Source organism: Vombatus ursinus, unplaced genomic scaffold (genome assembly GCF_900497805.2).
Source record: "Vombatus ursinus unplaced genomic scaffold, bare-nosed wombat genome assembly UNPS02000582.1, whole genome shotgun sequence".
Lineage (NCBI taxonomy): Eukaryota > Metazoa > Chordata > Mammalia > Diprotodontia > Vombatidae > Vombatus > Vombatus ursinus.
In genome coordinates, this window is record NW_020940360.1 from 35,709,744 (window position 1) to 35,853,922 (window position 144,179).

General features: G+C 37.1%; 2 protein-coding genes across 3 annotated transcripts in view; one reads left to right on the plus strand and one right to left on the minus strand.

Moving 5' to 3' along the window:
• Window positions 1-34,488: 34,488 nt before the first annotated feature.
• SNX3 (sorting nexin 3) lies at window positions 34,489-71,569 on the minus strand. The gene is made up of 4 exons (XM_027856665.1): window positions 71,365-71,569; window positions 42,701-42,796; window positions 36,035-36,159; window positions 34,489-34,642 (listed from the first exon to the last, which is right to left on the minus strand). Exons 1-4 carry the CDS (start codon window positions 71,524-71,526, stop codon window positions 34,537-34,539), a joined length of 489 nt encoding a protein of 162 aa, XP_027712466.1. The 5' UTR covers window positions 71,527-71,569; the 3' UTR covers window positions 34,489-34,536.
• Window positions 71,570-110,302: 38,733 nt separating this feature from the next.
• AFG1L (AFG1 like ATPase) overlaps window positions 110,303-144,179 on the plus strand; it is a 176,142-nt gene continuing 142,265 nt past the window's right edge. Inside the window, exons 1-3 of one of the 2 annotated variants that reach the window (XM_027856006.1) lie at window positions 110,303-110,502; window positions 127,375-127,598; window positions 142,942-142,993. In XM_027856006.1, coding sequence (XP_027711807.1) covers window positions 110,352-110,502; window positions 127,375-127,598; window positions 142,942-142,993 — 427 coding nt within the window. In that variant the 5' untranslated portion in view covers window positions 110,303-110,351. The remainder of the gene's footprint in view (window positions 110,503-127,374; window positions 127,599-142,941; window positions 142,994-144,179) is intronic. The other variant, XM_027855997.1, reaches the window with a different exon arrangement.

Consider the following 144,179-nt stretch of genomic DNA (forward strand, 5'->3'; position numbering starts at 1 on the left):
CCCAGGATCTGGCACAATTAAATGAATAAATGAATGAATACTAAATTCTCTCTAGTTTAGGTCATACTAAGGTTCTAGCACGTTCTTGCAATGACAACTTTCCAAGTAAATAAATTCTTTTCATCATTTATTTCTTTATTAATATTATTCAACTGAATACTAGGGAAAATGAAAAAAAGCTGAGGCAAGACACAGTACTTGCCTTCAGGTATCTTACAATCTAGTAGAGGGAATTTGATATATTTTGTTAATGTCCAAGAAAGCAGGGATGGAAATAATGTCTGATGATCCACAACAGTCTAAGATCAGTGATTAGTATCTCTCTTCTGACACAGTCAGTATCTATACATATAAAAGGGATTTCACATACCCCAGACAAAATATGGGATTTTCGCATCTCTGAGTGGCAATGACATAACTACAGTAAGGAGCTGGGAGGCATCAGACCCTATATGGACATACCCTAAACTTGATTATTAGAAGTAGCTGTTAATTCTTTTCTTTTTTGCTTTTTAATTTTTTTTACTTATTTTAAATTTTTCATTCTTTTCAATTATTGAAAACCCGTTATCCATCTTCCCATCTCTCCTCCCAAATTGAGAAAGAAAAACAAAACCCTTTTGCAAACATGTATTGTTAAGCAAAATAAATTCTCCCATTGGTCATATTCAAGGGGGAAAAAATATCTCTATCTGCCCTTGAGTCTATCACTTCTCTTTCAGGAGGCAGATAGTGTCCCAGTGAGTCCACTAGAATCACAGTTCGTCATTGCATTGATCAGAGTTCTAAAGTCTTTCAAAGTCATCTTTACAGCTGTGTTGTCATTGTATAAATTGTTCTCCTGGTTCTGCTCATTTCACTCTGCATTAGATCATACAGATTTCCCCAGGTTTCTCTGAAACCACCCTCTTTATCATTTCTTATAGCATGGCAGCATTCCATCATATAATTTATTCAGCCATTCCCCAGTTGATGGATACCCTGTCAGTTTCCAATTCTTTGCCACCACAAAAACTGCTGCTATAAATAATTTTGTTCACATAAGTCCTTTTCATCTTTCTTTCATCTCTTTGGGATATAGACCCCATAGTGGTATCACTGGATCCAAAGGTTATGCACAGTTGAATAACTTTTGAAGAAGAGTTCCAAACTGCCTTCCAGAATGGCTACACCAGTTCACAGCTCCGTCAACAGTGCCATTAATAAACCTGTTTTTCCACAGCCCTTCCAGCATTTGTCATTTCCTTTTTTCATGTTGTTTGCCATCAGATGAGTGTGAGATGGAATCTCTGAATTATTTTAATTTCTGTAATTATTAATGATTTAGAGGATTTTTCATGTGGCTTGTTTTTTTTTTCTCTGGAAATTGTCTGTTCATATCCTTTGACCACTTATCAATTGGGGAATGGTTCCTATGCTTATAAATTTGAATCCATTCCCTCAGAAATGTGACCTCTATCAGTGAGACTTGTTGCAAGGATTTTTTTTTCACTTTTGCCTACTTCTCCTCTAATTTCATTTGTATTGGTTTTGTTTGTGCAGAGACTTTTTAAATTTTATAGACCCAAAATTGTCCATTTTATCTCTTGTGAGACTCTCTCTTATTTGTTCATGAACCTCTTCTGTTATCCATAAAGCTAAAAGCCAATTTCTTCCTTGCTCCTCTAATCTGTTTATGATGTCACCTTTTATGACCCCAAACTCTCTATATGATCTCATCATTAAAAAGAAAATCACTACATCTTGCTTTGGTGGGAGATGATATTGTAGCACATGCTGTATTGTTGGGATTCTTGTGAGGGGCTTTTGTTTTATTTTGTTTTCAAATGGATTGGGGCATCCAAGAGGAGAGGATAAATTGAAACCAAAATTATTTCCCTTAAAGCAAAGGATTTCAAGTCCAAACTAGAAACTAATGATTGAATGTTTCTGCTATTGACTCAACTTATTGGCTCTGTCCTTCATGTACCTTCTTCAAGAATCAAGAAAAATCAAGAAAAAAAATCAAGAAAAAATATCTAAGGATTAAGAAGTTTGACTTGTACATATTTTGGCTTAGACTACAAAGTCCTTAGTTAGATGGCTGCTTCATGGGCACTGTGCCCTTTTAGCAAAATAAAGGGAAATGTATTTCTTTCTAATTGCATTTCAAAATGTCTTCTTTTCAAATATTTGAATTCAGATCTTAGCCAAAATGACTCCTAAAATAATAAGTAACTTTCAGAGTGTGCCCATAGGCAACCAGGTGGAACAGTGGATAGAGCACTGGGCCTGAAGTCAAGAAGACCTTACTTTAAATCTGGTCTCAGAAACTTACTAGTCAGGAGACTTTGGGGAAGTCACAACCTCTCTTAGCCTCAGTTTTCTCAGCTCTAAAATGGGGATAATAATAACACCTACCTTACAGGGTTGTTGTAAGGACCAAAATGAGATATTTGGAAATCCCTTAGCACAGTGCCTGGAATAGGGTAACACTTAATCAATGTTTGCTTCTTTCTTTCCATGAAGTTTGAAGTTGGTTAGCTCAATGCCTCCCAGGCTTTGCAGTATGTGACACATCTTTGAATTGACTATCCAAGAGATGAGGAGAATAAGATTGTAAGCTCCTTGAGGGCTTGGATTGTTTTTTGCCTCTTTTTGTATACCCAGTGCTTAGCCCAGTGCCTGGCACATAGTAGGTGCTTAACAAATGTTTATTGATTTGTTGGGGGAGATGAAAGCAGACGTAGCTCAACACACAACACAACAGTTTCTATTGTAGAGATTATTTCCTGTCTGGGAACTCTAAGGCCAGTATTGCTCCTAATTCATACATCTTGGGTATATCACCTTTCTTCATAGAGATGGAATCATGATTAATCATTGCATTGACTAGAGTTCTTAAGGCTTTCACAGTATTTTTCCTTTACAATATTGTTGTTATGGCATAAATTGTTCTCTTGGTTATGCTTACTTCATTCTGCATCAATTCATTCAAGTCTTCAAAGGTTTCTCTGACATCATCCCTTTCATAATTTCTTAAGGTATAGTAATATTCTATTACATTCATAAATTATCATTTTTTGTTTTTAACAAACTTTATTGATATCTTTTGGTTTTTATATCACTAAATTTTCTCCCAATATTTCTCTTCTTTCCCCTCATAGAGAACCATTCTATATAACAAAATTTTAAAAGAAAAAGAAGAGAAAAAATCAGAAAAACTGATTAATACATCAAAACAGTCTGAAAATATGTACAATGTACCACATCCATGGACCTCTTACCTCTGCAAAAGAATGGAATGAGGGTGTCTTCTCACATTTCTTCTTTGGAGTCATGCTGGTTCTTTGTAATTTTCCAGCATTCATTTTTGATTGCTTTGTGGTTTTCTTCTCTGTTTACATTGCTGTAGTCATGTATATTGTTTCCTTGACTCTGCTTATTTCATTCTCATCCGATTAGGTAAATCATTCCATGCTTCTCTGTATTCATCATAGTCATCATTTTATTTTTTGGCTGGGCAATCAAGGTTAAGTGACTTGCCCAGGGTCACACAGCTAGTAAGTGGTGTATGTTATGTGTCTGTCCGGATTTGAACTCAGGTCCTCCTGACTCCAAGGTCGGAGCTCGATCCACTGCCCCACCTAGCTGCCCCCATAGTCATCATTCTTTACAACACAGTAACGTTCCATTATATTCATGTACAATGATTTGTCTAGGTAGTCCCCACTTGATAGTCATCTACTTTGCTTCTAATTCTTTGCTATCACAAAAGTGCTGCTACAAATATTTAGGTGTATACAGGGTCTTTCTTTAAATCAATAACCTCCTTGGGGTATAAGCCTTTAGTGTAATTTCTGGGTCAAAGAGAATGGACGTTTTAGTCACTTTATTTACATAATTTCAAATTCCTTTCCAAAATGGTTGTACTGATTAACAACTCCAGCAACAATGCACTAGTCTGCCTATTTTCTCTCTGCCATTGATTATTCTCATCTTTTGTCATCTTTGCCCATTTGCAAGTTGTAAGGTAAAACCTCATGATTGTTTTAATTTGCATTTCCCTTTTTATTAGTGGTTCAGAACATTCTTTCATATGATTGTTAATAGTTTGCAATTCTTCTTTCCAGAACTGTTTGTTCATATTCTTTAACCATCTATCTATTGGGGAATGGCTTTTGATATAGCACCATTTATTTAGTCATTCCCCAGTTGATGGACACCCTGTTAGTTTCCAGTTATTTGCTATAACAGTAAGAGGTGCTATAAATATTTTTGTCCATAAGTGTCTCTTTCCTCTTTCTTTGATCTTTTGGGAGTTACCCTTGGGTTCCTAAAGGCTGTGCTAGGTGATGTTACCAGCTATTTGTGTCCAAAGAACTTTCATAAATTAAAAGGTACTTTATAGGATTTGGAAACTATTAAAGAAAATCTGTGAAGAATTGTGCTTATTTGCTGAGCCTTTAAATGATCTCACTTTGGAATGTATGGTCATCAAGAACTCAGAGCAGAAGGTCAAGAAAGGTAATTGACCTAATTATGAGACCATTGAGATGAGCTTTGAAGAAGCCTTGAATGGTTTGGTTAACTGCCTTGCTTGCATTAGTGTTGTCTTAGGTAGATCCAAGTTGGCTGCACATTGTTAAGAGGGTTGGGAGCCATCAAGGCAATGATAATCACTAGAAAACAACTACATTTACTAATAGAAGAGTAACTGACAGTGAGACTTGTTCTCTCATAGACAAATTAGAATTCTTGATTGTGTAGTGGGTTGTCACTGATAAATCCCATCTCAACAAACTTCAGTGACTCAATCCTACCTCTAGGATCCAATGTAAATTCCTCTGTTTGACATTTAAAGCTCTTCATGACCTGGCCCCTTCCTACCTCTCCAAATCTTTTTACTTATTATTCTCTTCCACAAACACTGTGATCCAGCTGCATTGTCCTTCTTAAAATTCATCAAGTTCGACATCTCCATGCTTTTGTATTAGTTGTCTCCTGTGCCTGGAATATTCTGCCCCCTCACCTCTGCCTTTTCATTTCCCCAAACTTTCTTCAAAACTCAGTTCGAGGGGCAGCTAGGTGGCGCAATGGATAGATCACCAGCCTTGGAGTCAGGAAGACCTGAGTTCAAATCCAGCCTCAGACACATAACACTTACTAGCTGTGTGACTGTGGACAAGTCACTTAACGCCAAATGCCTCATCAAAAAAAAAAAAAACAAAAAACCCAACACGTGCAGGCTGAAAACTCAGCTCAAAGCCCACGGTCTTCAGAAGACCTTTGCAGGGGTGGAGAGGAAGGCAGTAAAAAGAGCAAAGTACAAAAGTGCACATCAGAGAACAAAAGAAAATTTACAAGGGAGAAAGAAAAGATGGACAGCTCTCAACCCAATGCTTAGTATTTATCATACAGGCTTTCTTGAAATGAAAGTTTATTGCTACATATTTTGAATCCTCTCTTATGTTCTGCTTTGCACGTGACATGCTTTTTTTTGTCTTTTCTTATTTTGTATCTAAGTTTCAATATTTAAGTTTATGATATGTTTTTTTCCTTTTCTCTACTCTGTATTTATGTTCTGGTGTTTGAGTCTAAAATTAAAAAAAAAAAGTTGAAAAAGAAAAAAAAGACCTTTCCAGATCCCACCCTCCCTCCCACCTTCCCCTTTCAGATTACCTTACATTAAATTCTGTATATTTTGTATATATCTGGTATGTCCCTAATTATTTACATTATTCTAACTCCTGTTAGAATGTAAGTTCCTTGAGGGCAGGGACAATTTTTGCCTTTCTTTGTATCCTCAGTGCTTTGCATATTGCCTGTATACACTAAGTGCTTAAATATACTTATTGACTGAGTTTTGGCTACCTATATAGAGTTCAGTTTCAAGCACCAAGTGTGCCTTCACTTATAAGTGGAGGAAAGGGACTCATTTTGACCAGTTCAAAGTTGACCATTGCCTATTAGAGATGAGTAGGAGCTCTAGGCAAATGTGAGTTCAGTTTGCTTTATACCTCAGGGAAAACTAATGGGAATGCAGAAACATCCTAACATTTAGGTACAGGTTGGTGTCTCTGCCCTCATTTACATTTATCTCTATGTCTAGTGAACCTCTCATTTCTTTGTGTTCAAGGCAAAATTCAAGTTACCAGAAATGTTTGGGTAACAAAGCAGCAGGATGCATTTCATTGTCTGTTGTTGGACAGGCACCCAGAGGGGAAACTGACAAAAGAGCATTTTCTTGGAACTTGAAACTTTCTTGACAGTTGGTGGTGCAATGGACAGGGCACTGGGCCTAGAGTCAGGAAGACCTGAATTAAATTCCAACTTCAGACACTTACTAGCTGTGTAACTCTGGGCAAATCACTTAACTTCTGTTTGCCTCAGTTTACTCAATTGTAAAATAGAGATAATAACAGCTCCTACCTTGCAGGGTTGTTGTGAGGATAAAATGGGAAAACATTTATAAAGCCCTTTGCTTGGCATATAATATGTGCTATATAAATGCTTACTCCTTTCCCTTCCCTTGGAACTTCCCTCAGATCTGGAGTAGGTGGGCACAATTAGTGGCATCAACTGTCAGAGATGCCTGGAGGGAAAATATTTCCATTCTCTGGCACAGTACAATGCCAGCTTCTATTTCTGGTTGCCCCGGTAGAATTAGGTTCTTTCTGGCTTGGTCCTGGAGGTCCCCATTCCTTTCCCTCTGAATCTCCTCCTTGTCAGGACATAACCAAATCTCTCATCCAAAACCTTTAATTGATTGAAGAAGGTTCTAAATGAGGTGTTTGGGTCATACTCACACCTAGTTTTGATAAATGGATTCAATCAAAAAAGTGTTCTTAGTGGAATGATTAATGGAACCAGATTGACCTCAGGCACGGGGCTTAGTTATGATATGGGGCATAGATAGTTACTCAGTTAGGCAGTCAATAAACATTTATTAAATGCCTATTATTTGCTAGGTTCTCTGCTAAGCACCACAGATAAGGCAACAGACAGTCCCAGCTTTCACAGATTAATGGAGGAGAAAACGTGCAAATGATTATGCACAAATAGACTACAGACAAGATAAACCAAAAATAATCAAGTCTCCATTTCAGAAGTAATTCCTTGATGGCAAAATAGAGGACTCTGGGAATCTTGATATCTGCTGGAGATCTCTCTCTAGCAAACACTGAGAAGCTCATAGATTCTGGTCTTGTCTTTAATGATAATCATGAATCAATGAGGCTGAAGGACTCATGAAGGCAATGTCCATGCTAGTTCAGATTTGTGTGTGTGTGTGTGTGAGGCAATTGGGGATAAGTGACTTGCCCAGAGTCACACAGCTATTGAGTGTTATGTGTCTGAGGCTGGATTTGAACTCAGGTCCTCCTGACTCCATGGCTGGTGCTCTATCCACCGCACTACCTAGCTGCCCCACTGGTTCAGAATCCTATCAACGAGGACAAACTGTCTCCTCAAGTAAAAATAATTAGGACTTTGGTGGAGAAGTAATGACCACTTACTAGAATTAGTGATAGAGAAGGAGAGCAAAATAGGGCACAGTCTCCTATGAACCTTTGATTTTAAGAAAATAAATTTCAAAAGGTTCAGAGAAAGAATAGACAAGATCTCATAGGCTAAAATTCAACAGGTGAAGTCAGGCCCAAGGGGATGGGAAGTCCTCAGGAATGAAATTTTGAAGATACAAATAAAGAAAAATAATGATGTGGAAGAATAGTAAGAGTTGTTTAAAGAGACAGACCTGTTAAGGGAACTTACCTATCAACTTAGATTTTTTTTAAAAATTGTATTGATATCTTCTATTTTTATACCATATTCACTTGTCAGCGTTGGTCTATCCATTGAGCTCTCTCTTGTAACAAATAAAAACATTTCAGCAAAACTGACCAGCAAAATGACCACATTTAATAGTATAAGTGTCACACCCATAGTCTCCCACTTCTCTACTGAGAAGAATGAAATATTCTCTGGTACCAAGTTCGTTCACTGTAATTCATTAGAGTCTGGTTGTGTCTTATTGTTGCCTTTGTGTTCTTGTGGTCATTTGTATGTATTATTTTCTTGGTCCTGCCCATTGTGCTCTACTTTATTCAGTTTTTCTCATGTTCAGCTCTTCCCTCTACCCTATTTTTTTTTTCATTCTCTCTTCCTCTCCCCTTCTGTCTCTTCCTTCCCTCATCCCTTCATCCCTCCCTTCCTCTTTCTCTCTCCCCTTCTCTTAGTTCTCTGTCTTTATCTTGCTCTCTGTCTCTCTCCCACCCTCCCTTTCTCTCTCTGTATCTCTTTCTCCATCCTTTCTCTCTTGCTCCCCCCCTTTCTCTCCCTCTCTATTTCCTTCTTTCTCTGTGTCTCTGTCTCTCTTGCTTTCTGTCTCCCTCTCTCTCTTTTCCTTTCTTTCTCTCTCACCCTCTCTCTCTGCCTTTCTCTCTCCCTCTATTTCTCTCTTTCTTTTGTTTTCTTTGCATTTCTCTTCCCTTTCCCCCCACCCCTTGCTCTTGGTTTATATCCCTTTCTCTGTTTTTGTCTGTCTCTTCTCTGGCTCATTGTGTCTCTGTCTCTGTCCCTGTCTCCATCTCTGTCTGTCTGTCTGTCTCTCTTTCTTTCTTATACCCTTTGATGACCTTTAAAAAAGTTAATTCTTTTAACTCTATTCCCTTTTGAAGCCATTATTGAACTCGACCCACTGATTGCAGCACTTGTGATTGAGAACCCTCTTTTGATCAATTTCCTTTCCCCAGAAATTAATGCGCCCATTAAGGCTTATAATTTTACTCACCAGGGCTATCAATCAAGGAGCTCAGAAATAGAGTTAAGGGTTTTCTTATAATTGGTAGCTGCCTGAGCTCTGTAAGGGAGCATGCAGAGGAAAAGGGGGGAGCTGGAGTGGGAGCACAGGACTGAAGGCAATATGAGCTTTGGCTCCAGTAACTGGCTATGTGTCCCTGTCAATGTGCCTGTTTGTAAGACCAGAATGCCTTCCAGATATAGACAGTTGCAGGACCACCTGACTTGGTCAGCTTCCACAAATATCAAAAACAAGCAATTGCTCCAGGTAGGATTCTTATTGAGGGAGGTCTTTCTCTTCCCCAGCTCCCTCCCAGTTCTTCGAAATGTAAAAAAAAAAAATAGTCCATCCACAGAAATCTCTATCATCTAATCCAACTCCCTAGGCAAAGAAAATAAGACCTGGAGACATTAAATGGCTTACTCAAGGTTCCACAGACATGAAGTAGCAAGTTCAAGTATAAATTCAGGTCTCTGGATACCAGGTTCCATTCACTTTCTACTTTGCCAGGCTTCTAGAGGGAAGTGCACAGGACAACCTCACCTGTCCACATGGGTTGGGACTGTGTCTCAGATCTCTTTCCAAACATGGGAGAGAATCAGAGGTCAGACACAGGACAGAAGCCCTTTTGGTTAAGTCATCACTTTGAGACTTCTCCAGTAGGAAACAATCCAGGTCAACCAAGCAGCAAGCACTATTAAGTACCTACTATGCGTCATGAGGTATGCTAGGTGCTGGAGGATAAAATACAATGAGTCTTCTCTAATGGACAGGATGATGAAGTCCTGTGGTGCAAGCTGTCAGGCCCAGTTAAAATGAATGCTCTTATTTCCATTGGGGGCAGGGAGTTGGATAAATGAGGTTACACTATTATTTTGGCCAGTTATTTGCATGAACTCAGTGTAAGTGATGACTATTCTTAAAGACAACCAGGAGGAAGGTCTTTCTAATGGCCAAAGAACAACAGATTCCCAGGAAGAAAAGAGATAGAGAAAAGAGGCAAGAAGAGTCTTCCTCTTAAACCCTCAAAATTAAGACTACGATCTCACCGACTCTTTTTTCTTACTGGACCTGAGATTTCATCCTGGGGAGTTCTAAGTGGAAAAATTCCCTTCAGCAATGAAGACAGGCACCTTTTCTGCAAATTATCAATAGCTGGCATCTTTGATTTTCTCAAACACTAAGCTACTAGGCTCATTTACTTCTGTATATTGCATGCCTAACCTGCTCTGCCTGTCGACTTCTCTAATTCTTAGCCAGTACCAAATCATACTGATGCTTACTGCTTTGTAGTATAGTTTGAGATCTGGCACTGCTAGGCTTCCTTCTCATTTTATTTTTATTATTTCCCTTGAGATTCTCAACTTTTTCTATCTCCAGATGAATTTTTTTTAGCTTCATAAATTAATCCATTGGTTGTTTGATTGGTATGGCACTTAATAAGTAAATTAAGGCATTATTGCCATTTTCATTATGTTCAGCCTACCCATGAGCAATGAATATTTCTCCAGTTATTGAGATCCACATTTATTTGGATAAATATCATTTCAGAATCATATTCATATAGTTCCTATGTGTATCTTAGCAGGTGGACTCCCAGGTATCTTGGACTTTTTGTAGTTATTTTAAATATAGTTTCACTTTCTATTTCTTCCTACTAGATATTGTTGGTAACAGAGAGAAATGCTGATGGTTTATGTAAGTTTATTTTATATCTTGTAAACTTGCTAAAGTTTTTAATTGTTTCAATTAGTTTTTTAGCTGACTCTCTAGGGTTCTCTAAGTAAACTAGCATATCATCTATCAAAAGCAATACTTTGATTTCCTTTTAGACTGTTTATTCCCTCAATGTCTTTATTTTGTTGCATTGCTATAGCTTGAATTTCTAACGTTATAATAACTCTACTGGACATTTTTGATTTACACCTAATCTTACTGGAAAGGTCTTTTGTTTGTCCCCATTACAAATAATGCTTGCTCTTTGTTTTAGAGATTCTATTTATCATATTAAGGAAAGATCCCTTTATTTCTGTGCTTTCTAGGTTGTAACATTAACACAACACCTGGCATTTGTTAGGCACTTAATAATATTCTAGTAAATAAAGGCTCGTAGGCTGAATGGGCACTGTATCTTGTTCAAAGAAAGCTTTTATGTATCTATTAGTATAATTGTGTTATTTTTATGGTTCAGTATTCATGTAGGGATATTGGTCTATAGTTTTCTTTCTCTGTATTGACTGTGTCTGGTATAGCTATCAATACCATATTTGTATTATAGAAGGAATTTACTAGGACTCCTTTTCCTCCTTTTTGAAAGTTTATATAATATTGTAATTCATTGTTCTTGAAATGTTTGATAGAATTTGCTTTTAAATATATCTAGTACTGGGTTTCTTTGTTTTCGTTTGAGAGTTCATCTATGACTTGTTCAATTTCTGCTTCTAAAATTTGGTTTTTTAAGTCTTCTAGTTCTTGTTCTACTAATCAGGACATTTTACATTTCTGTAAATGTTCATCCACTTCATTATACAGTCAGTATTCGTGGCATATAATTGGACAACACGGTGCCGATTAGTGTATTTGTTTTTCACTAGTTGTAAATTCAACATTTTCATTTTTGATACTGGTAATTTGCTTTTCTAATTTGGTTTTCTTTCTTTTTAAAAAATTGGTATCTAATGATCCATTTGTTTTATTGGTTTTCCCTTCCCCCCCAAAAAAAGCTCCTAATTTTATTTATTAATTCAATGGCCTTTTTTTCTTTCAATTTTGTGAGTCTCTTTTTTGAATTTCAAGATTTCTAATTTGGTATTTAATTTGGAGTTTTCAATTTGTTAGTTTTCTAGGGTTGGTTTTTTTTTTTGGTTGTTTCATACACAATGCATATATCTGCTCTTTCTCTCTTTTATTGTGAGAGTGTTTCGAGATATAAAATTTCCCCTAAGGATTGCTATCGCTTTATTAAAAAAATTTTGGCATGTTGTCATATTATTGTCACTAATTGTAATGAAATTATAACTTGTTTCTATGATTTGCTTTTTAACATACTTATTCTTTAGGTTTAAATTATTTAGTCTCTAATTAATTTTTAATAATTTCTCCAGGGGCCTTTATTGAATGCAATTTTATTTCATTGTAGTCTATAAAAGATGCACTTAATATTTCTGCTTTTCTGAATTTATTTGTGATGTTTTCATGCCCTAATATATGGTCAGTTTTTGTCAATGTGCCACACACAGATGAGTAATATACTTCTTTCTCTTTCCATTCAATAATCTCTAGCAAACTATCATATATGTGTGTATACCTATAATGTAATAAGTATAATGTATATAAGAATGTATGTGTATATGTATGTGTGTGTTTCTGTATTCTGTCCAGGTCCTTCACTTCTGGATTTTGTTTTTGTTATATTTATCTAGGTCTGAGAGGGATAAGGTACAGTGGATAGAGCACCAGTGCTGGAATCAGGAAGACCCAAATTCAAATGTGCCCTCAGACACTTACTAGCTATGTCCCTGGGCAAGTCATTTAACTCTGTTTGCCTCAGTTTCCTCATCTGTAAAATGAGCTGGAGAAAGAAATGGCAAACCACTCCAGGATCTTTGCCAAGAAAACCCCAAATGGGGTCACAAAGAGTCAGACACTACTGAAAAATGACTCAGAAACAACAAAAACGTTACCTATTTGAACAGGTTCTTGTGAGGAACCTATATTGAAAACTTTAAAGTGAGTTACATGTTAGTCATTACAGATATACATATTTATACATATATATACACATATAAATACACACATATACACATATATGTTGTGGTTATATAAATAACAATTACATTTTGTATGGGTGTATATATACACATATATATGTAATTCTGTATACTGCTTCATTTCATCCTCTCAACACTCCTGTGAGGTAGAGAATATGGGTTTTAGTGATAAGGAAACTGAAGCTCAGTAAAGTGCCCAAGGTAGCCAATGTGGTACATTTGAAGGATCATTGATTGAAGTCAAAGGTTATTGTTGTTATTGTTCAGTCCTGTCTGACTCCTCATGCTCTCATTGGGGTTTTCTTGGCACAGGTACTGGCATGGTTTGCTATTTCCTTCCTTAGCTTATTTTAGATGAGGAAACTGAAGCAAACAGGGTTAAGTGACTTGTCCAGAGTCACACAACTAGGCTGGATTTGAACTCAGGTCTTCCTGACTGCAGGACCAGGACTCTATCCACTGTGCCACCTGTCTGTTAGTCAAAGGACCTGGGTTCAAATCTTGCCTATATGAATTACTAGTTTATGACTTTGGGCAAGTACCACCCAGGTCTGGTCCTAGGTTTCTGTATCAGTCAAGTGAGATGTTTGGGCTAACAAGGTGACCTCTGAGGTCTACTATAGACTGAAGAACTTATAATGATGATCCTATGAAAAATGAGGAGGATTAGATTAGGAGAGCAGGAGGGAGTAGAAGTTTGGGACATGCTGAATTTATTTATTTGTTTGTTTGTTTGTTTGTTTGTTTGTTTAGTGGCAAGGCAAATAAGGGTTAAGTGACTTGCCCAGGGTCACATAGACAGTAAATGTCAAGTATCTGAGACTGGATTTAAACTCAGGTCCTCCTGACTCCAGGACTGGTGCTCTATCCACTAAGGAACCTAGCTGTCCCACGGGACATGCTGAATTGAAAGGACCAACAGGACGTTTGAATAAAGACTAATCAGCTAATTAAGAAAGGAGGGGAACGAAGTCATAATGATGTAATTGCCTAATGGATAGAGTGAAAAGATGGTTAAATGTTAATACATGTTTTTTAATTGACTAATTGATTTGGACCCAAAGGTTCTGTGTTCTGATCCCAGCTCTGCTCCCTATGGCCGGTGTGGCCTGGGTGAGTCATTCAGTTCCCTTCTCTGTGAAATGAAGGAGTTGGGCTTGATAGAACCTAAGGTCCTTTCCAGGATCTTCTACCCATTCTGGAAGGGACAGCGGGCAAAGGTAAAGAGAGCAGACAGAACCCCAGGTGGGAAATTGGGCGGCACTTCCAGTGGCTCTACTTGTCGCTCTGGAAATCCATACTCTTTCACAGCAGCATTTACCCAGAGACGTATATGGCTGGGAATCTTGGAACATGAGGATCTCAGATGAATCACAACCCTAAGTGACCCCAAGGTACAACAGAAACACACCTGATGGGTATGTGTTTGCCATGATGACTTGCTATAATATTTCAATTATCTTGGGTTTTTTTTTTGTTTGTTTGTTTTGGTTTGGTTTTTTTTGGTGAGGCAATTGGGGTTAAGTGACTTGCCCAGGGTCACATGGCTAGTAAGTGTCATGTATCTGAGACTGGATTTGAACTCATGTCCTCCTGACTCCAAGGCCAGAGCTCTATCCACTGTGCCACCTAGCTGCCCTGCAGTGTTTCAATTATCTTATCAGGGATAATGAAAATACATATTTGGCTTATACCATCAATATACTTAAGTGTATGGGGTGGTCACGGAGGACAAGGACCTCTGGCGTGAGGCTTGCTGAGCCCTTATCTTTGTTTGTTTGGGTGTTTTTTTAGGCAATTGGGGTTAAGTGACTTGCCCAGGGTCACACAGCTAGTAAGTGTCAAGCATTTGGTCTGAGGCCGGATTTGAACTCAGGTCCTCCTGACTTCAGGGCCGGTGCTCTATCCACTGCGCCATCTAGCTGCCCCTTACTGAGCCTTTTTCAGGGCTGCTCATCCACCTTTGGTGTCCACCTTCACCCAGCTCTCACCTGTGGCTCCAAGATACTGTAGCATGCACAGCCACTCCCACCCTGATAAAACCATCGCAGCAGACAGGCTAAAGCAGGTTGAGAATGACCAACAGGCTGCAAACCCACTGATGAGTTGGGGGAAGCCTACCCCAAGTAAGTGGAGACTTCCTCACGTGGTGGAATGGATGGTGGCTGAGAACAATTTGTTCCAAGGCCACAAAGGTGACTGAAGCAGGTGCTACAGAGCACTTCAGAGCTTGGTCAAATATGGAAGACGCCAAGGTCATCTACCATGTCCTGGACCACATCCAGTTGTCTTGACTTCTGTCTTGCCGTTGGACTTTGATGACTCTGGAAGACTCTGGCTCATTGGAACAAATTGTTCACATCTGCCTATTCTACCACGGAAATCTTCGCACGCTTGGGGTAGACATGCCACTAACTCACCAATGGGTTTGAAGTTACCCTCAATGGTTTAGCCCATCTGCCAAGACAGCATGCTACAGCTTCTTGGAGCTACAAGTGAGAGTTGGGTGAAAATGCGGACACCAAAGGTGGGTGAACAGCCGTGAGAAGGGCTCAGCAAGCCCTCACACCAGAGGTGCCAGTCTTTCCTGAACACCCCATACCCGCCAACTACATACACTGACAACTAGGGGATGAGGGTAGTCTTCCCATGAGCTGAGCTTTAAAGGAAACTGAGGATTCCAAGAGAAGGGGGTGAGAAAGGAGTCTATTCTATAAACTACACAAAAGTGCAGAGGAGGGATATGGAATATCAAGGCCGGAGAACAGCAAATAGGCCAAATTGGTTGGGACGATCAATGACTAAAGGAAAAGGAATATGAAATTAGTCTGGGAAGGTAGGAGAGAGCTAGAACTAGAATGATAAGGGCTTAAAAGCCAAGCTGTGAAGCAGTATTTGATCCAGAAAGCCATAGGGAGCCCCTGAAGATAAGTACCTTGTTAATCTAGTCTAACCTGGACCCTTAAAGGGGTAGCGGAACTCTGAGTCACAAAAGGAAACCAGGCCTGAAGAATATTGCAACTTGAAACCTTGTAAGTAGAGTCATTAAGTCTACGAAATATTGCAGGATTGGAACACAAAACATCATTATGCCATTAATAGCCTTATTAAAACCTCTAGATGCAAATGACATGACAAATTAAAAAAAAAACCCTCATACCTACCAATCACAGAATAAATTATTTATCTGATGGATGGTCATGCAGCTCCTCTAGACCCAAAGAACTTGAACTTTCTGAAATGAGAGAGGTTTGAAGAAGTTATCTTTTAAAAGAATCCAAATTCTCATAATTCAGGCAAGAAGGCAGGGGCTGGGGCAGCTAGGTGGTGCAGTGGATAGAGCACCGGCCCTGGAGTCAGGAGGACCTGAGTTCAAATGTGGCCTCAGACACATTTACACTTACTAGCTGTGTGACCCTGGGCAAGTCACTTAACCCCATTGCCTAGCCAAAAAATAAAAAAAAAAGAAGGCAGGGGGTGTTCCCCTATTCTCCCAAGAGGTTCCTGGGAAAGCACATACACCCCAATCCAAAAATATCTTCACTGGGCTCCTGGGGATAGGATATATGGAAATATGTGGATATATAATGAAAAATATTATCCAGTTGAAAATTAAATAGGAAGGATTCACATTATATTCATATTTTATTGTTCAGTTGTTTCAATCATGTTTGACTCTTCATGATCCCACTTTGGGGTTTTCTTGGCAAAGGTACTGGAGTGATTTGCCATTTCCTTTTCCAGCTCATTTTACAGATGAGAAAACTGAGGCAAACATGGTTAAGTGACTTACCCAGAGTCATATAGCTAGTAAGTGTCAGAGGCCAGATTTGAACTCAGGAAGATGCGTTTTCCTAACTTTAGGCCCAGCACTCTATTCATTATGCCACCTAACTGCCCCTTCCTTGTCTGTTAAATAGGACTAAAAATACTGGCACTCCCTCCCTACCTTCAGGAGTGTAGGAGGCCGGCACTTTGAGTACTATGGAAATGTGAATTAGAGACCCTCTAGTCCAGTCCCCTCCATAACAGTGTAAGATTTTTGAAGCCCAGAAGTATTAGTACAGTGTAGTAAAGCTATGTTATGAGCTCAGGCCTTCTGACTCCAAGTCCAGAGTTCTTCAGTCAGGTAATCAGGTGTCCTAAAACCTAGCAGAGCTCAGAAGAAATGGAAGTTTGGATTAGAAGCAGAAAAAGGGAGATGCTTGGAGTACTGAACAAATGATGATATTGGGTCATATGACACAAATAAAGAGCTCTAAGGTTTGCAAGGTGCTTTACATAGGTTAACTCATTTGATCTTCATAATAACCCAAGGAGGGCCTTGATATTGTTATCCCCATTTTACAGATGAGGAAACTGAGGCTGAGAGAGTTGAAATGTCTTGTCCAGGATCTCACAGCTACTAAGTGAAGCAGGATTTGAATGTGAATCTTCCTGACTCCAAGTCCTATCCACTGCTTGCATGTTAGTCAATGTAAGTTAAACATGTGCAGTTAGATGGTCAACTATTCTCAGGAGGCAGAGGCAGATACTCTTTACTATCCCATTTGATAGATGGGAAGACTCAGTCCCAGAAGAGTCTACCAACTTTCCCAAAGTACAGCCGGTGGATCAGTGGCCAAGTAGCACCACTTCAGCAATTCCTGGTTCTCTGTAGTTCCTTCCAAACCCCACAGGGTAACTCAATAGCCTACATTTGTTCTTGGATCCTTTTTCCACCTTACATAGTCCCAACGGGGCTTTGCTGCCTTATAAAAAGCCATCTCCCTAGCATCTGAAACACAGCTGCCTCTGGGGAAGGAAAATGGGAGCTATTCATTGCATAACAGCAGACCCATAGCCGTCAGGAAGTTTAAGCAACAAATACCAGAGGGAATTTAGGTTGACAGCCTATATAGTTGCCCCATCTGGCAGGCAAAGACCATGGAAATAGTATCTCTCCTCCAGAAGATGATGCCAGCAGAGGAATTAAGGCCTCTAGCTTTACAACTTTAGAGCTCACCTGAAAGCCTTCACTTCCCCATAGGATAGTTCCCCCAAATTCAAAAGTGGGGTGTCAGTTTGGTTTTGAGTCAGGAGGGAAAATAAGATGTGAAAATGTTTCCTTATCTGTAAAGGGAGGAGGTTAAAGATCAGATCAATGGTCTCTAAGGTCCTTCCAACTGTATCTGCTATGATCTGACTTTCTTGTTTTCATTAAAGAACTTATGGCCTGCCTTCTAAATCTGACCCACTCTTTCTACATTTCTACTTTCTACTTTCAGCATTTCTCTACTTCTACCTGAAAAGTATGCAATCTAAGGATGGTCCACTCAAGGAAAACTGGGTGGTGGAGAGTGGAATGCTGGTCATTCTTTCATTCCCACTGGGGAAAAGTGGTAGTACACAGTGTCTGTATTTACACAACCATTGTCTGGGTTGCTATATAGCATCTAGCACTTTTCAACTGTCTTTTCAACTGTCCACTTAGTTTTTTCACCTGCAAAATGGCAACAATAGCCTTTGATCCTTTGATCTCCATACAGACAAAGGAGATGTTCCTTTAACTTTATCTTGCAAAGGTTCAGATACTTTCACTTTCATAAGAGGAGGCCACATGAAACAAAAGTCGCTAGAGGCAGCTGAGTTGCGCAGTGGGTAGAGTTCTGGCCTTGGAGTCAGGAGGACCTGAATTCAAATCCTACCTCAGACACTTGGTACTCAAAAAGCAAAAAAATAAAATAAAAGTCACTAGATTTTCCTTTGATGTATATTTCAACTTGTTCATTCCTTTACTTGGGACTTGCTCCCTGAGGAAATTACTTTATTTTTCAAAATTTTAATTTTCAGCTTCAAATTCTCTCCCTCTCTCACACTCCTCCCCCCAAATTGAGAAGGCAAGAACAATAATGTCCATTACACATATGAAGTCATGCAAAACATAATTCCACATTAGCCATGTTGCAAAAGAAAGAAAAAGCAAGAAGAAGGAAATGTGCTTCAATCTGCACTGGGTTCATCAGTTCTCTCTCTGGAGGTGGGAGGCATTTTTCATCTTAAGTTCTTTGAAATTGTTGTGGATCATTATGTTGATAACAGTAACTGTCTTTCATAGTTGATCATTGTTACAACATTGCTCTAGTGTTCCTTTGGTTCTGCTCACTTCACTTTGTATCAGTTCATATAAGTCTTCCCAGGGTTTTCTGAAACCATCCCCCTCATAATTTCTTATAGCACAATAGTATTCCACCCCAACTTGTTCTGTCCTGCCCCAACTGATAGGCATCCCTTAGATCTCCAATTCTTTGCCACCACAAAAAGAACTGTTAGAAATATTTTTGTATAAATAGGTCTTTTTTGTTTTTCTCTGATCCCTTTGGGATACAGACTTAGTAGCGGTATTGCTGGGTCAAACAGTTTTATAGCCCATTGAGCATAATTCCAAATTATTCTCCAGAATGGCTGGACCAGTTCACAACTCCACCAACAGTGCATTAGGGTCTCTATTTTTCCACATCCTCTCCAGCACTTATCATATTCTTTTTCTGTCATGTTAGCCAATCTGGTAAGTGTGAGGTGGTACTGAAGAAATTATTAATTAATGCCTCTTGCCTTTAAATTTTTCTTTTTAATAATGAATGTAACCATCAACAAACAGAAATGTTCCAATATATACAGATAACATATGAACTTGTTCCTTCTTTGGTTGTTTTAAGTTATATCAATAAAATTGTCCTGTTTGTGTCCCATTTTAACCTTTTTGTCCTATTCTATATAATCTTTTGTTTTATGGAGTATTTTTCTTTTCTATTATTTTTTTTTCTGCCCCATTAACTCACTCCTTCCTCCAATAGGAACCCTACCTTATAAAGCAACAGGAAATTTTTTAAAAATCATAAGCACAGTCAAGCAAAACAAATCAACTCAGAGAATGCTTTATATCTTTAACAAAGAGGCAGCAAGGCTTAAAGCACAGAATCATTGAGCCTGGAGTCAGAAGCACTTAACAAACAAGAGACCTTCTCTGACAACGTCTATAAAATTCTTTCCAAATAGGCTCCCCACCTCTCTGCCATGAAGAAGGAGCAATGTTTCGTTACTTGACGGTTTCTTTAGGAGACTCATACCAGCAATGGTGTGAGCAATCAGGAACAGAAAAAGAAAAGCATGTGACTTTCTAGTAGACCACGGACCACTATGGACTATGAACCATAGATATCCTCTAGACATCTCTCGAAAGCTAAGGGATGCATATCTCTGGATAGGTGATCAGAGAAAAAGTGGGAAGTGCCACATATTTTTCAGGTTGTATGTGGAGGGCCTGAAAGAATTTGGAAAAGGCTAGGACATTAAAGTTATCTAGGTTTCAATTTATTCAACTATGAAATAAAGGTGTTGGACTAGGTCCCTTCCACCTATGGTCCTAGGTAGGGACCTTTCAAGTTTAATAAAGAAATGTATCTCGGGGCAGCTCAGTGGTGCAGTGGATAAAGCTCCAGCCTTGGAGTCAGGAGGACCTGAGTTCAAATGTGACCTCAGACACTTGACACTTATTAGCTGTGTGACCCTGAGCAAGGCATTTAACCCCAATTGCCTCACCAAAAAGCAAAAGGAAAAAGAAAAAAAAAAAGAGAGAAATGTATCTCTAACAAAGGGCAGCTAAGTGGCTCAGTGGATCAAGGGCTGGCCTGGAGTGAGAAAGACCTGACTTCATGGCCAATCTCAGACACTAACTTGCTGTACGACCCTGGGCAAGTCACTTAACCTTATTTGCCTCAGTTTCCTCATCTGTAAAATGAGCTGGAGAAGGAAATGACAAACCCCAAATGGAGTCATGAAGAGTCTGACACAACTGAAATGACTGAATAACAATAAATCTCTAATAAGCTGTTTGTCTCTATATGTGAGCTCAGTATATCTAAGCTGATGATTATCCTTATTGTAAATTGGCAGATTTTATAGCCCAGTGACTACATGGTCAGCCTTGGAGTCAGGAAGTTATGCATGTACACTGTCTGTGTGACCATGGGAAGTCATTTGCTCTTTTTCTTGTCACCCTCCTGATGTCAATGGTCTTCTTTGAGAACAACAACAATCTATCTTTTTTTAAAAATTATCGAGCTTTTCTGTATTTACATCATCATCTGTCAGGGTCACAATCCAACATCTAGTATGATAGATTCCTCCTAGCCAGAGAGAGGGCTTAAACAAACAGTTCTTTTATTAAAATCATATTCTAGCACCCTCGGGTAGAATCTGCATGTCTCACAGCAATTTAAAAGGAGCCCAAAGGACAAGATAAAATAGAAGCTGCCTCTGAGGTTTAAAAAGCAGTGAACAAGTTATTTCTTCGGAGGCTCAGGAGCTCTCCACCAGTCTAAAAAATTACTTTTATACTCCTCTTGGCAGCGAGGTAGTATAGTAAATAGAGCACTAATCAGGAAGATCTGAGTTCAAATCCTGCCTCAGACACTTACTAGCTGTGTGACCCTGGGCAAGTCATTTAACTTGTCTATCTCAATTTCCTCCACTGTAAAATGGGGATAATAATAGCATCTTCCTCCCAGGAATGTGAGGATCAAATCAGATATTTATAAAAGTTCGTAGCATAGTGGCTGACACATAGTAGGTGCTTAATAAATGCTTATTTCCTTTCCTTCTTGCCCAAAGGACCCCCACCTACCTGGGTGCAAAGTTAACCCCAACTACCCCAGATCTGCACCACAACTTCCTAGTTTGCAGTAGTCCTAGCTAGTGTCGAGGGTAAGAGAATTAAGAAAGGAAGGGGGGAGGGGGAAAGCAGTTAATTACAAGCAACCACACCACATCATCCAAACTGCTTTCTAAAATGTCCATAGTTCTACCAATAGTGTATTTAATACATTGTATTGTTGGGTAGGGGCTAGGAGGCATAGTGGATAGAGTGCTGGCTGTGGGATCAAGAAGACCTGAGTTTAAATGCTACCTCAGACATTTACTGGCTGTGTGATCCAGCAAGTCACTTAGCTTCTCTGGGCCTCAGTTTCTCCATCTGTTAAATGGGGATAATAATAGCATCTACTTCAAGGATTGTTGTGAGAATCCAGTAAGTTAACATGCAACCTTTAAAGCACTATATAAATGCTATGAAGTAACAGTAGTACCAACCACTTACTATCCATGTGACCTTAGAAGAAGTCACTTAACTTCTCTGCACCTCAGTTTCCTCATCTGTAAAACGAGGGAATTAGATTAAATGGTCCCTAAGGCCCCTTCGAGACTTAAGTTTATGATTCTATAGTCCTATGACTAGAATGATAAAGAAGAGAAGGTGCTCATAAAAGCAGAGAGCAAATGGGTTGCTGTTTCTGCACTAAGACCACAAAGGACCTGTCTCACAAGATTGGGCAAACTGGAAGAAGGAAAAAAAAAAGAAAGAAAAAGAAAAAACCACAGGAGAAGCTGGTCAGGTTACAGACTTAGGACCCCCTTCCTCCCTACCCTCCCTTCTAGCAAAGAGTAAATCCCCACTTGAGTTGAAAGGATTCACTTTTGTCACTCATGAATAAACCGGTTAAACACGGTTTGGATTTACTGAATGTGAAAACAACTGGATTAAGGCATAATCTAGCTAGAAAGGAAATGGAAGCATGAAGAAAGCAATTACAAAGATGCAGTGTTTACCTCTGCCAAGCAGGGATAGCTTTTCCAGCATTAAAATTAAATTCTCTTAAATGTTTTAGCCTTCCATTAGGTTAAAATAATAATCATGTTCATGGTTGCCATTCTGATAAGAGAATTGGTTATCATGGCAACCACACACTTGCAGTTAAGATTAGTCTCCCACCCTTTAAAGAAGGACCCTCCCTACTAAAGTTGGTAACTACTTAGTAAGAGGTTGGGTCACTCAGAGCAGGGGCACTGATGCCCAGGACACTGAACTGTGGTTCCCACCATGGCACAGAAACACCAGGAGGTGGTAGAACCAGTACTGGATTTAAATCCAGAAAACCTGGGTTCAAGACCCAGCTCTGGCACCTCCTAACTACCATGACTTTCTAGCTTCAGATGAGGATGCTATTACTTCCACTACCTTCCTAACAGGGTTACTGCAAGCATAGCAAACCGTAAATTGTAAAGTCCTATAAACATGTGAGTCATTATCATTAAATCACACTGATTTAGAAATTAAAATAGTACCTCAGTTTGAGGCTCACGAGATGCTTGCCTGTGCTAGATGGCACATGGAGTGAGTTTTATGTGGCATTATCAGGGACTCTCTCTGATCTCTTTTAGAGAGGCCTTATTCATAAAAGGGTATCTGACAAATAACCAGTATGTCCTTATTCCTATTTAAACTACTCCCACTTTCAGAGAAAGAATTGATAAATAGAAGCGTACATAATATGGTTTATATATGTATATGTACATGCATGTATATACATATGTATATATGTGTATACATGTACATATACATGTGTGTACACACATATATACATGTGTGTGTCAAATGTTAGCCTTCTCTAGGGTGGGGTGGGAAGGGAGACAGTTTGGAACTTAAAATACAACCAAAAAAAAGGGGCAGCTAGGTGGTGCAGTGGATAGAGCACCAGCCCTGGATTCAGGAAGACCTGAGTTCAAATCCAACCTCAGACTCTTGATACTGGGCAAGTCACTTAATCCCGATTGCCTTACCGGAAAAAAAAAAAAAACTAACAAAAAAATTAATTAAATTAAAAAAAAAATTTAAACCACTCTCTTTCTCTCTGAATCTGAATTCTCAGAGGGCTTACTGTTTCTTGTGATGCTACCCTCTATTGCGATTTATTTGTTAATGTATAAATCCTTTCTCCTCAACTACCTTTCCTGACTTTTCTAGTATTGTTACTCTATTACTTCCCTCCCTTTAGACTGGGAGCTCCTTGAGAGTAGGGACTCTCTTTAATCTTTCTTTGCATTCCTCCAGTACTTTGCACAGTGCCTGCTTAAGACAGGCTTGTTGACTGACCCCCCCAAGCTCTGGGCTTCTTGCTATTCTGAACCTACAAGGATGTTCCATCTCCCAATCTCCATGTCTTTGCACTGGCTGTTGCTCGTGTCTTGGAATGCACTCCCTCCTCTTTTCTGACTTTTGAAGTTCTGGATTTTCTTCAAGACTCACCTACAGGCCACCCCCATATGGAAACTTTCCTCACCCGCCAGTTCTTCAAGTCTGCTCCATCCCAAAACTTCCTTCTATTCATCTTGTACTGCATGCGTGTGTATGTATGTTTAAATGTGGTCTCTTCTATTAGAATGTAAACTCCTAGAGGGCAGAGACCAATTCACTTCTGTCTTTGTATCCCCAGTGCTTAGGGGAAGCCTGACACATAGTAAGAGCTCAATCAATGTTTACGAATTGATTAAGTGAGCTCCTTGAATGAAGGGCCCCTCATCTTTGTGTGCCCTAAAGTGGTGGTGTCACATGGGTCACTAAATAGAAATTGAGTCATACTTTGACTTAGAAAGCCACTTATTAACATTATTATTCCTCATTTATCTATTTAACTGTTTATTTACTTTGTATTATTTATTTTGTTAAATGTTTCCAAATTACATTTTAATCTAGTTTGGGCCACACTCCACAATACTGTTGACCACAGGGCTGCATATTTAACACTTCTGCCCTAGAATGCCTAACGATGCTTTGCATAGACAAGGCACTTAATAAATCATAGGTTCACAAAAGTTTGTTTGTAATTTTTGTTGATTTAAAGAATTCATTTCCCATTCTGGCAGTGACTGCTTTTTAAAATTTTATTTTATTTTTATATAAATTATATATATATTATACATAATTTTATGTATTTTATATACAGTTTTTATAATTTTATCATTTAATATAAATGCTGACAGAAAGCAGATAAGACCTGGAAGACACTTTCATATATTTACAAATCACAGAAGGTGAATCATCTCCTTTCTCCTTCTTGAAATAAATTCCCTTATCTGCAGCTCATATAGGAGCCTTAAACACTATGCAAGAGCAACATTGGCCTGAGCCTCTTTTAAAGGTAATGGAGAGAAGGAAGAGAAGAAGGGCAGCTTCTAGATAAACATGCCCACAATTTCCCCTTAACATAAACTTGAAAAAAAAATTGGCTCTATACCTCTGAGAAAACTTCTAACAAATGAAATATGCACTTTTTGAGATCCAATTAGCTCTGGCAGTGACCTCTTGATACAATTTTTTTTGTTGTTGTTGTTTTGTTTTGTTTTTTTGGCGAGATAATTTAGGTTAAGTGACTTGCCCTGGGTTTTGGTTTTTTTTTTTTTTGCATGAGGCAATTGGAGTTAAATGACTTGCCCAGAGTCACACAGCTAGTAAGTGTTATGTGTTTGAGGTCAGATTTGAACTCAGGTCCTCCTGACTCCAGGGCTGGTGCTCTATCCACTGCACCACCTAGCTACCCCTAGGGTCACCTTTTGATACAGTTTTGAGAAGAGAATAAAAACATAAACAAGACACAAATAAAACAAGTATTCAATTTCCTTTAGTGTTTTTTAATAAACTACTGTGGTTCCCCAAATAAAAAGCTCTAATTTTTTTTTTTTTAGTGACAGCAGAGAAATGAAATTAGCTTCCAACAGGAATTAGAATTGACATTTAACTTTGCATATCAAGAGGGACGCAGTTAGTCTGGAGGACCGGAGCTCAAATTCTGCCTCAGCCAGTTCATGAGCCAAGTCAAGTCACCGAGCAGTTATTGAGCACTTACTATGGCCAAGGCAGGTCATTTAAGTTTTGTACCCTCAATTTCCCTTCGTGTAAAAGGGATATAATAATAGCACCTACTTCACAAGGTTATTTTGAGGATCAAATTAGATAACATAGATATAGTTAGATAAAGGGCTCTTTGTAAATCTAAAGGCTATATAGGTGTGAGCTATTATATCAATTAATCTAAATATTTGCCTTCTTTCCAATGATTCAAATGTAGCACCCCCTTCTACTTTCTACTTTCTCACAGAGCAGTTACCACCTCAAGGTTCTGGAGGCAGTTGGTAGAACTGCCCTATTAAGACTATACTCAAGGCTCTGATGACGTGCTGTTAATACAGCCAACCAGTAGACTCGATGAACTCTTAGCAAAGGGATTTATACATAGTAAGAACAGGTGTTACAAAATATTCTCCCTCCATTACCATGGGCTCCATTCTCTTGTCTTACAGAAGAGTGGGCTCAAGTTTAGTGCAGAAGAATAGTAAGACACGGGGCAGCTAGGTGGCACAGTGGATAGAGCACCGGCCCTGAAGTCAGGAGGACCTGAGTTCAAATCCAGCCTCAGACCAAACACTTGACACTTACTAGCTGTGTGACCCTGGGCAAGTCACTTAACCCTAACTGCCTAAAAAAAAAAAAAAGAAAAAAGAAAAAAAAAGAAACAATAGTAAGAGAGGTATGGGTATGGATGGGGATGGCATTTGCCACAGTGACTCACAATTCCAGCATCATAAGACCTTCAATTCCTTTCTCTTTGTGAAATCTTCACAAAAGGGCTTATTAATTCTTGATGGTCATTCTCTTGAGCTGATAGCAAGAACTCCTTTTTTTTTTTTTTTTTTGCTACCAGAGATCTCAATCTTGGAAGCCACCTCTTTCTTCCACTGAGTCTGTCAGTATCGTTGGTTTGACTGCAAATTGTGTCTCTTTTCACTTAAGCAGGCCTCCAACTTTCTCAAACTGAGTCTCCAATTGCTGGATGGGGTGTCTTCTGGGCGAGTAAATCTGATGTTAGATGCTATGACCTATAGCATATAGGTTGAGAGAAAATATCCCTTCCAGGAGGTGAAGAACTGGGTTTTTCCCAGTCTGCTAATTCTCTCTTCAACTGTCTCAATTGCCTCCATGTCTTCCCTATTTAAAGCCTGCAGGGGTAAAACCAATTTGTTCAGCCAATATCCAGACTCCCTTTCTGATTCATTAAAGGGGCTCATAAAGGGATTACCAGGAAGAACAATTTTATAGCTAGTTTAACACCTAGTTATCACATTAAAATCTTATGATCTGTGATTAAATTCTGTGACTACATCAATTGAGTTGGGGTAGGGGGAGGATTATATCCTTAAATACAAAATGATCTCCATTTAATAGGTTTCAAGACTAATTATAACATCCGTTAATTCAACAAATCTCTTTCTTCTTTGTTGGTCCAAATAGTTGCACATGGTGAAGTTTAACCGAATTTCAGGGGATGCTTTTCCTTCTTTCCAGAAAAAGTGAAAACTTTCAACAGATATGCACTTTATTTCCAAGAGGGAAATCTCTATATATTATAAAGGTTTTATAAGTGAAAAAAAATCTTACCCATCTGGGTCACATTTTTTAAAAAATTATATCTTTTGTTTTTATATTATCTTCCTTTCCAAATATATCCCTCCCTCACTGAACAAGAGGAAAGGGGAGAGGGGAAGCAGTTTAGCAAATCAACTAAAACATCAACCAAGTTTAACAGCATATGCATTATTGCACATCCATAATCTTTTCATCTCTACACAGAAGGGAAGAAGATGCATTTCACAATTCTCCAGGAGAAGCTTCCTGGTCATTAAAATTTCATAGTATTTAGGATTTTGTTTGGTTATTGTTCTTTCTATTTACATGTTTTGGTTTTTATGTATATTGTTTTCATGGTTCTGCTTACTTCAATCTAAAACCATTCATGGAAGTCTTCCTATGCTTTTCTGAATTCTTCATATTCACCATATCTTTTTTCTTTTTTTCTTTTTTTGGGCTAGGCAATGGGGTTAAGTGACTTGCCCAGGGTCATACAGCTAGTAAGTGTCAAGTGTCTGAGGACAGATTTGAACTCAGGTCCTCCTGACTCCAAGGCTGGACCTCTATCCGCTGCGCCACCTAGCTGCCCCTTATTCACCATTTCTTATAGTGTAATAATATCCCATAATATTTATGTACCACAATTTGTTTAGCTATTCATCAATCAATAGATATCTACTTTCTTTCCAGCTCTTTGCCACCACAAAAAATGTTGTTAAAAGATTCAAAAGAACCTGTGGAGAGCAGAAGGGAAAGCTAGTAGCTAGCAAAATAGGCAACCCATCAATCAAGTATTTATTAAGCACTTACTATGTGCCAAGCACAAAAAAAGTGTGTGGGGGTGGGGAGGAGGGGAGATAAAGTGGAGAGGGGGGAAGGGATGGAATCTGCAAACTATAGGCCAAGAAGCTTTACTTCAATTCTTGACAAATTTCTAGAAGCTATCATTAACAGGATAGTGAGCATTGAGAAAAAGTAGGGATCAAAAAAACAAATCATGCCAGACTTGACCTTATATGCTTTTATGACAGGTTAATAGACTGGTACGTAGGGATTGGTATAGACAGTTAACCTAGATTTTAGCAAAACATCTGACAGTTTTTCAAGTCTTTCTTTCGGAATAGGTCTAAAGCATAAACTAGACAATTATATGATTGGATGGATTTGGATCTAGTTGAATGAACAGATCCAAAGAGCTGTCAATAATGGCTCAATGGCAGTTTGGAGGAGGCTCCAGGGGAGTGACCTGTGGATCAATTCTTGGCTTTTTTCTGCTTAACATTTTTATCAATAGGCATAGATAGTTACAGGCATAGATGGTATGCTTATCAAATTTTGTGATAACACAAAGCGGAAAGAATAGCTAACGGAATTCAAAAAGTTCTCAGAAAGTTGTAACATTCAACCAAATCTAATAAAATGGCCTTGAAGAAAGGTAAATAGAAATTCTAACACTTGGGTCCAAAAATCAACTTAACAAGTACATGATAGGGGAGGTGTGACTTGTTTGCTCTGCTCAGTGCCAGAGGACAGAACAAGAAGCAGTAGAGGGGAAGTTCAAAAAAGGCAAATCCAAGCTTCCAGTAAGGATAAACAGAGATAAATAGTTTTATCTTCCATTGAAATACATTCCATTGAGTACTTCCATTGAAACAGCCCAGGAGCTAATGGTTTCCTTCTCACTAAGCATCTTCAAGTCAAGACTGGATGGGCATATATGAGGAGATTCCTTTTTAGCTATGGCTTGAGCTAGCTTCCCTTTGAGGTCCTTTTCAATGTTGAGATTCTGTGAAATTGAAGACAAGCCCTAACACGATTCCAGCTTTCCTCCACTATCAACTACACTAGCAGCCTGGTCTCACTTTAAAACGGTATTTGACATGGTAATCTTGATACCAGTTTTTCTTTTTCTTTTCTTGTAAATTTTTTTTTATTCTATACTTAAGTAAACAATAAGAATAGGAAAAAAAAACCCCAACACATTGCTAGGTACACAGCAGACAGTAAGAGAGGATTCAACATAAAACAGTAAGTTTCCTTTCAAGAAAACCTATATAGTAAACACTACACATTCTTTTCAAAGCTGCCCAGTTTTTCTTTGCTTCCTTCTAGGTTTTCTTTTGTTCTCTGCTGTGCACTTTTTACTTTATTTTTTCCCTCCTTCCCCCCACCTCCATAAAGAGGGCTACAATTAAGCATGAATATACATATATATATATATATACACATATACATAGGTATCTATAAACATACACATATATACATATATATACTTATACACATATACGTAAGTCTGTACTATGCTCTTTTTTTTTTTAAGGTTAACATTGATCCTGAAACACAGTAGTCCAGCTTGCAAAATATGATAGCATGTGAACCAAACCCTTACTGCTGCCTGGATATGCAGATTAGGAAGCCAGTTCAACTACTTAGGCCTATATCTCAATTTATACAATAACAACACTGTAATGATAAACAACTTTGAAAGCTGTAAGAATGACCATCCATTATACCAGAGGGCCAATAAGTAAACAAGCCATCTACTTCCTGACAGAAAGGTGATAGATTCAGTGTACCAAATGAGAGATGCATTTATTTATTCATTAATTTATTTATTTAGTTATTTTTAGCACAGCTAATGATGGAATGTTTTGCTTGACTGTGCATATTTGTTACATGGGAATTTGTTTTCCTTTTTGTTTTTCCTTCCAAAGTAGTTGGGGGTGGGAGATAAATAATTTATTATAAAAGAAATAAAACTTTAAAAAATGTTTAAAGAGCAAAAGGACCTATAAATAGAAAAATATTTATAGCAGCTCTCTTTCTAGTAGTCAAGAACTAGAAACCAAGCAGGTGTCCATCAACTAGGGAAAGGTTGAACAAATTATGGTACATGAATATAATGGAATAATATTATGTCATAAGAAATGATGAAAGGGAGTTTTGGTGAAACCTGAGAAGATCTGAACTGATGCAACATGAAATGGGCAAAACAATTTGTACAGTAACAATACCGTCAAAACTAGTGACTTTGAAAAGACTTAAGAACTCTGCCTCACACAATGTGGAACCATGACTCCAGAAAGCCAATGATGAAACACGCTGCCCATGCCCTGAGAGGTGATGGACTGAGGATGTGGAATTTGACATGCCTTGGCCAATGCAAGAATTTGCTTTGCTTTACTATGCATGTTTTTTTAAATAAGGTTTTATTGCTATTTTCTGTTTCTTACATCAGCAGTTATCCATCCATGTATCCCTACCCTCCCTATCCCAGAGATGATCCCATATGATAAATACTTTTTAAGAGAGGAAAAAGTCAGCACAACCGGATCAATACTTTGAAAAAAAATCTGAAAACTTGTGCAATGTCTAACACCTATGTATCTCCCACTTCCACAAGGGTAGGCTAAGGGTGTCTTCTCATATCTCATTTTAGTCCTGTTTGATCTTTTTAAAAAAAATTTATTCATTTGGAACTTAAATACAAAAAAAGTTTCCATTTACACAGCATGATACAAAGAGAGGATTCAAAATGAAACCATCAATCTCCATTTCACAGGTTACTTTTTTGAAAAACTATGTAATAAACACTACACATCATTTTCCAAGCAACACTGCTTTTCTGTGCTTCCTTCTGTTTTCTTTTGTTCTCTGCTGCATACTGTTCGATCTTTATAATTTTGTTGCATTCACTTTTGATTTTTTTGTTGTTCATTTTCTTTGTATTATCTATAATATCGTATATCTTATTTTCTTGGCTCTGCATGCTTCAATCTGCATTTCATGTAGATCTTTCCATGTTTCTCTATTCATTACATAAATCATTTCTTACTGCACAGTAATATTCTATTACATTCATGTACCACAATTTGGCCATTCCCCAACTGATGGGCATCTATTTTGTTTTCAAGTCTTAGCTATCACAAAGATTGCTGCTCTACATATTTTTGGAGTAAATGAGGCTTTTTCTTATTTTCCTTGGGGCATAAGCCCCGTAATGGAGTATCTGATCCAAAGGATATGGGCATTTTAGTCATTTTATTTGTTTTGGTTTTTTTAGGCAATTGGGGATAAGTGACTTGCCCAGGGTCACATAGCTAGTAAGTGTCAAAGGTTTGGTCTGAGGCCAGATTTGAACTCTGGTCCTCCTGACTTCAGGTCTGATGCTCTATCCACTGTGCCACCTAGCTGCCCCTAGTCATTTTATTTGCATTAATTCTAAAGTGCTTTCCAAAAATGGTTGTGCCATTCACAGCTCCACCAACAGCATATTAATGTGCCTATCTTTTCACAACTCCTTCAACATCAACTGTTGCCATTTTTACCCATTTGCAGAGTGTGAAGTGAAACCTCAGGGTTGTTTTGGTCCACATTTCTCATTAGTGATTTGTGACATTTTTTCAAGTGGTCATGAATATTTTGCAGTTCTTCCTTTGCATGTTTGTTAAAAGGGATTTTTCTTTTTTTCTTCTCAATTGGGGAGGTTGGGAAGGAGGGAAAAATCTTACTTTTGTTCACCAAAAAAAATTAAGGAAAAAAAAAAGCATGTTTGTATTTTTTTTTTAAAACTTGAAGTAGCACAAGGGTTGGCATACATTACAGATCCCCTGAGTGCCAAATATACTATATTTCACTACCCTATACCATTTCCTCTAAATTCTTCCACGTGGTCATTCATGCTTTGGAAGGGGTATATTTCAGATATTCCTTTGAATGATTTAAAGGTCATTCCAGGAACCTTTTTCTCCTATCAGTTGCCTTCTTCTCCTTGGCAGGTATCACTTATGAGCTATTACAGGTACACTTCAATTATGCTTCTCTTCACATTAACCCTATCATTCAGGCCATTGTACTACACCTGGTACAAGAATGCATGTTACCATCAGTTGAAGGCTTGAGGCTTTCACTCATGATTCTCATAGGAGCTTCCCAAAAGATGAAGCAATTTGTAGTAGTTCACAAAAATTATCAGTGACAGAGTTGGGATCTGATCCCAGGTTCTTTGACTTCAAGTTAATTGTTCTTTCCATTGCATCATCAAATTGGGGGACTGAGGGTTTTATATTCTAAAGAGGTATTGAGGATAACTGCTGTTTTTAAGAAGGAAAAATAAAAAATTAGAACTAAGTCACACATTAATCCCATGACCCTCCAATGTGTCACACCAGACAGTCCACACACATCTGGGTTTGAGTTGGCACTTAGCAGCTGCCCAACATCAAGCAATTTCTTCACACACCTTAAAAATGCTTAAGACGGAGAGAAGGGGAAGAACTGAATATAGCAGTCCACCCTCCACCCTAATCCATGGTTCTTCACCACCACCACACCGAAGTCTACAGGTGCTTGGTATAATGGCTGCGGATAAAAGCCCACTCCCCAATCTGAGAAATCACAAATGAAACCTAATCTGAAACTAGTTTTTACAATCCATTTAATGATGCCAAACAGGAAAGATTATGACAAAAATCACATTACACCCCCCAGTTAAGAACAACATCTTTTAGGTATGGTTCCATTAATGACCCAGTAATATCAAGTGTGGAAATAGTGTCGGCAAAAGCATACTCCAAGTTAAGCCAACCTTTCATCATTACGTACATTTCCTCTGTAGATACTACTTTTGCTTAGATTTTAGATGCACACAAGAAGAAACCAAGGAAGATAGTTAATAGCATCACACACTTAGAATTGTAAGAGAACACAAGAATAATCTAACCCTTTTCATTTTATACCTGAGGTCTCTGAGGCCCAGAGAGTGTCACTGACTTTCCTACGGTCCCCAGGATAGAAAGTAGCAGAGCTAGGATTTAAACCCAGTTCCTCTGATGCCAAATCCAGCTGTTTTTGTTCTATCCTGAAAACCAAAAATTGACTTTAAAAGGATTTGTGGTCTATTTTCCGGGGTGTGAGTATTTCAGGGTCATAATGGAAATGACGTTGATCCACCTCTATAGAGTCAAGTCCAACCATAACAACACCCTTTCCAAAGTTCTTCCTTTTAAGTGCTCTAGGAAAGCAACTTACTCAGGAATAGCTTCCTACTATATCCCACTGTTTTATAAACCCACAATCGATATCCCTTAGTCATTCTTTAAAATCTAAACAGTGAAAAACCTATTTAAGTTAAAAGGGATTCAACAGCTTGTGCCAAGAAGCATTCCACTTGCAATCAATCAAGTGCCTGGTAGTAGTGACAGATGCCATGAAATTCCAAAGCAATTATTTTGCTGAGGCTTCTAACATGGCAAGGGATACATCCCAGTTTAATGGATTCCCCAAAGGCCCTTTACAAGAAAATCAGTATCCTTTAGTGATATTTACCTATATTTGATTCACCTTTTTTGGGAGGAGGGAGAAAAGCCTCTTGCACTTTTTGGGTCAACTCGGCTCCTTATACAGACTTCATATACTGATACATCTTATTATTACAGAATATCTACTTAATCATCCAGTTCAGGGAAATACTCCCTAATGACCAAAGGGATCTTGGAGTTCTCTCTCCTCCAAAATTTTGGTGATGTGCACACAGGGGCATCTTATGCCTATTGTGAACTGGCTAGGGGACAGTTTTCAGCAGTAAGGTATCATTTTTTTGTCCACAGCTTTCCCCAGTTTATGCAACCTGCTACTATGTTTTGCTGCTCAAATATTATACTATGGAGGGAACATGGCTTATCAGATTCAGGAAAAAAGACTGTGACTATGGAATGTAGTTCAAATAAGTTACTCAAATTAGCTGGAATAAAATGGAAAAAAAAAAAAGACTCACTATGCCTAACTCAAAGGTTTATTTTAACAATGACTTGAGGTTACATAGTATTGTGCAAATAAGCACTTCATAAATTATTCAATAAACCTTAAAAGGCAGTGCTTCTTTAAAGCACTGCAATGTTTCTAAAAATTACCCCATTCAGAGGCAGCAGCATATCTGATATCACTTTTTTTTTAAAAGAGAAGTGAAGCTACAGGAGAATACATAATTAGTAAACAATCCCTCCCAACAAATGAAGTAATAAAACCATAAAGGAAGAAAGGCCTGAAGCAAAGTAACAATCAATACACATTAGAAATGTATTTTCATTTTTATTTCAAAACAACTTAAATTTTTAGACAAATGATTTTAGTATATAAATTTGATTGTTTTTTATACAGAATATAAAGATTTCCCTCATTAGTCTTCCATAGAAAGTGTTTTACAAGCCTGAAGGAAGATACTTTCTGCACACAAGTGTTTCTCTCACATGTGGGGTACTGGAAAACAACTGCCTAATGCTTCTACACATAAATTAGAACAGGTGACACTGCATATCAAAAAGAGCGTGAGAAACATTTTAGTCAATCATACACAAGAAGCAGATGTGACACGGAAAACTGCAAATTCCAGTAAGGCCAAGTCAGTAACTTTAGTCGGGACACAGCAGATAATAGAGGGAGATGAGTAGTGTGCACTGAATTAAAACAGCACTCAAGCTATTTTTTTAAAAGGTAGAAAGAGGGATTTTTGCTAAAGCAAATGAATTTGTTTTAACTGCCAAAACAAAGCAAAACTGAGCATCATAATGAGTGTTAGTATACTGGAGGCTTATTGGCCCGTTTCTGTGCAGCATGCTAAAATTAGCGAGAACCTCTTCACCAGTGCGTATGAATCACTAATATTCATGGTAATAATTTTGTTTATTTTTACATAGATTTTTTTACAGCATTCAGGCATGTCTGATTTTGGATGGAGTATAACTTTTATCTATTATTTCATCTTGTAAAAACATGTGAAGACAACGTTCATTCTGTGCCAACGGGTGGCCAGCAACCCTAGAAATAAGAATAAAAAGAGACTCAATTCACAGGATTTCACAAAAATGAGGAAGTTTGGGTTTACATAGACATCAATTTCTTCACATCAAAAAAGTGGCATCATTCAATACCTTCCCTTAAATCCAGAGAAAGTCTCCAGTGACAAAAAACTTCAGTGCATATATAGGAATCAATCAAGGCACATTTCTCTTTCCCTTTCTTCATTTAAAGTTGAGAAAATCTGCTAAAGCATCATCAACTATTATGACTACTAGGACTGCTATGACTACGATTACGACTACCACTACCACTACCACAGCAGACGAGATTTAAAGTGAGATGAGATCAAACAGGACTGTTCGGCTTCTGTAACATCTCTTACATGGTACTAAAAAATTCCCAGGGTTACAATGTCTTTCCCAGAAGGGCAACAAGTTCACAAAAGAGAACAACAATAACTGTGCCAAGAAACTGCAGAGACAGTTTTTGGGCTCCGTGCAACTCTCTTCTAGTTTTCTGGTTTCTTTTTTTTTTTTTTGTATCAAGTATATCCTAAAGTTACTAGCAATAATCCATCAAAACTCTCCAAATTCCTTAAACAACTGAATATATACGTTAACACAAGCATATTTCCCAAGACTCTTTTTTAAGGGAAGAAATGCTTACTATTAACAATAAGTCTAGGGAGCTTTTTATTAAGGCCAATGCACAATTATAGTCAGGCCTTTTTCCTTTCATAAATCTTCCTATTACCTTTGCTTTTAAAAGAGCTACAATTCAAACGGGAATGAAATACATGGCTAGAAATTTTGGCATGCAGTCTATTAAGGGTTTCTAAAGTAAAAGACCAAATTGAGACAAACAATCCTAAGTATTCTTACAGTTTCAAAAGAATACATTTTACCATGAAAATTAAAGAAAAACGTGCACCTTTACACAAGACATGCTGATAATACCTCCATCTGCAATCAAACAAAATGATTGCAAGTGCATTGTAAGTTTTATTGTTCATGATAGAACATACCTTAAATCAGAAAGATCCACACAAGTAAAACTGCATTTTTTTAAATGCTGTAATTTCAGTAGTAATTTGCATAAATTAACCAAGCAAAACAAATACAAAACTTAGGTCAACACAAAGATACTCATTTCAATCACTCAAGTGTGTTAATATTTAACATCATACATATCATTCAACTTGTTAGATACTTCTACATTTTTGAAGTTTAAACTATGCAAAAGTTACACAAGCTTAGAAATGGCTGTCAAGTCAAAAAGGAAATGCAATATTTTATACAATATGGTATTTGTACTGGTACTTGTAGCTGTAAAAAGAAAAAAACTGTATATGTTTACTACCATATCAGAAAAGGTTACCTGCACTTGCCTTAAAGGATAGTGAGTACTTACTTGTTTATAAATTGTTCAAGCCCTTGCTTCCTTTCCTCTATAAAAGAATCATCGAATATTCCATCATCTCCTCGAAAAGGAAGCTGACGCAGAAATGCTTTCCCAGGAAGGGGTGGGACTACAACCTGAAGAGGAAAAAGAAAAGAAAGATTAATTCATACTGATCTGAAGCTGAGAAGTGCTGATCCGTAGAGTATTTCATCCCAGGCTAGTGTGAGCCCTCATTGCAACATCACATCTTCTTAGCTAGGAAAACAATTGGGGAAAAGATTATTCACACTACATTCTGGAGGTGAACAATTAGAGAACCACTATTTAAGGAAATTCCAAATGTGAAAACCTCCTGTCCAAACTACCTACTGCCAAATGCCTGACTCATGCCAGGGTTGATTTTTTTTTAAGCTTAAAAAATTTTAGTGACTAGCAAAAGAAAAGTGTAATTGCCTGGAAGAATGGGAGAAAAATGCAAAAGAATGCTTCATCACCTACTACAGAGAAAAAGAGGAGGGAACAAAGCCTCGCAAAAGAGGAAATGCTATAAAAGGCAAAAGGTAACACAAGATGAGGATATCACAAGGTTAAGAAATTAAATTTGGATTATCCCTTGTCAAAAACATTTTCCTTACTTGGAATTTGAGATTTTAGAAAGAACATAGTAGTAGGAGGCCAAAGTTTCCCCTTAACAGTATCACTAATTCATAGGATGACCATAGGCAAGTCACCTCAGTTTTCTCATCTGTAACATGAGGTTCTAGGATCTGGAGTTTTCTATGAAAAATATACCAAAGCAAAAGAGAATGATCCTTAAGATAAGTGGAAGGTAAACAAAAGCGCTTCAAAGAATTAAAGTCCATGCTTTGAATTAAATCAAGAAAAAAAGTGCACATTTGTGTCTGCTGGACTGCTTAGCACAGGTGTGGTTAAATGCACTTTAACTTCTAGTGTCTTTCCAACTTCTTTCTGGTTATCTCCACTTGGAAAGAGCAGTTTGCTAAGGAAGGAAGATGAGTGTACTTTTAGACATCTAGAATTTGAGGTAATAGCGGGATATGCAACTAAGACCACTTTTAACATTGGAATTACCCCTCATCTTCGGCCAGGCTACAAACCACAGTGAGTTTTGTATTTGCCTACATATGCATTCGTTGTCTCCCCTGCTGGAATGTGAGCGGAGGGCAGAGATGATTTTGCTGTTATCTTTTTGGATCCTGAATGCTTAGCTAAGTGCTTGATAAATGTCTGAGTCAGCTTTGGATATGAAGATGAAGGAAGAGTCAACAGTAATAGATAGTTTTTATTTCCCTTTAAAATATGTCTCATATTTGCCCATAGCCTTCCATTCCCATTTCTTTCAGCCTAGCCCAAGCCCTCAAACTCTTACATCTAGATGGCTACATTTATCTCCCACTTTTCTCCTGTCCCTCTTCTATTCCATTCTGCATACTCTTATCAAACTAATCTGACCTAACATTAAATCTACTCTCCTGCTTTAGGAAACTACTACAGTTCTTTTCACCCACTGTATTAAAGTTCAAACACCTGTTTGATTTTCCAAGCCCTTGGTCAATCTTATTTTTTTGCTACTTTGTAAAATAAGCCCTCCATTCCAATAAAATCAGTCTCTGCCCTAGTTCCAGAGCACAACACATCCTCATTCTTACCTCCCTGCCTTTATTCATGCTGCTCTACCTTAAAGGAATGCAATGTCTATCACTCTGCAGGGTTGGTTCCTCAATGAAGCCTTCTTTAACTATTTGGGATCATGCTGATCTTTCTTCTCAACTAGACCTTAACCTGTATTTGCTGAACAAATTACCCTGGAGTCTATCCCATGCAGTTTTTAACATTCAATTGCTCTCATTCTTTCATATTATCAGTTTAGTCTCACCCAACTAGAATACAAGCATTTTGAGAGCAGGAACTGTTTTATGTTTTAGGATTGCTTCCTCCAAACCACAAAATTTGAGACTGTATTACCCCAAGTGAAAAATGACTGAACAACAACAAAAATTATGTACAAGGTGTCACCAAGGGTGCACTGATGATTCAAACACTACTCAATCTGTAGGAACTATATTTTAACAGACGAAAAAAGAAACATACCCAAACAACTAATACAATGTAGAACTATGATAGATATCATGAAAGGAGGGACAAATAACAAGTTCAGTGGCTTGGCAGTGGGTAAAAGTTTGGAATATTTAATGGTGAGTTTAAACATCTGAGCTGAGGTTGAGAAGACACAATTTCAATAAAAAGAGATGGAAGGTAGAGTACAGATAAGGGATAATAGGTAGGGGGAGACAGAAGGTGATGCTAAGAGTATTTCAGGCAAAGAAACGCATGTATTTTCATGCAGAGCTGAAGAAAAAAACTGTGGGTTATACTTAAGGAATGAAAGATAGTGCAGGTTGGTCACAGCATGGTAACATTTAGATCTAGACCTAAAAGGGACCTCCAAGGCCATTCAGTCCAAACCTCTTATTTCACAAGTGAGGAGACTGAGGCTCAAGGAGGTTCAGTAACCTGCCAAAGGTAACAACATTAGCAGTATCTGACACAGTATTTGAACCTGGATCTTCTGATTCCAGAGCAGTGGTCTTCTCCATAAAAGACTGGAAAGTTAAGTTGGCCCCACGTATTGGTACCTTGGATACCACATCAGGGGAGTAACACAGTCAAAGTTATGCTTTAGGAAGATTACGTAGTCAGTCAGTGAAATAAACTCGTGTTTATTAGGCACATATTATGTACCAATCACTGTGCTAGACACTAGGGAAACAAAGGTAAAAGATAATCCCTGCTCTCTCTCAAAGAGTTCTTTGTCTAACGGGGAGGACAACATGCAAACAACTATGTAAAAAAAGATACATCCATATAGAGGGATAGAGATATATATGTATGTATATACATATACGTGTATGCATGTATATAAAAATAAATTAGAGATGAATGCAGAGGGAAAGCACTAAGATTGAGGAGGACCAGGAAAAGCTTTTTACAGAAAGTGAAGCTTTAGCTGAGATTTGAAGGAGATCACGGAAGCCAAGAGGTGGTTATGAGGGAGGGTATTCTAGACATGAGGGACAGCCAGTGAAAACACACAAGAGTTGGGAAATGGAGTATCATGTACCAGAAAACAGCAAGCAAGCCAATGTACTTGGATCTCAGAGTACTTGCAGGGGAGTAAGTTGTAAAAAGGGTAGCAAGGGGCCAGGGAGCAACTAGAGTTTACTAAATGAGTAAGGGGGCTACAGGGTATTGCTGACCTGGTCAGATCTGTATTTTAAAGGAAAATCTCTTTGACAGCTGAGAGAAGGGCAGACTGCAGTGGGGAAGAAACTTGGGGCAGGGACACCAACCAGAAGGCTATTACAATAGTCCAGGTGTGAGGTGATAAGGGCCTGTACCAGAACGGTAGAAGTGTCAGAGGAGGCAAATATACAAGAAATGTTATGACAATAGAAACAACAGAATTTGACAGATGATTGGATGGGGGAAGGAGGGTGAGAGAGAATGAAGAGAGAGGATGACACCTAGGTTTCCAGCCTGAACGACGGTACCCTTGACAGGGAAAGACGGGGGTATCATGGGAAAGATAAATTCAGTTGTGAACATGTTGAATTTAAGATGTCTAAGGAACACTCCATTTTAAGATGTCTAACAGGCAGTTGGAGATGTGAATCTGGAGATCAGGAGACAGATTTGATAGATAGACCTGAAGATCATCTGCATAGATATGATAACTGAAACCATCAGAGCTGATGAGATCACCAAGTGAAAGAGTATAGAGGGAGAAGAAAAGAAAAGAAAGCCCAGGACAGAGCAGAGCCTTGGGGGACTCCTATGGTTACCAAGACGACATGAATGAAAATCTAGCAAAGGAGGCAGAGAAGGAGAAGTCAGACAAGAAGGATGGACAGGGGTCATGAAAACCTACAGAGAAGAGTTATCGAGGAAAAGAGGATGATCATTGGTATTTAAGGCTCCAAGAAAGAAATTAAAGAAAGACTGGGAAAAGGCCATCCTTTAGATTTGCATCATTAGGGACTTTGGAGAGAGCAGTTTCCATTAAATGATAAGGAAGCTAGACTGCAAAGAGTTGAGAGAGGAAAATAAGTGGAGGCTTCTACTGTAGGTGGCCTTCTCAAGAAGTTTAGACACAAAAGTGAGGAGAGATATAGGACTATAGCTAACTGGGAAAGATGGATCAAGTGACAGTTTTTTGGGGATGGCAGCAACAAAAGCATGTTTGTAAGCAGTAAGGAAGCAGCCAGTAGACAAAGAGCCATTGAAAATCAGTGAGAAAGTAAAACAGATAGAGAAAGCAATCCGCTGAAAAAGACAGAATGGAATGGGATCATTTGTGCACAGACGGGTTTGCCTTGTGAAGAAGTGCTACTTCTCCACGTTTGCACCTTCAAACAATGTAAAAGGTAGAAGAAGGGAGACTAGACTCAATTATGTAATATGTTAAAATTTATGAGGAGTTTTGCTAACAACCTTTTTTTTTTAATAAATATGAAAACTAAAGCTGGGAGGATATGAAACATTTCTTCAATGTCACAAAACTTATTACGTAGTAGAGCTGAGACTTGAACCCAGGTCCTCCCAATTCTAAACTTAGTGATCTTTCTACTACACCAACTAACATGTTAGAAAGCTATTCTAATTGTTCAAGTGAAAAGTGTTAAGATTCTGAACCAGGACCCACTAGGAAATGGGAAAGAAAAGGAGAGGAGAATCAAAGATGACTCTGAGGGTTTTAGCCTGGATGATTTCAAGGATGGTGGTAACATTAACAGAAATGGAGAAGATAATTAGGAAGATAATTAGGAAGATAACAAGGAAGATAATTAGGTTTTCTTTTGAGAGAGTGGGGAGAAGGCATGGAAGAAAACTAATTCAGTTTTGGACATGCTGAATTTGAAATGCTAGGAGAATGCAGATATCCATCAGGCAGTTGGAAATGAAGATCCATAGCTTAACTGAGAAGTCAAGATACAAATTTGAAAGTTATTCTCAGAAAATCTGCATTTACTAATTTTGTATACATTAGAAATAACAGATTCTTCAGCGGCTGATCAACGTGAAGTTGCTTCTAATTTTAGGGTACGGAATATTTTTAATACAGTCAAAGCACAGTTCAATATATAATTTGTTCAAGATTTAAGAGTCATATATTGTTGTCATGTGTATTCTTTTGTTTTGTTTTGTTTTGTGAGGGCAACTGGGGTTAAGTGACTTGCTCAGAGTCACACAGCTAGTGAGTGTTATGTGTCTGAGGCTGGATTTGAACTCTGGTCCTCCTGACTCCAGGGCCAGTGCTCTATCCACTGCACCACCTAGCTGCCCGTCATCTGCATTCTTAACTTGGCAAAAATTATCTTATAATCAGGTAAGTCGTAGCACAACACAGTCTTTGTTAAACTGATATTAAAGACCACCCAAAAGGACAACATAGAAGAACACAGTGGGCATGAACATGCTAAAAACATTACACCAAGAAACTGCTCAGGAAAAGCAATGTAGAAGGTATCATCAAAGAAACACATCATCAAAAAAGACAAACTAAAAGCCCAATGATAAAAACCAAATAGCCTGTCACAATGTCAGGGGAACACATGGTAGGTGGGAATAAGCACCCCTTAAGTGAACTAATAAGTGGGAGGGATATGTTTGGGTTGTGATCTGTAACAATGGTGGGAATATTCAAATCTGAGATTACAGATCCACTAGAAGACTAGAATTTAAGCAATACACATTTAAACTGAAAACTTTAAACTGAGGAGAAACTGAGGATTCTGGATGAAGCACTGGTATAGTAGTACATTAAAGTATCTGAGAAAATCATTACTTCCGTTTAGATATGGAAAGGTTTTTCCAATCCAAAGCCTTTGAAGGGCTTAAAAGGACAGAATAAGGACTATAAACAAGTTTATAGCCATGGCATAAGGTATATATGGTATAAAAGGAGAAAAAAAGACGATCACCTTAAAAGTTATTAGAATTAGACTTCCCACACTTCTCTGGGGGAGAAAACCAGGAACAACAATAGTGATGATGCCAGCAGCAGCTTAGGTTTACATAATGTATATGTGTGTGTATGTGTGTGTGTGTGTGTGTGTGTGTGTATGTGTGTGTGTGTGTGTGTATGTATATGCACCTAGAAATACCACTTTGTGAAAGGAATCAATATGTATGGGATGATTCAAAGACAGCCATGTCTCCCCCTAATTAGGCCCAGTATGCTGCGGATCTCATATATCTTTGTAGATATTACTGAATAAAAACAAAACCAAAGAACATTAAAAAAAAAAACCCAAATTCATCATTTAGTTCCTCATTTTCTATTAAGAAGCTGACACAAACTCAAAAACACAAAACAGAAATCAAGGCTATTTTTTCTGATAGTTTTAATATTTTAGTTTAAAAATACATTTTGCTGGGGCAGCTAGGTGGCGCAGTGGATAAAGCTCCAGCCTTGGAATCAGGAGGACCTGAGCTCAAATCCAGTCTCAGACACACAACGAGTATTAGCTGGGTGACCCTGGGCAAGTCACTTAACCCCAACTGCCTAGCAAAAAGTAAAAAACAAAAACAAAAACAAAAAACATTTTGCTTAGAGACAACATTATAAGAATGTTGCTCTACCCCAATTCTTACCTTGCTTTCTCTTTCTAATTCACTTCGAAGCCACTCAAAATCACTGTATCTTCTTCTCACAGAAGACTCCTTCAACTTGAAAATAGGAAGATTGGTCTGAAAGACAAAAAAAGTTAAAGGGTTTACATTATATTTTTTGAGGAAAACAAACTTTTTTTAAAAGAAGAAAAATATGTCTAGCTATCAAACCACTATAGTTGTATAAAGTGCCAGGTCAACTTGACTTAGGAAGGAAACTGTTAAATAGCCTAAAGAGACAGTATTTCATCTTTGAAAAGACAAAGAGTATAGATTTTGCATTAATTGTTAAAGGGAACATTATTTAAAGAGCATAAAGTCTAAACAACTAGAGACAAAAAGTCGTTCCTGTTCATGACTGTGGCTGGTCATGCTATATAATGTTTTACACATATCTTAAGTGCTTTCCTGCATTTCAGGAAGCAGTTAAATATCTCAAAAATAAGTATAGGAAGACAACAGCTGATTACAATCAATTTCTACTTACTACCTCAGCTAAGACTCTTATGTGCAACTAAAAAAATTTTTTTAAACAAAATTATTTTGTTTATATTACAAATATGACACTATATGTCTGATATAATAAAGGAAGATCTGAATAAAGCACTATTGTCTCTCCAATGTCACTAAAATAGTATGAAATAACAAGAAAATAAGTAAATTTATCTTCAGTCTTCCCTCTAGCAGGAAATTAAAGAAGCCATGCAAATTTGATCAGGTTCACAGATCCAGGCTCTCACAGGCTGTGGGCAAGTTAAGTGTTTTAAGTAAAACTGAAAACATGATCCCTAACACTCTGAGCTTACACAGGAATGTGAGAAAACATTTAGGGACTTATGTAGTCTTTGCAATCTCACACAGAAGCTTTTTACAACTTCTGACAGTTCAAATGAAAGCCTTTCAGGATCTTTTACCTTTTAAGAATGGAGATAATCTACTAGTTCCCTTCTCTTAGGGAAGATATAAATTAGAAACCAATGGATTGACGGTCATTTTTGATTTATGGAATATCAGTTATTTGCTATTTGACATTAATATTTTATTTTACAACAAAAAAATTTAATTTATCATTCTAGGAATTTTAATAAAGATTCAGAGGGGAGGAAAAATATTATGCTAGATTCAACCTAAAAAGGTCTGCTTTCTTTCTTTGGGCAAATATGAGACTAAGATCAAACAGATTTAATACTTTTAGAATGACAAGTTGTATTGAACATAGAAGATACAAATCAACTTTCACTTGAAGGACTTTAGAGATTTAAGTATGAAACAAAAGGCCAACCAAAACCAACAGGCATTAAAATCCAACTTGCTCCTAAAAGCCTAATAAAATTATAGTTATATGCTTAATAAAAATGCTGCTGGGAAGCCAGCATGTTGCTTGGTAAAAATAAAAGCTTTGTTCTCAGGACCTTAAACTCATTTTGTAGTGTTCTCAACTTTTTCCAACGTGTATTAGCTTCTACACTGTATACCTTACAGCTTGGAGCTCTACACAGATGCTGTTGTATATATTTCATGCATGAAACCAAATCTCACAAGAGGTTTAAAAGCACTTGAGTTTTCTTTCCCAGGTAACCACAACATTTGTTCATTGTATTAATGACTAAGAGCAAAATTGCACCTAACAAGACTCTTATTATGCTAAAAGTCAAGCTTATATTCAAAGATGCTGGCTTTCTGTACAGAGGAGTATTCTTATCCCCAATAGGGAATAAAATTAGGTCCCCCAGAGCGCAGGATGGTGATTCCCAGAAATAAAGCACTGGATTATTTCTCTCTAATTTCACCTATTGGCTTTTTAACTGAGTTCAACCTTCCGCATTAAAATATTAAGTCTTTGTAAGTGTCTAAAGACAGAAAGGCCTTTACAATACTGAGTGTTTTCTGCAGGTGAGATTTTACATTTTGAATTCCCTCCTCTCAAATTACCTTACAAAGGGGATTAACTGCTCTCTTTTATTCAATACCTTAAGATCAAGCCTGTGAAAAGAGTTCCCTAAGAATTTTCATACTTCTGGGCACGGAAGTCTATAAAGTTAATCTCTGAAACAACATATCAAGCTTACAGGTACAATGTTGGGGTAAGAGTGCCAATTCAGCTCATTTTACCTTCCATTTTCCCTTTTGAACTTTTGACACACAATCATGATTACATCTGACTCATTCTAATATGGGATTTTCACCATTTTGAGAGTTTGTAAGAAAGCTTCCCCTAAGATTTTCCTTTTTCCAAAAGAGCAAAATAAAAAACAGTCCATCACAAAGGCCAGTTTTCAAGTATCTTTAATAAAATTTTTCCCCTGCCTCAGTTTTTTCTCTTTCGCTACCCTCGCTACCCTAAGAGTGTTTAGATGTAACACCTCAAATTTCAGCAAGAATGAGTTACTTATCTACTACATTTCTATGAACCAACCAGATTTAAAGTGGTAAAATTTATTAGAAAACTAGAAGATAAACACAAAAGAACTACTGAAACCTTACCATTAAACTACCACATCTGATTACAGACTCTTGTGGTCACTCAATTATTTAGAATGCATTAGGAAAGAGGAAAATGCTCCAAACTACCTGTTTAGACTGAATATGAGATAGCATAGCATCACTAGCATTGCTAAACATTAACATGAGGCCCAAAAGTCTTCACACTTAAGAGTTCTCTTTTCCATTCCAAGAGTCCCCAATTTTTCTTAGGTTAATGGGGACTCCTAGAGAGTCATACTTTTGCCTCAGCATGGAATGGAAGTTACCCTGGTTGAATGATATGCCTGCAGAAGGTAAAATTTTGTCAAGTTTTACCATGTTGGAAAGAGCTCAAAGATGATACCAGTAACTGACTAGGTTAGCTTTCCAAGAACCAGCCTTGTCAAGTACGGAGAAGCTTTCCGGTAGTCTGGTCATAGAAGAACATGCAAGGTGCTCAGTCTTGGGCATCCCTTTTCCACTTCTGCAATGTTAGCAGAACGGGGGGGGGAGATGTGTAAAAGGTGCCAATAATGATATAGTTTTTAAAAGCAGCTATAAATATTAGCTACCAGTACTTAAAAGTGAGATCCTTATCCGATGACCAATGAAGGGTCATACTTTTTTTTTTGTTTGTTTTTTTGGTGAGGCAATTGGGGTTAAGTGACTTGCCCAGGATTACAATAGCTAGTAAGTGTCAAGTGTCTGAGGCTCGATTTGAACTCAGGTCCTCCTGACTCCAAGGCCACAGTGGACACACATTCTCGGAGAAAATGAAACTGGAAGAAAAAGGAAACTGTCAAATCTGGCCCCAGACCACACTTGACACTTACTAGCTGTGTGACCCTGGGCAAGTCACTTAACCCCAACTGCCTAAAAATAAAAAAAATTAAATTATGAAAAAAATTTTAAAAGGGGGCAGCTAGGTGGTGCAGTGGTTACATCACTGGTCCTGGAGTCAGGAGGACCTGAGTTCAAATCCAGTCTCAGACACATAACATTCACTAGCTGTGTGACTCTGGGCAAGTCACTTAAACCCAACTGCCTCACAGAAAAAAAAAAAAAAAGCTGCAGTTGAATGAAAAAATGATTCACAGCCTCACCTTAGAGGGACAAATAAAAGACTTGGTGAAATTGGTTTTATTGTGCACCCCAAAACAAGAAGAAACATCATGTTGTGGAATACCTTGGCCATCTTATCTTGCTTGCATTCCTCAAGACAGTTGTTGCTTGGGGCAGCTAGGTGGCGCAGTGGATAGAGCTCAGGCCTTGGAGTCAGGAGGAACTGAGTTTAAATCTGGCCTCAGAAACTTGACACCAACGCTGTGTGACTCTGGGCAAGTCACTTAACCCTGACTGCCTCACCAAAAAGCAAAAACAACAACAACAAAAGACAGTTGTTGCTTATCTGCTAACATCTGTTTCAGAAGATGAAGAGGTAGAAAAATTCTGAAGAACTTTGAATGATCACCCAAATTAAATTAACATAATTCAATACTTGGTGACTTCAACAGAAAGACAGGCAAGGGAAGATTCCAAAAAAGTATCGTGGAATACATGGTTTAGGTATAAGAGAAGATAAAGGGTTGTAGACTATAGATATACCCCATATCTACAAATCATTAACATTTTCTTTGAGGGGAAAAAGTCAGCAGAGAACATAGCAAACTCCAAATATGATCAATTTCTCTTTTTTTTTCAATGTTAACAGATAATAGCAGTCTTTATAAAGCCAGACCACTGTCTGTTAAGAACAAAGATTAAACAAACTATTGATGCAAAAAAAAAAAAGAAATGCATATATAAACAATTTGCAGAATATCATCATTTCCAAAGGAAATGTAACCAGTGGTACAGTGGATAACAACTAGTCTCAATGTGACCTTGAGCAAGTCATCTAATTCTTTAGTGCCCAAAGCAACTCTAGAAATACAAGTCAATGAATAAAAAATTGTTTCTTATGCAATGGATAGTGCTGGATTCGGTATTAGCAAGACCAGAGCTCAAATTCTGCCTGACGCCTACTTAGCTGTGACCCTGGACAAGTCACTTAAATCTGTCTCAATTTCCTTGTTTGTGAAACAGGGATAATAAAAGCATCTACCTCACAGAGCTGTTATGAGGATCAAATAAGATAACATATGCTTTGCAAATCCTATAGCATTATATAAATGCTAGTTATTATTACTGTTATTATTTTATGAGATCACAAATCTAAGGATATGATCCTAGTTCATGAAGCTGCTTTTCAACTTTATACTTTATATTCTTCCTAGGATAATCAAGGTTCCTCATGGAGCTTACAGTCTAAATAGGGAATAAGACATAAATATAAATTATATAATATATAGAATTCTAAGTATGTCAAGGAAGTGTAGAACAAAGCGCTGTGTGAGGTCTGAGGTGGGAAAAGTCATCACTGATAGAATAGCATTGCCCTGTTGAACTTATAGGCCATTTATTGTTAAACATAACTTTATTCACCATTAAAATTTAAAATCTTCCATTCTTTAATGTTAGCAATACAGTTTAGTGGATAGAATGATGGACTGAAGAGGCAGGAAAACTCAATTTCAAATCTTAGATTATGCTTACCAGCTTTGTGATTATGGGCAAGTCACTAAATCTCTACAAGCCTCAATTCTCTCATCCATAATATGGGGATAATACTGTACTCCACATGGTGTACAGTATAATATCTATTCCACATGGAGTTAGGAAGATCAAATGAAGGAATGTATGGAAAGCACTAGATGTTACTTCATCTATTTGGATATTCCTCCAACTTTACGAAGGATAACAATCCATTCATGTTTTCTTATTCATCTACTCCCTTGTCCATGTCTTTCTACAAATCCTTCACAGGAATCTACTTAATGAGCTAGGGGCCTTCCTTGTGATTTCTTGACAATGAATTACCTGTGGAATATACGGGTTGTCATTTGTTAGCCCTTATTTACATGATGGGATCCCTTCATTTACCATATATTGTTGTGACATCTCTACAGAGGTCCCATATCATTATCCTTTTTCCTCAAATTGTTAAATGCCTGGCTCACAATATGCCCCCTAACACCTGTTCTTATGCCTGGGGACTCAAACACCCTAGCTTTCCAATTTATCAAACTCAACTATCATGATCTGCAGTTTCACTCTACCACAGCAACACAGAGGTAAAGTCACAACCTTGATCTGATCATTAGCTACAACTCTTCTACTACTCAGAATTCTGAAATTTCCCTAGCAGATCATTAACTTCTTTTCTCCTTATGCCTCCTAAACATATTCTCTGCTTTCGCTGCAACTTCCAGGCACTCTATCCCTTGCCTGCTTTGGACAGGCTGGTCTTCCTGCCCCAGCCTCACTTTTCTTCCTTCAAAATCTTGACCTTATAGTTAACCAGTTCAGCTTTACACTATCCTAAGCTTCACTCCAACTGCTGCTCACCCCTTTCCAAAGCCCAATTCTGGGTTCCTCTTACCATATGCCTTCTTTATTCTTTTGAACTTAAATGTACATGGAAGAAATCACATAACCATGCTGACTGGGTCTTTTACAAGCCATAATCAAACCACCTCTTAGATCCAAGAACCCAGGAATAGCAGCCCTCCCCACTCAGACCACCAGTCTCTGCCTCCAACCTGTTCCCCACAGCTGTCACAGAAGAAAGCAACTCTTGCTGAGACTGGCTTGACAACTGCCTTTGAAGGTACTACAGCCCCCACCACTGCATGCCCTGAAAACAAAGTTCTCAGCACCAAACTCCTTGGCACTACCAAATGATTTACCCAACCCTAGTCTCTAACCTCTCCTTCACTTTCTCCACTTTAACAAAAAAAAAAAAAAAAAAAAAAAAAAAAAGAACATTACAAAATACCAGTTTAATTTTTTTTCTAACAACTGTATTTTTCTCCCACACTTGGCAAACAGACCATCTTATTGTTACTGTTTGAAAGCTCTTTTAATCACTCTGAACTACAGATCTTTAAATTGGATATGACACCCCTTTATGGTTTGTCTCCTTAAAGTTGTAAAAGTATCACAAATAAATGTACCAATGCTTGGAGTCACAGAAGCTTCAGATTGTAAATCATATATGAAGTTCTTTAAACATTCTGTTTTCAAAAGCTTTTTGTACTTGTTGGGAAGTTTGGGTGGAAGAGGCAGAGAAAATAATAATTAAAATTCTGCCAATTAGCTTCTCCTATACTGCCAAATCTCATTAGATTAAGCTTAAGCTAAATTCTTAATTTCATTACATTTTATTTTCACACATCTTTGAAGCATATTAAATAATTTAGTGGATGACAACTTGGGAATGTGAAATTGTCTCTATACAGAAATTTGTATAGCTAAATTTTTAACTTAGAGAATTGCTAATAAGGAATTGTTTCTGTTTCCTATAGATGTGTTTATTTTAGGCATGTTATTTGCCTAATTTCTCAAAGGGATAGATTAATACTTTACCTGGTGAGACAGCATTAAAAAACATGTCCCCCTTTCCCTTGAAACTAACAACCCTTCAATTCTCATTTAAAAACTGGAATCAATGGCAAAAGGGCTCAAATGTATAAAATTTTACTTTATGGTTAACTTGAATAGATTATAGACATTCTTTTTTTTGGCTAGGCAATGGGATTAAGTGACTTGCCCAGGGTCACGCACCTAGTAAGTGTTATGTGTCTGAGGCCGGATTTGAACTCAGGTCCTCCTGAATCCAGGGCCAGTGCTCACCTTGCTGCCCCTTAGAGACATTCTTAATATTAAGGGAGGCCAGCACTTTGCTCTTGGTAAGTCCAGGCAAGTTGGATTTTTTCCTCTCTTTTTTTTCTGACCATAAAATGGGATAATGCTTTTCACTTAGCTCAGAAGAATGTGAAGTAAATTATAGAGGTTGGAATACACAAAATATCAAGGGCACTTAGAAATATTTACTCTCCCTCCTCCTCAGGATGACTATATATTTGGTCTAAAATAGCAAAATAATTTTCTAAAAACACTTTAAAGTTCATGCTATCCACTTTCTGTTTCTTTCTGGATACTGAGAATCTTTCAGACTGGAGAAATAGCATACACAGTATTTGAAATAAACTCTAAATGATGAAATGTTTATAGACATATTAATGTCCATTATTCAAGATACTTGAGGTAACTGTCTAAAATTATCAGTTCTAAAAGTATCATCTGGAAACCTGAGGGTCTTTGAAACCCTTTAAGGAAATCTGTGAGATCAGAACTATTTTTATAATAATACCAATATATTAATTTCTAAAACAGTAACTATTGATAGATACAACCCACAAAAAACAAAAGTCTTTGGAAGGAGGTCCTCGATAATTTTTAATAGTGTAAGGGAGGGAGGGGTCTTGAAACCAAAAAGTTTAAGAACCCCTGGTCTAAGAAAAACCGGGTTTTTGTTGTTGTTTTTAAAACCACTATTGATTAATCTCTCAGACCCGAACAGAATTTGGACACTTCAGTACAGATGTAAGACAGCTATTCCCTTCATGCCCAAACACAGAAAACTGCCTTCCACTTGGGCTTCAAGAAGCTAACTATAGTTTAGAGAAGGTGACTTATTAAAGTCAATAGCTCACAGATACCCTATATGTGACTGGATTATCACCAACAACCTGAGCAGAAAGACCAAACCTCTTTATGTAATCATCTGAATACAGTTTAACAATAGATATCAGAAAAATGTTTACTAGCTGTTTCTAATATTTCTTCAGATAGTGTCACGTGTACATCTTAAAAGAGACTGGCAACTACATCAAAAGTATACTCAACAGGCCATGCTCTATTCAGTCAATCCTCAGAGATGTAAATGGATGCCTCACTATAGTTCTCATTAAATGGTTGCATTTCTTCCCATATCTGCATCTGAAGATAAAGGATAAGCTGAGAAGTGCTCCAGCCATTACCTCTCCCTTCAGAACTTTTGATACTACTTTTACCCAATCTGAAATGGCATGAATAATTGCAGATATGGTTTATAACTTAGATGAACTTCAAATATATCTGGGGATAAGTCATTCAGTAAAGAAAAAGCTTTTAGTCAGGAGACCCTTTTGAAATGTAGATTGTCACTAAGCCAAGGTATTCAGTTCGGTTTTTTCCAAGTACATGGCCTTCCAGTGTTACAATTCCCCGTTATTTTTTAACAGTGTCCTTTACAGTATAATTTTCAACTAGTGCAGAGGAAATTACCTCAACTAGTTCTGTTACTAAGCTATCCAAGCTAACACATCTTCCTACATTTTCATCTAGTAACCAGCAACAAGATGCCATGCACAAGATCCAGTAGGGTTTTTGACGTACAACTCTCTCATGGAATGGAGTTTCGTAATGATCTCATAGAACAGTGCAATTTCTCCAAGAAAATAGAAAAATAAATTATGAACAAAGGGAAATCTGTTCATAACTCCACCTGAAAAGTCTGCAAGGTCTCCACATGTGGAACTTGAAAGAACTTAAAAGACTGGTCAAAAATGCCTCAGGCTATAGACACTGAAACTATTACAACACAGTCTACAATACTTCTATATATATTACTATTACTTATTTATCAAGGTTGTATAGAGAATGCTTTATAAACCTTTAGCCACTATACACAATATGAGTTAACTTGCTAAGGGTAAGCCAGGCATGCATTAACAAGTTCATATCTATCAAAGGATCACAGAACTAGAACTAGAAAGGACCACAAAGGCCACCGAGGTCAACCCCTTTATTTGCTCAGAATTAATAAAACCCAATTAAAGAAAAATAAACATTTCACTTCTATTAACAGAAAACTTCTTAGGAGAACTTAAATGAATAGTCTTTGTTAATATTTATCAGGAACTGTTTTATTTTTATCTTATTAGAATGTAAATGCCTTGCCAATAAAGATTGTTTCATTCCCTGTATTTATATCCCCAGCACCTAGCTGCGCACTGGCAATCAATCAAGTGACACAAATTTATTAAGTGCCTACTATGTGCCAGGCACTGAGATACAAAGACAAAGGCAAAACAGTCCCTGTCCTAAAGGAGTTTACATTCTAACATTGCAAAAACTGAAACATGGAGGCATCACATATGTAACAAAACTATACAAAGCAGGTACAAGGTAACCTTGGAGAAGAGAGAACAAGACCACTGGGATGTAGAATAGGAAAGCCTTCAGAAGGTAGCACTTATGCTACATCTCAAAGAAAACCAGAGGCCAAAAGGCTGAGGAGGCACAGCAATGCAGAAACGAGGGACAGAAACGGAAAGGCAAAGAGAGAAGAGAGAGACTATCGTATGCAAGAAACAGCAAATAGGCTAGTCTGGCTGGACATGGAGAGTACGTAGATGGGAATACTGTGTAAGAAGACTGGAAAGGGAGGACAATGTTAAGATGTAAAGAGCTGAATGCCACTGGAGTTTATCGCTGATCCTAGAGATAATAGTCTGCACGTGCTGGTGTCAGGTGGTAGAGGAGGAAACATGGTCAGACCTGTACTTTAGAAAAAACCTCACCGGCAGCTGTGGAGAGGCTGGACTGGAATGTGAAGTGACTTGAGGAAGGGAGATCTACCGGAACACTACTGCATTAGTCCAGGTGAGAGAGGACGAAGAATGGAAGCAGAATCAATAGTATTACGCAACTGGTTAGATAATGTGGAGTAAGAATATAGAATTGAAAATGACCCTAAGGTTAGAACTGGATGAATGAAAGAATAGCTCCTAAAATGTAATAAAGAAATCTGGAGGAAAGGCAGGCTTGAGGGAGAACATAATGAGTTGTTTTGAACACACTGAGTCTGAGATGTCTATGGATAGTCAGTTCAAAATGTCCAACATCATGCAGGACTGAAGCTCATGAGAGAGACCAGGTCTGAATTCATAGCTTTGGGATCCATGGGATCTCATGATTTCTGGCTCTTCAAACCATGCTGTCTCAATCTAGAACTTCCTTCAGCTCTTGAAGTCTCCTCATCCTGGAACATCCAACCACCCCTGCAGCCTTCTCAATATGGAACATCCCTCTTAAAGAGCTAGTGCTCTCCCCCAACCCAAAATTACTTTTTGTTTACTTCATGTGTATTTTTGCTATTTTTAAAATTTTCTTAAAATTCTCATCTTCCCAAACACCAAAAAAAAGAGAGCATTCCCATATGTCAAGTAGAAGAGATAAAAAAGATTATGTGAAATTGCACATCTCTATTAACATACAAATTGCTTTTAAAAATAAGCATATAATTCAATATATTACTCTGAAAGCTTTCCCTATTTCATTCTGAACCTCCTTCTGTCCTCTTCTATGCATTATATGTATTTATTTACTTATCTGTATAAATATTACTTCTCCCCAGTAGAATGTAAACTCATTTAAGGCAAGGACAGTTACTTTTTTTTTCTTTGTATCATCTCAGTGCCTAGGAGCATAATAGGCAATTATCAATGGATGTGTTTGTTCAATGGTATCTCTGTGTTCTGTGCAGTTGAGATTGCTAGATAAGTGACCTCTGGACAATCAAGTGTTAATGAATTCATTAAGAAACCTATACCATGAACTAAATGAAAGGTCTACATTCATTTTCTAAAGACAATTAAGTATCATCATGTAAGATGGTGATCGCTTCTCTGAGCAAATAAACAACCTTAAAACAAGTGAATGCATACCATTAGCTACAGAGAATTAATATGCCACCTACAAAGAAATAATATGCCACCTAGAGGACAGAGGAACCCCCTCCCCAAAAATAATTAGGCTGATATATTTTATCAACTTGTCAGAGTTCAGTGATATGATGATGCACTGAGTTTATAAGTTAAACTTAGTTTCACATTTTAGCTAGTGTAACATACTTAGCTATTAGAAGTCATAAAACAACTTTTCTTTCCCTTTCATCTTCCTTAGCTCTTAAAGTAATTTGAAATTACCTTGTTACAAAGGACGGCATAGCGTACAGGGGGCAAAGGAAAAATATATTCAGCATATATTTGGATATATTCGTTATTTCAAACAAGATATAAAAACAAGTTATCAATAAAAATAAGAGCTGTTCTTGTAGTGGCAAAGAATTGGAAATTGAGAGGATGCCTATCAATTGGGGAATGACTGAGCAAGTTGTGGTATATGAATGTGATGGAATACTATTGTGCTGTAAGAATGATGAATAGGCTGACTTCAGAAAAACCTGGAAAGTACTTTTATGGTCTGATGCTGAGTGAAGTGAGAACCAAAAGAACGTTGTACACAATAACAGCCATGTTGTGTGATGACTGATATTGATAAACTTAACCCTTCCTGGCAATACAAGGATCTAAGACATCTCCAGAGGCCTTGTGATGGAAAATGCTATCCACATGCAAAGAAAGAACTATGGAAGTCGAATTACTATTTTTTTCCTCTTCTGTTGAGTTTTGTTTACTCTTTCTGATGGTTCCTCCTATTGGTTTAAATTTTTATATACAACATCACTAATGTGAAAATATGTTTAATATGAATGTAAATGTATAGCCTGTATCAGATTGTGCGCCATCTTGGGGAGGGTGGTGGGGAGGAAGGGAGAGAAAAATTTTAAACTCAAAAGTAAATGGAAGTGATTATTGATAAATCAAAATAAATAAAATAAAAAAAATAAAAAGCTGTACAGTTTAAAGGCAGAGATAATACTCTTGAGCCAATTCTCAGAGAGAATACTTAGAAGCAGGCTTGGAGAAGGAATGAATCTCACTTGGATTGGAAGCCAATACATCCCTCACACTAAAATGAGAGGAAAAAACTAAGTTACTATTCCGTAAGTTATGCCACTAGTTTCTCAAATAATTTAGCTACATTATACACCATGGACCAGTGTATTTCTATGCTTAAGTTTATTCACACATATGACATCTTCAAACACATAGAGTTTTCTCTTAATTTCTTCAAGAAAATTATTCTTAAAATAATTTGGCTTGGCTAAGCTGAAAGGAATCCATGTCTGGCCAAGATGGCTGCCTAAATGAGAGGCATTCTGCCCTCCTCCCTACACGTACTCCAGCAAAAACCTGAAATCCACACTAGACCAAATATTCAAGAACCCCAATAAGACATTACACTAAATTATTTCTTTCAAGCCAGAAATGCACAAAATCCCAAAACCCCACAGGCAACAGGAAAGGGGACCACAAGCAAAGCCAGTGCTTATACAGGCTAACAAGCCAGCAGTCATCTAGTACAACCAGAGGGACACTTGTGAATTATAAAGCTCTGTGTCTAGAGACAAGAGTGGGAGGCCGCCCTAAGAAAAACTAAGGGAAGAGACTGTGGAAGTATACTTACCAACTAATACAGCATGACAGTGATCATATCTACTCAAATAGGGTCACCCCAGGCCAAAGGGCTCTGAGGTTCCTAAACATTTGGTGCTATGGTGTCAGACAGAGCCTTGAGGATCTAGGGCTCTGACATCAAAGATCCACAGGGAATTAACTCAGGGAAGTAGAGGTCAGGCAACGAAGCCAGGATGAAAACAAGTAGGGCCAAAGGTGCAACAAGGAAGCAAAAACTGGTCCTATCACAAAGCCCAATTCATGAAACTAAAGCTGGAAAGGTGACTCAATCAAACACTGACCAACATCAAATATTGTAAATCTTGAAATGCACCAAAAAAAAGTAACTCCCTAACAACTGCAAGCAATGGATAACTCAAAAATTAAAGATCTGGATGAAAGAACTGGAAGGAGAACAAACAGTTTAGAAGACAAAATAGTAAATCTTATCAAGAAATGCCATTCCTTGAAATCTAGAATATACCAAACAGAAATCAATGACTTTGTAAGACAGCAAAAAAAAATATTACAACAAAAATCAAAAGATCCATCTGATATCAAAAACAAATGATCTGGAAAACAGGTCAAGGAAAGAGAGTAATTCAAGAATCATTAGAAACCAGGATTTTTTCCCCAAAAGCCTGGACACTGTAAGAAAAGCAAACAAACAACCTGTACAGGTCAGTCAGAACTAGAAAGCAAAGTGAAGACAGAAAAAACCCACTTTTTGAAAGCAGCCCCAAAAGGAAAAAAGTCCCAGGAACATCATAGCCAAAATTTAGTTTCTTAATTAAAGAGAAAATACGACAAGCATCCAGAAAGAAGCATTGTAGGCACACCAAAAGGACACACTCAGGATGACACAAAGCCTGTGATCTTAGCAACTACTACTATAAATGAGAGGTGATTTTGGCAAACAATATTCCAAAAGGCAAAAGACATAGGCTTAGTACCAAGAATAATTTATCCCGCAAAGTATAATCCTACGGAGGAAAAAAAAATGTACCTTTAATGCATTTCTGATGAAAAGATCAGAGTTGAGTAGAAACTTTAAAATACAAGTGTTCAGAGAAATCATAAAAGGGTAAATGTATTCAATCAATTGTAAAGGGGTATAGGATGACACAGTGTTAACATTCTAATGAGGGAAACATCCCTTCAGAACTTTAATGTGTTCAAGGGTACTGATTTAAATAAGAACAAGAGGCTGGGGGAAGGAAGGAGGTGGGACTGGTTCTGTTCTCTTCCCCCTATTCAAACTCTCACAAGGAAGGGTAAACAGATACACTAATGTAGAAAGGAAGAAGGGCATGGGACTTTTTAGGGTATATGAAAAGAGCATATACACCTGAAATAGCTAGTAAATGTTAAGTATCTTGAGGCCACATTTGAACTCAGGTCCTCCTGACTGCAAGGTCAGACCTCTATCCACTGTACCACCTAGCTGCCCCCATCCCTCCACACAATTTAAAAAGAATTCCTCAAATCGAATTCTAGAATGGCAGAGCTAACAAAAGGTCAGGGTAAAACAATTTTCTAGCACAAGACAACTTAGGAGGTCAGCAGAAAAGGTCTGTCACACCAGGAGCACAGCTCTGCCCAAGTATGGCAACGACAGCAGCAGGTCTTGGAGGTCACTGCAAAAGCAGCAGCAGCAGCTTCAGGAGCTCTCAGCCCAGAAATGGTAAGGGGGTTGGACAAGTGGTCAGAAAAATATTACAGGGGACCTTTTGGTGGCACTAGGTTCGGGATTCTGTTGCCCATATGCAGTTGTGGGTCACAGTTCCAGGGCTAAGAGAAGTGCTAGCACTTGCAGTTACAGGAAAACAAGGTCCCTTCCTGGATAAAGACCAGAGCACAGTCCAGAAGAGAGGTGACCGAACCTCTCCTTAGATCATACGCCCTTGGAAGCACCAAAAACTTAACCGACCCCCAGAACTCACACTGAAAATAACAGCACAAAAAACCTGAAGTCTGAAACAGTGCCCCCTCCTCCAAGGAGCAACAAAAAGTTAAAAGTCAAGAATAGGCTTGAAAAATGAGCAAACAACAAAAAAGATCAAGACAGAAGAAAACAAGGACATCAAAACAACTACAAGCAAAACTTCAAAGAAAAAAAGTGAATTGGACACAAACACAACAAGAATTTCTGGAAGAGCTCAAAAAGGATTTTAAAAGTCAAATCAGAGAGGCAGAGGAAAAACTGGGAAAAGAAATGAGAGTGATGCAAGAAAATTATGGTAAAAAAAGCCAATAGCTTGGTAAAAGAGATACAAAAAATATTGAAGAAAATAACACCTTAAAAAACAGAATAGGCCAAATGGTAAAAAAGGCATAAAAATCCAGCGACAAGAGAGCTCCTTAAAAAGTAGAACTGGTCAAATGGAAAAAGACACACAAAAATTTTCTGAAGGAAAAAAAACTCCTTAAAAAGTAGAATTAGACAAGAGAATACTAATGACTCCATGAGACATCAAGAAACATTAACAGTCAAAAGAATGAAAAATAAAAGAAAATGTGAAATATTTCATTGGATAAACAACTGACCTGGAAATAGATGAAGGAGAAAGTTCAACGACTTATCTGGACTCACATAACTAGCAAATGTCTGAAGTGGGATTTTAATTTAGGTCTTCCCAACTCCAAATCCAGGTGCTTCTTAAGATAGAAACTGAAAGAAGAGAAGCTTTATAATATTGCAGAGACTTTGATAGAGAGTTTGTCAGATGAGGAATGGCTCAACAAGTTGTGGAAGTTGATTATGATGGAATATTATTATGCTATAAAAGCACAAGCAGAATTTAAACAAAAAACAAAAACAAAAACAAAAACCTGGACTTACATGAACTGATGCAAAGTGAAGTGAAGAGAAACAGGAAAACTTTGTACACAGTAACAGCAAAATCACACGATGATCAACTGTGAAATGACTCAGCTATTCTCAGCAATGTGAGTGAAGACAATTTCAAAGAACTTATGATGACAATGCTATCCATCTCCAGAGAAAGAACTAATGGAATCTGAATGTAGATCAAAGCAAACTTGTTTTATTTGTCTTGCCTTTTTTTTGCAACACGGCTAATATAGAAATGTTTTGCATGACTTCGTATGTATAATCTATATCAAACTGATTGCCTTCTCAAGGAGTGGGTAGGGAAGAGAGAATCTGGAATTCATAATTTTAAAAAATGAATGTTAAATTTTTTTTACATGTAACTGAGGGGAAAAAGAAAGAAAATGAGGGTGTTGGACAAGATGTCCTCTTAATGTTCCTTCTAGATCTACAGCAATGATTTTATGTTATTTTATGTTATTAGAGCCCAGGGAAATAAAAGGGAGTCTGGACAGAAAGAAACACAGGAGGGACAGTCAATACTAGCTGTGAATGACTCTTTCTATTAAGGTCAACCTCTAGTATTCTAAATGGGGACAGCTTATTTTGCCTTCCTTAACTACAACTACAAGGGAATATGATTTAAATAAATTTAAAGTCAAGAACACTTGCTTTAATAATTTTTCCTTATGACTTGCTACCATAAGAAGCCTAAGGGAGAACCTCTCAGGATGAGAGGCTATAACCCTTAAGTATATAAAACTTGGTAGGTCTAAGATAAGTAGAACTAGGTAGAAACCAAATGGCCCAGATAACACTGAGATGAAGAACGTTCCAAGGGAATAATCAGGGAAAGAACCAAGAGACAAAATTGACAAATTTAAATTAGCAGCAAGAGATATAGGAACCAGGAAAAAAAAAGAAAAAAAAAAACCAAGATCACTGTGGGAGAAAAAATGCTTAGCTCTTAGTACTGTGGAAACAAGCCTAGGAAGCCCAGAGAACAGAATAGCACTGGAATGATCATACCATAATTTTCACTGGATTTCAAATCAACTTCAAATTTATCACTGGAATCTTCTAGAATAGCCTGATCAAAAAAATTTCCCATTTCTGATACTCCTCTCATAATTATTTATCAACATATTTGAAAGTTTGCTCCTTCAGAGAGTCAGGGGCTTAACTTTGAACTTACAAACTTTCAGAGTGTTAAGAGTTGAGTAGGTCTATTATCTAGCCTAATTCCATAAAAAACACTACCTCTATATCTAAAACCCCACAATCTGTGGTTTTAGTTTGAGAGCTGAGTAAGCAATTTCATATTCTTAATGAGATCTTCTAATCTGCAGTAGAACACTGATCCTACCTTAGCAGAAAGATTGTCTTTAATCTTACCCAGTAGTTTTGGTGAATGCCCATAAGAATGAGTTAGTTCCTATAGGAGTAAACAAAATATTTTTAGTCAGTCAATAGGCATTTATTAAGTGCCCACTATGTGCCAGGTACTATGCTTAAAGAGATGAGGGGATGACAATGCAAGGGGTGTGGAGGAGATAATATGCAAATGATACACAAATAACCTATATTCCAGATAAATAGGAAATAACAGAAGGTATTAGAATTAAGGATTGGGAAAAATTTTTAAGGTTAGCATATATTTTATCTTGAAGATTATATTTAAGCTGTAACACATCTATGGTGATTTATTAGGTGTTGCATTTGCTGGGCCTAGAGTCAAGAAGATCTGAGTTCAAATCCTGTCTCAGACATTTACTAGCTATATGACCCTTTTCAAGTCACTAAATCTTTTTGATTGCCTCAACCATAAAATAGGGGTAAATAATAGTACCTATCCTACAGGGTTGTTGTGATGATCAAATGAGATAATATTTATAAAGCACTTAGCACAGTGCCTGGCACACAGCCTAATAAATGCTTATTTCCTCCCTCTCATCTTTTAAAGTACCATTGATTTGTATCTACTCCAACACTTAAGTAGGTTTTTAAAAATAATTTTAAATAATGAGCAATACTTAAATCTTAAATTAACTTGCATGACATGAAATGGGATACAGTCGGAACCATTCTCCCACAGGAAATAGAGACAACTAGACTGACTGATGAATTTTTGAGTTCAGTGCCTGACACCAAAGGAATTCTACCAACTCCTGTGTAAAACCCTATTTAGATTAACTACAGCCTTACTTAAAAGGTACAATCTATGTACCTTAGATTTGTGCATTTGAAAAGGCTTTGGCTCCCTAGGCTCTCCTGGGTATTTCCTCCTACAAGCCCAAGGTTACTCAGAGCTAGCCCATAACCCTGTAATTCTGGAGAGGGATGGTTTTCCCTAGAATTGCTATGTATGGTTTTTTGCCTCTCACTGACCAGAAATGATAGCTGAGAAAATGGGTGGCCAGCAAAGCCAATTAGCACATACAATGTTCTATCCTTTTTGTATGCAAACATTACCACTGGTGGTGTGTAGACTATGCTATCAATATAGCCTATAATTAGATTTGAGTATGGGGCTACATTTCTCTTCTTTGAGTTTCCTTTAGAACTAAATCATCACAGCAACATGCCTAAAATGAAGATGTAACTCAAAAGATTTTCTCTACACAAAATGCAAAGGAATGATGTCTACAAAATAATAGAAATAAATCATGTGAATTAGATAACCCGATTTCTTGAAACATATAGGCCCTGTCCCAAATCTTTCTAGGCTTTAATACTTAGGATCACAAACTGGCTTAAGTGTAAGCATTTTTCCCCTAAATATATGGAGTACAGAGAAATAGACTACTACTCCCATGATCTTGCTCAGAGTAGAAGTTGGAGGGTTCAAAGGCTTGCCAAAAACACTGAACATTCTCTGTTAAAATTTAACCTAGATTCAATGCTGGAAAATGATTTATCATCAATTCACCATTAATTTACCTTCTTTCTCTCAAGAGAAACCCAATATCTCACAGCAGCAACAGACCTTAAACTTTTTATTCCAATCTGTCATTAAAGTGGCTGCATTTTACAACACTGGTCAGTATGAAGCCATGCTTGTATTATTACTTTGATGGCGATGTTTTCCAGTTAGTAATTTAAGAAAAAACTTTAAGAAAATGTGAGGTAATAGAAAGAACAGAGGACTTGAAGAGATGAACTAAGAGTCAGGAGACCTGGGCTTAAGCCCCAGATGTGCCATTCACTAGCCATGTGAGCACAGATAAGTTGTAACTTCTCATCTTCAGTTTTCCTCTCATATAAAATGGGAGCCAGACCATCACAGTAACATGCCTAAAATTAATACAAAACTAAAAGATTTTCTTTAAACAAAATGCAAAATCATATCAAGTCTATAAAAATTATGGAAAAAAGATCATGTTCTACCTCTGTTATTATCAGGTCTTTGTAAACTATAAAAAATATAAATATTAGCTATTATTATTACCATGTACAATAGTCATAGAGCAGAGGTTCACAAATTTTTCTGTAAGGAAAGTCTTTTGCAATCCTAAAGGGGCCACTGAAAGAAAAAAAAAAAGAGCAAAGAACTAGAATCTAAGAGCGGAGGGTGTCCTTCTATTGTTTAGAAGAGACTAGAACTGACCATCCCATTTCCATTTCCAAAAATGGATCTTTTTGATGTCTTTTACGTTGCTTTCTATGAAGAAGGAAATCTTTCCACAGACTTTTGGGTGACCTCCAATATTGATTTTTCAGAGTTTAAGGCATTTGATGACTTGCAGCTACATAAATCTCCAGAAGAATACCTCCAAATAAGAAGGAAATTACTCAAAAGTACACAAGTATTTAGAGGCATCTTTTGTTGCAATAAGTAGAAGTTTTAAGGGGATGCCCATCAACTGAGGAATGGCTGAATAATGTTAATTCTTCAGAGTTTATGGCATTCTATGATTTCACACATTATCACCCAATACTTCTCCCACTCAGATGCCTCAAGCTTGCAGTGCAAGCTCCCAACCTTTCCCCTTCTATGCTGGACCCTGAGGGAAGTTATTACCTAATCCCACCCTGGTACTCATAAAAGCAAATGCCACCAGGAACATGTCTCTTTCTGTTCCGCTGGCAAACCTATCTCCCCCTCTCCCATATCACTTCATAACTGTGGCAGGTACATGGCAGAAGGTGGGCTCCACACCCTGGCCATAGAACCCATCCAGCTTCTTTTTGTTTATGGTGGCATAAACTGAGTCACAGAGAATGAATAGGGGTAGAAGGGTTGTGATCGGAATCATAGATCTCACTGTTCTTCCAAGTTTCCCTATTGCTGTCAAGTATACTACAATTCTTCAAAACACCCAGATTCATAACCTCAGTGCTATCCTCAATTCACTCATATCACATAACCAAATAGTTGCCAAATCCTGTCATTTCTATCTCTGCAACATTTCTTATTTTGGTCTCACTTTTCCACTTGAACAACACCTCTTGCTGGAATACTACAATAGCTTCCTAATTGGTCTCCCTGCTTTAAGTCTCTCCCTTCTCCAATCCATCCTCCACATAGTTAAATAAATGATTTTCCTACAGCCCAGTTTTGACCATGCCACCTCACTACTCAATAAACTCCAGTTGTTCTCTCAAGAATCAAATGTAAATTCCTCAGGTATTTAAAGCTCTTCATAATCTTGCCAACCTACCTATCCAGCCACCATCTTAATATTTCTTACACATAAAAAAAAACAATTAAAATACCCAAACATGAAAAAGGAAATTATAGCATAATATCCTTGATTACACAGAACAATGTACAGAAAAAGATTTGAATACATTTACAGTGAAAACTTTTCTGCTGAGTTGAAACTGAAGACAATTCCACTTTTGCTTGCTGTTTTTGCCATGTGTATGGTGAATGTTTTACAGAAGCATCACTCTTGCTGATTATGTTCACTGTTATGACCTATTATTTGATTACCGTATTGTGTATTTTTCAATTAAAAAGATGAAAATTAAAAATCTGAAAACAATTCAAATGCTTGGCTACAATAATCAAAGGAAACAGCAACCAACAACCATTATTTATTTATGTTTGCTCCATCCCCTCAAGACACACACTGAGATCTTCCAAAAATAAAGAAATATATCCAATCACACTTCATTCACTAAAAATAATGTTATTCATATTTTTAATGAAAGCAAAAAAGGTGTTCTGGTATCATTAATTTCAAAATATTTAAGATTTTTATTTTATCTTCATCTTATTCTTTAAAATTTTAGTTCTTTATATTTCATAAAATACACAATGTTAGTACATTACAAAACTTATGAGTAAATATATGTATGTACACACACTGAAGTACATACTAAATTTGTTTTTCTTTACCAAAAGTCAAACAAGTAAAATTTCATTTATTTCATATTCTCTGCACCTTTTAGTCACTTTTATGGCTACAAAGATAAGGTTTGTTATATAATGCAGTTTGCAAAAAAAATTTCCTGTTCTCAAAGATTCAAAGATGCCCTTGATACATGTGTAAATTATTCTCAAAGATTCTGTAGAGGTAAGAAAGTAGGCATGAGTTAGACAATACTTAACACACACACTGATTAGCCATTGATTATAACCCCAATTACGTATATAACCAGGAAATGCTAATAAAAGTTTATACACCAAATCAAAATATGTTTAGTGAATTCACAGCTAGGCATTCTGCTACCAACTATATTTAAATTACGAATTTTTTTAAAACACTAAAGAAAAAAATGTCAGTCAACAATATTTAATGAACATCTACCTATATATTAGTTGGTTCAGGATTCAAAAATGTATAGTCTGTGTCTTCAATAAGCAGTCTGAAAAGAGATGAGTAATATTACGTATGTTTATAGATAAGTATACTTATATACTGCATATAATCCCCATAGCAAACATTTTACGTATGTATATATGTATACGTATACTACATGCAACTATGTATGAGTGACTATTTCATTCACAGCTGCATAAAGTAAAAAGTAGCAGGTAGGTGGCACAGTGGATAAAGTGCTGGGCCTTAAGTCAGGAAGATTCATCTTCCTGAGTTCAAATCTGGCCTCACACACTTACTAGCTGTGTGACCCTGTAACACTGTTTGCCTCAGTTCCTCATTTGTAAAATGCGATGGAGAAAGAAATGGCAAACCACTCCAGTATCTTTGCCAAGTAAACCCCAAATGGAGTAACAAAGATTAGGACACAACTGAACAACAAAACTTTCATTTTACAAATGAGGAAAAGTAAGCCCAAGTAATTTTCCCCAAGGTGACACAAGGAATAAATGGAAGAGCTGGGATTCAAATCCAGGTCCCCTTAACTCCAAATCCTATGCTCTTTCCACTGTACATCAAGCCTACTTCATTGGTGAGTGAAACTTATTTGAATAGATATACTGTTCCTATAACTCTAAGCCACATAAGAATGGAAATATACTGGTTATTAAAAAGATAAGCCTTTCCTCGGGGTCATTCAAAGAACTCTGTAATTTAAAAATTACATTACCTCACAAGACAAATAAGTTGGATGTGTTACATTCCCTATTTTATTTTTTAAACACAAAGGAAGGAATCTCTAAGCATAGGTATATTTCAGGAGGCACTGGAGCCTTCTCCAACTGTGACTGTTTGCTCTATGCTTCAGGTAGTGGTAAATGTTAGTTCAGTATTCATATTCTCTTACCACACTGGGATGCTGTCATATTGAATATTAAATTAAGTGGATTATCATTTGAAAACTGTAGTCTTAATTAAAACAAGTCAGTTAACATAACATCTTAATCAAATGAGAATATATGTTTTTCAGAAGCATGAAATCCTAGATAAATGAGGTATTGCACACAAGACAAAACACAGGTCAGATACTCCTATCAGATCCAACCTCAAATAACTATCATTAACAGTGCTGACATTACTGCTTTGCATGGAAAGCAAAAACACTGGGTCGGCATGGGTCTGAGACAGAAGGTCACTGCTGTCATTCTGGACCCTCCACTATTTTATCCACCTAACTGTTCACCCTCACACTGGCTGGCACTGTTAGTATCAACGTGGACAAGGAGCCAGACTTGAAAAGGGAAAGATCTGTAAAGCTTTTTAAAAAAGAATACTGAATACACATCTTTTATTGGTGGTTTTGTGTCATAACTCTGAGCATAAAACATACTGTTCTATTGATTTAGATGATGTAGGACATATAATCAGGGAATCACAGTTGGAAGGGATATTAGATGTCATCAGTCCAATTCCCCAGCATACACAGTTAACACGTCATATAACATCTTGACAGATCATCTATCTTTTGCTTGAACATCTGCAATAATCAGGATTCTGTCAACTTACAGGGTCACACAATCCAATTTTGTGCCAATGTTTGTTACCAAGTTCTTCCTTACACTGGGCATAAGGATCAATTACTTAATTTAATCAGAATGTACAAATGTATACATTGAATGAATGCTCTTTCCTGTGGACTGCTTAAACTGATATGCCTGTGACCGTTGGCAAGTCATTTAACCTGTATGCCTCCATTTCCTCAACTGTAAAATGGGGATAATGACATTACCTACTTTGCAGGGTTGTTATGAGGATCAAATGAGATAATATCTGTAATGGCTACTATATAAATTCCCTTTCCTTTCCCTACAGAATGATAATTTATGCCTTTAGGAGCTAGCAAGATACAACTAGCTTCTTTCCTATCCCCAGATAACTGAATTGTTCAGTTGTTTCTCTTCATTGTCACTGACTCATTTTCTAGTGTCTGCTGCTCAGCACTTCTAATCTTTGATGTTCTCTCATTTTTTTCTCTGTCACCACCATGCACTCATCTCAAGTTCTTTTTAACATAGGTAAAGCTATGTACACTTGTAATTAGAAACTTCCGGCAACTTTTTTCTTTATTACTTCTGAGTAGTCCTGACTTCTTTGCCTCCTAAAGATGGTTTTCAGCCTGTATCTTGGTTTAGAGAATTCAAACACAAAGAGAACGGAAGACCTGCAGCATGTTATAGCAATAGAAAGAACACTGACTTGGAAGGGTTTCAAATGAGACATGGTAGTTCTAGCTGTAAAAGTAATTAGCCGTGCAACTCTGGGCACAAACTCTGTGGACTGATGGTGGATTCATCTGTGATGGATGAAATGGTTTAACTCAATAGTTCATCCTCTTTCGGTGAAGACTAGTCAATTTTCATTTCCCTAAAGCCTTATAATCATAGTAGTTACAATGACTAAAGAAATTAAGAACTAGAGCATGGAAAAGAGAAGACACTGCTGGTAGTATATCCCTCCTTAATGATAATTCCAGCAAGTTAATGAGAGTGGAGGGACATGGTAGCACTGACCAGCTGAGAGATCCACCATGTAGAACTTAAAATCAATACATTGATTTTAAAAACAAGACATTCCATCACTCAGCTCTGGGCATTTTTTCTGGCTTTACCCCATACATGGAATGTTCTCCCTCCTCTTTCTAACTATTGACCTCCCTGACTTCCTTTAAGTACTAATTAAAATCCCATCTTTTACTGAAAGCCTTTATCATACCCCTCTTAATTCCCATGTTTTCCCTGTTAATTATTTCCTATTTGTCCTGTATAAATCTTGTTTTGTATTTATTTGTTTGCATGTTGTGTCCTCTATTAGACTGTAAGCTGATCAAGGGCAGGGGCTATCTTTTGCCTTTTTGTATCCCCAGCACTTAGCAGAGTCCCTGGCACATAATTGGTGCTCAGTAAATATTTACTGAACACCAATGTGTACTGGACTAGATGATCACTAGCGTTTCTTTCAGTCACAAATTCTATGATCCTACTTAGGTGAGATAGTACAAACCATTATCAGTACAAGTTTATTTGTTCAGTTATTTTTTAGTTGTGTCCAAATTTTTGTGAACCCATTTGGAGTTTTCTTGGAAAATACTAGAGTGGTTTGCCATTTCCCTCTCCAGTTCATGTTACAGATGAGAAAACTAAGGCAAATAGGGTTAACTGACTTGCCCAGAGTCACACAGCTACTAAGTATGTGAGGCTGGATTTGAAACAACTAGTTAGAAGCAGATTACAGGAGTCTTTTTGCCAGCACTAAGGCAGGACTCTGTTGCTTTGCCCATACTTGGATCCAGGTCATGGTCCTGGACAGCAATCCCAGGGTAAGGAGGAGCACTAGCAAATCAGAGTTTGCAGCTGCAGTGGCGTGGGGACCCTTGTCACAGTGCCAGGGTAGAAAAGACTCTGTGTGTGGTCGCTCATAGTCTAGAACACAGGTCAGGAGAGTAGTAAACACATCTCCCCTTAGATCACACTACTTTGGAAGAACTGAAAACTTAAAGGTCCCTAGAAGTATCTCTGAGAACAGCTGAACAAAAACCCTGAAACTTGGGACAGTGCACCCTACACCCTGGAAGCAAAGACCCACTTTAGCAAAGAGTTAAAAGTCAAGAAATAGGCTGGAAAAATGGGCAAACAGACAAAAATCCTGACCAGAAAAAGGTACTATGGTGACAAGGAAGATCAAAACACACTCAGAAGAAGATAACAAAGTCAAAGCCCTTACATCCAAAGCCTCCAAGAAAAATATGAATTGGTCTCAGGTCATGGAAGAGCTAAAAAAAATATTGAAAATCAAGTAAGAGAGGTAGAGGAAAAATTGGGAAGAGAAATGAGAATGATACAAGAAAATCATGAAAAAAGAGTCAACAACTTGGTGAAGACACCAAAAAATTCTGAAGAAAATAATATCTTAAAAAACAGACTAGGCCAAACAGTAAAAAGAGGTACAAAAAGTCAATGAGGAGAAGAATGCTTTGAAAAGCAGAACTGGCCAAACGGTAAAAAGAAGCATAAAAATTCACTGAAGGAAAAAAACTCCTTAGAAACAGAATTGCCAAATAGAAAAGGAGATACAAAAGCTCAATGAAGAAAATAACTTCTTAAAACTTAGAATTAAGCAAATGGAAGTTAATAACTTTATGAGAAATCAAGAAACAATAAAACAAAATCAAAAGAATGAAAAAAAAATAGAGAACAATGTAAAATATCTCACTGGAAAAACAACTGACCTGGAAAACTGAGCCAGGAGAGATCATTTAAAAGTATGGGACTACCTGAGAGTCATGATCAAAAAAAGAGCTTAGACCTCATCTTTAAAGAAATTATGAAGGAAAACTGCCCTGATATTTTAGAACCAGAGGGTAAAATAGAAATTGAAAGAATCCACTGATCACCTTCTGAAAGAGATTCCAAAATGAAAACTCCCAGGAATATTATTGCCAAATACCAGATCTCCCAGGTCAAGGAGAAAATACTGGCAGCAGCAAGAAACAATTCAAGTACAGTGGAGGTATAGTCAGGATAATGTAAGATTTAGCAGCTTCCACATTAAAGGACTGCAGGGCTTGGAATATGATATTTCAGAAGACAAAGGAACTAGGATTACAGGCAAGAGTCACCTACTCAGCAAAACTTCAGAGGAAAAAATGGACATTCAATGAAACAGAAGACTTTCAAGCATTCTTGATGTAAAGACCAGAGCTGACTAGTAAATGTGACTTTCAAATACAAGACTCAAGAGAAGCATAAAAAGGTAAACAGGAAAGGGAAATCATAAGGGAATAAAAAGTTGGGCCTTACAGAATTAAAAAAAAAAAAAAAGAATCCGACGACCAACAATAGAAAAAATTTAAGATTTCACTTAGTACAAAAAGGCTTAACAAATACTTTCAAAGGAACCATCAGTCTTAAAAATGAGGAAGAATAAGAAGAAAATTCTGATTCATCTGTGTGGCAGGATATACTAGCTATGGAAGCTCAGAAATAAGAATGCTGAGATTTTTATCAGAAAAAGGCAAACTCATTGGTGAATAAAGGCAAAGGGGACAACTATGTTAAATAAACTGTCACATAAAGTTAAAATTAACTGTCATGTAAGAAATCAAAGAGAAAAAACAAGGGTCCAATATATAACATAATATTCATAAAAGCACTTTTATCATAGTGAAGAACTGAAAACAAAGTAGATACCCATCAATTGTGCAATGGCTTGAAAAAAACTATGGTATACAAATATAATGATTATACATGATAAAATAAAAATTTGGAGAAACACAGATTTTTATGAACTGATGCAGGGCAAAATACAAACAAAAACAACATACATAATGATTGTATAACAAGGTAAATGAAAAGACCAATAAAAGAAATTCTAGAGAACAAATAATGAAACATACTTTGAGGGCAAAGAAGCAGGGAGGTGAGAGAAACACTACTATTGGGGCTGAATGTGCTATATGTCACTGAATCCAACTACTACCCCAAATGTTTTTTGTTTTTTAATTATAAAAAAGGATTCATTTTGGAAAGGGAGGATGATGTATCCTCTCCAGAAATGACTGATGTAAATACAAAACATCAATAAAACTGTTTTTAGGTCAACGTCAACATGCACTATATTATCTTCCATTTGAGGAAAGTGATATTTAGGTACAATGATGTTTAGATTCCTGAAGTTCAATAAAACTTCATCCATTTATTTAGCAAACAAAGAACAAGGCAATTAGAAATACTGAATTGTGAGTTTCATTTTAAAATAAAAATAAATGTTTCCCAGGTAAAAATTGACATTAGTCAAACACATTAAAATAGGAGAATGAAGTCCAAGAGTGGCTGAAGAGATCTTCTTAAAGACTTCCATTAATAGGACAACTTAATACTAACTTATAGGGGGCAGCTAGGTGGCACCTAGGTGGGGCAGTGGATAGAGCTCTGGCCTTGGAATCAGGAGGACCTGAGTTCAAATCTGACCTCAGACACTTGACATTTACTAGCTGTGTGACCCTGGGCAAGTCACTTACCCCTGATTGCCTCACCCCTCCCAAAAAAATTACTGACTTATTTATGTAAATTTTAGTTCATCTAAAGTCAAAATTTTCTTATACTTAGTTTTAATCAACTAATTTGTTATGTTTTAACAGCTGGATTAGTCTTATGCAATTAATTTTTGAAAGATATTTACCTTGTAAATTCTTTAATCCTAAACTATAGAGAGTGAAGCACTATTCTCAATTAGCATCTTTCAAATCATCTGAATTATTTATCCCCAACAAATACTAGTCAGGAAATTATAAGTGTGTGTTTCTACTTCAGTTGATTCTTTCATTCAGTGAAGTGCGAATCTTGAAATTAGAATGTGTGTGTGTATTACCTAAGTGAGTAGATTTTCCTTAATACAATTCTAGTTCCTGGATTGTGGAATGTGTAATGCTCTTGCCCTAGGCCCCTAACCATCATGGTGGCCAAGAGCTAAAGGGTCCCGGCCTTTTCACTTCATTCCTTCAATTGTCAATTCAAATCTCAATCAGCAGCATCTATTGGTGAGCCTTCCTCTTTCTCTTTTTTTTTTTTTTTAAATAAAAGTCGTGAAATTACTTCCTTCGATTTGCTAGATTAAGGCGGTGTGAACACCCCAAGGCCTTTCCAGGCATGTACACCAATACCCCAACTACAAGGGAAGGGCCTGGAGCAGCCAGTTTGACAACTCCTGGGAAATAGGTCTCCAGGAAAAGAAAGCGGGGGTGGCTTCAAATTAAATACCGCTCTTTTCCCATCGCACCCCAGTCCCTAGAAGCTGTCGATTTAAAAGACGTTTCTCCCCTTCCCCCACCCTGGTAGAAGTACTGCTTCCAAACCTGAATGTCATCTCTGAGATAAGGGCAGGAGGCTCCAGGGGTGGGGTGGGGTGAACCAGAGCCCCTCCCCCTCCAACGCGGGGGGGGGTCTCACCCCGACGCAGACTCTATGACATTCCCCCTCTCTTCCACCCCTACGCCAAACGTGCCCTTTTGGGGACGCCCTCACCCCCAAGAGGCCTGATGTCAACAATCAGGGTCCGGAGGGGAAGGACCGAGGTACGGAGGGACAGATGGGCCCCCCGCCGCCTTCGCTCCCGCACCGCCACGCCCCATTGCGGGCTAGCGCCCCGTGCGGGGGGGGCGGGGAAGGCTCGAAAAGAGGGGCGTCAGCCTGGGCCAAGGGGTAGGGCAGGGAGGGCCGAGGACGGAAAAGGCCTCACCTTGACCCTTATCTCATAGGTGGTGAAGCGGCCTCGGCCGACCCCCACGGTCTGCGGGTTGCTCACGTCGATCTCGAGGAAGTTGCTGGGCGGCCCGTAGGCGTCATTCAGGTTCTGCGGTTTGGTGATCAGCCGCCGGGTGTCAGCTACGGTCTCCGCCATTTCGCCGCTGCTCCCTCCTCCTCCGCCTCCTCCCGCCGCCGCCGCCGCCGCCGCTGCTTCTTCTTCAACCTCCACCGCCGCCGCCGCCGCCCACCCGGGGGAAACCGAGCTCGAGCTCGCGCGCTCCCGCACGCCGGCACGCACGCACTGGCGCACGCTCGCGCGCTCTCGCTCGGCCTAACTCTCGCGCTCGCTCTCCCCCACCCTCGGGGACTACGGCGCGGGAGGGAGAGGAGGCTTGGGTGCGTGGTTACCCTGCAATGAGAAACCCTCCTGAGTCCCTGGGGGAAAACAGCTGACTCAAGTGCGGGAAAAGGCGAGCACTCACAGACCAGCTGCAGGGAGGCCCCAGAGAGGAGGGAGGAAGGAGCTGCACGGGGGTGGAGGTGGGGCGGAGGGTGTTCTGGACGGGGGGGTGTTCTGGGCGGGGAAAGGGAGACGCGAAAGGCACCACGGAACTTGTAGTCTTCCCGGTTCCTTCTCCCAGTGCTAGAAGGAACGTGCTTTTGGAAGAAGAGCGGGGGCCAGGTAAGACTACAACTCCCACAGTGCACAAGGGCAGGAGCTCACACAATGGAGAGGTTTGGGCCAAGGGTATTCAAGGGCCCGCCCGCAGAGAAAATGGGAAAAACGGGATGGGCTCCTCAGCCTGTTTCTCCTGTGTCAGCGATGGTGGGGCTGGGGTGGCTAGAACACCGGAAATAACAGTCACGAGGAAGGGAGACGTGGCGGGGGAAGGGTTAAGGGAGTTAAATCTGTGGAAGGTGAAAATTGCAATGGTCTGAGGATAAAAATCAAAGCTAGAGCAAAGGGACGTGCAGCAAAAACTGACGAGTTCAGCCTGCCCCATTGTTGTAATGCAGTACTCACAAATGCTCTCCATGTCATCTTTTGGTCTGTTTAATATTTCAAATATCAGAAGAAAGCAGCTAAGTTCCACAGTGGATGGAATGCTGGGCCTGGAGATAGGAAGATCTGAGTTCAAATTCAGCCTCAGACACTTACTGGCTTTGTCATTGGGCAAGTCACTTAACTTCTGTCCGCTTCAGTTTCCTTAACTGTAAAATGGGGATAATAACAAACAGTACCTGCCTCCCCGAGTTGGTGTGAGGATCAAATGAGATTATATTCTTAAAGGGCCTGGGACACAGTAGGTATTTAATAAATGCTTTTCTCCCTTCCTCCGTCCCATCCCCCACTCCTCAGAAGACACAGCTAGAAGGGCCCTTGGAGATCATTTGGTCAGGTCACCTGATGCTGTCACAATTTCAGAGATAAACACGTTCAATATATTTCTTCATATCTGTAGCCTTGAAGAAACTACCTGTCTTTCAACACTTCCACTTTGCTATTTTTCCCCAAGACAACGATAATAATGACACATCATTCCTTGGGAGGTCAATTCAACTATCCAGACAAGTCTGAGAATGGATCCTGTCAGCCATCAATATATGCTTTATATTTTCAAGGTTTGCAAAGCACTTTTCTCACAATAATGGTGAGGTACAGTCAAGAAGAATTACAAATGAAGAAGCAGATTAAGTGATTTGGTCACATAGCTAGTAGATGCCAAAGCAGGAATCAAATCTGTCCTGGTTCAACTATCCCTCCACCCTGTCCAACATTCTCTCTACCACAGAATTAGAGAATCTGCATCTTGGAAGGGACCTTCCTAGTCCAATTATATCTGGACAACGATCCCCTTTACAGTACCCAAAGAATGGTCATCCAGTCTTTGCTAAAGTCAGTTATCCAATAAACATTAAGAATTTACTGTAGGTTGGAGATGGCAGAGTGGATAGAGTGGTGACTGTGGAGTCAGGATGACCTGAGTTCAAATCCAACCTCAGCCACCTACTAGCTGTGTGACCCTAGGCAAGTCACTTCACCCTGTTTGCCTCAGTTTCCTCATCTATAAAATGAGCTGGACAAGGAAATGGCAAACCGCTCCAGTGTCTTTGTCAAGAAAACCCCAAATGGAATCACAAAGAGTGTGGGTACAACTGAACAACAACAACATCATGGGCTGGAGTTACAAAAAAAAAGGCAAAAAACAGTTGCTGCCTTCCAGGAGCTCACAGTCTAATGGAGGAGACAACCATGCAAACAACTGTGTACAAACTAACTATATGTAGGATAAATAGGAAATAATCAACAGAGGGAAGGCACTAGGATTAAGAGAGATAGGGAAAGGTTTCCTAAGGTGGGATTTAAGCTGGGACTTGAAAGAAGCCAGGGAAGCTGGGAGGTAGAGATGAGCAGGGGGAGTGTTCTGTGTATGAGGGACAGCCAGAGAAAATGTCTTGAGCCTAGAGATGGTGTCTTGTGTGAGGAACAGCAAGCCTGTCTTAATGAACTGAAGAGTCTGGGGGTTGAAGGCATGGTATAACAACATGTAAGAAGACTAGAAAGGTAGGGGGCACTAGGTTTGAATGCCAAACGGGCTTTTATATTTGATCCTGGAGGTGATAGGAAGTTGCTGGAGTTCATTGAGTGTGTGTGGTGGGGGGAGCAGGGAAGAGTGACATGGCCAGATTTGTGCTATTTAGGAAAATCACTTTGGCAGCTGAACAGAGTCAGCTAGAGTGGTGAGAGACTTGTGGCAGGCAGACCAACCTGCATTGTTGCCCTATTGCAGTAATCTAGGCAGAAGGTGATAAGGTTCTATACCAAGGTGGTGGGGAAGAAAGGGAGTATGTATGTGAGAGATGCTATAAAGGTGAAATCAACAAGCCTTCGTAACAGATTGAATATGGTGAAATGAAAAATAGTGAAGAGTCAAGGTTGGATCACAACAAGGTTGGAGTTCACAACTCCACCAACAATGGGTTAATGTTCCAGTTAACATAATGTTCCAAAGAACATCATCTCCAGCATTTATCATTTTCCTGTTTGGTCATGTTAGCCAATCTGATAGGTGTGATGTGGTACCTCAAGAGTTGTTTTAATTTGCATTTCTCTAATCAATAGTGATTTAGAGCATTTTTTCATGTGACTATAGATGGCTTTAATTTCTTCCTCTGAAAACTGCCTGTTCATATCCTTTGACCATTTATCAATTGGGGCATGACTTGTGTTTATTGACTTGGCTCCCTCTTCCCCTCCTCACTTTCCTGGCTTCCTTTAAATCCCAACTAAAATCCCATCTTCTCCAGGATACCTTTCCCAACCCCTCTTAACTCTAGTAGTACCTTCCTTCTGTTAATTATTTCCTATTTATCCTGTATATAGTTTGCTTTGTATATTTTTGTTTGCATGTTGTCTCTCCCATGAGATTGTAAGCTCCTTGATGATAAGGACTCTCTTTTGCCTCTTTTTGTATCTCCAGTGCTTAGCACAATGCCTGGCACATAGTAGACACTTAATGTTGCTTGATTGATAAAGAATAATACACAATGAGAAAAAAAGAATAACACACAATAGAACATTATACAAATTATTCTCCAAAATTGAGGAAGAATGCACACACCCAGATTCCTTTCATGAGACAAATATAGTACTTGTACCTAAGTTAGGGAAAGACAAAGCATAGAACTTTAGACCAACATCCCTGATGACTATAAATTTTAAAAAAAGTTTAATTATATTTTGTCAAAGAGACTAGCAATTTATCTGATAAATCATTTATTATGACCAAACTTAATTTATACTAGTTTTGCAAGGATGGTTAGGAAACAATAAACATAATCATATAAATGTTTTTAAAATCCCAAACCCCTTGATTATGTCAAGAAAAACGTTTGACAATGTACAGTACTCAGTTATGCTAAAAACCCTACAAAATATAGGCTTAGAGAGACCTTTTTTTAATATCATGAAAGTATAGATTTAAAATGAAAAGCAAGCATGCTATGCAATGGAGATACACTAGAAACATTCCTAATAAATACAGGAATAAAGCAAGGCTATCCCTTCTCCCTACTGTTATTTGATAGAGTTCTGAAAATGTTAGCAATACCAGTAAGATGAGAAAGAAATTCAGGGTGTAAAGATAAGCAAAGAAGAGATAAAACCATCCCTATTTGCTGATAATATGATAGTTTCATTAGAAAATCCCAGGGAATTAGCCAACATACCTAACTGAAAGAATTAATGGCTTTAGCAAAGTCATAGGCTACAAAATAAATCCTCAAAAATCAACCATTTCTATATAATAATAACAGAATTCAAGAGGCAGCAATAGAAATCCAGTTGTTTTAAATACTTTGTGACTTCATTTGGAGTTTTCTTGGCAAAGATACTGGAGTGGTTTGATATTTCCTTCTCCAGCTCATTTTACAGATGAGGAAACTGAGGCAAACAGGGTTAAATGACTTGTCTAGGGCCACATAGCTAATAAATGTCTGAGGTCAGATTTGAACTTGTCTTCTTGACTTCAAGCCTAGCACTGTATCTAGTGTGCCACATAGCTGCCCTTATTATAATAGAAGAGGAAACCCCATTCTAAATAACCCCAAAATGCATAGATTATCTGGGGGTCAGTCTACCAAAGCATACAGAAGTCTCGTATAAATTCATTTACAAAGTGTTCCTTAAAAAAATAAAGAACAACTTAAAAGGCTAGAGGAATATTCAGTATACCTGGCTTAGCTTTGCCAATAAAAAAAAATTGACAAAACTACCAAAGTTAATTTATACTTTTAATACCATACTAATCAATTTATTGAAGAGTTATTTTATAGAATTTGATAAAATAATAACAAAATTCATTTGGAAAAACAGAAGATCAAGATATCAAAGGAAATGATAAAAAAAGAGGTAGGGGAAAAGTGGGATAGTACTTCTAGATGTCAAACTATATAATAAAGCAGCAGTCATCAAATGCAACTACAATGGTTAAACAATAGAAAAAGAAATCAGTGAAACAAACTGGATGAGGGAGAATCAGAAATAATTGACCTCAATAACCTAGTGTCTGATAAACTGGAAAAGATATATTACTTAGGAAAGAATTCACTATTTGATAAAAAAAAAAATAACAAAACAAAAAAGAAAACCCACTGCTTTGAAAATTAGAAAGCAGTTTAGCAGAAATTAGGTTTAGATCAATATCTTACACTTTATTCCACAATACATCCTAAATATATGACCGTAATGTTGAAGATCATACTAAAAATACACTAGAAAAGAAGAAGATTATTTATCTCTCACAACTATGGGCAGGAAGTCAAACAAAGGCTAGAAGTAATTATACAAAAAATAAAGTTGATAATTTTGATTACATGAAACTGAAAAGCTTTTGCACATAAAAAATTAATACACCCAGGATAAAAAGGGAAACACTCAATTGGGGAAAAATCTTTGTATCCAATTTCTCTTATAAGGCTCTGGTATACAATAGAAACAATTAACAGAGGGGTGTGTGTGTGTGTGTGTGTGTGTGTGTGTGTGTGTGTGTGTGTGTAAGCATATACAATCAATCCTCAACTTTTGTGGGGGCAATGATGGAAAATGATGCAAAAGTCAAAAAAATGTGAATGTTGATACACTGAACCTATGTTCAATAGGGAGTTAGGTTTCTATGACCACAAAAAAACTGTAATCTTTCTCTAAATTGCTAAAAAAAAAATATGCATTTTTCTACATACAATTCTTTATAACAAAACATTAATTCTGATAATTTGCACTTTTCCTAACACGGTAACCATGAAATAGCCCATAAAATGTAGTACACAGAATAAAATTGGTAACATGCAAAACATTTTTTCTCACTAGTAATACCCTAGAATTCTGTGACCTTTTGTGTTAACATTCTCAATAAAAAGATATTGTTCACCTTTCATAACCATAAAATCTACAGTAACATAAATACTTTCCTCCTTTTTGCAGATGTAATGAATCATCACTTTCTTAACAGCAAACTCTAGGCAGGCAATCGCTGAAGACATTCCATCACAAAGTTTATTTAGCACCTTTATTTTCTCACTAAGCCACATCACGGACTTTGCACCATTGGGCTCAGAGCTCAAAAGACTTGCACTACACTTGACGGGCATAACTGCAACACAAAACTTGAGTTTTAAAGGCAAACAATAAAAATATGCAGCAAAAGCCTGGGGAATTTTTTACAACTGTAGGGTGAGCAAGACCAGTGAAGCGCCTAGTAGGATTCTGGCTGCTCCACAAATTTGTGGGCATCATGCCTCTCACTTTTTTCTCTACTGCACTTAACCTCAAATGTATGCACTTACCAATGCCAAAGTGAAAATGAAGTTACTAATAAAATCACAGGAATGCTTGAAGTTGTGTAAGTTAAATGTGTGAATGTTGAGGATTGACTGTGTCTATACACACATACAAATACATATGTATATACACACATAAATATACATATATGTGTACACACACAAATAGAAATAGATGTGTGCACATACATGTGTGTAAATATACATGTGTGTACATACATGAAGACTAAATATACATGCATATATACATATATGTAATAAAAACACAGAACCCTGTAGGATCCCAGGAAATTTTGGAAACATGAATTCTTCTAGAATACTTCAGAAGAGAAGAGAATAAGAAGTGATAAAAAACAAATGGCAAAATTTAAGGCCTACACAATGGAAATAATTAGCAAGATAGAAAAATTTGAATCCATGGTGGCAAGTCTTTCAAAATAAGTGGAAGAGAAAATAAGATTTGGAATAGAAATATCCTGAAGTGAAGGATAATCTGGAAGAAACAACACATGATCTCTTCATAAGCAAAAGCTTTTGATCTCAGAAACAGGATGTACCTCCAAAATTTTAGGAACATAGGTTTTGTAGAACATGATAAATAAAAAGCCTTAACACTATTAACGCACAAATTAAAATAAGAAAACTGCTCAGAATTTCTGAAAACACAATACAAAGCACCAATTGAAAGAATCTAGAGAATACCTCCAGAAAAATAAACAAAAAATGAAAAACAACCTTGTGATTCAAACTCTAAAACACATAGTAGTTAAATTTAATAATTGCAATGACAAATACCAAATTCTTCTAGTTGCCAGGAGAAAGGCCCACTGTTCTATCCACTGTACCACCTAGCTACCTCTAGAGAGGACCTAGTTAACTACAAAAGAAAAATCTATCTATTGAATCCCCGAGAAGGGTTTGATAACAAATATATAGTGACAACTAAAAGACATACGTAAGACCAAAATCCATTTCCTAGTAGAAAAATGGTCAAAGGATATGAGCAAACAATTCTCTAAAGAAGAATTACAAACTAGTAACAACTATGGAAGAAAATTATCAACTCTATCCTTTAAGCACAAGCCTACCAGAAACAATTTTATTAATTTAGGTGAAACTAATTATAAACATTTCTGCTTAGAGAGAAACAGGTCCAAAAATGGGTAGGGTTGCCACATGACTTTGAAAATCTCTCTATAACACAAGCCATTTTGGAGTTTCATCTTAGAATATTCTCAAACAATAGGCAAAATTTGATGGTCAAAATTGAGCAAAGGGACAGATTTAGGTAACAGTCTAAGAATAATATTAACTTACAATGTCATATCCTATAGAACTATTTTCCTAATATGATAATATTTATAAGCACTGGGCATAGTGCGTGGCACATAGTAGGCACTATATAAATGTTAATTTTTATTAATAATGAGAAGAATAAAGTCATACAATTCCTCTTCAAACACTTCCTCTAAAGATTCTCATCTCTGCCTGATTAAAGAAGAACTCAAGAAATAATTCCAAAGAGAATTGAAGTGATCAAAAATATCTTCATTCTTTTAGGTTGATGATTACCTTAATCTGATCAAGGCCGTGAGAAAGAGTTTAATGTTCCTCTATTTTGTTTATGATGTGTCCTCGTATCTAGTTGACATATCCACATAGAGCTTATTGGTGCTGTGAAGTGTTGTCTAAATCTAATTTCTACCAGATCACAACTCAGTTTTCATGGCAGTTTTGGTCAAACAGTAGATCCTTACCTCAGTGCCTGGGTTTGTTGAATACCTTAGGTTTATGGAATACTAGACTATTAGGTTCATTTACTACTGTGTGTTTTGTACCTAATCTATTTCACTAAATGATCTATTTTTTTAACCACTACCAAATTGTTTTGCTAATTACTACTTTGTCATGTAGTTTGAGATCTGATATTAAGTATTAAGTGTCTGAGGCTGGATTTGAACTCAGGTCCTCCTGACTCCAGGGCCAGTGCTCTATCCATTGCGCTACTTAGATGCCCCAATGTTAGGTCCTTTTCATTTCACATTTCCCCCTTGTTATTTCCCTGAGATTCTCAACCTTTTGTTCCTGTAGATGAGTTTCATTATTATTCTTTTCTAGCTCTATAAAGTAAGTCTTTGGTGGTTTGATTGACTTGGTATGGAGAAATTAGTTTAGGTAGTATTATTTGTCTTATATTGGTTCAGTCTTCCACTGAATGGTTCTTTATCCAATTATTTATTTAGGTTTGTCTTTATTTTCATAAATAGTGTTTTGTAATTGTATCCATATAGTTCTTGTGTCTCTCTTGGTAGGCAGACTCCCAGGTATTATATGTATTCTATAGTTATTTTAAATGAAATTTCCCTATTTCTTCCTTATAGGCCTTATTGATATACAGAAATATAAGTGTTTTATACTATTTTGTTTTATACCTGCAATTTTGCTGAAGTTATTGTTTCAATTACTTTTTAGTTGATTCTCTGAGGTTCTCTAAGCACACTATCATATCAGCCAAAAGCTATAATTTTGTTTCTTCTTTGCCTGTACTTATTCTCTCAGTTTATTTTCTTCTTTTCTTATTGCCATAGCTAGCATTATTTCTAGCACTATGTGATATCGGGGTGGTGACAAAAGACGTCCTTGCCTTGGTCTTGTTGGAAAAGCCTCTAGTTTGTCCCCATCACATATAATCCTGGCTCCTGGGCTTAGATATATACTATTTACTGTGTTAAGAAAAGGCCCAATTATTCCCTTTCTACTGGTATTTTTTTTTTTAACAGAAATTAGTATTTTAATTTGGAATAAGCTTTTTCTGCATAAATTGGTATCATATATTTCTTGTTCATTTTGTTAATGAGGTCAATTATATTTGATTTAGAAGAAATTATAAATGAGTAGAGGGAAAAAACTAGAAAAGAAATGAGAGTTACAGTGGAGTGACTTGGAAAGATAGTTAAGAGTTTAGCACAAGAGGTACAAAATCTTACCCAAGTAACAAATTCCCTAAAAATTAGAATGATCATATAGAAGTTAATGACTTCAGGAGACAAGAAGATATATTTAAACAAAGTCAAATGATTAAAAAAGTCGAAGAAAATATAAGGTCTCTCAGATCATTTCAAGTCATATGACCATGAAAATAGATCAAGGAGAATAGCTTAAGAATCATTTAACTTAATCATTTAACATTTGACCAAAAAACCCTAGATAGCATATTTCAAGAAATTATGAAAGAAAACCCCACAGACATATCAGAATAAGAGGTCAAAATGAAAATAGAAAGAATCTACCGATTACTTCCAGAAGGAAACCCAAAAATAAAAACTCCCAAGAACATCACAGCCAAAATCCAGAGCTCCAGGTGAAAGAAAACATACTGCAAGCAGCCAGAAAGAAAGAATTCAAGTATTGAGAAATCACTGTCAAGATGACACATTTATTTAGCAGAGGCCATGGAATAGCAAATTCCAAAAGGCAAAATACAAAAGCCTACACTCAAGAATATCCTTATCTAGCAAAACTAAGTGTAATCTCACAAGGGAAAAGATGGGCTTGTAATGATAGAGGACTTCCAGGCAAAATGGGGGAAAAATAGCTAATAGCCTAGCAAAAATTACATACAGACCAACACCTCATACTATATCCCAAGATAAACTACAAATGGATATATGACTTAGACACAAAAGGTGGCATCATAAATAAGTTACAGGGGCAAGAAAGAAATTACCTTTCAAATCTATGGGTTGACAAACAGAGAAAGGATAGAGGAGATCATAGAAGGTAAAAAGGACAATTATAATGACATAAAATGTAAAAGTTTTTGTACAAACAAGTCCAACACCACCAAGGTTAGAAGGGAAACAGTTAACTGGGGGAAAAATCTTTGCAGCAGGTTTCACTGATCAAGGCCTAATTTCTAAGATATCTAGGAAAATCATTCAGATTTATAGAATAGAATCCCATTCCCACTTGATAAATGGTCTGACAATATGAGCAGGCGATTCTCAAAGGAGAAACCCAAGCTATCTATAGGCATATGAAAAAATGACACACATCATTAATAATTAGAGAAATGCAAATTAAAGCAAATCTGAAGTTCCACCACATGCCCTTATGATTTGCAAAGCTGACAAAAACTGAAAATAATGAATGTTAGAGAGGCTGCAGGAAAAGAGACACATTAAAACACGGTTAGTAGGGCTATGAATTGGTCCAGCCAGACTGGAAAACAATTTGACCCAATGATACTACCACTAAGCTTGTTCCCCAAAGACATCAAAGGAAGAGAAACAGATTCTATATGTACAAAAATATTTGTAGCAGCTCTTTTTGTATTGGCAAGGAGCTAGAAACAAAGGGAAGTGCTTATCAATTGGGGAAGACCGGAACAAAGTATGGTATTTGAATATAATGAAAAACCATTATACTATAGGAAATGAAGAAAGAGATGGTATTGGAGAAACTTGAGAAGATTTGTATGATCCAATGTAGAGTGAAGTGAACAGAAACAGGAGAATGATTTAAACTATAACATCAATATTGTAAAAGTGAGCAATTCTGAAAGACTTAGGAACTCTAATCAACCCAATGATCAACCATAATTTCAGAGGACTTGGGAGAAATATTGCCCACCTTATGACAGAGAAGTGATAGACTAACACACAGAATGAAAACACACTTTTGGATATGGCCAAGGTAGGAATTTGTTTTATTTAACTATACTTATATGTTCCAAGGGTTTGGCACTTTTTCCTTCAGGGAGAGGAGTAGAGAAGTAGAAGGTAGGAGGAGGGAAAAAGCAAATGTTTGATTTAAAAACTTAAATCAAATTTAAATTTGAGAATTTAACATTTTAAGAAAAGAACATATTGCTCTTAAGTAAATCAATCAGGAGCTTCTTGCCTTTGTCTAATCATTGTTCTAATTTTATCCACAAGCAGAACAAAGTTCCCCCTGAAAATTTCACCTAGTTTCTTATTGTCAGACATAAAAAAGATTTAGTTCAGAGTATTGTTTCAGAATTGATAAAGACAGAGAAATAAGGCTTTCTTATACAGATTAGACATGACTTCAGACTAAATGTATTGTCCTAATATTATTTTGTAATATGTACTCTAAAAGGGGGGGGAGCTCATTATTCTTCTATGTAACCAAATGAAAAATGCTCTAAATTACTACTAATGAGAGAAACAGTCATTAAAACAACCCTGAGGTTTCACCTCACACATAGCAAATTGGAAAAGATGAGAGTAGTCACTGTTGGAGGGGGTGTTAGAAAACAGTAACACTGATGTGTTGTTGATGGAGCTTTACATTGGTACATCAGTTTTAGAAAGCAATTTGGAAATATGCTGATAAAGTAACTAGACATATACCCCAAGGAACTTGCAGGCAAGTAGAAAGGTTCCATGTACACCAACATTTTTATGGCAGCAGTTTTTGGGGAAAGAAATAACTGGAAATAAAGCAAATGTCCATTAGTAGGGGAATGACCAGACAAATTATGTCTCATGAGTGTAATAGAATAACAAGCATATATTGGTAAATGTTTAGCAATTGGCTGTCTGAAAACAAAATATGGCACATCATACTTTTAATTTTAACCTTCTTTAACATTTTCTCCATTACTTTCTTCAGCATAGAAAATCAACAAAACAATAAATCAAGCCCAGTCTATAGCATTTGCTGATTTCTGAGGTATAAATGCTCACACTTAAAATTTAATAATCAGCTCTCCTAAACTAGTTGAAGCTGGCTCTAGCTTCCCCTAAGTAATACCACTCAAATGAGGAAGCAAAAGAAAACAGACTTAGAGACAGCAACAGACACAGATATGAGTTGGCATGATACCCAGACACTCATAGATCTGGACAGAGTCCTGGGTATCTATGCAGCAATTTAAGGAAATTAACTTGTTCTAGATGAGGACACAGCTGGCTACAGGAAAATAGAACACTGAAAGGTAGGGAAACATTGATGTATGAGGGAATTGAGGAGCAATGAAGCACAGGTATTATAGATGATTACACTCTGACTTTGCCATTTGATGATACTGTGAGTCATGTGGACTATGTTAACTATGGTTGAGGAAGAGACAGTCAACTTTCTAGTAAATCGTAGCCTTCTAGGCAAGTACTATATAAACTGAAAAGACTGTATAGGTCCCTATGGGAATGAGTGAAAAGATTATCTTGACTGTCTAGGGGATTTGGCATGAGTTATGTCTGTATTTTGTGTTGTAAATAAATCTTTTTCTATGTTTAATGTCTTTATTAGACTAAGTGCTTGTCAGGGAACTGAGTACCCTTTTAAGAAAGAAAAATGAACCAGATATTAAAGTTCCCAGAATTTGTTGGATGGAGGCACTATTCAGATATCAATTTTGTGATGAGAACCCTGAAATTGCATCCAGGTCTATTCTGGGCCAGGTCTAAGACCAATATCCTACTAATTTATGGTCAGTATTGGAACAAAGTAAAACACATATAGGTCATTCCACACTTAACAAAAGATTTATTTAGACTAGCAGGAGAAGAATATTCAATAAGTATATGCACTGAGGACACCATGATTTGATTCAATATAGCAAAGTTCTCCTACTTTTGAGTTGCCCATCATGGTCACTGGCCAAGCATAAGAGTGAGACTAGAGCTCCTTGCGACTGTTTTATACTCAGTCAACAAGGAAATTATGTCAATAGTCCCCAGACCTAATCAATTCCCAAGGATGGTCTCAATTACTTTTAGGGAAAAAGGAGTATGGGGGGAGGGATGGTGTTATGCTATTGCTCTCACCACAAGGTCCTTTTCTCACAAGGGATCTTCTAACACTAGGGTTTTGTTATTCATTCAACAAACATTAAATTCACATCCAATTCATTCATTCATTCAAACAAACTGTTCAAACACTGTGGTAGGCCTTAGAAATACAGAGGTAGATAAGGCACAGATTCTCCTCTCAAGAAAGTAATAATAATTTGAAATATTTAGAAACAAACTTACTGGCTATGATTATTATGTGTAGGTGAAGATGTGACTGAAAAGATCAGTGCTCATTACATAGTTCTGCCTCCATCATGTATGTGCAAAAATAATTCCTTGGTTGGTATTTGGAGAATTAGATTTTGTCTGAGATTTGACTATTGGTCAAATGAAAAGCTTTTGTTGAAAGGTTAATCCCTTTCTGTCTGTTGCCATTGTTTTTCTCTTAGATATCCAAAATGATGCCACAATGAAGCTGTATTCTAATATTTCATTAAAGCACTCCTTTTGCCATCCCTGCCTATAGTTACCAAACTTCAATTTGACATGCAACAATTGCTTCTGTATATTCTGCTATCCATTCTCTACACATAGGTAGTCCAAAAGAGTTGTGTCCAGATGGACAATGCCTCTGTGTTGACAAAGTACATTCTAGGCCCTCATTTTTGGTGGTCCTGCCCTGCTCCTTGATGGACATACAGGGGGACGTTGATGAAGGCATTTAAGAATTGAGATGTGGTACCTGTGGAAGATATAAGTTTCACATCCGTGTTGGAAAACTTCAATTGGTTTTAGGACCTAATGTCAGACTAATATCAAACTATATATGCTGTCCTTCTTAAAAACATAATCCTCTGCCTCAGTTACTGTACCACTATATTATATCTTCATATGATAATTGTATTTCCTTAAATCAGTGGTTTTCAAAGTGTGATCCAGGAACCTTTAAGGATCCCTGAGACCCTTTCAGGGCATCTAAGAGGCCAAAACTATTTGCATAATGTGAAATATTAATCAAATAAATTGATCATACTTGGAGCTTTCTGCCTCAGTTTCCCTTATTTGCAGATTTTTATTGAGACAATAACAATACTGACATTTTCATTTCTAATGTACTAAATTATCCATCTATCTACACATCCAAAACCCAAATAAACAAAAGCTCTTTGGAGGATCCTCATTAATTTTTAAGAGTATGAAGTGTTCCTGAGACCGAAAAGTCTGAGAACCATTGCCTTAAATAAAGTTCAAGAAAGTGTTGTATGTTCCACAAGTATAAACTTGTTCCATCTTACAAGTGCTTGGAATATTGGGATACATTTTTGCTTGCCTTTGTTGTATATTCACTCTTGTGTCATGTGATGGTTCCTTTAAAGAAGGGAGTCAATCATTTTTGCATCATTAACTCTTTGGCTATCTGGTGAAGCCTATGGACTCCTCAGAACATTTATAAATGCATAAAATAAAGCACATAGGATGCCAGAGGAAATGAATTACATTGAAATACAGTTGCAATATTTTTAAACCCAAGTTGACTGACTCTAGGTTAAAGATCTCTGCTTTAAAGTTTGACTTTTATCTGTGACTGTCATATGCTAGTACTCCATCTTGTTATACCTTTGAAGTAACAGATTTGGTATGCAAGCAGCAGGGACAGCAGTGGGGCGGGAGGGGCTGGTGTTGAGAATCACTGTTACATACATACATATATACAGAGAGAGGTGACAGACAGAGAGAGACAGAAAAAAAAAGACAGATGAAGACAGAGAGACAAAGGAAGAGACATGGAGGAAAATATTAGCAAAATCTCATGGGGGAAAAAGTTTTCTCCAAACTTGTGTAGACTCAAAGCTAATTAGTTAATGAGAAAGATTTTAGAATTTTATTAATTTTTGATGAATTATCAGTACATATTCCTTGACTGCCTTAGAACCTGAGATAAGAATGAATAAAGAAAATGAGTCAGGAGCAGGTAGAAAGAAGAGTGCTTATTTCATGTAGGGTACATACAGGACTTTGCTATAGTTACCTGTGTATCTTCAGAGAATTTACATTCTAGTTAGAGAAAAAAAGATGAAATAGCATCCCAGTGATACTGTTCAGAATACCCAGACAAATCTATGATCTTAGTGATGAGGAGTTCCTTTTAGAGGTACAGATTGTTCCATGCCTGCCCATTCAAGGTGATTCTTGTGCATGCCCTTCCATAAATTCAACAAAGAGAGTTTACCCACAATATTGAGGGTCTTCCTTACTTCTTTATCACATTACGAAGGTAGCAATGGAGCACATGGGCTATAACAAGCATCCTTTGCTCTTCCCACGTGACCAGCCCAACTCTTTTTGGTCACACATTTATTTGATTTCATCCTTTAACATATATTCATTCCAGTGACACAAATACAGAATTCAACTTAGCAAGCTGAAGCAACTTTAAAATATTATGCTAGTTCCTTATATATCATGAATGCTCTAGCCCCACTGTCAGAGATTCAAGTCTGTTACATCTCCCCCAAAGGGTTGGTGGGTATTTCTCTGCCATTGGCTGAAGCCACCACTGAATGTATTCCCTACTTTTTTTTTAGGTGAATAGTGACTGGCACCCAAATTCCAATTAACCACTTCATATTAGGTAGCTTTTGCACAGGTGTATTTACTTGAAACACACAAAAACAAATGTACAATTTCAGGGCACAATCACTCCTATACCACCTCTGTTTTGGGGGGATGAGATGGAATTAGGCTCATAATTTAGCTCAATTCCTCCATAGCATTTTCTCCCCCAAATTCACATGCAGAGGTGTCAATGTTGCTGGCTTTTTCTCTGCTAGAGACTGGAAGGTCACTACAGATTTTCACTCTGTTCTGTGCTGGCTGCAATATGCAGCCTGGATTCCCAGACTCTGGGATCCCTGTGACTGGTGCTACTGGTCTTTGAAACTTCCAAGATAGATGATTTTACTCCCTGTACCTGGAATGGAAAAAAAAAAAAACAAGCAAAAAAGGCCAAGGAAGCTCCATTTCTTAGGGGGTTCAATGACCTCAATTGGGGGAGGCCCTAAGGCCCTCCTAGAGGAGGTCTAATTGGATACCATAAGTGAGTTTCATATTGCTAGCCTAAATGCAAATTCAGAAAAGTGAAAGCTGGCCATTTTGAAGATACTAACTGTTTTGGTTATACAACCAATAGAAAAAGGCTCCTTCCAACCACATGGCAGACCAATTAGAACCAGTTACAGAATGTTCATGCATGTTCCAGTCATCATAATCTCCCTAAAGCAGCTCCTTATCTCCTGCCATATAGAGATGATGCCATCTTAATAAACTCATGGAATATGCACATGCTCCAGACTCATGACGCTTTGTTATCGAATCAACATTACCATTGCCTCTGGAAAGGCTATGTCAATTATTTCACTTACCATCTTTGTGACTTTATAGATTATAAATTCTTTCTCTTGCCACCACTCCCCTATATGTTGATTCCCACCTTTTGTGAATGTATGCTCCTTAAGAACAGGGACTGTTTTACTTTTGTATTTGTATCCCTATCACTTAGCATGGTGCTTTGCACATAGGACTAAATGTTTTTCATTCATTCATCCATCCATCCATCCATACATCCATCCATCTATCCATCCATCCATTCATTCATGCTATAGCTATAGCAGCCTGTTCATGTTCACCATATACCTTTCCATTACCCTTGGAGTGATTCTAAGACAACATATTTAAGCGAGCACAAAACTGTGTAGTATGAACTATAAATAAAAGTATTTAGGAAATTCATATCTGGGGAAGAATTCTTATGAGATGTGATTAGGTTAATGAGGGAAGGCATCATAAAAGAGATGAGTCTTGAATTGACCTTTAAAGGAAGTATAAGATTTTGATTGGAAGTAGAGAGAGGAGGCCTAGTAGGTAAGATAGTATGAGTGAATGGGCAGGACATATATAAGAAAAGATAAAGAGATGAGAGTTATCACAATGGAAAAACAGAACAATACTGGGGAATAGTTCAACATGTGGCCAGATAGGTAAGAGCGAGGCCTTGTATATAAAGCTCAAAAGTTCAGTTTTGCTCCATTAGGAAGTCATTGTAGCTTCTTGACAACAGTGATGTAATTGTCCTGATAAAAGTATTTCAGGAAGATTAACTTAGTAATACTCTTTAGGACTAACTAGTTTCTGTTGACCAGAAGCATGAGTTTATATTTTTTTTTGAAGAAGACAGTGTTCCAGGTCTTTACTTCTTGTTTGTTTTAAGCTCCAAAGAAGCTAACTAGGTCTCAAATAAGTCAGCTGCCATGGAAAGTTTACAAGGTATCATGGGAAGTATTTGAAAAAGTCAACATTTTCAGAATACAGTAGGTTCCAAAGTGTATTTTTCAAAAAACGTAAGCCCGCTTGAATACTACATTATGGATAACAAGGTTAAATAAAGGTTCTAATAAGACAAACAGTGACAATTTAAATAAATCAGATGTTTTTGTCGAAGATTACTCTGTGATTTTCTCCAATTATTCATGACATTTCACCCATTCATATTGTGATCTGCTTTAATAGTGGAAGAAGGAAAAAAACCTTGTCTCCTTGTTTATTCTTTGTTCTCAAGGAGATAAGCTGTTTATAAAGATACACTATTTGTTATTTAAATCACTTTTACTGAAGTTGTTTATTTCCTTGTTTCAGTTTCTAAAAATATTGCAACAATTGCAATGCTTCTTAGAGAAGCCTATTCAATTCAGTATGATTTGTACGGAAATTCATTGCTAAATGGGCACAGGTGCTGATGTGTATAACATGCTAGAGTGAGTCAAATCTAATATGCGCTCCACAGAGAAAGAAGATAAAAAGAAATATACTTGAATCAACTTTGAAAATATACAATTAAAATACTTTAGACTTCAAAGTCTCTTATGTAATTGCAAAAGTCTACATAGCTACATACCATTCTCTTACTATAAAATGATGATGAAGGTGATGATGATGATATAATGATGAATTAGCTACATCAAAATTATTTGTTTAAAAAAAGCTTAATTTTTTTAAAAAGCAATGTTTCTTAGAAAATATCCTTTAATCACTTTGTAGACTTTCTGGATCATAATTATAGCAATAAAAAGTAATTGCATTAAAATATGATTTACCTGGGAGTAAAGTGTCAAATCAAGGCATTAGTGCTTGCAAACAGTATTATGAAATAAATTGTGGAGCAGCAAACATTGGAAGTTAAAAACCCCTGCTTCTCTCCTTCAATGAGGTAAGCATTAAATTAGCTCCAGAATATTTTTTAAAAAATTTTTATATTTAAATAGTACTTATTGGCATAGAAAACACCCATATCTTAGGCATGCTGCCTGAGTCTATGCTTTGACTTACTTTGAAAAATCAATAGGCTTAATGTGTAAAATAAAGCCAAGAAAATTTGATGCTTTGAGGGGCACTGATAAATTTTTGAAAACTGAAGGTTAACAATCCAGCTGGGTTGATTTGACCCAAGGCAAAGAAATCTGATACCATGGATTGTAGTGTGTACTCCTGCTGAGTAGGCTCTGGCACAATAAACTGAGTTCTGTGAATGCACATCTCTCCCTTTGAAATTGATGAGAACTGCTTGTGCTAAGTGAGATACATGCTGGGAAAATTGGGCCCTTACATTGGGTGTGTGTAGACATTAGCAGTCTTATGGCACTTTCCCCATCCAGCCACCTCCGTTTTCCCCAGTTTAAACAGAAGACACCCAGTTTTGGAAGAAACTCTAGTTGAGTAAAAAGTCTTGTTCCTAGAATGATAAATACTCCAAGTTAAAGTATCAGCTCCCAATTGGCAGTAAATTGGGGTTATTGAAACCATGACTCACCTTTACATGATTCTCTTTACATCTCAAAGAAGTTCCTTAAAAATAAACAATAACAACAAATAAATGAAGATCCAATTAATGTTGATTCAGTCATTCCTTTGAAGTCTTTGAAAACTTTATTTAACTCTGCACTTAATATAGTACCTTGAACAGTTTGTGCTTTTTAAAAAAAAAAAATAAAGTAGACAGTACTTTTTAGAAGGAATAAACATAATGGTGTCCTCTCAAATAAGTTGCAAATATTTGAGTGCTGATGTGCAGAGGACTATTGGTCCCTTTAATAATTGGACATTGATGCCAAAGTTAGAAAAACTGTGATGTTATTTGAGTTGATCATGACCATGAGTGATGTCTAGTAAAAGTTTGTTCCATTTGTGTTAGTTATTTATAGCAAACCTGTCCCAGAAGTTAATTTGAAAGAATGCTTTAATCAAAAAACATTAAATAAATAGCCACGTAATAATCAGTACTTCCTTTCCATTATTATTGTTCGCTTAGAGTCAAGGTAAAATGTGGTTGCCCTTTGGTATCAAGTAAAGGGTACTGGACTGAGAAAATCAGAAGATCTGGGTTTTAATTCCATCTCCAACTAGTTGTGTGGTTTCTAGCAAGTCATTCAATATCTCTGAATCTGAATTTCCTAATCTATAAAATAAGATTTAACTCTATGATCTCTAAGACTCTTTTCAACTTTAAGAATGGTTTGAGGATCAGCTAGGTGGTGCAGTGGATAAACCTGAGTTCAAATCCGTCCTCAGACACATAACACTTACTAGCTGTGTGACTCTGGGCAAGTCACTTAACCCCATTGCCCAACCAAAAAAAAAAAAAAAAGAATGATTTGAAAAGATAATAACCCCTCCCCAATCATGGGGAGATCATTGATTAAGAGAGCTCAATCTAGAAAAAAAAATAGCAAGCAAGTTTTTTTGTTTTTTTTTCTATCAAATATTTTATTTTTTTCTAATTACATATAAAAAAATTTAAACGTTCATTTTTTTTAAATTTTGAGTTCCAAATTTTCTCACTTCCTAAAGTTTATACATGTGAAATCAGGAAAAACATCAAATGAATGTTTTAAATGTTACCTTTCAATGTTAAATTTATGTGGATGTCATGATACATGTGAAATTTTTTGTTATTTATATGTCTGCATGTTTACTACTATAAATTTGGTTTGGAACATATTGTCTTTTTTCCAATGAAGTGAAAAAAATATGAGATAGTTTGGGAAGGAGAAATTATTTCTCAGTTATAGACACTTTGTGTGGGAGGAATGAGACTGGAGAAGGAAGGTTCAGTGAAAGAAAATTTTCAGATGCGTCGGATTATATAATTAGAACCAAAGGTCCATTTAATTCAGCACTAAATGTTTATAAAACCTCACATTAGAAAGCTTTGTCAGACTTATCTCTTCATGCTTGGCCATGGGGAATAACTTTATCATAAAATTAATTGTTAAAAATTATATAGATGTTTGTAAGTTGTAAACAACAAATAGGTTTGTATGAAGAACTTTTGCTTCTTACTTTTACCTTTCCAAAACTGCCCTCCGTTGTATCAGCTCCCTGCCCTTCTCTTATGCCCTTCCCTTCCTACTTTCCTATAATGATAAGATAGATTTCAATACCTGAGTATGTATATTATTCCCTCTTTGAGCCAGTTCCAATTAGAGTAAGGTTCATGTGCTCCCCTCCCCACTTCCCCAATTTCCTGTCCATTGTAAAATCTCTTTTGGTCTTCTTTTATGTCAGAGAATTTATCTCATTCTACCTCTCCCTTTGTCCTTCTCCCAGTGCATTATTTTTTCTCAACCCTTAATTTTTTTTAGATAATCATGCTATTATATTCAACTCATACCTCTGCTTTCTATCTATGTATACTTCTAACTGTCCTAATAATGAGAAAATTTTTAGGAATTATAAATATCATTTTCCCATACAGGACTATATACAGTTTAACCTTATCAGATCCCTTATGATTTCTTTTTCCTGTTTACCTTTTTATGCTTCTCTCAAGTCTTATATTTGAAAGTCAAATTTTCTATTCAGCTCTAGTCTTTTCATCAGGAATGCTTGAAAGTCCTCTCTTTCATTGAATATCCATTTCTTCCTCTTAAGGATTATACTCAGTTTTGCTGGGTAGGTGATACTTTGTTGTAATCCTAGCTCCTTTGCCCTCTGGAATATCATATTCCCAGCCCTCTGATCATTTAATGTAGAAGGTACTAAATCTTGTGTTATCCTGACTGTGGCTCCACAATATTTGGATTGTTTCTTTTTGCCTCTTTGCAGTACTTTCCCTTTGATCTAGGAGATCTGGAATTTGGCTATAATATTCCTGGGATTTTTCATTTTGTGATCTCTTTCAGGAGGTGAGTAGTGTATTCTTTCAGTTTCTATTTTACCTTCTGGTTCTAGAATATCAGGACAGTTTTCCTTGATAATTTCTTGACAAGTGATGTCTAGGCTTTTTTTTTCATCATGGCTTTCAGGTAGTCCAGTAATGTTTAAATTATCTCTCTGATTGTTCCAGGTCAGTTGTTTTTCTAATGAAATAGTTCACATTTTCTTCTGTTTTTTTCATTATTTTGATTTTGTTTGATTGTTCCTTGGTATCTCATAAAGTCATTAGCTTCCACTTGCTCAATCCTAACTTTTAAGGAATTTTTTTTTCAGTGAGCTTTTGTACCTCCTTTTCCATTTGGGAGTTCTTCTCTTCAGTGAATTTTTGTATATCTTTTCCCATTTGGCCAATTCTGCTTTTCAAGGCATTCTTCTCCTCATTGGATTTTTGTACCTCTTTTACCATTTGTCTTACTCTGTTTTTTAAGGTGTTATTTTCTTCAGTATTTTTTTTTGTGCCTCACTTACCAAACTTTTGACTCTTTTTTCATGATTTTCTTGTATCACTCTCATTTCTCTTCACAATTTTTCCTCCACCTCTCTTACTTGATTTTCAAAATTTTTTTTAGCTCTTCCATGGCCTGAAGCCAATTCATATTTTTCTTGGAAGCTTTGGATATAGGAGCTTTGACTTTGTTGTTTTCTTCTGAATGTGTGTTTTGATCATCCTTGTCACCATAGTAACTTTTTATGGTCAGAATTTTTTTCTGTTGTTTGTTCATTTTCCAGCTTATTTCTTGACTTTTAGCTCTGTGCTAAAGTAGAACTCTGGAGAGAGCACTGTCCCAAGCTTCAGGTTTTTGAGCAGCTGTTTTCAGAGGGAATTCTGGGGACCTGTAAGTTTTTGGCTGTTTTTTAAGGGGGTAGGGAGAGGTTATCCACGTGATCTAGGGAGAGGTGTGTTTACTACTCTAATGAACTGTGCAGTGGTTTCTGAGTGATTACAAGCATTCTTTTCAGCTCTGGAACAGTGACCAGGGTCCCTGCTCCCCTGTGGCCACAGGATCTGTTGTGTTGGTGCTCCTTCTCGTACTGGGACTGAGATCAAGGACTGCCACTCAGATCCAAATATAGTCAATGCTGCTGGTGCCAGCAAAGGGACACCTGTAAATCTCCTTCTGATCAGTTGTCTGATTCCCTTACTGTCTGTGGGCTAACAGGTCTGGAAAGCACCACCGCTGCCACTGATTCAATCACCCTGAGGTCTGCTCCTGGTTTGCTGGGGTTCAGTCTGCACTGGTGCAGCCTGCACTGGATTGCGCTCCTCTCTCACCCTGGTGCAGACCTTTCCTGCTGACCTTTTACATTGTCTTGGAATGGAAAATTGTTTCACTCTGTCTTTTTGTGGGTTCTGCTGCTCTAGAATTTGTTTAGAGTCATTATTTAAAGAGATTTGGAGGAATTTGGGGGAAAGCTCAGGCAAGTCTCTGTCTTTACTCTGCCATCTTGGCTCTGCCCTGGGTGTCTCTTCTTTACTACCATTGTCTTTTATCCCTACTGGCTGTGTTCTCCCCATGGTTAGCCACCAGTGAGTAATGCTCAAGGGATATTTACTTACATGATGTAGCTAGAACAAATACATGAACCACCCAAAACCTTAGGGATATACTGTCCCTATCATACTGTTGGTCTCTGTAGAGAGAATAGTCATGCTTAGCACAGTTCCTATATAACATTGGTCTCACCAAGTTGATGTTTAGATATTGCATGACTGCCTAATGAGTCCTTGTCTCAGCTACCCTGGACTGGGTCCTGAAGTCACCCCTTGCTTCTTGACTCATTGGTGCTGAGCTAGCTACAAAACTCCAGTTTCTTGGATGCCACTTTCCCTTCACCTGAAGTGAAAGAACAAAAACTGAATCAGGCAAAGTACCAGGCCTGTATTCACAGGGCAGTGTACATGGCAGCCACAGTGGGGAGAACCCAATGCCTTACCACTTCTACTGTCTCTCACTGGCCACCATCAGCGAAGGAATTCAAAAGATCCAGTAAGTGCTCAGCAGAATAGAAAATGGCCCAAAAGACATGGCTGACTCAGGCCTTTTTTGAAGATGCAAGCAATTCTGCTGAACCAATCAAAAAAAAAAATAGCCAATCAGGGGGCAGCTAGGTGGCGCAGTGGATAGAGCACCAGCCCTGAAGTCAGGAGTACCTGAGTTCAAATGTGGCCTCAGACCAAACACAGCACTTACTAGCTATGTGACCCTGGGCAAGTCACTTAACCCCAATTGCATAAAAAAAAAAATAGTCAATCAAAAAAAATTAAAAAAAGGTTTTTCTTATCTATGTAATTTGTAGATTGCAGTCAGTTACAGAATATTTTCACATGCTCCAGTCTCTTTGAGATATTTCCTTTCCACATCATCACAATTCTCTTGGAAATAAGCTCTTTAGCTTCTCTAAGGGGAGATGCAATCCATGACAGTCTGTATATGTGCCAGACCCTGTCCAAGGCTTCTAAAGTCCCCACTCTAGAATTTTCTGACTTTCCTGGGTCTTGCTTGAGGGTTCATCAACTCTTGTTGCTTATGAACACACAAGCTCTGCAAGCTACAAGTATCTCTGGCTTGTCTCTGGTCACTCTGGGAGACCATCCCCTTAGTAACCTGCACTACGACCAGCCCCTTGGAAATCTACATTCTTATTGCTCTTGGGATTCTGGCTGACTATTTGTGCAATTTGGGGATAGGAGAGGTCACTTTAGCTTCTTATGTGAGATTTCTTGGTCCTTATTTAGTCTGGTGAGAATTTCAGTTTTCTGATAGAGGGGGTGAGAGGTATGAAGGTGATATTCTTTTGTTCAGAAAGCCATTTTGGCTGAAAGTCCCCTGGAAGGTTTGTATTTGGTGCTTTTCTACTCATCCAAGTGATGTGAGCATCCATGTCTACCCTGTGGAATGGAGTGGGCTGGAGGGGCCTGTCCATGACTCTTAGGAAGAAAAGGAAATAAGCATTTATATAGAACTTGTGGTACATGAAGTGTTCAGGGAGGTCTAGCACCTCTTGTGAGAGGGCTTGCTGAGACCTTTTCAGGGCTGTCCATCTATATTTGGGGTCCACCTGTCACCTAACTCTCAGCTGTGGCTCCAAGAAGCTCCAAGTAGAGCGTACATGGGCTAAACCAGGTTGAGTGTAACTGAAAGGTCTCAAATGTGTTGGCAAGTTTGAGGAATATTTACTCCAACCATGTGAAGACTTCTTCCAGTGGAATGGGAAGACAAGAACAGTTTGTTCCAATGGCCGTGAAAGAGGCTAACGTAGGTGCCATGGAGTGCTTAAGGCTTGGTCAGACATTGAAGATGCCAAGGTCATCCACGGCATCCTGTGCTCTCAGCAGTCATCCTGACTTTTGTCTTGCCACTGGACTTTGGTGACTCTGGAAGAGAGAGTAAGGCTGATGATTTGTGAAACTCTGCCTTACTTAAATCCAGTGCACTCCCAAGTAAGACATCACTCATTTGTGATGTCGTTGGTCTTCTTTGAAAACAAAGGACCAAAAACAACAACAACAATATAGAATCTACTATGTGCTAGGCACTGTCCTAAGCACTTTACAAATATCTCATTTGATCTTCACATCAATCTTGTGATGTAGGTACAGTTAGTATCTTCATTTTATAGTTGAGGAAACTGAGGCAAACAGAGGCTAAGTGATTTGCCTAGGTCATGAACTTAGGTCTTCTTGACTCTAGGCTCAGACTAATCCATTATGCCACCTAGTTGCCTTAAAGGAAGAGAGTAGGCCTGAATGTTGGCATAGAACAGAAGATTATGAGTTCCTACAGGGGTGGGGATAAGTGATCATTGTCCATCTGAGAAAGGGATAGGCAAAGGGGGTATTGGCAGGAAGGTTGAGAGGAAGGATTCTCAATGGTACATTCTTATACTGTATTCTCCAGACATTTTGGAGATCTCTGATCCAGGGGAAAACTGATACAAGACCTACAAATATGAAAAAACTTAACTGTTGGACCATTTAAAAAGTTATCATTATGGCCTTCTGTCACCTTGATGCCACATTTTGTCTCCCAAGCAGAATCATAACTAGGGCAAAGCAACTGAAGCCTTGCCCTAGGGGCATAATTGAGAATATTGGTAGCACTTACAGTCCCTCAATAGGCTAGAAACAACAGAGTAAGCTTGCATTGGGTTAGCCAGAGTAATTATTTAAAAATAAAAACACAAAGGGTCTCCCTCCCATAGCAGGTTCCTCAAAGTGGCCTCCTACTAGTGCCCTATAGACCCTTTCTTTTTTTATCTAAGGGGTGATGTCATGAACTCTATCTCTATTGAGGGAATACTTTATGCCCCTTACAGTTTGTGGTAACTGTTCCTCATGTCAAAATCCTAGCTCAGGCTGTGCTACCAGGATATCCATAAAGTTAAAAAAAGAAAAAAAAAGGACAGAATGGTAGTTTTTCCTTTAAATATCCTACCTTTTGCCCAAGCATATCATTCATATTAAGTTAAAAAAAGATGAAACCTGTGTTGGAAGGTTATAAAATGCATATCATTTACTGAGAATACTAACTGGAACTGTTCCAGCACCTTCAGTAAACACACATTTAGGGTTACATGTAGCTCTTTTAAAAGGTGTGTATTTTCCTTAGTTAATTATGCATTTGTGTATAACTTACTTGTTTAGCTTTTCAAAAGGTAAATTAATTAACCTATAAATTGTATAGTGCTGTGAATACAAAAATGCAAATGTTAGAATTTTTTTTTAAATAAAAAGATATTTGACCCAAGAAATTATAATCAGTTATTATGGAATGGCTTTCTTGTGAAATCATTATTTCTTTTTTTTCTTTTTTTCTTTGTAAATAGTATTTTAGTTTTTCCAATTACATGTAAAGATAGTTTCAACATTCATTTTTTATAAGACTTTTAGCTTCAAATTTTTTCTCCCTCTCATCTCTCCCCAAGATGGCAAGCAACCTGATATAGGTTATACATGTGCAATCATGTAAACACATTTCCACGTTAGTCATATTGTGAAAGAAAAAAACAGAACAAATGGGAAAAGACACACACAAAAAAACCCCCAAAAAAGTGAAAATAGTATTATATTTTGATCTGTATTCAGACTCCATAGTTCTTTCTCTGGATATGGATAGCCTTTTCCATCATGAGCATTTTGGAATTGTTTTGGATCATTATAATGCTGAGAAGACCTAAGTTAATCATCACACAATGTTGCTGCAACTGTATACAATGTTCTGCTGGCTCTATTCACTTCACTCAGCATCAGCTCATGTAAATCTTTCCAGGTTTTTCTGAAATTCACCTGCTCCTCATTTCTTATAGAACAATGGTATTCCATTACATCTATATACCACAACTTGTTCAGCCATTCTCCAACTGATGGGTATCCCCTCAATTTCCAATTCTTAGCCACCATGAAAAGAGCTGCTATAAATATTTTTGTACATGTGGATCCTTTTCCCTTTTTTATGATCTCTTTGGGATACAGACCTAGTAGTGGTATTGCTGGATCAAAGGGTATGCACAGTTTGATTGTCTTTTGGTCATAGTTCCCAATTGCTCTCCAGAATGGTTGGATCATTTCACAACTCCACCAACAATGCATTAGTGTCCCAATTTTCCCACATTTTCTCCAACATTTATCATTTTCCTTTTGCTGTCACATTAGCCAATCTGATAGGTGTGAGGTGGTATCTCAGAGTTGTTTTAATTTACATATCTCTAATCAACAGTGATTTAGAGCATTTTTTTATATGACTATACATAGCTTTAATTTCTACATCTGAAAACTGCCTGTTCATATCCTTTGACCATTTATCGATTGGGGAATGACTTATATTCTTATAAATTTGATTCAGTTCTCTATTTATTTGAGAAATGAGGCCTCTATCTGAAACACTTGCTGAAAAAATTGTACCCCATCTTTCTTCTTTCCTACTTTTGGTTGCATTGGTTTTATCTGTGCAAAACCTTTTTAATTTAATGTGATCAAAATTATGCATTTTGCATTTCATAATGTTCTGTATCACTTATTTGGTCATAAATTCTTCCCTTCTCCATACATCTGACCAGTAAACTATTCCTTGATCTCCTGATTTGCTTATGGTATCACCCTATATGTCTAAATCATGTGCCCATTTTGAATTTTTCTTGATATAGTATGTGAAATGTTGGTCTATGACTAGTATCTGCTATACTATTTTCCAATTTTCCCAGCAATTTTTGTAAAATAGTGAGTTTTTATCCCAGAAGTTGGAATCTTTGGGTTTATCAAACAGTAGATTACTATAGACATTGAGTACTGTGTCTTGTGTACCTAATCTATTCCCCTGATCCACCACTCTGTTTCGTAGCCAGTACCAAATAGTTTTGATGATTGTTGCTTTATAATATAGCTATAGATCTGGTGTGGCTAAGCCACCTTCCTTTGCATTTTTTTCCATTAATTCCCTTGATATTCTTGACTTTTTGTTCTTCCAGATGAATTTTGTTATTATTTTTTCTGGCTCTATAAAATAATTTTTTGGTAGTGTGATTGGTATGGCACTGAATAAGTAAATTAATTTAGGTAGAATTGTCATTTTTACTATATTAGCTTGGCCTACTTATGAGCAATTGATATTTTCCCAATTGTTTAGATCTTACTTTATTTGTGTGAAAAGTGTTTTGTAATTGTGTTCATATAGTTCCTGGGTTCGTCTTGGCAAGTAGACTCCCAAATATTTTATATTGTTTACAGTTATTTTAAATGGAATTACTCTTTCTATCTCTTCTTGCTGAGCTTTGTTGGTAATACGTAGAAATGCTGATGATTTATGTGGGTTTATTTTATATCCTGCAACTTTGCTAAAGTTGCTAATTATTTCAAGCAGTTTTTTTAGTTGATTCTCTAGGATTTTTAAGTATACCATTGTAACATCTACAAAGAGTGATAGTTTTGTTTCCTCATTGCCCAGTCTAATTCCTTTCATTTCTTTTTCTTCTCTTACTGCTAAAGCTAACGTTTCTAGTACAATACTGAATAATAATGGTGATAATGGGCATCCTTGTTTCACCCCTGATCTTATTGGGAAGGCTGCTAGCTTAGCCTTATTATAGATAATGCTTGCTGATGGTTTTAGATAGGTACTACTTATTTTAAAGAAAGCTTGCTTTATTCCTATACTCTCTCATATTTTTACTAGGAATGGGTCCTGTATTTTGTCAAAAGCCTTTTCTGCATCTATTGAGGTAATCATATGATTTCTGTTGGTTTTGTTATTGATATGGCCAATTTTGTTAATAGTTTTCCTAATATTGAACCAGCCCTCCATTCCTGATATAAATCCTACATGGTCATAGTGTATTATTCTCATGATAAATTGCTGTAATCTCTTTGTTAATATTTTATTTAAAAATTTTGCATCAATATTCACTAGGGAAATTGGTCTACAATTTACTTTCTCTGTTTTGGCTCTTCCTGGTTTAAGTATCAGCATCGTATTTGTGTCATAAAAGGAATTTAGTAGAACTCCTTCTTCTCCTATTTTTCCAAATAGTTTATATAGTATTGGAATTAATTATTCTTTAAATGTTTGGTAGAATTAACTTTTAAATCCATTTGTTCCTGGAGATTTTTTCTTAGGGAGTACATCAATGGCTTGTTCAATTTCCCTTTCTAAAATGGGGTTATTTAAATATTTTATTTCCTCTTCTGTTAATCTGGGCAATTTTTATTTTTTGTAAATATTCATCTATTTCACTTAGTTTATCAGATTTATTGGCATCCAGTTGGGTAAAATAGCTCCTAATTATTGCATTAATTTCCTCTTCATTGATGGTGAATTCACCTTTTTCATTTTTGATACTGGTAATTTGGTTTTCTTCTTTTTTTTTAATCAAATTAACCAAAGGTTTATCTCTTTTATTGATTTTTTTCATAAAACTAGCTCTTAGTTTTATTTATTAGTTCAAAAGTTTTCATACTTTCATTTTTATTAATCTCTCCTTTGATGTTCAGAATTTCTTATTTGGTATTTAATGGAAGATTTTTAATTTGTTCTTTTTCTAGCTTTTTTAATTGCATGCCTAGTTCATTGATCTGATCTTTCTCTATTTTATTCATGTAAGAATTTAGAGATATAAAGTTTCCCCTAAGAACTGCTTTGACTGCATCCCATAAATTTTGGCATGTTGTGTCATTATTGTCATTCTCTTTAATGAAATTATTGATTGTTCTCATGATTTGTTGTTTGATCCACTCATCCTTTAGGATTAGATTATTTCGTTTCCAGTTAATTTTTAATTTATCTTTCCTTGGCCCTTTATTACATGTAATTTTTATTGTATCATGATCTGACTAGAATGCACTTAATATTTCTGAATTTCTGCATTTGATTGTGAGATTTTTATGCTTTAATACATGGTCAGTTTTTGTGTAGGTGCCATATACTGCTGAGAAAAAGGTATATTCCTTTTTATTCTCATTCAGTTTTCTCCAGAGGTCTATCATATTTAACTTTCTAAAATTCTATTCACCTCCTTAACTTCTTTCTTGTTTATTTTATGGTTAGATTATCTAGTTCTGAAAGGCAGAAGTTGAGGTCCCCCTCACCTAACCTCTTCTTTAAGAATATGGATGATATACCACTTGGTGCAAATTTGTTTGGTCTTCATTGTCTATGGTACCTTTAAGCAAAATGTAGTTTCCTTCCTTGTCTCTTTTAATTAGATCTATTTTTGCTTTCTCAGAGTTCAGAATTATTACCCCTGTTTTTTTGTTATTGTTTTTTTTGTTTTTTTAGTTCAGCTGAAGCATAATATATTCTGCTCCAGCCTTTGCCCTTTACTCTGTGTGTGTCTCTCTGCTTCAAATGTGTTTCTTGTAAACAACATATTGTAGGATTCTGGTTTTTAATCCACTCTACTATTCACTTTCTTTTTATGAGGGAGTTCATGCCATTCACATTTGGTTATGGTTACTAACTGTGTATTTCCCTCCATCTTATTTTTCTACCTTTTTACACTTTTATCTCTCTTTTCACCCTGTCCCTCCTCATCAGTGTTTTGCTTCTGACTACTGCCTCCTCCCATCTACCCTCCCTTCTATCAGCCCTCCTCCCTTTTCTTTTTTTAGGTTGTTCACATTAATTTTATTTTTTTTTTAATTTTTTAAAAATTTATTTATTTATTTTTAGTTTTCACCATCACTTACATATGATTTTGAGTTCCAAATTTTCTCCCCATCTCTTCCTTCCCCTCACCCCAAGATGGCATGCATTCTGAATATCCCTTCCCCTAATCTGTCCTCCTTCTATCTCTCCCCCCTTCTCTTATCCTCTTCCCCTTCAATTTTCCTGTAGGGCAGAATATACCCCATTTCCTGTATATCTTATTTCCCAGTTGCATGTGAAAACAATTTTTTTATAACATTTGTTTTTAAAACTTTGGGTTCCAAATTTTCTCTCTTCCTCCCTCCCCACCCACCCTCAGTGAGAAGGCAAGCAATTCAATACAGGTTATACATGTGTAGTCATGCAAAACACTTTCATAGTAGTTATGTTGTGAAAAACTAAGTGTATTTACCTTAATCCTATCCTGCCCCCCCCTTTTATTCTAGTCTCTCTTTTGACCCTGTCCCTCTTTAGAAGTGTTTGCTTCTGATTACTCCCTCCCCCAATCTGCCCTCCCCTCTATCATCCTCCTGCTCTCTTGTCCCCTTTGCCCCCTATTTTCCTATAGGGTAAGATAGATTTCCATACCCAATTGAGTGTGTATGTTATTCTCTCCTTAAGTGAAATCTGATGAGAATAAGATTCATTCATTCCCTCTCATCTTCTCTCATTTCCCCTCCATTGCAAATAAATAAAAAAAAAGAAAAAAAAAGAGAAAAAAAAGACTTATATGGACTGATGCTGAGTGAAGTGAGCAGAACCAGGAGAACATTGCACACAGTAACAGCCATGCTGTGTGATGACTAATTTTGGTAGACTTAGCCCTTCTTAGCAATGCAAGGAGCTAAGACATCTCCAAAAGTCTCATGATGGAAAATGCTATCCTCATCCAAAGAAAGAACTATGGAGTTTGAATGAAGATTGAAGCATACTATTTGCTCTCTTTTTTTTCCTTCTGTTTTGTTTTGTTTCCTTTTTCTTGTAGTTCCTTCTATTGGTTCTAATTCTTCCTTACAACATGACTAATGTGAAAATATGTTTAATAGGAATGTATATATATAGTCTATATCAGATCACTCCCTGTCTTGAGGAGGGAAGTGGGGAGGGAGGGGGAGAAAAATTTAAAACTCAAAAGCTTATGGAAGTGATTGTTGAGAAATAATAATAAATTAATAAAAAAAAGTATACTTCTTCTAACTGCCCTAATAGAGATACTTGTAACTCAAGAGTTACAAGTATCATTTTCCCATGTAGGGATATTACCAGTGTAATCTTTTTGAATAACATGTTTTTTTTTTCTTCAAGTAGGTAAAAGAGGCCATTCTCTGCATCATTTCTTACCTAGCCTTAATCACAGATTGGGTGTGGCCTCAGTCAAACTGAGATCTGTTAAAGACTTTATCTTGCAAGTTATCTTGCAAGATAGAGAATAAATTTCTTTGTTAAGGACCACATCTTAAACTGAAATCACTCTGGTTCTCATTGATTTCCTGACAATAGGTCCCAAGCCAAGCCCCATTTGGTCATTGTTTGGGTTCTGATTGGCTCAGAGTGAATGCAAATAGCAATTGTTTCTGTTTTGGCCAGAAACCCTGAGGAGCTTCCCCTCCCAGATTGATTTTTTTTTTTGGCTAGGTAAAAGAGGCCATTCTCTGCTTCATTTCTTACCTAGCCTTAATCATTGATTTGGTTTTGCCTCAGTCAAACTGAGACCTGTTAAACACCTTAGCTTAAAAAAGCCAAGGTCTCTCACTGCATCCAGGGCCATCTTCAGTCATCCTGATCTATATCTTGCTCCCGGACCCAGATGGCTCTGCAGGAGAAAGTGAGGCTGGTGACTTTGCACAGCCCTCCCTCACTTAAATTCAATTCACTTGCATGTCATGGTATTACCTGGCTGATGTCAAGGTCCTCTTCAAGAAGGAAGGACAAACAACCATAACAACAATAGAGATTTCATTCTTAAGAATTACAAGTATCATTTTCCCATGTAATAAGGACTCCAGGGTTTTATTTTCAATTCATTCAGGTATTTGAGTTAAGTTCCTCTGTTTAAGGCTTTCCATCTATAAAATAGGCCTAGGAATATTTCAGAGTGATTAAAGAAGCATAGATTTAGAGTAAGAAAGAATCTTAGATGTTATTTATTCTAACTCTCTCATTTTGCAGGTGAAAAAAAAACCCAAATCCCAGAGAAATTCTCTGATTTGCTCAAGATCAAATAAATCATAAATGGGAGAGCCAGGATTTGAACACAGATCCTTTGACTGTAAGTTTGACATTCAATATGCTGCATCAAACTGCTTTCACTGTTGCAAGTTCATTGATTAATGGAGAGAGAGTTGTATGAGATCTTGTGTTGAAACACCTATGTTGTGGTAGAGTAGAGAATCAATCAAGTAATTAAATGGTGCCAAGTCCTGTGCTGGACCCTACAGATACAAAGATGAAGCAATCTCTACCCTCAGGGAGCTTTCATTTTATGGACAGAAGTAGCACAGATATAAATAGATATGTCCAAAATAAAACCTACACAAAATACAGAGTTCTTAAGTGTTCACAACAGTTGTTTGGGTCATTATGTGAAGTCACTGCATCAGGGCATTAGTATGTTTCTTTCCTTCAAAGAAAATACAACAGATGGAAGAAATAAATGGTTCATAAGTTCCTGACACAGACCACAACATCGGCAGAAGCAGTCTGTTATAATAACAGGGGCTTCAACTATACAGACATCTGCTGGAGATCTCTTTCTGTGAAAAGCAGAACATCTGATGGATTTCTTTACTTGCCTTGATGATCATTTCATTTTCCAAAAGATAAAGGAAGATCAAGACAATTGCTACTCTAGAGCTGGTTCTAAGTAAGAAGAAGGAAGTTGTGTGTGAAGAAGAGATTACAGGAACCTTAGGAGAAAGCCACTACTCATCTTAAAATTCATGGTTGTAAGGAGGAGAATTCCAGGAATAATCTGATGGACACTGACTGCTTGCTTGAGGAAAGGAAAGTTCAAAAAGTTTAGAATGGTGTCATCTGCATGGTGCTGCTTAAAGAGCAGCACAAGTGGAGGTGGAAGACTTTGGTTCAAATCTCAGCTCTGCTAAATAACTACCTGCATGACTCTGAGGAAGTTACTTAACCAATTTGGGATAGTTTCTTCTTCTGCGAAATAAGGAACGAGACGACTCTTTGGTTCCTTCTGGCACTAAGTTTATGATCCCATGAGAAAATGTAGGTAGAGCTGTGACTAGAAATTTTTGCATATAAACTCCATAAACTATGCTGGGCCAATCCGCACAGAAGGTTTCTTTATCTGGGATACCAGCCACTAGGGCTGGAGCTCCAGGGACACCAAGGGGCTATTGCTGGGGAGGCTACTCCCAAGAAGAGGAAGCTGGCCATCTGGTAACTTCCTACTTTAAATGATTATTTTTGACAATTAAGGGCTAAATCAGTTGTTTCTTCATACTTGGTTACCAAGAAACCTGACTAAACGGGTGTAGGGGTAGAGTGGTAATTTCTTTTTTTAAATTTTTTTGAATTTTTAAAAAATTTTTTTATTTTTAGGCAATTGGGGTTAAGTGACTTGCCCAGGGTCACACAGCTAGTAAGTGTCAAGTGTTTGATCTGAGGTCGGATTTGAACTCAGGTCCTCCTGACTTCAGGGCCGGTGCTCTATTCACTGCAACACCTAGCTGCCCCTAGAGTGGTAATTTCTACAATAAAACAGATCAATATTTTTAGGAAGAGAGCTGAAAGAGGGTTGGTGGGTTAGCATTATTAACATTTTCTCCATCATTTTCTTAAGTCTATACAAACAACAACAACAACAACAAAAAAATCAAGTTCTGATTTGTTATATTTGCCAATTTCTGAGCTGTAAATGCTAACATTGAAAATTTAACAATTGCTTTTGAGGGCTACTCTAGCATACCCCTGACTGATAGCTCTTTCCCACCTCAACACACTCAAGTACCTAAGTCCTCAATATCTTAGATAAAACTAGAAGGGGGCTTAAGGCTCAATCAATCAATCAATACTCAACAAGCATTTATTAAATGCCTACAATGCTTCAGGCACTATGCTAGGCATTGAGGATACATACAAAAGTGAAATAATTTCTGCCTTTGAGGAACTTACATGCTCCTGGGTCTCCCATCTCTATATTGTTTCCCCCTTTCTAAAACTATCCTTGCTCTGGGCATGCAGAGTAGATAGATGTATGGTTCTTCTCCTGTACTGACCTCTGCTTCCAGGAATGGTAGGTTGAAGAGGAGAGATGAGAGGAAACAGTCCTGAATAATTCAAAGGCTGGATCATAAATACTTGAAAGTTGGTAGCATCTCTTTCACCATTTAGTCAAACTCTTCCCATGTACAGGAGAGGAAACTGAGGATCTAGAAAAGGTTAGTGAGTTGCCCAAAGTCATATTCATTCAACTCTTATTGGAAAGGACCTCAAGCCCGTTTGTCCATTCCCTTCATTTTACAAAGGAAAAATCAAAGGCCCAGAGTTTATATCAGAGCAGGGTTTAGAACCTACTACTGGTTCTACTACTAATCCAAAGCTCTTTCAGGTAAGTTGTTGGAATTTGATCTTTGGAGATAAGATCAAGATTTAATTGGTGGTATTGGACCCTGGACTATTGACTCAGGAGGAATAGCTGACTTAAGGGGGACCTTCAGTCCTTCCCAGGTGCTCTCTAACCTTAAGGTCACCCATACAAAGAAGGGCAGCCTACCAACTCACTCCAGGGGAAGCAGGGGCCTCAGCATAACCCAGACTGTGTTAGGATGAGATGGGCTATGGGCAGCAGATCATCTGCATAACCACCTTCATCCCCATCTGAATACCCATCTTTCTTCTCTCTTCCATGCTATTGCTTGGGAACTCAGGCCACTACTAGCTGATGTCAATAAATAGACCAGATCACCAAGGCTCTAGTCATAGTCTAGCCTCTTTCTCCCCACCCCTAAACTAGGCCAATCTTGGGTCTACCTTTGGTGTGACCTTTGCCTTCTCTCCCCTTTTGCCTCAGGGGAACCTGAGAACTGGAGAAAGCTACAATGAAGTAGCTTCTCTTAGAAGAAGCTGGCTGCTGGTTAATTTCACCATCCCGTCAAGGCTGTCCTCAGCTCTGTCCCCTTCCTTCTTCCTTAGAGGAGCAAAATGTTGTCAGCACCATAAATGCCCCATTATAGATCAAATATTCTACCCAAAACAAAACCCTGCTTTCTCCACCCTAGTTTGAGCTCTGACCCCATAGTCTGTAAATTTTTTTTTTAAAAGAGGTCAGCTCAAGAGGGATGAGAAGCTCAAAGAATGACATTTTGATAATATAAATCCTAAATTATTCTAACGACAAAGAGGGAAGTGTCTAAAAGAGACCCATATAGCTCCATAAAGAGCTCTCCAATGAGCTCTGATTTGAAAAGGGTTTTTTTTTCCAGATTTAAAAACAATGGACACATATGTGAAACTGAAGGTGGATGCATAAGAATGGCACAGTACTGTGAAAAGTGTAAGGGAGGCTTGTGAAGAATGTTAAAAAAATAATTTTAAAAAAAAGGCCTTTAAAAAAGCTAAATTAGGTACAAGAAGAACACTGAAGGGATAGGACCAATGTGTAGAACCTTGATTTCCTATGTAACACATCCATTCCTGGATCTCAAAAAAGGGTTTCTATGAGAAAATGTTGAAGAACATAGTATTCCCCATATTATTAAATATAGAATTATGCATGTATTAAAATACTTGGAACATGCTATATTTTAGGGATAAAAATAAATGTGTGAAGGGGGTAGGGAAGGAGATTTGGTCTCTGTCCCCTCCCTCAAGTTGATGTAGTCACAAAAACCCCAGGATCTAATCATAATATGAGGCAAATGTATACAATTTTGTACACAATGTGCAAAATTTTTATCAACAGTTTTTATAGTAACCAAAATTGGAAACTAGAAGCTGTCCTATTGCAGAATGGCTAACCAACTGTTATATGTGAATATAATGGAATATTATATTTTACTGTAAGAAATTATGAAATTGGCAGTTTCAGAGGAAACTGAAAAGACCTCTATAAACTGATGCTGAGTAGAGTAAAACTAGAACAATTTATACGATAATGACATTATAAAGAAGAACAATTTTGAAAGACTTTAGATATCTGATTAATGCAATGATAAACCACCAGTTCAGGGGATTGAAGATGAAACATGCCACTCATCTCCTGCTAGATAAATGATGAGTTTAAAAGGCAGAGAGAGACATACATATTGGGCTAATACAGGAATTTGTTTTGCTGGACTATGCATGTTTATGATGATGATTTTTTTTTTATTTTGTTCAGTGGTGAAGCAGAGCAGTGGGAGAAACAGATTATAAATGCATGTTAAAATAAATTTATTTTTTAAATATAGAAACTATTTTGCCCACATATATTCCAACAACACTTTAAAATCCATTCTATAACCCTTTCATTTTGTTAGGGTGTTTAGTTTATTTGCCTTTAGCATTATAATTTCTAGGTTTTTTTTTTTCCTTCTATCATTCTATCTACTTATTCTATCAGGAAGTAATGCACATTTTCTTTTTCTTATTGTATCTATTCTTAGCACAAATTGAATAAAACAATTCTAAACAACAAAGGCATATTGAGGAGAAGGAAACATTTCTTATCAGGCAGTGACCTAGTAGTAACAGAGGCAAGGGCAAGTCACCTGGGACAGGCTGTCAGGAAGCTGAATGCAGTTAGAAAAGCCTCAATTTGGAAAATTACAGGGTTTTTTTTTCTCCCAAGGGGATGTCCTTGTGCAACAGGAGAGAAACTCTTTGAGTCTAACTATGGGGATGGTGCTAGAGTGGTAGAGAACTAATACTGAGAAATCTAGAAGAGTAATGGTGATATTCAAGGGACCTCTATTTAATCCTATATGAATCCTTGAAGATATGAGGACCTAGGCTTATGGTATTTGAATGTTCGAAGATGCTGGACAATTGGGAATTGGTTTGTCAGAAGTTGAATTCCACTGGATCAGCACTGGAAAATGGAAACAGGGTCAAGGATAAGGAAACTTCTCAAGGCCTTGAAGAACTTAATTCTTGCCCCTACTTGAGAACCAGACTATATATAGCCCACATGAGAGTAACTATTAAATTGTCCCTGATGTCAGATTATATACATATACACTTCCACATATAGTGACTGCTATCAATTTTATGTAGAGGTGAGATAAGATATTTGTATTATGCATTATAAACTCTCTGCTTTCTTCCTAAATGATTAATATTAATAGGTATGTGTGTGTGTGTGTGTGTGAAGTCCACTGTATTATTAAAGTTCAAAAGTGTGGGAGGGTTTTTTTTTGTTTGTGCTATCTTTAGCATAAATTCGATCATTGATCTGGATCGATATTAGCCTTTTTTTTTTCAATATTAGCCTTTTTAAATGACTAGTAGAATACTGCAGGTAGCCCATGGGCTCTGAGACCAGCTCTCTGTCTACTATGCCAAAGACAAGATATGGAGTTATAAAATTGGGTGTCTTTTGTTAAGAGAAGTATAGAGGGGGTGTGTGTGTGTGTGTGTGTGTGTGTGTTGCACTCTATATTCAGGGGAGCAATAGTAGCAAGTAGTGGGGTTTAATGGTTAGGATCAAGTTGTTTCTGACATAACTTTCTGTATTAATGCTGGTCGAGTCACTTGACTTCTCAGCGCTCTAGGTTACTTTTTGCTTCTAAAATGTGTACCTGTGACACTTTTTTTTTTCCTTTTTGGTCTTGTGATCTTAAGTGGGCAAGTGACCAGTAACCGTATAATAATTTCTTTGACAACATGACCTCATTTACTGTTCAAGTATTCTACAAAATTTTCAGTTATTGGAAGCAGCCAGACCTCCGTAAGTGTGGGACCCCCTTAAATTCACTGCTACCCTAAGAAGAACATATGGAACTGGGCACTAGACCAATAGGAGTTCTTAAGAAGCTGGGGTCCCTAAACTTGAGTTGTTTAAAATATTTTGATAATTATTTCTATTTGATTGGTTTTCTTTATAAACCAAAGCTCTTTAAGTATTTAAAAAAATTATTCTAAGGAGGAGGTCCACTGTCTTCACCAGACTGACCACGACATTTAAAAGAAAAAAAAAATTAAGAACCCGGGATTAGAATGATGTCCAAAAACTCTTCCAAGATTAAATACTCCTCAACAACGCCCCGACTAGTCGCAGGGCACTCTGGGGGTTGTAGTCCGGGGGCGATCAGTTTCAGAAAGAGAGGAGGCCCCAACGGTGGCAGGCGTGGCTCATTTCGCCCCTTAGGGCCCTGGGCTCCCTGACTGAGGTTCAGGTTCCTCAGCCAGTTCATTCCTGCCTCTAAGGAGGAGCCAGCGCCAGGCCGAGAAACCTGATTGGCTTCGTTTGTTCCCCTGTCCTTCCTTTAGTCTCAATAAAGTTTTTCCGACCCCTTTCCTTCTCCAAGATGGCGGCTTCCCTGTCGCCCTGGGTTACTCTCCGGACCCTGGTGCAGTGCCGGGTGCGGGGCAGATGCGCCTTGTGGGGGGCTCGGGCCGCTACAGTCACCGCCGCCGCCTCCGCCCCTGCTACCGCCCCCGGGAGGCCCCTTCGGAAAGGTCAGTGACGGATCCCCAGGGAGGCGGAGCCAGGATGGATGGCTGTGCAGTGCCTGTCCTTGCCAGGGACAAGGCTCAGTGCCTTCTGTCCGTTGGGTTCCTCGGCCTCTCGGAGGCTGTGGTCTGGTGGAAGGGGGCCCCGCCGAGGTGGGATTCCTGAGGGGGCGAGAGGAGAAGCCGCATCTTCCTGGGATGGTGGGAGGTGGGGAAAGCTTGGGGCCGTAGGCTTGACCTACCAGCTGGGTCACGGTCACTGTCATGGTCACTACCAGTTATCAGTCAAGCCTCAGGTCCCAGTGATTTCTGGGATTCATCCTCCTTTACAGATCAATACCTCCCATTAGGAACTGGTTCCCATCTTCTTACCTAGTTCTGGAGGGTGTCTTCAAGTCAACTTGATCCTTGCTAACATGCTTTGGGGTATCAACTGTGGTCATGAAGTTAAGGGAGATACCCACCCCCTCTCTTCTAGAAACTGATTATTTTTCATCACCACGGAAGGCCTCTGGTGGGTGTCTTCTGAGTGGGCTCAGATGTTCAAGTCAATTGGACACTTATTTAGATGCTTTAGGATTCCAGTTGCCATCATGAAGTTGATAAGGGAGAAACATCTCCCCTCTGAGTTCATGTAGTGGGTAACAACAGCCAAATATATATTTACCACAATGCAGAAATTATGGAGGTTAAAAAAACCCCTAGGTATTATTATTATGCTCAGGCATAAATTGAGAAAGCCTGGACAATCATGATGATTCTGACAAGTTTCTTATAGGCAAAATTAAGTCAGAGTAACAGAGGAATAATTCATTTGTATATTATAATCTTGTGCATTCCTCTTAGGCCATCAGAGTTAAAAGAGAAGACAGCTCCATATTCCCATACTTCCTTCAGTGTCATAAAAGTTGAACAGACTTAGTTAAACACTCATAATCTCCTACATTATCCAAGGAAACAAACTTCATCATATGAACTCTATAGATAAAACTAAGTCAGGTTACAGATTAAACTTTATTTAGAGGAGTCACAAATAGTCTGAATGAGGTGGAGGATTTATACATCCTAATGAGGAGTAAAGGACACTTGATATTCTTCCTCTGGCTTCTTATCTAAGGATAAGGCTATTTAAGGTTAAGGCTCTGAGTACATTTACACATTTAGGTACTTGCCTAAATTATTTAGGACTCTTAAGTACATTTTTACATCCCATGGGACAGGTTTTGGTCAGGTGAGATTAATATTAACCAAAAGATGTAGGAGGAATAGAAGGAAATAAAAAATTCCCATAACAAAGTTAAGGGACACACACTTATCTCTGGTCTAGAAGTTTTTATTTTTCATCACTGCTGTCCTGACCATTCATAAATACTGATTTGTTTGTTTTTTTCCTTCTCTCTCAAACCATTTTTTCATTTCTTTTTTCTTGTTTTTGACCAGGGTCTGTGATTTCATCCATGTAGAAAGCTCTTAGTGAGTTAACTTTCCCTTTCCAGTACAGATAAGGCAACTGTTTCTGCAATTTACAGTCATAGATAGTTGCCTGGGGGCACAGAAAAGTTAAGTGACTTGTCCTCCTTGTCGTAAGGAGAAAACATGTAAGTATTTGTGCAGCTTTCTCTGGAAATCAGTTTCTGCTCCCTTGTTCCATCACTGACTGTTATTTCTTGTATACTGCTGCAGTGTGTGATTACTTCCAAACAAGGCTCACGTGCTTCCTCCTGCCAGAAGCCGTTTTCTGATCCCTCTGGTTGTTAATGCTCTTCCTACCCCTGAAATTATTTTTATTTACTTTCTCTATTTTTTGTATTTGTTTATCTGTGTCCATATTGTTCCTACCCCATACCACCCCCAACCCCTGCCTTGGTCAAATGTTAACTCCTTGAAGTCAAGAAATGTTTTATTTTTGTCTTTCTATTCCCATCATTTACTGTAGTTTGTGGTACATACTAAGCACTCACTAAATGCTTATTGAATTGAGTCTTGTTAGAAACAGAGAATTATAGAATTTTCAGAGCTAGAAGGGACCCTAGATATCTTCTAGTCTCTTTCCCACCCATTAACAAATGAGGAAACTGAGGCACCTGGTTAAATGACTTGCTTGCCTGAAGTCCTATGAAGAGTCAGGTTTAATAGGATCATAGTTTTAGAAGTGGAAGGAATCTTAGAGGTCATTTGGTCCAACCCTCTCATTTTGCTGAAGAGGAACTAAGATTGTGACGAAGTTGTGACAAAAAACAGAAATAAAAAAGAAAGAGGTAGTGACTTGCCTAAGGTCATACAGATACTTAGTGACAGAGCCAGGATTTGAGGCCAAGTTCTCAGATTCTAAATCCAGAAATTTGAGTTCATGTGTACTTTAAGGTTTTACAAAATGCTGTTCTCACTATAATACCATTATGTAAGTAGTGCTACTATTATTGTCCCTGTTTTACAAATGCCCCAGTAGGGGCTCTGAGAAGCTGATGACTAGTCCATGGTCACCAAACTAGTAAGTGCCCTAAGGTGAAATTTGAACCCAGGTCTCCTGACCCAACCTCAGCACTTATTGTCCTCTGTCCACCAACTCCCAGTTCAGGTTCTTTCTTCTATATTACTTGGCCAGTAGAATGTAAGCTTTTTGAAACCAGAGTCTGCCTTCTTTTGTCTTTGTACTTCTGCTTAAAAATACTTGTTGAATTGAATTAAATTTGCCTGGTTGCATTCATAAGCAGCTTAACTTCTCTACCTCAGTGATATTCATTGAATTCATTTGCTTCTTGTTGCCATTGCCACCACCTTAATACCCTCTTCATTGTTATCCATCTGGACCAAGGCACTCTATTCCTAAAAGGTCCTCCACTCTCTACCCTCCATCTGTCATCCAGAATGGTCAGATTGAACTTTACCCTTTTGCCTGTTCTATTCTCTGTTCAAAAATCTGTAACTTTATACTGTTGCCTGCCAAGTTAATCTCAAACATCCTTGCTTGGCATCTTTTGCTTCTAGCCTTTTCTCAGAGTATTTCCTTCTACATATTTCAGCCAAACTACTTTTTGTCCTTCAAACATGTCCCATGCTTTCCCGCCTTTGCCTTTATGCCTGCAATATTCTCCCTTTCTATTCTTTATCTGTTCAATTCCTACCTCACCTTTAAAAGGAAACTTAAAAATTGGCACTTTCTTAATGAAGCCTTCCTTCATTGCACATACCCCTACAGGGTCCCTTGGTGTGACATTTTTGCTCACGGAACCTCGCCTATATTTTTACGCCTCTAATCTCATTTATACCAATGATCTTATATATTATTTTTGAATTGGAGTTGCTTGTAATACTCCCTATTAGAATGTAAGTTCTATGAGGGTTGGGATCTCTGAGGTCTGGGATCTCTGTCTTACCTAAACTTGGGCGCATAAGAGTTCCTAAGTAAATGTGAAATTTAATTGGATTAAAATATAACATTGTTTAATTTATTATGCATTTTGGTGATCTAGTCAAATTTAATATCTAGAAGAACAAAATATACATAATCTTCCTATTTAAAAACTTGAAAGGTTATTTTCTTTATCATTTATCCAGTTTGTTCTGCAAGTGTTTGTGTGTATAGTATATATTTATTATCGACTATGCTAAAAGACCTAAGAACTATTACTGTGTTTTGTTATGAGGATCAAATGGGATGATCTATGTAAAGCATTTTGCAAACCCTAATATGCTATATAAATGTTAGCTAGTTATTATTGTGGTGATTTTTGCAATACTATAACCTCCTGTGAAAGCAAAGGAAAGAGAGTTGCTTTGAATGCTCGTGTTTAGGCAGCTCCAAATATAGGGACAGAAAAGAAGAAAAATCTTCAGTCTTTAAGCATGCTCCTGATTGCACTCTTGTGACATTCTGTTTCCCACTTCATTATCCAAACAGCCTAGAATGCTTGGCAGCATAATCTCTGCAGGAAGGAATTCTCAGTTAAGGCATAAAATAATTATTCAGTCATGGGGTTTTCATCTATTGATTTCAATGATAATAATGTTAACTGCTGAGATCTAATTATACTTTAGGACCTTGGGTAGGAAACTCATTCTTTTCCATATACTGTTATATATGACTTATACACAGTATCCAAGTAATATGGCATGTGTTATAGCAGTTCCCACTCTGAGACCCCATTCAATTGATTCTTTTGGCAAATGTGAGTAAATGACAGTCTTTTGCTATTATAATCATCACAGTAAAGAGTAAAGATTAGCATGAGGGCCAAAGACTAGTTTATATTAATTTAGGTTTTTCTGCAAAATATATCATAGTATGGTCATCGTGTTCATATACTCCGTGCTTATATTTGTGTAAAAGTGAATTTTACCTGATTTGCTGAAAGCGTTCCTCTAGGTATTTTTTTTAAAGACGTGATGGATACCAGTGTAGCACTTAGGGTTTCCATTTATTATACCCATTGCTTATTATTTTCAAAACATAGATTTTATTAATATTTTTTGTTTTTAACATTATCTGCATTTTCCCTTATCTCTCCCTCTCTCCCACTTAGAAAGCCATTTCTTATAACAGATTTTATTAAAAAGAAAAGAAAAAAAGAAGAGGAAACAAGTCTAGCAGAACTGATCAGTACATTGAAAAAAACCTATCATTATACACATATATACACATATACAGCATATGTTCCACACCTGTGGACCACCCCCTTTCCCTTTACCTCTGAAAGGAGTGGGAGGAGGTTGCTTCTCATTTCTCTTCTTTAAGGCCAACCTTGTTCTTTGAAATTTTGCAACATTCATTTTCTCTTCTTAAAAATTAATTCATTATTTTTACAAGGATTTATTCTCTTTCCTACTGTCCCTCCAATTGAATAATTAGAAAAAAAAAGAAAACCCTCATAACAAATATTTATAACTCAGTAAAACAAATTTCCCCATTATTCATGTCCAAATATGTGTGTCTTATTTTTATTTTAAGTCCGTCACCTCACTGGCAGGAGATGAGTGGCATGTTTCATCTTTAGTCTTTTGGATTTGTGATTTATCATTGCATTGATCAGAGTTCTTCAGTTTTTCAAAGTTGTTTTTTTCCATAGGGTTGTTATCATTGTCTAAGTTGTTTTCCTACTTTTCATTTCACTCTACCTCATTTCATAAAGTTCTTTCCCATTTCCTCTGAATCTGTCAATTTCATCATTTCTTGTGGCATCTTAATATTCAGTTTGCATTTATCTACCATAATTTGTTTATCCATTCACCAATAGGTGGGCACTCTCTAGTTTCCAATTTTGGACTACTATGAACACAGCTGCTATGTTTTTGTACATATAAGTCCTATTCTTCTTTCTTGTATTTCTTTGGGGCATAAGCCTAGTAGTTGTATCAAAAGGTATGCCTAATATGATGACTTTGAGGGCATATGTCCAAATCACTTTCCATAGTGGCTGGACCAATTCACAGCTCCACCAACAGTGTAGTAAGTACAACATTCATTTTTGATGTTTTTGTAGTTCTTCCCATTTACTTGTAGTCATCATGTATATTGCTTTCATTGCTCTGCTTACTTCTCTTTAGTCAGTTCCTGTAAGTCTTTCCCTGATTCTCTGTATTCATTATTTTCATATTTTTTTTTACAGCACAGTATATATAATATTCCATTACATTCAAGTACCACACTTTATTTAGTTATTTTTTAATTAATTGGGCATCTACTATGTTTCCACAAAGTAGAAACTTTTCTCCGCTGTCACAAAAACCACTTTTTATAAGTATTTTGGTTTATGTGAAGTTTTTCTTTTTGTCAGTGATCTTCTTGGGGTATATACCCAATAGTGGGATCTCTGGGTCAAAGGTCATGAACATTTTAGCCACTTTATTTGCATAATATCTCCATTCATTATTGTTCTCACTGTGTGACTGGGGCATCTCCTCTTCTGATCATACATTTTCTGGATGATGTCTTTTATGCTACCTATTGTCCACAAGCTTTAAGCCTTTTTTTCCTTACCATGTATATTTCTGTTGCTCTTTGAGTCACCAACAATTTCAGTTACTCAGATTGTTGTGCCATGTATTTGCAGTCATATAGATTCAAGAATGAAGGACAATCAACAACATCAATGAGATTAAGTTGAAGAATATTGTTTAAAAGATGAGTTTTTGTTTTGAAGAGTGCTTTGGGGTTGTTGAAAGCATTTTATGATTTATTGAATGCAATCCAGCTCTCTTTTTCCTACTCAGTTCTCTGGGACCAGTTTATAGTCCATATGTAAGAGACTAATATTTATAGCAGTATCCTGCCATACATTATTGTCTGGCCAGTAGACATCTGTTTGTGTGTCTATATAAATATTTTTGAAACATCATAATAGGAAATTTGGTTTATAATTCCTATAATTTTCCACTACAATCAAATTGTAGTTAATTTCCTAGTATGAATTTTTGGGAGTTGATGTGTGTAAAGATTTGGTTAATGTTTAACTTTGTATTTAAAATCATAAGATGTTTAAAAATAAAGAAAAAGTTTTATTTTGTGATAAGGACCCATGTTTTGATTTTATTTTTCTCTACATTTTAATCTTTCCTTTTCTTAATCTTGGTGGCTTCGTTTTTCATGATAGTCTCCTACACATCTTTTATGCTTTAGCTTGTTTTTTCAACAAGTTTTTTTTTTAATTTTCTAGGTTAATGAGAATGAACTATTTGTCAAGAAAAGAAGGGAGTAGTCAAAGAAAAGGGTTGAAGGCAAATGGTGTTTGGCTGGGAAATTGTGGGAAACTTATGGATCTCAAATTAAGTCTCTGAATATTGATTATCCAGATCTCTTTCTTAATTGGACAGTTGGAATAATTTGAAATCTCAAAGAAAATGTGATATTCTAAATTCTATTTTTTGAACTGAAAAATGAAATATACACATGTACAGAAGAGAGCTTAGGGGTTATAGTAAATGGCATACTGACTAAGAATTTAGTCCTGACTCTAAAGAGAAAGCCAGATTATGTGGAAATCTACTATATTCCCTGTACTTTCTCCCATCTGTCTCTCTTTTTTGCTAAGAAACTTAAATCAGTTAGAATTGTAGGTATTAACTTTTGATTATTAGTAAGGCCTCAGCAATTTTTGTATTTTTTTTTCATCTACATAAAGAAAAATATATTTCAGTTTGAAAATAGGGTACTCTTCCCCTCCCCCCATGAATATCAGGTTTGTTTTGGGGAAATAAACTTTCATCTAAGATTAAGCACTTTGCCAACTGAATTAATGTATCATCTTTTGTTAATCATCATAGTCATCTTCATTAAACTGAGCCATTTGTGAATAAAGTACTATGCTAGTTGATGTGTGATTTCTACTAGTATTAGTTAATCAAGTTTTTCTCATACTAATGAATAACATCTGCTTGACCTTGTTATTGTTCAGTAGTGTCTCACTCTTTGTGACCCCATTTGGGGTTTTCTTGGCAAAGATACTAGAGTGGTTTGCCATTTTCTTCTCCAGCTTATCTTACAGATGAGGAAACTGAGACAAATAGGATGAAGTGACTTGCCCAGAGTCACACAGCTAGTAAGTGTCTGAGGCCAGATTTGAACTCAGGAAGATGAGTCTTCTTGACTCCAGGTCTGGCACTCTAATCCACTGTGCCTCCTAGCTGCTCTTTGAGCCCATTTTTCAGCTGCTGTTAGAGCTTGAAATTGAGAGGTCTCACTGTGTGCCTGTCTCTTTTCATCCAATGACATTAAAGCTTTCCATTCAAATGATCCTTCTCAAATGGCGTTTACTTCAAACTCTAGAACTTTTGTGGGAGCATAACATAGTAGTCTAGGGTTTATTTAGCAAGCTACTTATTTATATAGGAATAATACAGTCCAAGTAGGCCCAGCACTCCTGGGGGTGCAGTGGTGATGAGATAAAGGGAAGGGACAAAGGTGGAAGTCAGTGCTGCCGAAGAGAAGAATTTTTTAGAATGAGCTTCAGAAGCCTAAAAGTGAATTGGCTTACAATAGAGTAATTTGCCCTTACAGCCAGTGAACTTTATGTTCTTTGTTTTGGAAGACTTTGACTGCTGAAGCTGAGAGATCATTTAGTTTATCCTCCTACCCTAGAAGACCCTATACAACATCTCTGACAGATGGTCATTCAGTTGTTGAATAAAGCTAGAGAGTTAGAGAGCTTACTACTTTTCAAGTTTATTGTGGTAGCCTAGTGAAATTAAGCCCCTTCCCTCTGTGGGAGGAGGGGTGACAGGTAGACAGAAACTTCTGAAAGGGCTAATGATCCCCTCTATATGTGCCCCCTGACACTAAAGGAATTCTATCTACCCCTGTGTTTATCCTTACTTAGCCTATTCATGACTTGTATTCAAAGGTGCCTGGGGTCTGCTTACCCTAGATTACCTTTGTCCAAGGCTGGAGTTCCTTTGTCTTTGTGTGAAATCATAGACCCTGTTTCCCTCAGGCCATTCCCAACAGGCCTATGGTCTGGATAGAACAGATTTCCTGGGTTGCAGTTAATCAAGGGAACATTTTTATTTAGGATAAATTTTTAATTATGCACAAAATTGCTGAGACCTTCGTAATGGTCAAAAATTATCAGATCTTAAGATTCTGTCCGTTGAAGCTTGATTTCTTAGCTTTGTTTCTCAGAAATAGGCCAAGCCAATGACCCAGTGGGTCTGGGTGAGGCAGAATATGACTCTTTGTGTGAGTGAGTGTTCCACCAGGGGTTTGTATGCTGTTAATAAACTTTGTAGTTAGATTAGAGGTGGGTATGACTATGTAGAAATTTCTGTGCCTTAATATTCAGAGCTGGATTAACACATACCTTTGCCTCTCTGGCCTTTGTCTGAGACCTTGATCTCTACCTTAACAGCTTCCTGTGTATTCTTTTCTTATTTTTATTTTCTCATTCTGACAGAGGCCACTGTAAAAGACTCATCTTTTTTTATGTACTTTGGACCTGGTATCCCATATCTCTTCCATTCTTTTTGTTGTTGTTTACATTTAATTTTTATTTTATTTTTTTCCCTCAATTACATGTAGGCAAAATTTTTTAACATTTGTTTTTTAAAATTTGGAGTTCCAAATTCTCTCTCTCCTTTTCTCTTTCCTCTTGCCCTTTCTTGAGAAGGAAAGCAATATGATATAGATTATACATGTACAGTCATGTTTCCAAAACATTGCAAAAGAAAATGCAGACTGAAAAAATAAGAATAATAAAGTTTAAAAAGTGTTTCAATCTGCATTCAGACTCTATCAGTTCTTTATTTGGAGATGGATGACATTTTTTTATCATAAGTCCTTCGGAATTGTTTTAGATCATTGCATTGATCAGAAGAGCTAAGTCACTCACAGTTGATCATCATACAATATTGTTGTTACTGTGTACAGTGCACTCCTGGTTTTGTTCATTTTGCTTTGCATCCGTTCATGTAATTCTTCGCAGGTTTTTCTGAAAGCATTCTGCTCGTCATTTCTTATAGCACAATAGTATTTCATCACAATCACATACCCTAACTTGTTCAGCCATTCCTGAGTTGATGAGTATCCCTTAAATTTCCAATTCTTTGTCACCACAAAAAGAGCCGCTATAAATTTTTTTGTACATATAGGTCCTTTTTCTTTTTCTTTGATCTTTAGGATACAGACCTGGTAGTGGTATTTCTGGGTCAAAGGGTATGCACAATTTCATAGCCCTTTGGGCATAGTTCCATATTGTTCTCATTATTTCTTTTCATTGCTTTGCTGACTATTCCACTTTTCACTCTCCCTTCCTCTTTTCCCTTTTTTTCTCTACCCCTTGATTACTTGACCTCTGTACCCCCTAAGCATTACCTGTTCACACCCCTAGCCAGGTAACCTCACCCTCAAACAACATATTTCTTTACAGAATCTCCTTCACGTCTTCACAATACAATCAATATCTGTGAGTTTCCTCTCAAAGAGTACACCCTCTTCTTAGTAAAACTGAAGCTGTTTTGAGCTTTTACAGACTGTTATTAGTTGCTGTTGAAAAAGAAATTCAGGATTCATATTTTATCACAGACAACTCTTGCCCTCCATCTGGGGTGTTTTCCCTAAAATTTCAGTTGCTGTATTGCGCAGGGGCGTTTCACTTAACCAACATAAGATAGTTACCGCTTTCTTAGAAATGAGTTGACCAAGGTACGAGTTATTAACCGTGTAGTTTGGTTGCCAACTGAAATATTTTAAAAGTTCCTAAGAATGGATATTCTTTTGTTCAAGGTTTGAACAGTTTGATCTTTTGAAAAACTATCCATTGAAATAATGGCAATAACAGTGTACTTTAAAAATAGTTGTTAAATAGTGTTTTCTATCACCTGTAGAACCTGAAACAATGGGGTCATTATTAGAAACTTCAAAGAGAAATTAGCCTTATTTCCTTGCCTTTTTTACTTTCTGTTTTTATAGTGAAAAGTGTTGGATTTGGGGGCAGAGAACCTGGTTTCAAATTCCAGCATGGCTATTTACTGCCTGTATGGCTTTGGTCATGTCACTTAACCTTCTGGGCCTCAGTTTCCTCATCTGTACAATGAGGGGATGAATTATTTCAGGGATTTTTAGCCTGGGGTCTGAGAATTTCTTTCACTTTTTTTTTTTTACAACTCATTTCAGAATAACTGGTTTCTTTTGCAATCATAATTATTTTACATTATGCATTTATAAACATTCTGAGAAGGGGTCCATAGGTTTCACCAGACTGACTAAGGGGTCCCTGGCACAAAAAAGATTAAACCCTGTATTAGATGATCTCTGAGGTCCCTTCCAATTCTCAATCTGTGATCTTACAGAGCTACTTTGCAGCTCATTTCTATCATAAAAGATAAATAGTAGAATCTAACAAAAACTGATTTATTAGTCTGATAAAGTAGAAAATAAAAATGTGCTTACTTTGAATATGGGAAAATAATATAAAAAGCCTTACATTTAACGAAATATAGTATTGTAACTAGAAGCTAAATTTACTGTTTTTTTTTGTCTTTGGATAGCAAGCAGATCCCATGTAGGACAATGTAGGACAAGCTAAACATTAAGGGATTACTCACGATGCCTGATTATATCTTTAATTACTTTGAAATACCTTCCTTCATATTTTAAGGCAGTATTTACTGATGTGTTGTCTTGAAATTTAAGTTTCTTGGATTGGTTTTTTTTTCCTCTTGCAGCTTTATACACATGGAATACTTAAGATTAACTAACTTCTAAAGGGAGAGAATAGTAACCAGCAAGCATTCAGTTCCAATTTTCATAATTTTTCTATTTAAATCAAAAGCACCTTTAAGGTCTCTAAAATCAGCCTTCCATAAATGAAGGTAAATCATCTTATGATGTATTCCTTGATGATGGCTTATGTTGTCTTTCTGAAGAGTTTAATTATGATTTGATTTTCTTCTTTTCTATACTTTGTTTATTCATCAGTGAACCAAACCTAGGTCTTGAATGTCGATGGTAAGTCTGACTTTTTGGGTCATTGATCTGTTTCCATTTTATAAAAAAAAAACCAGCTTTAACATTTATCTTTGAGATGTGATTAGGACATAATAGAGTATAAACAAGCTGTCTATGACCTTAGTGTAGACTCTCTCATTGTAGCAGGATATTTCTGGTCAGTGGCCACTGTTTATACTTTCTTACAATCAGTGTTACACAGAAATAACTCATGAATAATTGTGAACACATGATTTGAATAGATGTTTAATAAATATGCATTTAAAAAATCTAATTACAGTAATGAAGTTCACAGCTGAAATTTCAATTCAGCCCTTTAGAAATATTAAAAGTGCTTTTCCTGATTGTGCATTTTTCTCACAGCAGTGGGTAAACATTTTAAACTGGAAATCTAGATTCCTTATGTAGTATTGATTTCATTTAACTCAGTGTATGTTCTTTTTGGCAACAATTTTCTTTCTCTTTGTGAAGGAGCTGCAGTTCCTTTTATTCCACAGTTGTTCATTTTGATCTGTTTTGTTTAAAGAGTAGTGAGCACATGGAGTGATAGACCAGTAGAGAGGGTGAAGTAGTGATTTAACCAAGGATTGTTAGGCAATTCACCTAACATTCTTCGTGTTTCAATTTTTTCATCCGTAAAGTGGGAGTAATACTTAGAAGATTGTTTTGAGGTTCAAATAATATAGTGAATGAATGAGTGAAAACAGTGTATATAAGAGCATCTTGAAAACTATAACAAGTGCATATAAAATGTACAGTAGGGATAGAAAGCTATAAGAAAAATGATGCCAGTGATACTAATAATATTGAAATGTTAGGGATAACAAATTCCTGATGGAGAATAAGATCATGGTAGTTGAATGAACTCAAGTCTCATCATTAAGGGGAGTTCAGTTAGTATATTAATAGGCCCTTATTCATTCAAGAGCATATCTGAGGGCCAAGACAAACTGCTGATCCGTGGGAGGTACTATTTCTTCTGGCGCAACTATTTCCCAAGTAGATTTCCAAATGCTCTGTATCCCAAGCATTTAACACAGTGCTTACACGTAACAGGCTCTTAATAAATGCTTAATAACTGATTTGGGGCATCTAAAAACTGGATCCAGTAGTTGCAATGTCAACTACTAGGCAAAAACTCCTATTCTTTTAGAAGGGATAGTGGATTGTTGGTGGGATGAAAAAGAAGAACTCTGAGGAGAGGCAGAGTTGTAGTGAAAAGGCAACCAGCCTGGGAATCAGAAGACTGAAGTTTCAGTCCCACTTCTACGATCCACTAAATATCATTTGGGCAAGTTGCTTAATTTCAGGTGTCAGTTTCTCATTTATGAAATAAAAGATTGGGCTAAAAATCAAGAGCTCTTAACATGGGATCTGTGAATTTGTTTTCTTTAAAATATTCTGATAACTTTCAATATAATTGGTTTCCTTTGTAATCCTATGTATTTTATCTTATTCATTAAAAAAAAAACCCATTCTGAGATGGGTTTGGCTTCACCAGACTGCAAAAAAAATTCCGTGACACAAACAAGTTTAAGAACCCCTGGTGAGTTCCCAGCTCTAAAATACTTAAGATCTGTCTAGGTCACTAGTTCCTAGTGATTAATAACAATGGGCACTGATACCTATGCCCAGGCACTAAGCAGTGTCTAAGGCAGGAAGCTGAAAATGTATTTTTAATACATATGACTCACACTGTTGGCTTCTGTTTAGCTGTATTGTATTAAAAATCCCAAGACTTTTTGCTTGTATTGCCATTCTGTACTCTTGTAATTAATTGATTTTTGGAGCCTTAATGTAGGACTGTCCTCAGATGAATCTATGATCATGTTGATGTAGATGGTTCCCTCCAATAAAGCAGATTATAGCCCATCTATGCTTTTTTATCTTAGGTGACCTTGGTCCTCGTCACAGAGGGATTCATCCAGTGGGCTGAGGTGGGGGTGTGTCTTTATCTCTTGACATCGTAAGGATACCAGGGAGTGTGTTACAATGAAAAGAATTGCCCCAAATTCTGTCTCTGGTGTTTATTATCTGAGTGACCTCAGATATGTCACTTAGATTCCCTGGGTCTCAGTGTCCAAAACTTTGAGGTCTCCTTCAGCTTTAAAGTTATTATCCCTTGATCCAGTGAAGAACTGAGGTTTTTTGTTGGTTGTCTCTTGCTCTTTTCATGTGATAATCCCATTTTCTGTTTTTAGAATGTATATTTCCTTAATACCATCCTCTTAATTCTTTGTAGTTCCTAATTTTATTATATCGTAGCCTGTAGATAACCGCCTTGTGCCTATTACCCTCAGCATGATACTCATTTCTAATTTTTCAGAGACTGTAGCGTTCCACTATTCATGGACATATAAAGCAGGACTTTACATTTATAGTTTGAATTTTCTTTTTTTCGTTTTAGGCTGTATCTCTGATTTATTGGCATAAGTAACTCCTTCTAAGAGGCAGCTCGGTGGCTCAGCAGACTAGCCTTGGAGTCAGGAAGACCTGAATTCAAATCCGACCTCAGATACTCATTAGCTAGGTGACCCTGGGCAAGTCACTTAACCATTTTTGCCTCAGTTTCCTCATCTGTAAAATGAGCTGGAGAAGGAAATGGCAAACCACTCCAGTATCTTTGCCAAGAAAACCCCATATCTGTGTCAGCACCTGCTGTGCAATTTGGAATCTTAGAGAGTAGACTGGGGCACTGTGGAGTGACTTGTTCACAGTCACTGTCAGGATATGTCAGTGACAGGACTTGAACCCAGGTCTTCCTGACTCCAAGGCTGGCTCTCTATTTATTCACTACTCCATGTTGCCTCTCTGATGCTGAATTGCGTATGTTAAAATTCATCTTACTAATTTCTATCCGCTTTACAAAAACATCTTCTGTGGAGATGTTTTTGAATCTTGATTGTCATCCAAAATATTACCAGGCCCTTCCAATTTTGTGCAGTCTGCAGATTTGATAAATGTCTTTTTTTGATTTTAAAGTCAAAACTCTAAGGTCCCTATGTCTTTATTTTGCTCCAAATATGGTTATTTATTCTGTTTTCTAAAAATTGCGTAAAACCTAGTTACCTAACATTTCTTACAAGCTGGTTATATGAAATGTACCAATTAATGGATTTATATGGAGACAAATTCCTTTGCTGATTTTATAGTGAAGAGTTAGTAGTGGTAGTGGTATTTATTTGCAGAAGCAGTATTAGCCTGGAAGGGTGAAAAGGGCTGAGCAGGATGAATTTTGGCCAATTTAGGAGAGGAATTGTGGGTTCTAGGTGCTGGGTTGTGAGGCTGACAGAGCATTTGTATCCTGACTTGGCATTGTCCGGTTAAATCTTTTGGGGAATGTAGCTCTAGAAAGGGTCAATCTTCAGTTTCCAAACTATGACCAATTCTTTGAAAGCAACCTTGACTCAAAAAAAAAAAAAAAAAAAAACAAAGAAAAAGTAAGGGACAGCTAGGTAGCGCAGTGGATAGAGTACGGGCCCTGAAGTCAGGAGGACCTGAGTTCAAATCCGGTCTCAGACCAAATACTTCACACTTACTAGCTGTGTGACCCTGGGCAAGTCACTTAACCCCAGTTGCCCCCTCCCCTCAAAAAACAAAACAAAACAAAACAAAGAAAACAACCTTGAGTTGCTAAAATGAACTTGTTGGCCTGTATCTTCCTGCAGTTTAATTTCTTTACAAGTTTTTGAACTTACTGAAATATGAGCATAAAACTTTGAAGAAACTGGAGTCAGACTTGTTGCCTTGAACATTTCTAGACACATCCTGTCTTGATATGAAGAAAGATAACTCAATAGAGAAATGTTTCATTACTTGTAAAACACTTGATATTCTAAGATGTTTTATGACATATAAATGAAAGGGATTATTCATATAATCACTAGATGGTAAGATGCTATGTTATCACCCATACATAATAAGCCATTGGGCAAGGGAGATGTTTGAGATGTCTTCTTTGAGATTAATAAAGAACAGTGTGGACTTTTCTGCGCCTCCAGAGATGTGTGTCAATGTTTGCACCAGAGTGGGTGGGACTTCTGAATGGCATTTTCCCACTGTCCTTTTAGAACACAATAAGATAAATTAATACAAATCAAAATAATATGACAACAGTATCACATAATTTGTGTACACTGATCTAGTAACAGATTTAATTTAGTGCAGCTTTTGAGAAGTCTTTTGTGTTCCAATTTATACAGCTGCTATCAAGGCCCAAGCTGGCCAATCTCTCAGCTAGCCTTGAGAATCTAGTTTGATTCTGTTTTTATTTCTGCCGCTTTTGTCATGCTTTATTTTATCCTCAGTGGGACTTGGTTTCTTTCTCTGCAAAATAAAGTTAGAATTTTCATGCACTGAACAAAGGTATTAGAGAAATCCTAAGCAAATATGTGTAAAGCGTCAAGAACCCAAAATATTACTTGCTGATTGTTTTACTCACCACAATCCTGTGAGGTAGCTAGTAAAAGTATACACATATGTACATATATAGTGCATTATTGGAATAGTTTTATTCTCACTAGCAATAATTATGAAGGAATTTATTAAGTTTGAATTTACAAGCTTTGTGGTGACAGAAGAAATCAAAAGATTGCTCTCATTATTCTATTGTAATACCTGATTTATTTCCATTTTCTCATGTACTTTCTATTGGTTTCACATGATCATAGTGAACAAGTTAAGGAAAATGCTGCAGATTTTTTTAATTGGGTAGACAGGGGGCTCTGCAGTCACAATTATCATAGCCTAAAATAACTAGCGTGTGCAAATCTGAAGTTTTTTCTGGACTAGCAGGCAATTATGACCATCCAAGGAAGGAATCCCTTTATCTTCAGTCCAGAGGAGTAAGGGGCAGAAGGGAGTATGATACAGGAAATCACCTAAAGAAAGAACCTTTGGAAAGTCCTGATCCTACTCCTCCTTTTCTAGGAGTGAGCTCTGTCCTGGCCCTCAGCACTGTTGTGCTCTGGGCAGTCATGACGGGAGAGAGCAGAGACTTCAGAATTGACCAAGGCTTTCCAGGTTATGGGGTTTAGTTGGAATCAACTTGTTCCTATTTAGAGGGCAGTATTTTCCCTCATTTCGTTAGCAACATAAGTTATAAAGTACATTATAATTTGGTACAAGTAATGGCTGGCTTGTGTGGTAGAGTAGGGGGAAGGAAATATTTGAAACGAAGGTTATCTAAAAGCACAGGACACCAATAAAATATACAAAAAATGAAGTATATTACAAGGAATGTACTGAATAAAATATGATTTATTATAATTGCTTGTACCCAGATGGACAATAATGCTAAAAGAGCTCAAATGTAAGAACATTTAAAGTCTTTTTACTTTTTCTTTTTTTTTACACATAGCCATTGATGGACACATGTGGAACATTTACAAAACATATTCCTTAAGGAAAATGTTAAAATTCATCTAAATTTTGTTTTACAGCTTATACGGTTCACGCCACAGAAAGTGTAACTCCAAATACCCCAACAGATGCTTTTTCAAAAGCTTTGGCTGTTTGCAGTGGACCATTGGAACACTATGATTTCCTAATCGAGGCTGACGAGATAAAGGAGGACGAACACCAGAGAAGGGTTGTACAGAGTCTGGAGAAGTTACAGGAGAGCCTTAAAGGATACAACATTGAAACCAAAAGCTTTTTTTCAAAGGTGAGATTTGGGAGGGGGTGAGACAGAGACGATTCATTAATAAAGCACTAGATATACTAGACATCACAGCCCTTCATGAGGTCATCTTCAAATTGAGGACTGAAGGAGCAATGGAGGTTTGCATATTTATGTAACTCAAGAATCATTTCACTTGTTTCCCTGTATTTCTTTGAACAGCCTTTTGCCTCCATAAACAATTTTGAATTTTAAAGTTTTTGAAGGAAGATATTAAATATAAGATGGTACTGCTTCTTTATTAGAATTTTTTTTATATATTAGGGCCATATTCTAGACCTGTGATTTCATTGGTGTAGGGAGTCCTCTGGGAGGCATTTCCTCTGCCAATACAGCTTAAATCCTTTTAAGAGAGTTGTGAGGCAGCGGGTGATACAGTGAATCAGAGCACTGGGCCTAGAGTCAGGAAGATCTAAATTCAAATTTGGCCTCCGACACTTGGCTAGCTGTGTGATCCTGGGCAAGTCACTTAACCCTGTTGGCCTCAGTTCCTCATCTGTAAAATGGAGCTGGAGAAGGAAATGGCAAACCACTCCAGTATCTTTACCAAGAAAACTCCAAACAGGTCAGGAAGAGTCAGACACGACCGAAACAACCAAACAGCAACAACAAAATGGGGATAATAACAGCACTTGCCTCCCAGGATTGCTCTAAGGATCAAATAATATAATATTTGTAGCACACTGCTTAACTCTTATTGGGCAATTAATAAGTGCTTATTCTCTTTCCCTCCTCCCTGGAGTACTGAAAGGTTAAGTGATTTGCCCAGGGTTACACAAACAGTATCTGTCATGGAAAGACTTGAACCTGTCCTCTGGGCTCTGAGGCCAGCTCTATTCACTGTATCATGCTACTTCTTGTACATTACGTATTATTATCTTAAAATTTTATTTTGAAACTTCAGGTGATGATTATAATTTTACATATTCTTAAACTAATTAGTATACTTACGTGTTTTTTTTTTCATATGTGGTAGATAGCTATTAATTGCATGTGGCACTGTGGAAAGAACACTAGCTGCAGAGTCAGAGGACCTTGTTTAAAGCCCATTTCTGCTGCTTACCACCTGTGTGACCTTGGACAAATCATTTAACCTCTTTTTCCTCATGTTGTAAATGAGAGCTTTAGGCTGTTGGCCTCTGAGGGCTAATCTCTCTCTAGATCTGTGATCCTAAGATAGAGGGGATGCTCTACCTGCCTTACCGTTATTCCACACTCAGCCCCGACCTGATATTTCTGTATGTAGATTTACAGGAAGGAGAAGATGCTGGTATGTATGGGAAACACTAATGGCTTAACATGTCACAGAGTCTAAGAGCTGGGAGGAAAATCACAGACCTTGTACATATTGACATGTATTGAATTGCTGGTTTCCCAAATACAGTAATACTTTAGTTTAGTGGTATGGTTAGGGAATGGCATGCTTTGGATAAGTTCTGGTTAACTTAGGTTTATTTTTAATCTCATCCAATTCCACAAACATTGATTAAGTGTCTGCTATGTGTGTGTGCACACCTCTCTTCTTCCCCCTCTGCCTGTAATACTCTTCCTCCTCACCTTCAAGGACTGACTACCCTGGTTTCCTTCAGGCCTTACTCAGATCCCAGTTCTGCAGGAGGCTTTTCTAAGTTTTTCTTATTGCTAGTCTCTTCTCTCCAAGTTTATCTTCCATCTAATTCCACAAGTACAGAAACTTCTGTCTAGTATGTATACAGTTACTTGAAGGTTACTTCTCTCATTAGAATGTAAGCTCCTTAAGGGCAAGCCTTGTGTATTTGCTTTTCTTTTTCACTGTGCTTGTCAAAGTGCCCGAAACATAGTAAATGTTTAATAAATGTTTGTGACTGATTGACCTGTGTTATAGGTAAAGCCTTTCCTAATCTCCCTCCCCTCATTACCCTATTTTTTTTTTTGTGCCTACTGATATTGGTCCATTTTGTCTCTCCCAATAGAGTGTAAGCTCCTTGTGGGCACTGGCTGTTTTACTTTTGTCTTGGTTTCCTTAGCACCTGGCACAGAGCAGACTCTTGTTGATTGATTAATCTCAATCTTTTCTTTCTTTGTTGCTTATTGTTTCATTTTTGGTTTTTTGATAATGTCTTCAATTTTGCTGATTCAGTTTTTGGTTTCTTGGGAATAGACTGAGGAAGGAATTAACATACTTCACTGAGCACATTCAAACTCTCAGACATCTTAGTATAGTGAAAAATACTTCCTCCCCTTTTTGAAATTCTATAACTTGAATTTTCTTTACCTTAATTTTTTTTTTATGAAAACCTTTTATTTTCCTGAGAGCTATGAATATCATCTAGATTCATATGGTTTCATTTATGTTTACTATTAGACCTCAGCTTATGGTAACTTTTTCAGAGTTGCATTAACTTTCTGAGATCACAGAAGCTCATTTCATGCATGAGAAAAGACAGTTGCCTAAAGGAACTTTGGTGTTCTGAAGAAGTTAGTGCACTTCCCCAAAATAAGATTTGGTAGGAATTTGGAGCTGAGAAAGACAATGATTTTCTATTTAACTCTTATTTCGACAGAAACCCAGGTACCAGTGAGCTGCCCCCTTCCCCCATTACTCTCAATTTATTTTGTAGTTACTCATGTGGATGTGTTGTTTCACTCAATAGAATGTAAGCACCTTGAGGGCAAGACTATTGCATTTTTATTTTTGTACTCCCATTGCCTAGCACAATGTCTAGCACATAGTAGATGTCTGTTTGTTTTTTCTTCCCAAAATGTATTTTTATTTATTTTGTTAAATATTTCCCACTTACATGTAAATTTTTTTTAACAAAGTTTTTTTATGTTGGGTTCCAAATTCTCTTCTTCCCTTACGTTCCTCCCTACTTACCCCCCTCTCTGCTCCCTGAGAAGGCAAACAATTTTGATTTCGATTATATATATGAAGTCATGCAAAACATTTCCATATTAGCCATGTTGCAAAAGAAAACACAAAATAAATAAAAATAAGCAAAGTAAGAAAAAGTATGCTTAATCTGCATTCAGACTTTATCAGTTCTCTCTCTGGAGGTAGATAGCATTTTTCATCAGGGAATTTTTGGAATTGTCTTGGATTATTATCTTGAGTAGCTGAGGCTTTCATAGTTGATCATCCTTGAGATATTACTGTTACTGTGTACAATGTTCTCCTAGTTCTGCTCATTTCATTTTGATAGCTATTTAATAAATACTTTTTGAGTGAATGAATGAATCTGCATTATAACCTATATTCTAACTTTACTTCAAAACTAAACCTTTGGGACAACTAGGTGGTGGAGTGGATAGAGTAGTGCCCTGGAGTCAGGAGAACCTGAGTTCAAATCTGGCTTCAGACATTTAACACTCAGTAGCTGTGTGACCCTGGGCAAGTCACAATGCTGATTGCTTTGCCAAAAAACAAAACAAAACAAACAAAAAAACAAACTTTTGACTTATCTTGGGAAAATAAACCTTTAAAAAAGCCATATTGACAACCAAGTTACCTCTAAATGACCCTTTACCAGACTACAAACCTACCTAAAAATTAAAATCTTGGGTTCTAGAATATTAGCATTGAAAGGGACTTCATATCAGATATCATATAGTAAAATTCCCTTATTTTACACATGAAGAAACAGTCTGAGAGAGATTATCACAATGTCACATTATAGATTCTCAAAGTTGTAATGGACATGTCACAACCTGTAACTGAACACTCAATCAATTAGCATTCCTCAAGTGACTACTATGTGCCAGGCATTGTAGGAATCCTCTCTGTCATTTACTCAGCAAGTGGTCATCTGGCCATTTCTTGAAGATCTGTGGTGAGACAGAACCCCTTAACTCCTGAAGCAGCCCATTCTTTTAGATAGTGCTAATCGTTAGGAAGTTCTTCCTTACATCAGACCTAAATCAGCCTCTGCAACTTCCACCCGGTGTCCCTCATTCTGTTCTCTGTATTCAAACAGACTAAGTCTGATTCCTTTTCTACATGATAACTTTTAAAAAATATCAAGTCCTTCCTCAGTTTTTTCTTCTAGAAGATAAACTCTCCGTTTCCTTCAACTATTCTTTGTATTGACATCCTGAGGCCTGTCATTATTCTGGTTGTACTTCTTTGGATGCTCCATTACCTATCCGTGACCCTCCTGAACTGTGGCACTAGCACTGAATTTTGCATAAGATCTGACCAGAGTGGAACACAGCAGGATTATTATTTCCCTACTCCTGGATGCTATGTCCTTCTTTGTGTAGTCTTAAGATCATATTAGCTTTGGCTTCTATAACATACTATTGATGAATTCATTAAAATCACCTGATCTTTTTCAAGTGAACTATTTATTAGTCACAATTCAACCATCCTGTACTTGTGAAATTGATTTTTTGTGCCCAAGTGTAAGACTTTACATTTAAACATATTAAATTTCATCTTATTCATTTTGACTGTATTATTCTAGATCAAGGGTTCTTAACTATTTTTTGTGTCATGGTTCCCTCTGGAAGTCTGGTGAAGCCTTTAGATACCTTCTCAGAGTAATGTTTTTAAATAACTGAAGGCAATTCTATATTTTAGTTAAAGATTAGTAAAAATAAAGATTTAATCCAAGTTCATGGATCTTCTGAAATCTATCCATGAATGCCCCTTTTTGTGAAAATTAGGACAGAAATTGCTTTTGTCCAGTCTTAGAAGACCTCTCCTGTCCTCCATAATCTTTCCAAGATCATGAGATCATAGATTTGGAGTTGGAAGGAACTTTAGAGGTCATCTAGTCCAGCCTTCTCATCTTATAGTAACTGAGGACCAGAAAGGTAAAACATTTTGCCCAAGATCACACACGGAGTAAGTGGGAGAAGTAGGGTTTGAACCTAGATCCTTGAATCTGAATCTAACACTTTTTGTACTCTTACCACATTGCCTCCTTTTTAAGTGACTCATAATTCCAAGGTTATCCCTTTTATTAAAATTCCTTACAGTGAGATTAGGAAACAAATGCTGGATGGGACAAAAAGGAAAAGACTAAGGGTACCTGGAATTGGGGGGAGGGAGAGACCCCTTGGTCTTCAGAAATAATTTCCCCTCTAGGAAGACAACTTGATATTTGTTCCTCTGTCTAGTCATTGGAGAGGACATCAGTCAGACATAAATCAGATAATCCTGAGGTCTGCTCCTTTAAGCTAGAAGCTGCAAGCCTTTTACATAACTAGGCCTCTAAAAGGTCAGCAAACTATGGCCTGCAGGCCAAATGTGGCCTGTCACCTGTTTTTGTGTGTCCTACTAGTTAAAAATGGTTATTGTTTCATTTATCCCAAGTAGTCATCCTTTCTCTTCCTTTATCCTTTTCCCCAGTATTTCCTAAAATGCCCTTATTATTGTCTTAGCCTTTCTCACTAGCTTCATTCTACTCTTTGCTTTAGCTTTCCTACTACTTCTTTTGTGACCATACCATACATTTTTGTATTCATCATCAGTTATATGTCATTTTAATGTCCAAGTTGGTACCTGAGTTTATTGTCCATCCCTATAGGTCTCCTTAGACAACTATCCCTATACTTTCTCATTTGAATTCTCTTTTTGGTTTTAGAGTGTCATTCTTGAATACTTCTCATCCCTTCAACATCAAGGTCACATGCCCAATTGGTTTCATCCATGTTCTGAGCTTTTTTGATACATGCTAATGAAAAAAAATGCATTATACTTTGAAACAAAATGTGCATTTAATAGTTTTGGATTACTTGTGCTTCTGAGAAGTAGAATGCAGTGCCTGGGCGAAATGTTAAGCTTGAGGATTAATAAACTAAGACACATCAGAAGACATTTCCTTACAAATATTGGCCTTTTCCCCCGCAGGTCAATATTGTTCTGGGTGTGGGTCTCAAATGATGAGAGCTGAGGGGGTATCTTGGCCTCAGTCTGGCTGTTCTTAATCTAGAAAAAGGTGCCTCTAATTGCAGGTTTAATTTAATTCCAGAAAACACTATTTTCTGATGGTCTTGGGGTACTCCCATCTTAATAAAACTCCCCAATTTTTTCAGGTCTATAACGAATCTGACCTTCTGTGGGTTCTCTGGATCTAGGTGTTGATCCAGGCTTAAGCCAGATGTCTGGATTCCCCTACAATTCCTCTGCTGGGTCCAAATTTAAATGACCTTCAGGAGGGAATAGGCAAGAAGGATTTTCCTTGGGTAATTGTCTTGTGACATCTGCCTCTCAGTATCACTGAGAAGTTATTTAAATCTTTAAATTTTGTCCTAATTAGAAGTTATCAGTTGTTTATTACTCTAGTATGCTGGAGTTGTTTTGGTTTAAGATACCTTTTTTTTTCCTTCTTCACTCTGCATACTGGTTATTCAGAGACTTAAATTAGACTTAATTATGCCAGCAAACTGAACAAATTAGTGTACTTTAGGTTACAGAGAGGCCTTTTGCAAATTAGCTAAATATATTAAAAGGATTTTCATTTAACAGCAATTTATGGGAGCTAACATGTAGTTCAGCTTTTTAGTTTTTAAAGATGTTCTTAGAAACCTGAAGTGATCTACTTTTATCAAGAAGTGGTCTGTGTTGAGAATGATTTAATGCCAGTTCTTTTTAAAGAAGTAATTATACTCAGCATTCCAGCTGGAATCATTGTCTCTGATTCTTTTTCGTTTGAGAGATAATAACGGATCTGGGGAGTGGGGAAAGAAATTGGGGGAAAAAATAGCGTTGTCGCATTTTAAACAATTTGAAAACAACCCTCTTTTTTATTTTAGTACCACTACCTTTGTCATCTGATTGTCACACTGAAGTTACCTGGGAACAGGTGGAGGACAGTTATCCAGAGGAGGCTGAGCATATGCTGTTTTACTTTATAACTTGTATGGTATCACTCCTGACCAAGCTGGAAAATAAACATAACAAAAATAAGACTACAGGGAACAAAAGGAAACAAGAGGAATCATTAAATCATATGTGGGCAGAAAGATGGCATGTTTGTTTTGTTGTAGTTTGATTTTAAAAAGTTTCAGCAGCTAATCTGGAAAACCATCTATTTACCTGCCTACTGTGTAAATGTACAGATATATTTGAAATGAGTCGCTCATGACAGTGTTTTGACAATTATAGTTCAAGAGTGTCTCAAAAAATTTGATGTAAAAACATTCTGAAAACTACTTTGTTAGAAAGGTAAACATGCCTGTTTTTGGCTTATAACTCATTATGGAGAATGTGATTTGCATATGCAAGTGTTTTTAGTGAATTCTAAGTGAATTTCAGTTTGGTTAGTACTTTTGTAAGTATTAAGCTATCTAAACTCACAGAAATGAAGACATTGAACACTCCTGTTGTGATTACAGTAAATGAAGTCTTTTTATGAAATATAGAAACCTTCCAAATTCTTACATTGTCAATTGCTTAATGTCATTTACTCTGATTATGTACTAGTTTATATAGGCAAGATATATATTGATTTTAATCTATCAGGAGCTGAAGAAGCTAGCCATTTGAACCAAAAAAGTTCTGTTTCCTAGCCGAGTAAAATTAATTAATTCTGCAAACACTTAGTAAGTGCATATGGCATTTAGTAAGTATATGGGGCACAGTACTGGACCCTTGGGAAGATACAGAATTAGATGAGCATGTTACTTATATATCTGCCATCAAAAAAGTATAAATAAGCAATATTAGTGAGTTTTCAACTCTGATTTAGGCTGTTGCTTTGTATCAGTCTAAGAGATGATGTATTCTATGCAAGTGGCTAGCAAGGGAGGAATTGAACAGGAAACCCTGATGGGAATTTGGACAGCTTTTCAGCTTCTGTAGATTCAGACTTTTGCAGTATAGTTTCATTACGTGTTTGCAATGTTTTCAATTCCCAGCACACTGAGAATTCAAATGGGTACCCCCCATATTGAAGTATATATTATTAAAAAAAAAAGATATAAAAAACCAAATACATTTTACGTTGTATAATGCTATTCTTAGCACTTAATGCCAGAAATTGCATTATAGGGGCAGCTAGGTGGCTAAGTGTATAGAGCACTGGCCCTGGAGTCAGGAGGACCTGAGTTCAAATCTGGCCTCAGACACATAACACTAGCTGTGTGACCCTGGGCAAGTCATTTAACCTCCATTGCCTAACCAAAAAAAAAAAATTCTAGAACAGAAATTGCATTATATAGAAATAAGGTTGATAATAAAGTACTTCCTTTTAAAAATAATTATTAATTTCTTTCTGATTTATGTCATCTAAATTTCCTCTTATTTCCTTCCCCTCCCTGCTCCCAGAGAGCCATCCCATGTAACAAAGAATATTTTTAAAGAAAAAAAAAGGAAGATGAGAAAAACATTTAGCAAAACTGATCAATGCATTGAAAAAAATCTGAAAATATGTGCAATGGGCCACACCTATGGATCTCCCACTTCTTCAGAGGAGTACAAGAAAGTACCTTCTCTTATCTCTTCTTTGGGAATAAGCTTATTCTTTATAATATTTCAGTGTTCACTTTGATTGTTTCGTGGTTTGTTGTTCTTTCTATTTATACTGTATATTGTGTGTATACTGTGTTTGTTGTTTTCTTGTGTCTGCTTACTTCACTTTGCATCAGTCCATGTAAACCTTTCCTACTTCTCTATACCATATTTATCATTTCTTAAGCACAGTAATATTCCATTACATTCATGTAGCCACAGTTTATTAAGCCATTCCCAGTCAATAGGCATCTACTTTGTTTCCAATTCTTTGCCACAATTTTACTACAAAAAATACTGCAATTAATATCTTGGTGTAAATGGGGTTATATGTAAAATTATTCTATTACTTCCAAGAATAAACTCCCAATAATTTGGTCATATTAATTTAAAGCAGGGTCTATAATAAATCTTATTATATCAATATTCTAGATTAAGGAATCCCATGGGGAAACATGGGCATGTTTGTAGGTAGCAGGGAGGGTGCCAGTAGTTAAGGTGAGATTGAAGATTAGAGAAAGAGAGGGGATAGTAGAAAAAGGAAGTCTTGTGGAGCAGTCAGAAGGGGATGGAATCACTTGTGTGTGTTGGCCAGGAGAAGGACCATCTCTTTATTTAAGATGGTGGTGAAGGAGGATACTAGTGGGGGGAAGACATTCAAGTGATATAAGATGAGGAATGAGGCAAATGAGCATGAGGCAAAATCCTTGTTTGAGAAGGTGGGAAAGGGAGGCATAGAAGGCTTGAGAAGAGTTGAAAAGATTTAGAATAGCTACTGTGATGAGTGGGATAGGGAATGGATTTAGGATGTATAAAAGGATTGCCTGGCTCCTGTAAGGGCCTCATTGAGATTCTGTAACAAAAATTTGTAGTAGACCAAGTCACCCTGTTTTATGATTTTCTACAACTTGCTTCAGTAGCACATGAATAGAAGTGAAGGAAATAGATGATAGGAATAATTCAAAGATGGGGTTTGGTAAGGCATGTTTGGCAATAGGACAAAACAGCAAGGGATTCAAGTATAGAGGTTGTGTAGAGTTGAACATTACCCCCCCAAGATGTTTAGATAAGGAAGGAAAGAGAGTTTAGACATGGCAAGGCTGATGACTTTGGGAAAGAACTGAGGGTTAGAGGGACTGGATGTCGTGATGAGGATACTAAACAGGGTTAGGGGATCATAAGGTCTAGGGAATGATGGAATGATAAAATATTATGATCAAATAAAGCAATTACAGAGGTCAGAAACGTGGAAGTGGAACGTTTATGAGTGATGGCAAGATCAAGGGTAGAGTGGCAGAGTAGTTTATGGAAATTGTGTAGTTTGAGGAACTGAGGTGGGAAGGAAACAGGAAGATTAACAGTTATTCTCGTAGCTATATGTATCAAAGAGTCTTGTATGAGCTTAATAACATACATGAAAACCCCCTGCTAGAACTTTTGAGGCTACATTTTGCTTTATTGAACAAAATCCTTTTTTAAATAAACAAAATAACATAGGTTGGATTTTGTATTTTTTACAACTTTGAGTCCATTTGTGACTGTGAAATTGTGGTTTGCTGTAGAAAAGTCAACTGTGAAAACCAACCTATTTCTCTTATATTTTCATCAGTGATCCCCTTTAATATTTGTGTAGATCATTCTCATAATGACTTTGTAGAGATGAGAAAGTAGGTATTTTACCTTTTTTTTTTTTGTTCAAGGCTCTTAGATTTTCTAAAAATATAGCCATAGTATCTGCAGAGATATTTTAACCACTTCATCGCCAACAATTATTCCCTTACTTACTTTTATATACCTTAGCATGATGGTTATGACAGATTTACTGTTAACAATGAATAGCCATTGCTTTATTCTTATTTTTAGTTGAAATTCTTCTAGAATTCTATTTCCTATGATATTAGCTCCTAGTTTCAAACCAATAATTTTTATGTTATGGAAACATCCTTCCATTTGAATACTTTTTTTCGTTTTTAATGTAATTGGGTACTATAATTTATCAGAAGATTTTTTTCTTCATGTATTGATATATGGTTTTTGTTACTGATTTTTCCCAATATCAAAACATCCTCAGGTTTTTGCTACAAATACTACTCAAGAAATAAATTGCTTGATTATGTAAATATTTTATTTAACATTTTTGCACCAATAATCATTAATGCTATTGATCTTCTGGTAGTTTTCTTTTTCTGCTGTATCTTTGAAGGGTTGAGGAGACAAAGTTAGACAACCATTTATATAGAAAAGAGCTACGGATTTTCATGGTTTTGTGAATTCAATATGAATTAGAAAAGTAACATCATCTGGGAAGCTTATTTGATCTTGGGGAAGATTAGCGTCAGAGAAGTTCCCAGAAGAGTTGAAATCACATCCTTTCTCTACACTACTCTGGTTAGACTAAATCTAGGTTATTGTCTTCAGTTCTGGGTGCCGCATTTGAAAAAACAATGTTAACAACCTGAAGCATGTTCGTAAGATTATGACCGGGATTGAGAAGTGTTTCATGATTTATTGAGAGAACTGAGATTGTTTAGCTGAAGAAGAGAAAATTTAGAAGATACCTGTTGTCTAATACCAACTATTTGAAAAACTGTTTTAAGGAAGAGGTATTAGACTTGTTTTGCTTAGTCCCATAGGGGAAAACTACATTATAAAGGCACAAATTCCAGTTCAATGTAACTTCTTTTTGAGAGCTGTCCAGAAGTACAATGGACCGTCCCTGGAGCTAGTGAGTTCCCTATCACTAGCGGGCTTCCGGTGTGCTCTGCAAAACAATTGTTGGAGACATTGTTGATAGGATCTCTACTGTGGTATGTGTTAGTCTAGATATCTTGAAGATCCTCTCAAATCTGAGATTGTGATTCTAGAATTGTTGACGTCATCTCTAATCTGAGATTCTGATTCTAGAATTGTTTGCATTGTTTCTGATACAAGTGCTGATAATTGTATATCTTCTGAGTTTTTCTACCCCTTTGCAACTCTTAACTTCATAATATTTTTTCAATGGCATCAGAGTGCTTTTTTGGTTTGTTTTTTGTCTTTTCGGCAATGTTTATTTTTGTAGGCATCATTGGCAAATGTGTTTCTTTTCAGTGTTTCCATTGCTACTTTATTGGGGATTTTGAGGGTTACCTACTGCTCCACTATCTTCCTGGGTGTCCTTGTGCCTTAGTATCTTCTAAATTTACAAAGCACATAATATACATATGTGTAGCTACAGTTCTGAAAACTCTTATATATAACAAAATCTTTTAGGTATAAATTAGTTATCATTTCAGTTAGAGTCTTCATGTTCAGTTTAAGGAATGCTTATGTTGTGCTTTTAGACTTCTGGATCACGCCTTTTAACGTTTTAAAAATAATAGGTGGCATACAAGTATAATACAATATGTCAGGACATTCAGGAAAAAAAGAGAAAAAAATTAGTAGTCAAATCAGGAAATAGAACTCCAAAGCTCTATTCCTGATTGTGTCATTGAGTCTTCTTTATAAATCAGGGCTAATTTGTATTGCTTGAAACTTGATGCATTTATCAAACATTGTGCTAGGTACACAGTTCTATAGTAATCCCTAAAATCCTACTTGTCAAGAATGTTGTGAAGGTTCATGAATTTGTTACTCTGAGATTCACCAATTACAAATGTTCTGTAGGGAAGTATTATTTGGAAGGATTTCTGATGAACAATACTAGGTCTGGGTAGTTAGATGATATTAGACTTGATGAAGAAATTTTTTTATTTGAAAGTGTTTTAAAATCACTTACCAGCATCATTCTGTTTTTCTGGATACTTTGGAAATAAATCAACTATTCAGTGTATAGAAGGAATTATAATAAAACAGTAAAGTGAGAAAAATTAAAAGGTTTTGGCAAGAGAGTCAAGATGTTTTCTTTTGAGATTTGAAAATGTATAGAGAGTCAGTGGTGTGGAGAAGTACAGGAAGGCTGTTCCAGCTGGCAGAAACAAACCAAAAAAAAGATCATACCTGTGCACAAATGATGGTGAGGTAGAAGGGACACAAGAGGCAGATGCTAGATTTTGTAAAGACAGCAAAGAGAAACAGGGAGAGAATGAGGCTTGTAAGCTAAGTTGGAATAAGTCCATGTATTTGCAAAACAACAAAAAACAGAGAGCTAGATCTCTAAATGAACAGTGTTTGAAGATTGCTCAGCCAGAATGCCGAACATTGTGAAGTTCATGATAAATGGCATTCCATTCTCTTCTTCTTCCTCTTCCTCTTCCTCTTCCTCTTCCTCTTCCTCTTCCTCTTCTTCTTCCTCTTCTTCTTCTTCTCCTCCTCCTCTTCCTCCTCCTCCTCCTCCTGCAGACACATCAAGTTACCTGTGATCTAGGGCACCAAAGAGGGGCTTTGCAGTACTGAGGCTGACTCAGGTCTTCATTCCTTCAGTATATTATCCAGAGCTCACTTCAGATACAATTTGAGTAGAGGCCTACTCCAGAAGTGTTTTCGAACAGACCTTCTTTTTCAAGTGATGCCTGTGTTAAACCTCATGGGGCTGTACTGAATCATCAGATCATAGACTTATATCTTAGCAGCCATTGAGTCCAACTCTTTCATTCTATGTATATGAGGAAACTGAGGCACAGAGAGGTTAAGTGACTTGCCCAGGGTCACATAGCTAGTAAGTGCCTGAGTTCTGATTTGAACCTAAGACTTCCTCACTCCAAATCCAGTGCCTGATCTACCATGATGGATTGAAGGCAGAAATAACATTGTCACAGATCTCATCTTAATGCATTTACTTCATATATTTGTGTGGAATCAAAGGCTAGTACTCATTTGAATCCCTCTTCTCAATTCATGTTTATGGTTTGGGCTTACATACTGCCATAATGATAAGGGGGGTCATATGTAGAAGGAGAAACACTAAATTTAAGAAATATTTTCTTTGTATGGAAAATAATTCAAATAATCATTTGTGCTTTGCTCATGTGCTCAATAAATGCTTGTTGAATTGAATTAATGCGAGGTTTGGGAGTCCATTTTTTACCACAGTAACATACTATTTAGCATTATGGTATAAAGGATAAAGGGCTCAACTTGGAGCAGGAAATACTGAGGTTTGAACTGTGAGTCTGACATGTAATAGCTGTGTGACCATGGGCAAATCATTTAATAGCTCCCGAGCCTCAGTTTCCTCATCTGTAAGGTTGGGAAAATAATACCTATGGTACTTATCTTGCAAGATTGTTGTGAGGATCAAATGAGGTGAAGTATAAGATTACCTAAAGCAAGCCTCAAAGTGCTATATAAATGGAAGGGGTTTTTTTTTTTGTTTTTTAAGTCTGATATCATTAGGAAAGGAGATGATCCTTATAACTTTGTTTTTCTAGATAACAAATACTTATTTAACTTTCTTTTTTTAAATTCCCCAACATAAAAAAAAACAAAAGTTAACCAGTTTTCATGGGAAAATTTCAAAAAAATGTCCCACCTGTTTCTCCCATATTCTTACAGTATGTATACATGTATGTATGTATGTATGTGTGTATGTATGTAACGATCTTTTTTTGGTGATTCAGGTTATTAAAAATTTAATTTATTTTACTACAATTCAGTAATGCTGTCAGAAGCTATTGAATTATATGGAACCATTTGTCTTTACACTAATCGGTCCCACATTACTATTCTTTTTGATGGGTCTATTTTTTATAGTTTTTTGCTGTCAGATAGACTTCTCACTTCTGCTGTTGTTTCTACCACTTGGATACTCTCAGTTTCTAATTTACTGCTTTTCTTCTGCTGTGGGTAGAAAAACCATATCACCAAGCATCTTAGAATTATGGGTAAACTAAAAGGTAGAGAACTCTGAATTAATACTTTATGAAAAAGGTCTCCTATGAGTAAACTGCATTAGCACTAGGAGTTTTGACATCTACTTTTCTTGTTTGTAATTTACAGTTTTCTAGTTCTTCATTGTGCTTGGGATGGCTTAGTAGCCAGATAAATGACCTCTGGAAAAGTGAAATGTTACTTTGTTTTTTTCTTGATTTTTTAAAAAATAAGGCTAGGTTACAGTGGTTCTTTTGTGCAAACTCATTTATTTTATGCTAGATCATCTCTACAGAAGGAATAGTTTAATACATAAAATAAATAACGCTAGACATTTAGTGACCTGATCTCCAAGCTTCACAGAGAGTAATTGGCTGACATTTTTCCTTTAGAAGAACTGAACTTTTTTGCCCTATAATTACACATATATAGATAAAAACTGATACCTTTATTGTATCCATAATTAATATAATTTGTAGTTAATGAGATTAATAAATGCTTTATTTATGTCAGCATTAAGAGTAATTTTAGCCAGAGTACCTGGCCTATAGAAAGTGCTTAATATGTACTTGTTGCCAATTGGAGATTTTAGTATTAAACATTAAAAGGAGAAAAAAAAGAATTACAGCATTAGAGCATAAAGCAGATTTATCAACATCTACTCTGGGCTATTTCACTTGCCAACTTTTTATAATAACAATAACACAAAAAATAATACCTAGCATTCATATGGTGCTTTAAGGTTTTTAAAGTGCTTTACAAATATTATTTCATCTTATCTTCATAACTATCTTGGGTGGGTGCTCTTATTAGTTCTAGATTACAGACAAGGAAACTGAGGCAGACAAAGGTTAACTGACTTTCCCAGAGTCCCACAGCTAGTAAATGTCTGAGGTAAAATTTAGAGTCAGATCTTACTGTCTCTGAGTCTAGCTCCCTATCCACCATGCCGTCTTGGTTCTTCCAATTTTTGTAATTTTTTTGAATATAATACCACATTTAATCTTATATTTATCATGGTTAAGAACATTTTTATATTATTGTATAATCATATACACTTTAATTACAGAATCAGAGATTTATAATTTTGTTCTTAATTTGCAGCTTTTTCCAAAGAGAAAACCTCCAAAAGGCCTCTATGTCTATGGAGATGTAGGTAAGTGTGATAAGATTCAATTAAATATGCATGCATTTATGTGATCCAGGGCAAATTCTATGATATTCTACCAATGTTAACTTTAATCTTTTACTGTCACTCTGAATCACTAATAGACAAGTGGTGCAAATGAAAACAACTCTGAGACTCCACCTCTCTCCTTTAATGCTGAAGAAGATAACAAAAAACAGTTATTGAGGTGGGTGGGCAAGCTCATATTAATGTGTTGTAGGTGGAGCTTAAAGGTGGTTCAGTCCTGCTGGAAAGCAGCTTGAAACCACTCCCAAAGAACAACTGGACTGAGCATGTCCTGTGGCCCAGTGATGCCACTACTACAACTGTGCCCCAAAGAGATGAAAGAAAAATTAATAAGATCCACATGCACAAAATTATTTATAGTGGCTCTTTGTGTGGTGGCAGGGAACTAGGAACTATGGAACTTTAAGAGAAAAAGAAAGATTTGTGTAAAGTGATCCAGAGTGAGCAGAACCTGGAGACAATCTATACCTTAACAAAAATAATACAAAGAAAAACAACTTTGAAAGATTTCAAACTTCTGATATATGCAATGGTCACCCACAGTTCTTGAAGACTCATGATGAATCATGTTACTCACCTTCTGACAGAGGTGGGAGACTAAAGGTGCAGGGGGAGGCATACATTTTCATAGATAGGTAAAATGGGAAATTCTTTTTTCTTTTCTTCTTCCTTTCCTTCCTTCTTTCTTCCTTTTCTTCCCTTTCTTCCTTCCTTCCTTCCTTCCTCCCTTTCCTTCCTACTCTTGCCTATGGGTATTTGTTACAAGGGTGTAGTTTTTCTTTTTTTATTTGGAGGAATGATTTGAAGGATGGGTAGTTAGCATTAGAGTTGGAGAGAGAGAGAGAGACAGAGAAGAGAGGGTCATTGAAGCATTAAAAAAAAAAATGCACAGAAGATCTGACCCCATAGTGAGATTGGGGATTCATCCCCTGGGCTCAGGCCAGGATAGACTGGCATTACCTTCATCCTGATGCCAGACCAGGATCCCTGGGTCTCAATCAAGGAGAGCTCTATAGCTCTGTTGTTCTGAACTTGCATCACCTTCCCCTTAACAGATAGTGACGGGGGACAGCAACTATATTGGCCTTGTACTCGGGTCAGTCTATAGTTTGTTACTTAGACCCAGACTATGGAGTACGGAGCCTGG

Coding starts and splice junctions, on each gene's coding strand:
- SNX3 (XM_027856665.1), bottom strand. CDS start 71,526: ATGGCGGAGACCGTAGCTGACACCCGGCGGCTGATCACCAAACCGCAG. Junction 42,797..71,364: donor CCTATGAGATAAGGGTCAAG/GTGAGGCCTTTT, acceptor TTTGTCTTTCAG/ACCAATCTTCCTATTTTCAA. Junction 34,643..36,034: donor CTTGAACAATTTATAAACAA/GTAAGTACTCAC, acceptor TCTTATTTCTAG/GGTTGCTGGCCACCCGTTGG.